This window comes from Podarcis pityusensis, assembly GCF_964106645.2.
Source record: "Podarcis pityusensis genome assembly, chromosome: 6".
In the NCBI taxonomy this organism is placed as follows: domain Eukaryota; kingdom Metazoa; phylum Chordata; class Lepidosauria; order Squamata; family Lacertidae; genus Podarcis; species Podarcis pityusensis.
In genome coordinates this window covers 98,319,326-98,462,025 of record NC_138030.1, presented here as the reverse complement: position 1 = coordinate 98,462,025, position 142,700 = coordinate 98,319,326, and the positions used below count along the sequence as shown (strand labels likewise).

The 142,700-nt window shown below is 52.8% G+C and overlaps 1 long non-coding RNA gene across 2 annotated transcripts; it reads left to right on the top strand.

Annotated features, from left to right (window-relative positions):
• The first annotated feature begins 73,860 nt into the window (after positions 1 to 73,860).
• LOC308479934 lies at positions 73,861 to 121,085 on the top strand. 2 transcript variants are annotated; one of them, XR_013987904.1, is made up of 2 exons: positions 73,861 to 73,958; positions 120,863 to 121,085. It is a non-coding gene; the product is annotated as an uncharacterized lncRNA (long non-coding RNA). The 2 variants fall into 2 exon arrangements; XR_013987905.1 differs by lacking the exon at positions 73,861 to 73,958 and adding an exon at positions 117,114 to 117,568.
• Positions 121,086 to 142,700: the final 21,615 nt, after the last annotated feature.

The following is a 142,700-nucleotide window of genomic DNA, read 5'->3' as shown; positions in this document are numbered from 1 at the left end:
TTGGCCTATGTGGGAAGAGGGCATGAAACTCTTCTTTGAGCAGAGGTTCGTCTAAAGCGTAGCCCGGCACCCAGCTGTTGGCACTGGCCGGGGTGCCCTCCTTGGCGAGAAGGTATTCTACCCCCTCTTCCCCCCATCTGGAGTCCAAAATCTCCGTGACTTCGTTGATGCGCTCCTCCTGTGCCACTCCCCCTTGCCCGGTTCTCTCTCGGAGCGGACCCGGTGCCGTTCCTGGTTCCTGAAACCTGTGAGGTGCCTTGTAGGGAGTGAGCACCGATCTGTGGAACACCGGATGCATTCTGGAACCCTCCGGAAGAGCCAGCCTGAAAGCCACCGGGTTGACCTGTTCTTCGACTTGGTAGGGCCCCAGTTGTTTATGCCCTAGTTTCTTCTTCGCCAACGACCTGGCCGGCACTGCGTGGGCTGCTAACCAGACCCAGTCTCCCACATGGATCTCTTCGCCAACCCTTCTGTGTTTGTCCGCTTGTACCTTGTATGCGTGTTTAGCCAGCTCCAGGTGCCGCCGCAGCTGATCGTGGACCTCCTGCAACTCCGACGCGAACGCATCTGCTGTCTGCGGCTCCCCCTCCCCCATTCTTTCCAGTCCCGGGAAGGTTCTGGGGTGCCTCCCGTTGTTGGCGAAGAACGGCGTGACCCCCGTGGACACGTGCTTCGTGTTGTTGTAGGCGAACTCGGCGAGAGGCAGGTAATCCACCCACGTCGCAGGCTGTTGATTCGCATAACATCTCAGGTACTGCTGCATGATGGCATTGACCCGCTCCGCTTGCCCGTTGGTCTGCGGGTGTCTAGCCGACGCCAGGTTGATCTTGACGTTCAGGAAGCCCATCAGCCTCTGCCAGAAGTTCGAGATGAACTGTCGCCCTCGGTCGGACAGAATAGACCGCGGCAGACCGTGAACCTTGAACACATGGTCTATGAACAGTTTGGCTGTTTGTTCCGCCGTGGCCACCTTCGCACACGGAATGAAATGTGCCATCTTGGAGAACAAGTCCACCACCACCAGCACAGCCGTCTTGCCCCTCGAGCTGGGCAGATCCGTGACAAAGTCCAGGGCCACTCTCTCCCATGGTTCGAACGGAGTTTGCAGCGGTTCCAGCAGTCCGGCCGGCGGTCTGTGCACTGGTTTGGCCCTCTGGCAGGTGTCACACCTCGCCACGTAGTCCGCGACTTCCCCTCTCATTCCGGGCCACCAGAAGTCTCTGGCTACTAATTCCACCGTCTTCTCCTTGCCAAAGTGCCCGGCAGTGGGCGCGTCGTGCAGCTGCTGCAGTACCTTGGCGCGAAGTTCGTCTCCCGGCACGTAGATGGCCCCTTTACGGATGAGCAAACCATCTCGCAGCTGGAACTCGTCGGTCGCTGCCGTGCCCCTGTGCACCTCTGCCATCTTTGCTTGCGCGAAGGAGTCATCCTGCAACGCTCGTCGCACCGCATCCAGGTCAACTGTTGCCGCCGCGCACGCCCACACTGTCGGTGCGAAGATGTGCATGGCGGCCGCTGGCGTTGCCTCCTCCAGATACTGTGGCTTACGGGAGAGAGCATCCGCCATGATGTTGGTGTCCCCCGGGACATACTCTATTCGGAAGTCGAAATTCGCAAAGAACTCAGCCCAACGTATCTGCCTCTGGTTCAGGAACTGTGCCGTGCGCCAGTGCTCTAGATTCTTGTGGTCCGTGCAGACCTGCACCGTGTGCTTGGCGCCGATCAGGAAGTGCCTCCACGCTTTGAACGCTGCATGAATGGCCAGCAACTCCCTGTCCCAGATGGTGTATGTCAGAGTTGCTTCCAGATCCTAGCTCACAGAGGATCACGCTAGCCAGCGATCATTAAATAAAAGTCTTTATTGAGTTACAGTTTCCATTCTCAAGCTGCTGCGTGCAACCCTACGTCTAATGGTTAGATCGGCGAAGCCCCATCTGAGTCTCCGCCCCTTGTACACCAACTTAATATCCTAGCCTTGCTCCACCTTTTCCGCCTGACTGTTCTTCTCTGGGTCCCTCTGCCCCCCGGGGTCTCTTCCTTCCGGGATTCCTCTGACGCTGACGCTGACCCCCCTGACTCTTCTCCCTCCTTTCGGCGGGCTTTAGGACCTGGCTCCCTTTCCGGGCTGCCTACTGCGCCACCTTCCTGTGCATTTGAACTTGTCGCGCGTGCCCAACCTTCCACCTTCCGTCTGACCGTTTCTTCGCTCCCCGATGGAGGTGTGGCCACTCCTGACTCGTGCCCTCCCCCCTGTTGTGAGCTGCCAGCGCTTGATCCCTGGCGCCCTTCCTCTTCCCTGCTCTCTGGCGGTGACGCTGGTCCCGATTTCCAACTGCTCCCCTCTGAGTCCCCTCTGGCTCTATCTTCCTGGGGTGTCCCCCTAGGCTCCCCCCTTGCCCTGGCCACTGGTGCTCCTTTCTGTGAATCTTCTGATTCACTGGAAAGACTCGGAGATCTCGGGTCGTCGTCATCACTCATCTTTTCTTCTGCCTCCTCCCCCTCGCTCTCTGTTTCCTCCCTTGCCCTTGCCTCTGCTCCTGAACCCCTGACATCCATCCCCCCCTCGAAGCCCCCTCTTCCCCCCTCCCCTCCTTCCGGTGCGGGATCTGGGTGCTGCTGTGTCAGGGGGACGAATGTCGGATACAGTTCGCTTCCCGTGGCGGGCCGCCATCCGAAGTCTTCCGGTTCTTCCTCCCTGCTCTCGTTGACGACGGTCACTTCCGCTTCCATCTCTGTGCCGCCGTGCTCGAAACCCGGGTCGTCCCCGAAAACGTCCATGTCCGTCTCTCCCTCGTTGCCTTCTGGAGACGTTGCTCGTCCTGGACCCTCCAGCCACCTTCTGCGGAACTGCTCCTCTGGTCGATCATCCCACCAATACGAGGGTTCTGAAGCAGATCCCGAGGGTGACCCCTCCGGGGAACGGGCGTCTCGTGTCGGTTCCTCGTCCGAGTCGAACCCCCGGAACGTGCTGGCTGAAAGCGTGGGCGTGAAAAGCCAGTCGTCGAAAAAGTCTGCTGGCATTGGCCTGTGTGGGAAGAGGGCATGAAACTCTTCTTTGAGCAGAGGTTCGTCCAAAGCGTAGCCCGGCACCCAGCTGTTGGCACTGGCCGGGGTGCCCTCCTTGGCGAGAAGGTATTCTACCCCCTCTTCCCCCCATCTGGAGTCCAAAATCTCCGTGACTTCGTTGATGCGCTCCTCCTGTGCCACTCCCCCTTGCCCGGTTCTCTCTCGGAGCGGACCCGGTGCCGTTCCTGGTTCCTGAAACCTGTGAGGTGCCTTGTAGGGAGTGAGCACCGATCTGTGGAACACCGGATGCATTCTGGAACCCTCCGGAAGAGCCAGCCTGAAAGCCACCGGGTTGACCTGTTCTTCGACTTGGTAGGGCCCCAGTTGTTTATGCCCTAGTTTCTTCTTCGCCAACGACCTGGCCGGCACTGCGTGGGCTGCTAACCAGAACCAGTCTCCCACATGGATCTCTTCGCCAACCCTTCTGTGTTTGTCCGCTTGAACCTTGTATGCGTGTTTAGCCAGCTCCAGGTGCCGCCGCAGCTGATCGTGGACCTCCTGCAACTCCGACGCGAACGCATCTGCTGTCTGCGGCTCCCCCTCCCCCATTCTTTCCAGTCCCGGGAAGGTTCTGGGGTGCCTCCCGTTGTTGGCGAAGAACGGCGTGACCCCCGTGGACACGTGCTTCGTGTTGTTGTAGGCGAACTCGGCGAGAGGCAGGTAATCCACCCACGTCGCAGGCTGTTGATTCGCATAACATCTCAGGTACTGCTGCATGATGGCATTGACCCGCTCCGCTTGCCCGTTGGTCTGCGGGTGTCTAGCCGACGCCAGGTTGATCTTGACGTTCAGGAAGCCCATCAGCCTCTGCCAGAAGTTCGAGATGAACTGTCGCCCTCGGTCGGACAGAATAGACCGCGGCAGACCGTGAACCTTGAACACGTGGTCTATGAACAGTTTGGCGGTTTGTTCCGCCGTGGCCACCTTCGCACACGGAATGAAATGTGCCATCTTGGAGAACAAGTCCACCACCACCAGCACAGCCGTCTTGCCCCTCGAGCTGGGCAGATCCGTGACAAAGTCCAGGGCCACTCTCTCCCATGGTTCGAACGGAGTTTGCAGCGGTTCCAGCAGTCCGGCCGGCGGTCTGTGCACTGGTTTGGCCCTCTGGCAGGTGTCACACCTCGCCACGTAGTCCGCGACTTCCCCTCTCATTCCGGGCCACCAGAAGTCTCTGGCTACTAATTCCACCGTCTTCTCCTTGCCAAAGTGCCCGGCAGTGGGCGCGTCGTGCAGCTGCCGCAGTACCTTGGCGCGAAGTTCGTCTCCCGGCACGTAGATGGCCCCTTTACGGATGAGCAAACCATCTCGCAGCTGGAACTCGTCGGTCGCTGCCGTGCCCCTGTGCACCTCTGCCATCTTTGCTTGCGCGAAGGAGTCATCCTGCAACGCTCGTCGCACCGCATCCAGGTCAACTGTTGCCGCCGCGCACGCCCACACTGTCGGTGCGAAGATGTGCATGGCGGCCGCTGGCGTTGCCTCCTCCAGATACTGTGGCTTACGGGAGAGAGCATCCGCCATGATGTTGGTGTCCCCCGGGACATATTCTATTCGGAAGTCGAAATTCGCAAAGAACTCAGCCCAACGTATCTGCCTCTGGTTCAGGAACTGTGCCGTGCGCCAGTGCTCTAGATTCTTGTGGTCCGTGCAGACCTGCACCGTGTGCTTGGCGCCGATCAGGAAGTGCCTCCACGCTTTGAACGCTGCATGAATGGCCAGCAACTCCCTGTCCCAGATGGTGTAGTTCTGTTCGGACTTGCTGAGCTTCCTTGAGTAAAACGCTCCCGGCCTCCAAACCCCCTGCGGGTCTTTCTGCAGCAGGACTGCTCCCACGGCTCTGTCCGAAGCGTCTGTCTCCACCCTCATCGGCCTGCTGGGGTTGACATGAAGCAGCTGCTCTTCCGACGCGAAGAGACGCTTGAGTGCCTGAAAGGACTGCTCCGCCTGCTCTGTCCAGATGAACTTCTTTTTCTTGGAGCTGAGCGTGTCCGTGATGGCCGCTGTCTGCATGGCAAAGCCTTTGATAAACTTGCGATAGAAGTTCGCGAAGCCGACAAACCGTTGGACCTCCTTCCGGTTGCGTGGGCTTTTCCAATCCAACACTGCTCGGACCTTGGCGCTGTCCATGGCGAGCCCTTTATCAGACAACTTGTAGCCCAGGAAATCCACCTCCGTCACGTCGAATTGGCACTTCTCCAGCTTGGCGTAAAGCCTATGTTGCTGTAGCCTGCTCAGCACTTCCTTGACGTGTCTGTCATGCTCCTGCTGCGATTCCGAAAAGATCAGGATGTCATCCAAGAAACAGACGCACGTCTTGTAGAGGAGCCCCGCCAACACGTGATGCATGAAAGCTTGAAAAACGTGGGAGCCATTTTGCAATCCAAAAGGCATAACTCTATATTCGTAGGTGCCCAGGGGCGTGAACATGGCTGTCTTCCACTCATCTCCCTCCCGCATGCGAATGAGGTTGTATGCCCCTCGCAGGTCCAACTTGGTGAACACTCTGCCCTTCCGTACCTTTGCGAGGAGGTCGTCGATTCGGGGCATGGGGAAGTCCGATGGCTTGGTCACACTGTTCAAGATGCGAAAGTCCACTACAAGTCTTTTTTGGGGCGTGTCCCTCTTCTTAACAAAGAATACCGGACTGCCCCCCGCTGCCTTGGACTCTCGGATGAAACCGCGCTCCAAATTATGATCTATGAACTCTTTGAGTTCCTGCAGTTCGTCCTCAGACATGGAATACAGCTTCCCTTTGGGCAGCGCCGCCCCCGGCAGCAGGTCAATTTTGCAGTCATATGGTCTGTGGGGGGGTAGCCTGTCTGCCTCCTTCTCGCAGAAAACCTCCAAAAATTCTGCGTACTTGTGGGGAACCGCTTGCAGCGTGCCTAGCTGCAGCTGTGACTCCTCTTCCTCTCCTTCCTGCCTGGGCACGATGCAGTGTTCAGCGCAAAAGGAAGAGCCGAAGGTCAGCTGCCTCTGGTACCAAGCCAGCGTCGGGCTGTGCTTGTCCAGCCAACTCATGCCCAATACAATGGGCGTGTCCGATAGTTGAGTGACATTGAAGCTGATGATTTCCCTGTGATTCCCAAGTCGCATCACCATTGGTGGCGTCTGCTTCACCACTTGCCCCCCTAGCAGCTCCCTGCCATCCACCGTGACAACCTGCAGGGGCAGCGTGGCAGGCAGCAACTGTATAGCGTGCCGGTCGACAAAGTCCTGCCCTATAAAGTCCGCATTGCTTCCGGAGTCAATGGTGATTGGCACGTCCATGGTGATTCCATTGGGCAGCTGGAGCGACGCGGTGAGCCTCACTACCGGTTTGGGCGGGAGGGGGTCCATGGGCTGTAAAATCTCTGGGGACTGCTTCACTGACACGTCTGGCTGGGCCCCAGTGCCTCTTCCAACCAGACTCCGTCGTTTCCCTGCTGTGGTTGTCCTTGCTGCGTTGCTGCAGTTACCATTGCTGAGGCTGCAGTGTGCTTGTGGAGCCTCTGGGGACACTCTTTCGCCATATGCTGTGGATCATCGCAGATGTAACACTTCCTGTTCCCTCTAGGAGGCTTCGCTTTCACTGCTGCCGGTGCTAGGGCTCTGGCTGCTGACTGAGCCCTTGCACCTCCAACCTCCATAGGTTCCGCTCCTCCTCCTGGCGGAGGCGTGGATTGCGCACGCGCTGCTTCTCTGGGAAGGAAGGAGGAGCCCCTGGCTGGTTCGCGCCCTCCACGCCCTTCGCCACTGCTCCACGGACGTCCTTCCAGCCGCACCCCCACCGCCAGCGCCCTCTGAACGATCTCCTGCGTGGTCCGGGGTCTCTCCCCCCTCGCAATTTCATCTTTAACCGAGCCGTGCAATCCCTCCCAAAACAGGTCTCTTACAGGAGCCGAATCTCTGTCCCATTCCAGAGCACTGACCAAAGCGAAAAAGCGGGCATGGTACTGCCTTACGCTGGCCCTCCCTTGCTTCAGTCCATGTATCTGCTGCCGAGCAAGATCCACGTCAATGCTTGACAAAAAGCACCCATCCATCGCTTTAATAAAGGCATCCGCATTTTGGAGCGCTGGATCATTATCTCTCCACAAATTGCGCAGCCATGCTTTAGCATCTCCATGCAAATGGGACATGATGAATCCCACCTTCTCTTGCTCATCTCTAAAGTCTTTGTTCAGCAGTTGCAGTGCACACATTACATCTGCTCTAAAGTTGGGGTACTGTTGCAAATTCCCATCGAAGTGAGAGACCAGACCGCCTGTTCGTCTCCCCAACCCAATCCCCTCCGGTTTGGGTGTCAGTTGCCCTTGCTTCGTAAGCACTTCCAACCTGACCTGGAGATCCCTGTAGGCGGCAGCTGCGTCCTCCTCTCTCTTCCTGGATGCAAGAGCCTCGGCATTCAGTCGTGTCACTGCTTCTCTGAGTTCCACTATCTGCTGTTCGGCCGTCATGTTGTCTGCCGTTCGTGAGCTCGCTAGTAGGCACCCGCTTTCTCTCCTCTCCGCGAGGCTGTAGATGCCCACAATTTAACAGATGGGGCTTACTGTCAGAGTTGCTTCCAGATCCTAGCTCACAGAGGATCACGCTAGCCAGCGATCATTAAATAAAAGTCTTTATTGAGTTACAGTTTCCATTCTCAAGCTGCTGCGTGCAACCCTACGTCTAATGGTTAGATCGGCGAAGCCCCATCTGAGTCTCCGCCCCTTGTACACCAACTTAATATCCTAGCCTTGCTCCACCTTTTCCGCCTGACTGTTCTTCTCTGGGTCCCTCTGCCCCCCGGGGTCTCTTCCTTCCGGGATTCCTCTGACGCTGACGCTGACCCCCCTGACTCTTCTCCCTCCTTTCGGCGGGCTTTAGGACCTGGCTCCCTTTCCGGGCTGCCTACTGCGCCACCTTCCTGTGCATTTGAACTTGTCGCGCGCGCCCAACCTTCCACCTTCCGTCTGACCGTTTCTTCGCTCCCCGATGGAGGTGTGGCCACTCCTGACTCGTGCCCTCCCCCCTGTTGTGAGCTGCCAGCGCTTGATCCCTGGCGCCCTTCCTCTTCCCTGCTCTCTGGCGGTGACGCTGGTCCCGATTTCCAACTGCTCCCCTCTGAGTCCCCTCTGGCTCTATCTTCCTGGGGTGTCCCCCTAGGCTCCCCCCTTGCCCTGGCCACTGGTGCTCCTTTCTGTGAATCTTCTGATTCACTGGAAAGACTCGGAGATCTCGGGTCGTCGTCATCACTCATCTTTTCTTCTGCCTCCTCCCCCTCGCTCTCTGTTTCCTCCCTTGCCCTTGCCTCTGCTCCTGAACCCCTGACAGTGTAGTTCTGTTCGGACTTGCTGAGCTTCCTTGAGTAAAACGCTCCCGGCCTCCAAACCCCCTGCGGGTCTTTCTGCAGCAGGACTGCTCCCACGGCTCTGTCCGAAGCGTCTGTCTCCACCCTCATCGGCCTGCTGGGGTTGACATGAAGCAGCTGCTCTTCCGACGCGAAGAGACGCTTGAGTGCCTGAAAGGACTGCTCCGCCTGCTCTGTCCAGATGAACTTCTTTTTCTTGGAGCTGAGCGTGTCCGTGATGGCCGCTGTCTGCATCGCAAAGCCTTTGATAAACTTGCGATAGAAGTTCGCGAAGCCGACAAACCGTTGGACCTCCTTCCGGTTGCGTGGGCTTTTCCAATCCAACACTGCTCGGACCTTGGCGCTGTCCATGGCGAGCCCTTTATCAGACAACTTGTAGCCCAGGAAATCCACCTCCGTCACGTCGAATTGGCACTTCTCCAGCTTGGCGTAAAGCCTATGTTGCTGTAGCCTGCTCAGCACTTCCTTGACGTGTCTGTCATGCTCCTGCTGCGATTCCGAAAAGATCAGGATGTCATCCAAGAAACAGACGCACGTCTTGTAGAGGAGCCCCGCCAACACGTGATGCATGAAAGCTTGAAAAACGTGGGAGCCATTTTGCAATCCAAAAGGCATAACTCTATATTCGTAGGTGCCCAGGGGCGTGAACATGGCTGTCTTCCACTCATCTCCTTCCCGCATGCGAATGAGGTTGTATGCCCCTCGCAGGTCCAACTTGGTGAACACTCTGCCCTTCCGTACCTTTGCGAGGAGGTCGTCGATTCGGGGCATGGGGAAGTCCGATGGCTTGGTCACACTGTTCAAGATGCGATAGTCCACTACAAGTCTTTTTTGGGGCGTGTCCCGCTTCTTAACAAAGAATACCGGACTGCTCCCCGCTGCCTTGGACTCTCGGATGAAACCGCGCTCCAAATTATGATCTATGAACTCTTTGAGTTCCTGCAGTTCGTCCTCAGACATGGAATACAGCTTCCCTTTGGGCAGCGCCGCCCCCGGCAGCAGGTCAATTTTGCAGTCATATGGTCTGTGGGGGGGTAGCCTGTCTGCCTCCTTCTCGCAGAAAACCTCCAAAAATTCCGCGTACTTGTGGGGAACCGCTTGCAGCGTGCCTAGCTGCAGCTGTGACTCCTCTTCCCCTCCTTCCTGCCTGGGCACGATGCAGTGTTCAGCGCAAAAGGAAGAGCCGAAGGTCAGCTGCCTCTGGTACCAAGCCAGCGTCGGGCTGTGCTTGTCCAGCCAACTCATGCCCAATACAATGGGCGTGTCCGATAGTTGAGTGACATTGAAGCTGATGATTTCCCTGTGATTCCCAAGTCGCATCACCATTGGTGGCGTCTGCTTCACCACTTGCCCCCCTAGCAGCTCCCTGCCATCCACCGTGACAACCTGCAGGGGCAGCGTGGCAGGCAGCAACTGTATAGCGTGCCGGTCGACAAAGTCCTGCCCTATAAAGTCCGCATTGCTTCCGGAGTCAATGGTGATTGGCACGTCCATGGTGATTCCATTGGGCAGCTGGAGCGACGCGGTGAGCTTCACTACCGGTTTGGGCGGGAGGGGGTCCATGGGCTGTAAAATCTCTGGGGACTGCTTCACTGACACGTCTGGCTGGGCCCCAGTGCCTCTTCTTCCAACCAGACTCCTTCGTTTCCCTGCTGTGGTTGTCCTTGCTGCGTTGCTGCAGTTACCATTGCTGAGGCTGCAGTGTGTTTGTGGAGCCTCTGGGGACACTCTTTCGCCATATGCTGTGGATCATCGCAGATGTAACACTTCCTGTTCCCTCTAGGAGGCTTCGCTTTCACTGCTGCCGGTGCTAGGGCTCTGGCTGCTGACTGAGCCCTTGCACCTCCAACCTCCATAGGTTCCGCTCCTCCTGGCGGAGGCGTGGATTGCGCACGCGCTGCTTCTCTGGGAAGGAAGGAGGAGCCCCTGGCTGGTTCGCGCCCTCCACGCCCTTCGTCCCTGCTCCACGGACGTCCTTCCAGCCGCACCCCCACCGCCAGCGCCCTCTGAACGATCTCCTGCGTGGTCCGGGGTCTCTCCCCCCTCGCAATTTCATCTTTAACCGAGCCGTGCAATCCCTCCCAAAACAGGTCTCTTACAGGAGCCGAATCTCTGTCCCATTCCAGGGCACTGACCAAAGCGAAAAAGCGGGCATGGTACTGCCTTACGCTGGCCCTCCCTTGCTTCAGTCCATGTATCTCCTGCCGAGCAAGATCCACGTCAATGCTTGATAAAAAGCACCCATCCATCGCTTTAATAAAGGCATCCGCATTTTGGAGCGCCGGATCCTTATCTCTCCACAAATTGCGCAGCCATGCTTTAGCATCTCCATGCAAATGGGACATGATGAATCCCACTTTCTCTTGCTCATCTCTAAAGTCTTTGTTCAGCAGTTGCAGTGCACACATTACATCTGCTCTAAAGTTGGGGTACTGTTGCAAATTCCCATCGAAGTGAGAGACCAGACCGCCTGTTCGTCTCCCCAACCCAATCCCCTCCGGTTTGGGTGTCAGTTGCCCTTGCTTCGTAAGCACTTCCAACCTGACCTGGAGATCCCTGTAGGCGGCAGCTGCGTCCTCCTCTCTCTTCCTGGATGCAAGAGCCTCGGCATTCAGTCGTGTCACTGCTTCTCTGAGTTCCACTATCTGCTGTTCGGCCGTCATGTTGTCTGCCGTTCGTGAGCTCGCTAGTAGGCACCCGCTTTCTCTCCTCTCCGCGAGGACGTAGATGCCCACAATCTGGAGATGGAGCTTACTGTCAGAGCTGCTTCCAGATCCTAGCTCACAGAGGATCACGCTAGCCAGCGATCATTAAATAAAAGTCTTTATTGAGTTACAGTTTCCATTCTCAAGCTGCTGCGTGCAACTCTACGTCTCATGGTTAGATCGGCGAAGCTCCATCTGAGTCTCCGCCCTTTGTACACCAACTTAATATCCTAGCCTTGCTCCACCTTTTCCGCCTGACTGTTCTTCTCTGGGTCCCTCTGCCCCCCGGGGTCTCTTCCTTCCGGGATTCCTCTGACGCTGACGCTGACCCCCCTGACTCTTCTCCCTCCTTTCGGCGGGCTTTAGGACCTGGCTCCCTTTCCGGGCTGCCTACTGCGCCACCTTCCTGTGCATTTGAACTTGGTGCGCGCGCCCAACCTTCCACCTTCCGTCTGACCGTTTCTTCGCTCCCCGATGGAGGTGTGGCCACTCCTGACTCGTGCCCTCCCCCCTGTTGTGAGCTGCCAGCGCTTGACCCCTGGCGCCCTTCCTCTTCCCTGCTCTCTGGCGGTGACGCTGGTCCCGATTTCCAACTGCTCCCCTCTGAGTCCCCTCTGGCTTTATCTTCCTGGGGTGTCCCCCTAGGCTCCCCCCTTGCCCTGGCCACTGGTGCTCCTTTCTGTGAATCTTCTGATTCACTGGAAAGACTCGGAGATCTCGGGTCGTCGTCATCACTCATCTTTTCTTCTGCCTCCTCCCCCTCGCTCTCTGTTTCCTCCCTTGCTCTTGCCTCTGCTCCTGAACCCCTGACAATTTCACTCTGCGATTTTTGGTTGAATGTGCATTCTAACCCCCAAAACACCAATTTGAAATAAGCCCAATCAAAGCTTATTCTTCTTCTTTCTATGCTATGGAAGCGGAAAGATGGGGTTTTGTTACTTTGGTCTGATTAAATACACTTTGCGATTTCTTGTCAATGTGCATTAAAACCAAAGAACACGACTTTGAAATAAGCGAACTCCAAGATGCCTCTTTCTATGTAGATGGAACTCAAAACAACCTGTTTTGCTTTGTTTAGGCTTATTACACTTCTTTAGGCTTATTACACTCTGTTATTTGTGGGTGAATGAGCACCAAAAGTGCAATCCAAGCTTATTCGTCGTCCTTCTATTGAGATGGAACCAAAACACCTATGCTTGAATTGGGATTATAACGCACATTTCACTCTTCGGTTTTTGGGTGAATGTGCATTCTAACCCCAAAAACACCAATTTGAAATAAGCCCAATCAGAGCTGTCAGAGTTGCTTCCAGATCCTAGCTCACAGAGGATCACGCTAGCCAGCGATCATTAAATAAAAGTCTTTATTGAGTTACAGTTTCCATTCTCAAGCTGCTGCGTGCGACCCTACGTCTAATGGTTAGATCGGCGAAGCTCCATCTGAGTCTCCGCCCCTTGTACACCAACTTAATATCCTAGCCTTGCTCCACCTTTTCCGCCTGACTGTTCTTCTCTGGGTCCCTCTGCCCCCCGGGGTCTCTTCCTTCCGGGATTCCTCTGACGCTGACGCTGACCCCCCTGACTCTTCTCCCTCCTTTCGGCGGGCTTTAGGACCTGGCTCCCTTTCCGGGCTGCCTACTGCGCCACCTTCCTGTGCATTTGAACTTGGCGCGCGCGCCCAACCTTCCACCTTCCGTCTGACCGTTTCTTCGCTCCCCGATGGAGGTGTGGCCACTCCTGACTCGTGCCCTCCCCCCTGTTGTGAGCTGCCAGCGCTTGATCCCTGGCGCTGGCAGGAAGCTCTTCCCTGCTCTCTGGCGGTGACGCTGGTCCTGATTTCCAACTGCTCCCCTCTGAGTCCCCTCTGGCTCTATCTTCCTGGGGTGTCCCCCTAGGCTCCCCCCTTGCCCTGGCCACTGGTGCTCCTTTCTGTGAATCTTCTGATTCACTGGAAAGACTCGGAGATCTCGGGTCGTCGTCATCACTCATCTTTTCTTCTGCCTCCTCTCCCTCGCTCTCTGTTTCCTCCCTTGCCCTTGCCTCTGCTCCTGAACCCCTGACATCCATCCCCCCCTCGAAGCCCCCTCTTCCCCCCTCCCCTCCTTCCGGTACGGGATCTGGGTGCTGCCGTGTCAGGGGGACGAATGTCGGATACAGTTCGCTTCCCGTGGCGGGCCGCCATCCGAAGTCTTCCGGTTCTTCCTCCCTGCTCTCGTTGACGACGGTCACCTCCGCTTCCATCTCTGTGCCGCCGTGCTCGAAACCCGGGTCGTCCCCGAAAACGTCCATGTCCGTCTCTCCCTCGTTGCCTTCTGGAGACGTTGCTCGTCCTGGACCCTCCAGCCACCTTCTGCGGAACTGCTCCTCTGGTCGATCAGCCCACCAATACGAGGGTTCTGAAGCAGATCCCGAGGGTGACCCCTCCGGGGAACGGGCGTCTCGTGTCGGTTCCTCGTCCGAGTCGAACCCCCGGAACGTGCTGGCTGAAAGCGTGGGCGTGAAAAGCCAGTCGTCGAAAAAGTCTGCTGGCATTGGCCTATGTGGGAAGAGGGCATGAAACTCTTCTTTGAGCAGAGGTTCGTCTAAAGCGTAGCCCGGCACCCAGCTGTTGGCACTGGCCGGGGTGCCCTCCTTGGCGAGAAGGTATTCTACCCCCTCTTCCCCCCATCTGGAGTCCAAAATCTCCGTGACTTCGTTGATGCGCTCCTCCTGTGCCACTCCCCCTTGCCCGGTTCTCTCTCGGAGCGGACCCGGTGCCGTTCCTGGTTCCTGAAACCTGTGAGGTGCCTTGTAGGGAGTGAGCACCGATCTGTGGAACACCGGATGCATTCTGGAACCCTCCGGAAGAGCCAGCCTGAAAGCCACCGGGTTGACCTGTTCTTCGACTTGGTAGGGCCCCAGTTGTTTATGCCCTAGTTTCTTCTTCGCCAACGACCTGGCCGGCACTGCGTGGGCTGCTAACCAGACCCAGTCTCCCACATGGATCTCTTCGCCAACCCTTCTGTGTTTGTCCGCTTGTACCTTGTATGCGTGTTTAGCCAGCTCCAGGTGCCGCCGCAGCTGATCGTGGACCTCCTGCAACTCCGACGCGAACGCATCTGCTGTCTGCGGCTCCCCCTCCCCCATTCTTTCCAGTCCCGGGAAGGTTCTGGGGTGCCTCCCGTTGTTGGCGAAGAACGGCGTGACCCCCGTGGACACGTGCTTCGTGTTGTTGTAGGCGAACTCGGCGAGAGGCAGGTAATCCACCCACGTCGCAGGCTGTTGATTCGCATAACATCTCAGGTACTGCTGCATGATGGCATTGACCCGCTCCGCTTGCCCGTTGGTCTGCGGGTGTCTAGCCGACGCCAGGTTGATCTTGACGTTCAGGAAGCCCATCAGCCTCTGCCAGAAGTTCGAGATGAACTGTCGCCCTCGGTCGGACAGAATGGACCGCGGCAGACCGTGAACCTTGAACACGTGGTCTATGAACAGTTTGGCGGTTTGTTCCGCCGTGGCCACCTTCGCACACGGAATGAAATGTGCCATCTTGGAGAACAAGTCCACCACCACCAGCACAGCCGTCTTGCCCCTCGAGCTGGGCAGATCCGTGACAAAGTCCAGGGCCACTCTCTCCCATGGTTCGAACGGAGTTTGCAGCGGTTCCAGCAGTCCGGCCGGCGGTCTGTGTACTGGTTTGGCCCTCTGGCAGGTGTCACACCTCGCCACGTAGTCCGCGACTTCCCCTCTCATTCCGGGCCACCAGAAGTCTCTGGCTACTAATTCCACCGTCTTCTCCTTGCCAAAGTGCCCGGCAGTGGGCGCGTCGTGCAGCTGCTGCAGTACCTTGGCGCGAAGTTCGTCTCCCGGCACGTAGATGGCCCCTTTACGGATGAGCAAACCATCTCGCAGCTGGAACTCGTCGGTCGCTGCCGTGCCCCTGTGCACCTCTGCCATCTTTGCTTGCGCGAAGGAGTCATCCTGCAACGCTCGTCGCACCGCATCCAGGTCAACTGTTGCCGCCGCGCACGCCCACACTGTCGGTGCGAAGATGTGCATGGCGGCCGCTGGCGTTGCCTCCTCCAGATACTGTGGCTTACGGGAGAGAGCATCCGCCATGATGTTGGTGTCCCCCGGGACATACTCTATTCGGAAGTCGAAATTCGCAAAGAACTCAGCCCAACGTATCTGCCTCTGGTTCAGGAACTGTGCCGTGCGCCAGTGCTCTAGATTCTTGTGGTCCGTGCAGACCTGCACCGTGTGCTTGGCGCCGATCAGGAAGTGCCTCCACGCTTTGAACGCTGCATGAATGGCCAGCAACTCCCTGTCCCAGATGGTGTAGTTCTGTTCGGACTTGCTGAGCTTCCTTGAGTAAAACGCTCCCGGCCTCCAAACCCCCTGCGGGTCTTTCTGCAGCAGGACTGCTCCCACGGCTCTGTCCGAAGCGTCTGTCTCCACCCTCATCGGCCTGCTGGGGTTGACATGAAGCAGCTGCTCTTCCGACGCGAAGAGACGCTTGAGTGCCTGAAAGGACTGCTCCGCCTGCTCTGTCCAGATGAACTTCTTTTTCTTGGAGCTGAGCGTGTCCGTGATGGCCGCTGTCTGCATCGCAAAGCCTTTGATAAACTTGCGATAGAAGTTCGCGAAGCCGACAAACCGTTGGACCTCCTTCCGGTTGCGTGGGCTTTTCCAATCCAACACTGCTCGGACCTTGGCGCTGTCCATGGCGAGCCCTTTATCAGACAACTTGTAGCCCAGGAAATCCACCTCCGTCAGGTCGAATTGGCACTTCTCCAGCTTGGCGTAAAGCCTATGTTGCTGTAGCCTGCTCAGCACTTCCTTGACGTGTCTGTCATGCTCCTGCTGCGATTCCGAAAAGATCAGGATGTCATCCAAGAAACAGACGCACGTCTCGTAGAGGAGCCCCGCCAACACGTGATGCATGAAAGCTTGAAAAACGTGGGAGCCATTTTGCAATCCAAAAGGCATAACTCTATATTCGTAGGTGCCCAGGGGCGTGAACATGGCTGTCTTCCACTCATCTCCTTCCCGCATGCGAATGAGGTTGTATGCCCCTCGCAGGTCCAACTTGGTGAACACTCTGCCCTTCCGTACCTTTGCGAGGAGGTCGTCGATTCGGGGCATGGGGAAGTCCGATGGCTTGGTCACACTGTTCAAGATGCGATAGTCCACTACAAGTCTTTTTTGGGGCGTGTCCCGCTTCTTAACAAAGAATACCGGACTGCCCCCCGCTGCCTTGGACTCTCGGATGAAACCGCGCTCCAAATTATGATCTATGAACTCTTTGAGTTCCTGCAGTTCGTCCTCAGACATGGAATACAGCTTCCCTTTGGGCAGCGCCGCCCCCGGCAGCAGGTCAATTTTGCAGTCATATGGTCTGTGGGGGGGTAGCCTGTCTGCCTCCTTCTCGCAGAAAACCTCCAAAAATTCTGCGTACTTGTGGGGAACCGCTTGCAGCGTGCCTAGCTGCAGCTGTGACTCCTCTTCCTCTCCTTCCTGCCTGGGCACGATGCAGTGTTCAGCGCAAAAGGAAGAGCCGAAGGTCAGCTGCCTCTGGTACCAAGCCAGCGTCGGGCTGTGCTTGTCCAGCCAACTCATGCCCAATACAATGGGCGTGTCTGATAGTTGAGTGACATTGAAGCTGATGATTTCCCTGTGATTCCCAAGTCGCATCACCATTGGTGGCGTCTGCTTCACCACTTGCCCCCCTAGCAGCTCCCTGCCATCCACCGTGACAACCTGCAGGGGCAGCGTGGCAGGCAGCAACTGTATAGCGTGCCGGTCGACAAAGTCCTGCCCTATAAAGTCCGCATTGCTTCCGGAGTCAATGGTGATTGGCACGTCCATGGTGATTCCATTGGGCAGCTGGAGCGACGCGGTGAGCCTCACTACCGGTTTGGGCGGGAGGGGGTCCATGGGCTGTAAAATCTCTGGGGACTGCTTCACTGACACGTCTGGCTGGGCCCCAGTGCCTCTTCCTCCAACCAGACTCCGTCGTTTCCCTGCTGTGGTTGTCCTTGCTGCGTTGCTGCAGTTACCTTTGCTGAGGCTGCAGTGTGCTTGTGGAGCCTCTGGGGACACTCTTTCGCCATATGCTGTGGATCATCGCAGATGTAACACTTCCTGTTCCCTCTAGGAGGCTTCGCTTTCACTGCTGCCGGTGCTAGGGCTCTGGCTGCTGACTGAGCCCTTGCACCTCCAACCTCCATAGGTTCCGCTCCTCCTCCTGGCGGAGGCGTGGATTGCGCACGCGCTGCTTCTCTGGGAAGGAAGGAGGAGCCCCTGGCTGGTTCGCGCCCTCCACGCCCTTCGCCACTGCTCCACGGACGTTCTTCCAGCCGCACCCCCACCGCCAGCGCCCTCTGAACGATCTCCTGCGTGGTCCGGGGTCTCTCCCCCCTCGCAATTTCATCTTTAACCGAGCCGTGCAATCCCTCCCAAAACAGGTCTCTTACAGGAGCCGAATCTCTGTCCCATTCCAGAGCACTGACCAAAGCGAAAAAGCGGGCATGGTACTGCCTTACGCTGGCCCTCCCTTGCTTCAGTCCATGTATCTGCTGCCGAGCAAGATCCACGTCAATGCTTGATAAAAAGCACCCATCCATCGCTTTAATAAAGGCATCCGCATTTTGGAGCGCCGGATCCTTATCTCTCCACAAATTGCGCAGCCATGCTTTAGCATCTCCATGCAAATGGGACATGATGAATCCCACCTTCTCTTGCTCATCTCTAAAGTCTTTGTTCAGCAGTTGCAGTGCACACATTACATCTGCTCTAAAGTTGGGGTACTGTTGCAAATTCCCATCGAAGTGAGAGACCAGACCGCCTGTTCGTCTCCCCAACCCAATCCCCTCCGGTTTGGGTGTCAGTTGCCCTTGCTTCGTAAGCACTTCCAACCTGACCTGGAGATCCCTGTAGGCGGCAGCTGCGTCCTCCTCCCTCTTCCTGGATGCAAGAGCCTCGGCATTCAGTCGCGACACTGCTTCTCTGAGTTCCGCTATCTGCTGTTCGGCCGTCATGTTGTCTGCCGTTCGTGAGCTCGCTAGTAGGCACCCGCTTTCTCTCCTCTCCGCGAGGCTGTAGATGCCCACAATTTAGGAGATGGAGCTTACTGTCAGAGTTGCTTCCAGATCCTAGCTCACAGAGGATCACGCTAGCCAGCGATCATTAAATAAAAGTCTTTATTGAGTTACAGTTTCCATTCTCAAGCTGCTGCGTGCGACGCTACGTCTAATGGTTAGATCGGCGAAGCTCCATCTGAGTCTCCGCCCCTTGTACACCAACTTAATATCCTAGCCTTGCTCCACCTTTTCCGCCTGACTGTTCTTCTCTGGGTCCCTCTGCCCCCCGGGGTCTCTTCCTTCCGGGATTCCTCTGACGCTGACCCCCCTGACTCTTCTCCCTCCTTTCGGCGGGCTTTAGGACCTGGCTCCCTTTCCGGGCTGCCTACTGCGCCACCTTCCTGTGCATTTGAACTTGTCGCGCGCGCCCAACCTTCCACCTTCCGTCTGACCGTTTCTTCGCTCCCCGATGGAGGTGTGGCCACTCCTGACTCGTGCCCTCCCCCCTGTTGTGAGCTGCCAGCGCTTGATCCCTGGCGCCCTTCCTCTTCCCTGCTCTCTGGCGGTGACGCTGGTCCTGATTTCCAACTGCTCCCCTCTGAGTCCCCTCTGGCTCTATCTTCCTGGGGTGTCCCCCTAGGCTCCCCCCTTGCCCTGGCCACTGGTGCTCCTTTCTGTGAATCTTCTGATTCACTGGAAAGACTCGGAGATCTCGGGTCGTCGTCATCACTCATCTTTTCTTCTGCCTCCTCTCCCTCGCTCTCTGTTTCCTCCCTTGCCCTTGCCTCTGCTCCTGAACCCCTGACAAGAGCGTTATCATCTTCTTTTTATGTAGATGGAAGCCAAAACACCTTTTTGCTTTGGTTGGGGTGATTCTGGTGCACACCCAAAAAACACCATGCGAATTGAAATAAGCCCAATCGAAACTTATTCGTCTTCTTTCCACGCATATGGAAGGGGAAATATGGTGTTTTGTTATTTTGGTCTCATTAAATGCCCTTTGCGATTTCTGGGTCAATGTGCATTAAAACCAAAGAACACGACTTTGAAATAAGCGAAATCCAAGATGCCTCCTTCTATGTAGATGGAACTCAAATAACCTGTTTTGCTTTGTTTAGGCTTATTACACTTCGCTTTGTTATTTGTGGGTGAATGATCACTTCCGGGTTGGCGCCATCGCCGAATGGCGGACTCCCTCCGAGCTCCGGAGGGAGTCTGCTCGGCAGGGGCTGGGTCCTACCGCGCCGGCGACGCGGGGACCCTCAAAAACCACGGGCACGGAGCCCGTGGACATGGGGACTCGGCTGGCACCGCTAGCGCCCTCCCGACTCGTGAAGGAGCCTTTTTAAAGGCTTCGGATCGGGTGCCGGGGAGTGGCGTGGTGCTTTGAGTCCATTGCTTCCCCTGCCGAGCGCAGCCGCATGCCATTCGACGGAGAGCGCTGACTTCTTCCATTGGAAATTCGGACTATCAACAACAACCCGTGAGTAATTGGGAAACCGGGTACAAAAGGAGAAAAAAAGAAATTTTTTTCGGATTCGGCACGAGCGGGGGGGATCTAAAAAGGAAGTCAGTCCCCCCCCCGATTGTAAACATTCTAAAACAAGGACTGGGTAACCAAGATCGAAAGAGAAGTTTATTGCTGACAAAAATCATTAATTCCACGAAGGGAAATTACAAGAATTGTGCTGGAGGAGAAGAGTGGAGGGTGAGAGGGAAAATGCAACCCCCCCTGGGAACCGGGGCGATTCGTAGAACCTGGCGAAGAGAGACGGAGACTTTGACAGCTGTCAAAGTAGCTGTCAAAGCTGGAGAATATAAAGAGGACTTTGTTACAAGGACTTTGCTGGCTAATTCTGTTACAATTTGACACAATATGGATATAAACTGTCGGAAAATAAGGAACAACAATTTGACTTTTGGATCAGAGGATATAAAGTTACTACAATCCCCCTAGAGGGGTTTCGGGACATTACAAGTGGTCGTATGTGGAAAATCACTCTGGGATTCGCACAGGACTTATCTTCTGGGAAAGCTGCAAAACTGACATAGTATTTTGTCTACAGAGGTGTTTATATTAAAAGGAGACAATAGAATTTTCTATTGAAGAAAGGAAGGGACTGGACGTAAGTTTTTGTTCCTGAACAACAAACCTCTGTAGAGATACCAGATTTCGGAATAAGAAAGTTTTAGCAGCTGAACAAGACAAGAAACCTGAGAAAGTAAGGAATAAAAAGAACAAAGGACTAACTACGACACGGAAAGAATAATGGGAGGAGTAGCAAAGACCAAGGAAATTGAAGGCATCTATTAGACTGGATTTTTGAAGTTAAACATTATTAAAATAAACAAATTAAAAGAAAACCGGCAAGGTGGAATGGGAAAAATCTGGCTATGGACTTGAGATCTCCAGGCTGACAACATATAGACTGATGGACATGTGGAATTCAAACCGGGGAAGGGAAGGGGGAGTTTTGGAATCCATAGGCTAATGTAACCATCTATCTGAACCTTCTTATACTTTTTATCTTTTATTTCTTTATATAACTTTTGTATATCATGGTATTTTGATTTGGCATGTGTCAGGGGTTCAGGAGCAGAGGCAAGGGCAAGGGAGGAAACAGAGAGCGAGGGAGAGGAGGCAGAAGAAAAGATGAGTGATGACGACGACCCGAGATCTCCGAGTCTTTCCAGTGAATCAGAAGATTCACAGAAAGGAGCACCAGTGGCCAGGGCAAGGGGGGAGCCTAGGGGGACACCCCAGGAAGATAGAGCCAGAGGGGACTCAGAGGGGAGCAGTTGGAAATCAGGACCAGCGTCACCGCCAGAGAGCAGGGAAGAGGAAGGGCGCCAGGGATCAAGCGCTGGCAGCTCACAACAGGGGGGAGGGCACGAGTCAGGAGTGGCCACACCTCCATCGGGGAGCGAAGAAACGGTCAGACGGAAGGTGGAAGGTTGGGCGCGCGTGCCAAGTTCAAATGCACAGGAAGGTGGCGCAGTAGGCAGCCCGGAAAGGGAGCCAGGTCCTAAAGCCCGCCGAAAGGAGGGAGAAGAGTCAGGGGGGTCAGCGTCAGCGTCAGAGGAATCCCGGAAGGAAGAGACCCCGGGGGGCAGAGGGACCCAGAGAAGAACAGTCAGGCGGAAAAGGTGGAGCAAGGCTAGGATATTAAGTTGGTGTACAAGGGGCGGAGACTCAGATGGAGCTTCGCCGATCTAACCATGAGACGTAGAGTTGCACGCAGCAGCTTGAGAATGGAAACTGTAACTCAATAAAGACTTTTATTTAATGATCGCTGGCTAGCGTGATCCTCTGTGAGCTAGGATCTGGAAGCAGCTCTGACAGTAAGCTCCATCTCAGTATTGGGGGCATCTACGTCCTTGCGGAGAGGAGAGAAAGCGGGTGCCTACTAGCGAGCTCACGAACGGCAGACAACATGACGGCCGAACAGCAGATAGTGGAACTCAGAGAAGCAGTGACACGACTGAATGCCGAGGCTCTTGCATCCAGGAAGAGAGAGGAGGACGCAGCTGCCGCCTACAGGGATCTCCAGGTCAGGTTGGAAGTGCTTACGAAGCAAGGGCAACTGACATCCAAACCGGAGGGGATTGGGTTGGGGAGACGAACAGGCGGTCTGGTCTCTCACTTCGATGGGAATTTGCAACAGTACCCCAACTTTAGAGCAGATGTAATGTGTGCACTGCAACTGCTGAACAAAGACTTTAGAGATGAGCAAGAGAAGGTGGGATTCATCATGTCCCATTTGCATGGAGATGCTAAAGCATGGCTGCGCAATTTGTGGAGAGATAAGGATCCGGCGCTCCAAAATGCGGATGCCTTTATTAAAGCGATGGATGGGTGCTTTTTATCAAGCATTGACGTGGATCTTGCTCGGCAGCAGATACATGGACTGAAGCAAGGGAGGGCCAGCGTAAGGCAGTACCATGCCCGCTTTTTCGCTTTGGTCAGTGCCCTGGAATGGGACAGAGATTCGGCTCCTGTAAGAGACCTGTTTTGGGAGGGATTGCACGGCTCGGTTAAAGATGAAATTGCGAGGGGGGAGAGACCCCGGACCACGCAGGAGATCGTTCAGAGGGCGCTGGCGGTGGGGGTGCGGCTGGAAGGACGTCCGTGGAGCAGGGACGAAGGGCGTGGAGGGCGCGAACCAGCCAGGGGCTCCTCCTTCCTTCCCAGAGAAGCAGCGCGTGCGCAATCCACGCCTCCGCCAGGAGGAGGAGCGGAACCTATGGAGGTTGGAGGTGCAAGGGCTCAGTCAGCAGCCAGAGCCCTAGCACCGGCAGCAGTGAAAGCGAAGCCTCCTAGAGGGAACAGGAAGTGTTACATCTGCGATGATCCACAGCATATGGCGAAAGAGTGTCCCCAGAGGCTCCACAAGCACACTGCAGCCTCAGCAATGGTAACTGCAGCAACGCAGCAAGGACAACCACAGCAGGGAAACGAAGGAGTCTGGTTGGAGGAAGAGGCACTGGGGCCCAGCCAGACGTGTCAGTGAAGCAGTCCCCAGAGATTTTACAGCCCATGGACCCCCTCCCGCCCAAACCGGTAGTGAAGCTCACCGCGTCGCTCCAGCTGCCCAATGGAATCACCATGGACGTGCCAATCACCATTGACTCCGGAAGCAATGCGGACTTTATAGGGCAGGACTTTGTCGACCGGCACGCTATACAGTTGCTGCCTGCCACGCTGCCCCTGCAGGTTGTCACGGTGGATGGCAGGGAGCTGCTAGGGGGGCAAGTGGTGAAGCAGACGCCACCAATGGTGATGCGACTTGGGAATCACAGGGAAATCATCAGCTTCAATGTCACTCAACTATCGGACACGCCCATTGTATTGGGCATGAGTTGGCTGGACAAGCACAGCCCGACGCTGGCTTGGTACCAGAGGCAGCTGACCTTCGGCTCTTCCTTTTGCGCTGAACACTGCATTGTGCCCAGGCAGGAAGGAGGGGAAGAGGAGTCACAGCTGCAGCTCGGCACGCTGCAAGCGGTTCCCCACAAGTACGCAGAATTTTTGGAGGTTTTCTGCGAGAAAGAGGCAGACAGGCTACCCCCCCACAGACCATATGACTGCAAAATTGACCTGCTGCCGGGGGCGGCGCTGCCCAAAGGGAAGCTGTATTCCATGTCTGAGGACGAACTGCAGGAACTCAAAGAGTTCATAGATCATAATTTGGAGCGCGGTTTCATCCGAGAGTCCAAGGCAGCGGGGGGCAGTCCGGTATTCTTTGTTAAGAAGCGGGACACGCCCCAAAAAAGACTTGTAGTGGACTTTCGCATCTTGAACAGTGTGACCAAGCCATCGGACTTCCCCATGCCCCGAATCGACGACCTCCTCGCAAAGGTACGGAAGGGCAGAGTGTTCACCAAGTTGGACCTGCGAGGGGCATACAACCTCATTTGCATGCGGGAGGGAGATGAGTGGAAGACAGCCATGTTCACGCCCCTGGGCACCTACGAATATAGAGTTATGCCTTTTGGATTGCAAAATGGCTCCCACGTTTTTCAAGCTTTCATGCATCACGTGTTGGCGGGGCTCCTCTACAAGACGTGCGTCTGTTTCTTGGATGACATCCTGATCTTTTCGGAATCGCAGCAGGAGCATGACAGACACGTCAAGGAAGTGCTGAGCAGGCTACAGCAACATAGGCTTTACGCCAAGCTGGAGAAGTGCCAATTCGACGTGACCGAGGTGGATTTCCTGGGCTACAAGTTGTCTGATAAAGGGCTCGCCATGGACAGCGCCAAGGTCCGAGCAGTGTTGGATTGGAAAAGCCCACGCAACCGGAAGGAGGTCCAACGGTTTGTCGGCTTCGCGAACTTCTATCGCAAGTTTATCAAAGGCTTTGCGATGCAGACAGCGGCCATCACGGACACGCTCAGCTCCAAGAAAAAGAAGTTCATCTGGACAGAGCAGGCGGAGCAGTCCTTTCAGGCACTCAAGCGTCTCTTCGCGTCGGAAGAGCAGCTGCTTCATGTCAACCCCAGCAGGCCGATGAGGGTGGAGACAGACACTTCGGACAGAGCCGTGGGAGCAGTCCTGCTGCAGAAAGACCCGCAGGGGGTTTGGAGGCCGGGAGCGTTTTACTCAAGGAAGCTCAGCAAGTCCGAACAGAACTACACCATCTGGGACAGGGAGTTGCTGGCCATTCATGCAGCGTTCAAAGCGTGGAGGCACTTCCTGATCGGCACCAAGCACACGGTGCAGGTCTGCACGGACCACAAGAATCTAGAGCACTGGCGCACGGCACAGTTCCTGAACCAGAGGCAGATACGTTGGGCTGAGTTCTTTGCGAATTTCGACTTCCGAATAGAGTATGTCCCGGGGGACACCAACATCATGGCGGATGCTCTCTCCCGTAAGCCACAGTATCTGGAGGAGGCAACGCCAGCGGCCGCCATGCACATCTTCGCACCGACAGTGTGGGCGTGCGCGGCGGCAACAGTTGACCTGGATGCGGTGCGACGAGCGTTGCAGGATGACTCCTTCGCGCAAGCAACGATGGCAGAGGTGCACAGGGGCACGGCAGCGACCGACGAGTTCCAGCTGCGAGATGGTTTGCTCATCCGTAAAGGGGCCATCTACGTGCCGGGAGACGAACTTCGCGCCAAGGTACTGCAGCAGCTGCACGACGCGCCCACTGCCGGGCACTTTGGCAAGGAGAAGACGGTGGAATTAGTAGCCAGAGACTTCTGGTGGCCCGGAATGAGAGGGGAAGTCGCGGACTACGTGGCGAGGTGTGACACCTGCCAGAGGTCCAAACCAGTGCACAGACCGCCAGCCGGACTGCTGGAACCGCTGCAAACTCCGTTCGAGCCATGGGAGAGAGTGGCCCTGGACTTTGTCACGGATCTGCCCAGCTCGAGGGGCAAGACGGCTGTCAGGGGTTCAGGAGCAGAGGCAAGGGCAAGGGAGGAAACAGAGAGCGAGGGAGAGGAGGCAGAAGAAAAGATGAGTGATGACGACGACCTGAGATCTCCGAGTCTTTCCAGTGAATCAGAAGATTCACAGAAAGGAGCACCAGTGGCCAGGGCAAGGGGGGAGCCTAGGGGGACACCCCAGGAAGATAGAGCCAGAGGGGACTCAGAGGGGAGCAGTTGGAAATCAGGACCAGCGTCACCGCCAGAGAGCAGGGAAGAGGAAGGGCGCCAGGGATCAAGCGCTGGCAGCTCACAACAGGGGGGAGGGCACGAGTCAGGAGTGGCCACACCTCCATCGGGGAGCGAAGAAACGGTCAGACGGAAGGTGGAAGGTTGGGCGCGCGTGCCAAGTTCAAATGCACAGGAAGGTGGCGCAGTAGGCAGCCCGGAAAGGGAGCCAGGTCCTAAAGCCCGCCGAAAGGAGGGAGAAGAGTCAGGGGGGTCAGCGTCAGCGTCAGAGGAATCCCGGAAGGAAGAGACCCCGGGGGGCAGAGGGACCCAGAGAAGAACAGTCAGGCGGAAAAGGTGGAGCAAGGCTAGGATATTAAGTTGGTGTACAAGGGGCGGAGACTCAGATGGAGCTTCGCCGATCTAACCATGTGTCAGAGTTGCTTCCAGATCCTAGCTCACAGAGGATCACGCTAGCCAGCGATCATTAAATAAAAGTCTTTATTGAGTTACAGTTTCCATTCTCAAGCTGCTGCGTGCAACCCTACGTCTAATGGTTAGATCGGCGAAGCCCCATCTGAGTCTCCGCCCCTTGTACACCAACTTAATATCCTAGCCTTGCTCCACCTTTTCCGCCTGACTGTTCTTCTCTGGGTCCCTCTGCCCCCCGGGGTCTCTTCCTTCCGGGATTCCTCTGACGCTGACGCTGACCCCCCTGACTCTTCTCCCTCCTTTCGGCGGGCTTTAGGACCTGGCTCCCTTTCCGGGCTGCCTACTGCGCCACCTTCCTGTGCATTTGAACTTGTCGCGCGCGCCCAACCTTCCACCTTCCGTCTGACCGTTTCTTCGCTCCCCGATGGAGGTGTGGCCACTCCTGACTCGTGCCCTCCCCCCTGTTGTGAGCTGCCAGCGCTTGATCCCTGGCGCCCTTCCTCTTCCCTGCTCTCTGGCGGTGACGCTGGTCCCGATTTCCAACTGCTCCCCTCTGAGTCCCCTCTGGCTCTATCTTCCTGGGGTGTCCCCCTAGGCTCCCCCCTTGCCCTGGCCACTGGTGCTCCTTTCTGTGAATCTTCTGATTCACTGGAAAGACTCGGAGATCTCGGGTCGTCGTCATCACTCATCTTTTCTTCTGCCTCCTCCCCCTCGCTCTCTGTTTCCTCCCTTGCCCTTGCCTCTGCTCCTGAACCCCTGACATCCATCCCCCCCTCGAAGCCCCCTCTTCCCCCCTCCCCTCCTTCCGGTGCGGGATCTGGGTGCTGCTGTGTCAGGGGGACGAATGTCGGATACAGTTCGCTTCCCGTGGCGGGCCGCCATCCGAAGTCTTCCGGTTCTTCCTCCCTGCTCTCGTTGACGACGGTCACCTCCGCTTCCATCTCTGTGCCGCCGTGCTCGAAACCCGGGTCGTCCCCGAAAACGTCCATGTCCGTCTCTCCCTCGTTGCCTTCTGGAGACGTTGCTCGTCCTGGACCCTCCAGCCACCTTCTGCGGAACTGCTCCTCTGGTCGATCATCCCACCAATACGAGGGTTCTGAAGCAGATCCCGAGGGTGACCCCTCCGGGGAACGGGCGTCTCGTGTCGGTTCCTCGTCCGAGTCGAACCCCCGGAACGTGCTGGCTGAAAGCGTGGGCGTGAAAAGCCAGTCGTCGAAAAAGTCTGCTGGCATTGGCCTGTGTGGGAAGAGGGCATGAAACTCTTCTTTGAGCAGAGGTTCGTCCAAAGCGTAGCCCGGCACCCAGCTGTTGGCACTGGCCGGGGTGCCCTCCTTGGCGAGAAGGTATTCTACCCCCTCTTCCCCCCATCTGGAGTCCAAAATCTCCGTGACTTCGTTGATGCGCTCCTCCTGTGCCACTCCCCCTTGCCCGGTTCTCTCTCGGAGCGGACCCGGTGCCGTTCCTGGTTCCTGAAACCTGTGAGGTGCCTTGTAGGGAGTGAGCACCGATCTGTGGAACACCGGATGCATTCTGGAACCCTCCGGAAGAGCCAGCCTGAAAGCCACCGGGTTGACCTGTTCTTCAACTTGGTAGGGCCCCAGTTGTTTATGCCCTAGTTTCTTCTTCGCCAACGACCTGGCCGGCACTGCGTGGGCTGCTAACCAGACCCAGTCTCCCACATGGATCTCTTCGCCAACCCTTCTGTGTTTGTCCGCTTGTACCTTGTATGCGTGTTTAGCCAGCTCCAGGTGCCGCCGCAGCTGATCGTGGACCTCCTGCAACTCCGACGCGAACGCATCTGCTGTCTGCGGCTCCCCCTCCCCCATTCTTTCCAGTCCCGGGAAGGTTCTGGGGTGCCTCCCGTTGTTGGCGAAGAACGGCGTGACCCCCGTGGACACGTGCTTCGTGTTGTTGTAGGCGAACTCGGCGAGAGGCAGGTAATCCACCCACGTCGCAGGCTGTTGATTCGCATAACATCTCAGGTACTGCTGCATGATGGCATTGACCCGCTCCGCTTGCCCGTTGGTCTGCGGGTGTCTAGCCGACGCCAGGTTGATCTTGACGTTCAGGAAGCCCATCAGCCTCTGCCAGAAGTTCGAGATGAACTGTCGCCCTCGGTCGGACAGAATAGACCGCGGCAGACCGTGAACCTTGAACACGTGGTCTATGAACAGTTTGGCGGTTTGTTCCGCCGTGGCCACCTTCGCACACGGAATGAAATGTGCCATCTTGGAGAACAAGTCCACCACCACCAGCACAGCCGTCTTGCCCCTCGAGCTGGGCAGATCCGTGACAAAGTCCAGGGCCACTCTCTCCCATGGTTCGAACGGAGTTTGCAGCGGTTCCAGCAGTCCGGCCGGCGGTCTGTGCACTGGTTTGGCCCTCTGGCAGGTGTCACACCTCGCCACGTAGTCCGCGACTTCCCCTCTCATTCCGGGCCACCAGAAGTCTCTGGCTACTAATTCCACCGTCTTCTCCTTGCCAAAGTGCCCGGCAGTGGGCGCGTCGTGCAGCTGCCGCAGTACCTTGGCGCGAAGTTCGTCTCCCGGCACGTAGATGGCCCCTTTACGGATGAGCAAACCATCTCGCAGCTGGAACTCGTCGGTCGCTGCCGTGCCCCTGTGCACCTCTGCCATCTTTGCTTGCGCGAAGGAGTCATCCTGCAACGCTCGTCGCACCGCATCCAGGTCAACTGTTGCCGCCGCGCACGCCCACACTGTCGGTGCGAAGATGTGCATGGCGGCCGCTGGCGTTGCCTCCTCCAGATACTGTGGCTTACGGGAGAGAGCATCCGCCATGATGTTGGTGTCCCCCGGGACATATTCTATTCGGAAGTCGAAATTCGCAAAGAACTCAGCCCAACGTATCTGCCTCTGGTTCAGGAACTGTGCCGTGCGCCAGTGCTCTAGATTCTTGTGGTCCGTGCAGACCTGCACCGTGTGCTTGGCGCCGATCAGGAAGTGCCTCCACGCTTTGAACGCTGCATGAATGGCCAGCAACTCCCTGTCCCAGATGGTGTAGTTCTGTTCGGACTTGCTGAGCTTCCTTGAGTAAAACGCTCCCGGCCTCCAAACCCCCTGCGGGTCTTTCTGCAGCAGGACTGCTCCCACGGCTCTGTCTGAAGCGTCTGTCTCCACCCTCATCGGCCTGCTGGGGTTGACATGAAGCAGCTGCTCTTCCGACGCGAAGAGACGCTTGAGTGCCTGAAAGGACTGCTCCGCCTGCTCTGTCCAGATGAACTTCTTTTTCTTGGAGCTGAGCGTGTCCGTGATGGCCGCTGTCTGCATCGCAAAGCCTTTGATAAACTTGCGATAGAAGTTCGCGAAGCCGACAAACCGTTGGACCTCCTTCCGGTTGCGTGGGCTTTTCCAATCCAACACTGCTCGGACCTTGGCGCTGTCCATGGCGAGCCCTTTATCAGACAACTTGTAGCCCAGGAAATCCACCTCCGTCACGTCGAATTGGCACTTCTCCAGCTTGGCGTAAAGCCTATGTTGCTGTAGCCTGCTCAGCACTTCCTTGACGTGTCTGTCATGCTCCTGCTGCGATTCCGAAAAGATCAGGATGTCATCCAAGAAACAGACGCACGTCTTGTAGAGGAGCCCCGCCAACACGTGATGCATGAAAGCTTGAAAAACGTGGGAGCCATTTTGCAATCCAAAAGGCATAACTCTATATTCGTAGGTGCCCAGGGGCGTGAACATGGCTGTCTTCCACTCATCTCCCTCCCGCATGCGAATGAGGTTGTATGCCCCTCGCAGGTCCAACTTGGTGAACACTCTGCCCTTCCGTACCTTTGCGAGGAGGTCGTCGATTCGGGGCATGGGGAAGTCCGATGGCTTGGTCACACTGTTCAAGATGCGAAAGTCCACTACAAGTCTTTTTTGGGGCGTGTCCCTCTTCTTAACAAAGAATACCGGACTGCCCCCCGCTGCCTTGGACTCTCGGATGAAACCGCGCTCCAAATTATGATCTATGAACTCTTTGAGTTCCTGCAGTTCGTCCTCAGACATGGAATACAGCTTCCCTTTGGGCAGCGCCGCCCCCGGCAGCAGGTCAATTTTGCAGTCATATGGTCTGTGGGGGGGTAGCCTGTCTGCCTCCTTCTCGCAGAAAACCTCCAAAAATTCTGCGTACTTGTGGGGAACCGCTTGCAGCGTGCCTAGCTGCAGCTGTGACTCCTCTTCCTCTCCTTCCTGCCTGGGCACGATGCAGTGTTCAGCGCAAAAGGAAGAGCCGAAGGTCAGCTGCCTCTGGTACCAAGCCAGCGTCGGGCTGTGCTTGTCCAGCCAACTCATGCCCAATACAATGGGCGTGTCCGATAGTTGAGTGACATTGAAGCTGATGATTTCCCTGTGATTCCCAAGTCGCATCACCATTGGTGGCGTCTGCTTCACCACTTGCCCCCCTAGCAGCTCCCTGCCATCCACCGTGACAACCTGCAGGGGCAGCGTGGCAGGCAGCAACTGTATAGCGTGCCGGTCGACAAAGTCCTGCCCTATAAAGTCCGCATTGCTTCCGGAGTCAATGGTGATTGGCACGTCCATGGTGATTCCATTGGGCAGCTGGAGCGACGCGGTGAGCCTCACTACCGGTTTGGGCGGGAGGGGGTCCATGGGCTGTAAAATCTCTGGGGACTGCTTCACTGACACGTCTGGCTGGGCCCCAGTGCCTCTTCCAACCAGACTCCGTCGTTTCCCTGCTGTGGTTGTCCTTGCTGCGTTGCTGCAGTTACCATTGCTGAGGCTGCAGTGTGCTTGTGGAGCCTCTGGGGACACTCTTTCGCCATATGCTGTGGATCATCGCAGATGTAACACTTCCTGTTCCCTCTAGGAGGCTTCGCTTTCACTGCTGCCGGTGCTAGGGCTCTGGCTGCTGACTGAGCCCTTGCACCTCCAACCTCCATAGGTTCCGCTCCTCCTCCTGGCGGAGGCGTGGATTGCGCACGCGCTGCTTCTCTGGGAAGGAAGGAGGAGCCCCTGGCTGGTTCGCGCCCTCCACGCCCTTCGCCACTGCTCCACGGACGTCCTTCCAGCCGCACCCCCACCGCCAGCGCCCTCTGAACGATCTCCTGCGTGGTCCGGGGTCTCTCCCCCCTCGCAATTTCATCTTTAACCGAGCCGTGCAATCCCTCCCAAAACAGGTCTCTTACAGGAGCCGAATCTCTGTCCCATTCCAGAGCACTGACCAAAGCGAAAAAGTGGGCATGGTACTGCCTTACGCTGGCCCTCCCTTGCTTCAGTCCATGTATCTGCTGCCGAGCAAGATCCACGTCAATGCTTGACAAAAAGCACCCATCCATCGCTTTAATAAAGGCATCCGCGTTTTGGAGCGCCGGATCCTTATCTCTCCACAAATTGCGCAGCCATGCTTTAGCATCTCCATGCAAATGAGACATGATGAATCCCACCTTCTCTTGCTCATCTCTAAAGTCTTTGTTCAGCAGTTGCAGTGCACACATTACATCTGCTCTAAAGTTGGGGTACTGTTGCAAATTCCCATCGAAGTGAGAGACCAAACCGCCTGTTCGTCTCCCCAACCCAATCCCCTCCGGTTTGGGTGTCAGTTGCCCTTGCTTCGTAAGCACTTCCAACCTGACCTGGAGATCCCTGTAGGCGGCAGCTGCGTCCTCCTCTCTCTTCCTGGATGCAAGAGCCTCGGCATTCAGGCGCGACACTGCTTCTCTGAGTTCCACTATCTGCTGTTCGGCCGTCATGTTGTCTGCCGTTCGTGAGCTCGCTAGTAGGCACCCGCTTTCTCTCCTCTCCGCGAGGCTGTAGATGCCCACAATTTATGAGATGGGGCTTACTGTCAGAGTTGCTTCCAGATCCTAGCTCACAGAGGATCACGCTAGCCAGCGATCATTAAATAAAAGTCTTTATTGAGTTACAGTTTCCATTCTCAAGCTGCTGCGTGCAACCCTACGTCTAATGGTTAGATCGGCGAAGCTCCATCTGAGTCTCCGCCCCTTGTACACCAACTTAATATCCTAGCCTTGCTCCACCTTTTCCGCCTGACTGTTCTTCTCTGGGTCCCTCTGCCCCCCAGGGTCTCTTCCTTCCGGGATTCCTCTGACGCTGACGCTGACCCCCCTGACTCTTCTCCCTCCTTTCGGCGGGCTTTAGGACCTGGCTCCCTTTCCGGGCTGCCTACTGCGCCACCTTCCTGTGCATTTGAACTTGTCGCGCGCGCCCAACCTTCCACCTTCCGTCTGACCGTTTCTTCGCTCCCCGATGGAGGTGTGGCCACTCCTGACTCGTGCCCTCCCCCCTGTTGTGAGCTGCCAGCGCTTGATCCCTGGCGCCCTTCCTCTTCCCTGCTCTCTGGCGGTGACGCTGGTCCCGATTTCCAACTGCTCCCCTCTGAGTCCCCTCTGGCTCTATCTTCCTGGGGTGTCCCCCTAGGCTCCCCCCTTGCCCTGGCCACTGGTGCTCCTTTCTGTGAATCTTCTGATTCACTGGAAAGACTCGGAGATCTCGGGTCGTCGTCATCACTCATCTTTTCTTCTGCCTCCTCCCCCTCGCTCTCTGTTTCCTCCCTTGCCCTTGCCTCTGCTCCTGAACCCCTGACACCATGAGACGTAGAGTTGCACGCAGCAGCTTGAGAATGGAAACTGTAACTCAATAAAGACTTTTATTTAATGATCGCTGGCTAGCGTGATCCTCTGTGAGCTAGGATCTGGAAGCAGCTCTGACAGTAAGCTCCATCCCTAGATTGTGGGCATCTACGTCCTCGCGGAGAGGAGAGAAAGCCGGTGCCTACTAGCGAGCTCACGAACGGCAGACAACATGACGGCCGAACAGCAGATAGTGGAACTCAGAGAAGCAGTGACACGACTGAATGCCGAGGCTCTTGCATCCAGGAAGAGAGAGGAGGACGCAGCTGCCGCCTACAGGGATCTCCAGGTCAGGTTGGAAGTGCTTACGAAGCAAGGGCAACTGACACCCAAACCGGAGGGGATTGGGTTGGGGAGACGAACAGGCGGTCTGGTCTCTCACTTCGATGGGAATTTGCAACAGTACCCCAACTTTAGAGCAGATGTAATGTGTGCACTGCAACTGCTGAACAAAGACTTTAGAGATGAGCAAGAGAAGGTGGGATTCATCATGTCCCATTTGCATGGAGATGCTAAAGCATGGCTGCGCAATTTGTGGAGAGATAAGGATCCGGCGCTCCAAAATGCGGATGCCTTTATTAAAGCGATGGATGGGTGCTTTTTATCAAGCATTGACGTGGATCTTGCTCGGCAGGAGATACATGGACTGAAGCAAGGGAGGGCCAGCGTAAGGCAGTACCATGCCCGCTTTTTCGCTTTGGTCAGTGCCCTGGAATGGGACAGAGATTCGGCTCCTGTAAGAGACCTGTTTTGGGAGGGATTGCACGGCTCGGTTAAAGATGAAATTGCGAGGGGGGAGAGACCCCGGACCACGCAGGAGATCGTTCAGAGGGCGCTGGCGGTGGGGGTGCGGCTGGAAGGACGTCCGTGGAGCAGGGACGAAGGGCGTGGAGGGCGCGAACCAGCCAGGGGCTCCTCCTTCCTTCCCAGAGAAGCAGCGCGTGCGCAATCCACGCCTCCGCCAGGAGGAGGAGCGGAACCTATGGAGGTTGGAGGTGCAAGGGCTCAGTCAGCAGCCAGAGCCCTAGCACCGGCAGCAGTGAAAGCGAAGCCTCCTAGAGGGAACAGGAAGTGTTACATCTGCGATGATCCACAGCATATGGCGAAAGAGTGTCCCCAGAGGCTCCACAAGCACACTGCAGCCTCAGCAATGGTAACTGCAGCAACGCAGCAAGGACAACCACAGCAGGGAAACGAAGGAGTCTGGTTGGAAGAAGAGGCACTGGGGCCCAGCCAGACGTGTCAGTGAAGCAGTCCCCAGAGATTTTACAGCCCATGGACCCCCTCCCGCCCAAACCGGTAGTGAGGCTCACCGCGTCGCTCCAGCTGCCCAATGGAATCACCATGGACGTGCCAATCACCATTGACTCCGGAAGCAATGCGGACTTTATAGGGCAGGACTTTGTCGACCGGCACGCTATACAGTTGCTGCCTGCCACGCTGCCCCTGCAGGTTGTCACGGTGGATGGCAGGGAGCTGCTAGGGGGGCAAGTGGTGAAGCAGACGCCACCAATGGTGATGCGACTTGGGAATCACAGGGAAATCATCAGCTTCAATGTCACTCAACTATCGGACACGCCCATTGTATTGGGCATGAGTTGGCTGGACAAGCACAGCCCGACGCTGGCTTGGTACCAGAGGCAGCTGACCTTCGGCTCTTCCTTTTGCGCTGAACACTGCATCGTGCCCAGGCAGGAAGGAGGGGAAGAGGAGTCACAGCTGCAGCTAGGCACGCTGCAAGCGGTTCCCCACAAGTACGCAGAATTTTTGGAGGTTTTCTGCGAGAAAGAGGCAGACAGGCTACCCCCCCACAGACCATATGACTGCAAAATTGACCTGCTGCCGGGGGCGGCGCTGCCCAAAGGGAAGCTGTATTCCATGTCTGAGGACGAACTGCAGGAACTCAAAGAGTTCATAGATCATAATTTGGAGCGCGGTTTCATCCGAGAGTCCAAGGCAGCGGGGGGCAGTCCGGTATTCTTTGTTAAGAAGCGGGACACGCCCCAAAAAAGACTTGTAGTGGACTTTCGCATCTTGAACAGTGTGACCAAGCCATCGGACTTCCCCATGCCCCGAATCGATGACCTCCTCGCAAAGGTACGGAAGGGCAGAGTGTTCACCAAGTTGGACCTGCGAGGGGCATACAACCTCATTCGCATGCGGGAGGGAGATGAGTGGAAGACAGCCATGTTCACGCCCCTGGGCACCTACGAATATAGAGTTATGCCTTTTGGATTGCAAAATGGCTCCCACGTTTTTCAAGCTTTCATGCATCACGTGTTGGCGGGGCTCCTCTACAAGACGTGCGTCTGTTTCTTGGATGACATCCTGATCTTTTCGGAATCGCAGCAGGAGCATGACAGACACGTCAAGGAAGTGCTGAGCAGGCTACAGCAACATAGGCTTTACGCCAAGCTGGAGAAGTGCCAATTCGACGTGACGGAGGTGGATTTCCTGGGCTACAAGTTGTCTGATAAAGGGCTCGCCATGGACAGCGCCAAGGTCCGAGCAGTGTTGGATTGGAAAAGCCCACGCAACCGGAAGGAGGTCCAACGGTTTGTCGGCTTCGCGAACTTCTATCGCAAGTTTATCAAAGGCTTTGCGATGCAGACAGCGGCCATCACGGACACGCTCAGCTCCAAGAAAAAGAAGTTCATCTGGACAGAGCAGGCGGAGCAGTCCTTTCAGGCACTCAAGCGTCTCTTCGCGTCGGAAGAGCAGCTGCTTCATGTCAACCCCAGCAGGCCGATGAGGGTGGAGACAGACGCTTCGGACAGAGCCGTGGGAGCAGTCCTGCTGCAGAAAGACCCGCAGGGGGTTTGGAGGCCGGGAGCGTTTTACTCAAGGAAGCTCAGCAAGTCCGAACAGAACTACACCATCTGGGACAGGGAGTTGCTGGCCATTCATGCAGCGTTCAAAGCGTGGAGGCACTTCCTGATTGGCGCCAAGCACACGGTGCAGGTCTGCACGGACCACAAGAATCTAGAGCACTGGCGCACGGCACAGTTCCTGAACCAGAGGCAGATACGTTGGGCTGAGTTCTTTGCGAATTTCGACTTCCGAATAGAGTATGTCCCGGGGGACACCAACATCATGGCGGATGCTCTCTCCCGTAAGCCACAGTATCTGGAGGAGGCAACGCCAGCGGCCGCCATGCACATCTTCGCACCGACAGTGTGGGCGTGCGCGGCGGCGACAGTTGACCTGGATGCGGTGCGACGAGCGTTGCAGGATGACTCCTTCGCGCAAGCAAAGATGGCAGAGGTGCACAGGGGCACGGCAGCGACCGACGAGTTCCAGCTGCGAGATGGTTTGCTCATCCGTAAAGGGGCCATCTACGTGCCGGGAGACGAACTTCGCGCCAAGGTACTGCAGCAGCTGCACGACGCGCCCACTGCCGGGCACTTTGGCAAGGAGAAGACGGTGGAATTAGTAGCCAGAGACTTCTGGTGGCCCGGAATGAGAGGGGAAGTCGCGGACTACGTGGCGAGGTGTGACACCTGCCAGAGGGCCAAACCAGTGCACAGACCGCCGGCCGGACTGCTGGAACCGCTGCAAACTCCGTTCGAGCCATGGGAGAGAGTGGCCCTGGACTTTGTCACGGATCTGCCCAGCTCGAGGGGCAAGACGGCTGTGCTGGTGGTGGTGGATTTGTTCTCCAAGATGGCACATTTCATTCCATGTGCGAAGGTGGCCACGGCGGAACAAACCGCCAAACTGTTCATAGACCACGTGTTCAAGGTTCACGGTCTGCCGCGGTCTATTCTGTCCGACCGAGGGCGACAGTTCATCTCAAACTTCTGGCAGAGGCTGATGGGCTTCCTGAACGTCAAGATCAACCTGGCGTCGGCTAGACACCCGCAGACCAACGGGCAAGCGGAGCGGGTCAATGCCATCATGCAGCAGTACCTGAGATGTTATGCGAATCAACAGCCTGCGACGTGGGTGGATTACCTGCCTCTCGCCGAGTTTGCCTACAACAACACGAAGCACGTGTCCACGGGGGTCACGCCGTTCTTCGCCAACAACGGGAGGCACCCTAGAACCTTCCCGGGACTGGAAAGAATGGGGGAGGGGGAGCCGCAGACAGCAGATGCGTTCGCGTCGGAGTTGCAGGAGGTCCACGATCAGCTGCGGCGGCACCTGGAGCTGGCTAAACACGCATACAAGGTACAAGCGGACAAACACAGAAGGGTTGGCGAAGAGATCCATGTGGGAGACTGGGTCTGGTTGGCAGCCCACGCAGTGCCGGCCAGGTCGTTGGCGAAGAAGAAACTAGGGCATAAACAACTGGGGCCCTACCAAGTCGACGAACAGGTCAACCCGGTGGCTTTCAGGCTGGCTCTTCCGGAGGGTTCCAGAATGCATCCGGTGTTCCACAGATCGGTGCTCACTCCCTACAAGGCACCTCACAGGTTTCAGGAACCAGGAACAGCACCGGGTCCGCTCCGAGAGAGAACCGGGCAAGGGGGAGTGGCACAGGAGGAGCGCATCAACGAAGTCACGGAGATTTTGGACTCCAGATGGGGCGAAGAGGGGGTAGAATACCTTCTCGCCAAGGAGGGCACCCCGGCCAGTGCCAACAGCTGGGTGCCGGGCTACGCTTTAGACGAACCTCTGCTCAAAGAAGAGTTTCATGCCCTCTTCCCACATAGGCCAATGCCAGCAGACTTTTTCGACGACTGGCTTTTCACGCCCACGCTTTCAGCCAGCACGTTCCGGGGGTTCGACTCGGACGAGGAACCGACACGAGACGCCCGTTCCCTGGAGGGGTCACCCTCGGGATCTGCTTCAGAACCCTCGTATTGGTGGGATGATCGACCAGAGGAGCAGTTCCGCAGAAGGTGGCTGGAGGGTCCAGGACGAGCAACGTCTCCAGAAGGCAACGAGGGAGAGACGGACATGGACGTTTTCGGGGACGACCCGGGTTTCGAGCACGGCGGCACAGAGATGGAAGCGGAGGTGACCGTCGTCAACGAGAGCAGGGAGGAAGAACCGGAAGACTTCGGATGGCGGCCCGCCACGGGAAGCGAACTGTATCCGACATTCGTCCCCATGACACGGCAGCACCCAGATCCCGCACGGGAAGGAGGGGAGGGGGGAAGAGGGGGCTTCGAGGGGGGGATGGATGTCAGGGGTTCAGGAGCAGAGGCAAGGGCAAGGGAGGAAACAGAGAGCGAGGGAGAGGAGGCAGAAGAAAAGATGAGTGATGACGACGACCCGAGATCTCCGAGTCTTTCCAGTGAATCAGAAGATTCACAGAAAGGAGCACCAGTGGCCAGGGCAAGGGGGGAGCCTAGGGGGACACCCCAGGAAGATAGAGCCAGAGGGGACTCAGAGGGGAGCAGTTGGAAATCAGGACCAGCGTCACCGCCAGAGAGCAGAGAAGAGGAAGGGCGCCAGGGATCAAGCGCTGGCAGCTCACAACAGGGGGGAGGGCACGAGTCAGGAGTGGCCACACCTCCATCGGGGAGCGAAGAAACGGTCAGACGGAAGGTGGAAGGTTGGGCGCGCGTGCCAAGTTCAAATGCACAGGAAGGTGGCGCAGTAGGCAGCCCGGAAAGGGAGCCAGGTCCTAAAGCCCGCCGAAAGGAGGGAGAAGAGTCAGGGGGGTCAGCGTCAGCGTCAGAGGAATCCCAGAAGGAAGAGACCCCGGGGGGCAGAGGGACCCAGAGAAGAACAGTCAGGCGGAAAAGGTGGAGCAAGACTAGGATATTAAGTTGGTGTACAAGGGGCGGAGACTCAGATGGAGCTTCGCCGATCTAACCATGAGACGTAGAGTTGCACGCAGCAGCTTGAGAATGGAAACTGTAACTCAATAAAGACTTTTATTTAATGATCGCTGGCTAGCGTGATCCTCTGTGAGCTAGGATCTGGAAGCAGCTCTGACACTTGTCAATGTGCATTAAAACCAAAGAACACGACTTTGAAATAAGCGAAATCCAAGATGCCTCTTTCTATGTAGATGGAACTCAAAACAACCTGTTTTGCTTTGTTTAGGCTTATTACACTTGTTTAGGCTTATTACTCTGTTATTTGTGGGTGAATGAGCACCGAAAGTGCAATCCAAGCTTATTCGTCCTCCTATTGAGGTGGAACCAAAACACCTATGCTTGATTTGGGCGAAAAACATTTCACTCTGCGATTTTTGGTTGAATGTGCATTCTAACCCCCAAAACACCAATTTGAAATAAGCCCAATCAAAGCTTATTCTTCTTCTTTCTATGCTATGGAAGCGGAAAGATGGGGTTTTGTTACTTTGGTCTGATTAAATACACTTTGCGATTTCTTGTCAATTTGCATTAAAACCAAAGAACACGACTTTGAAATAAGCGAAATCCAAGATGCCTCTTTCTATGTAGATGGCACTCAAAACAACCTGTTTTGTTTTGTTTAGGCTTATTACACTTGTTTAGGCTTATTACACTCTGTTATTTGTGGGTGAATGAGCACCAAAATTGCAATCCAAGCTTATTCGTCCTCCTTCTATTGAGATGGAACCAAAACACCTATGCTTGATTTGGGCTGAAAAACATTTCACTGCGATTTTTGGTTGAATGTGAATTCTAACCCCAAAAACACCAATTTGAAATAAACCCAATCAGAGCGTTATCATCTTCCTTTTATGTAGATGGATGCCAAAACACCTTTTTGCTTTGGTTGGGGTGATTCTGGTGCACACCCAAAAAACACCTTGCGAATTGAAATAAGCCCAATCAAAGCTTATTCTTCTTCTTTCTATGCTATGGAAGCGGAAAGATGGTGTTTTGTTACTTTGGTCTGATTAAATACACTTTGCGATTTCTTGTCAATGTGCATTAAAACCAAAGAACACGACTTTGAAATAAGCGAAATCCAAGATGCCTCTTTCTATGTAGATGGAACTCAAAACAACCTGCTTTGCTTTGTTTAGGCTTATTACACTTGTTTAGGCTTATTACACTCTGTTATTTGTGGGTGAATGAGCACCAAAAGTGCAATCCAAGCTTATTCGTCGTCCTTCTATTGAGATGGAACCAAAACACCTATGCTTGAATTGGGATTATAACGCACATTTCACTCTTCGATTTTTGGGTGAATGTGCATTCTAACCCCAAAAACACCAATTTGAAATAAGCCCAATCAGAGCGTTATCATCTTCTTTTTATGTAGATGGAAGCCAAAACACCTTTTTGCTTTGGTTGGGGTGATTCTGGTGCACACCCAAAAAACACCATGCGAATTGAAATAAGCCCATTCGAAACTTATTCGTCTTCTTTCCACGCATATGGAAGGGGAAATATGGTGTTTTGTTATTTTGGTCTCATTAAATGCCCTTTGCGATTTCTGGGTCAATGTGCATTAAAACCAAAGAACACGACTTTGAAATAAGCGAAATCCAAGATGCCTCCTTCTATGTAGATGGAACTCAAATAACCTGTTTAGCTTTGTTTAGGCTTATTACACTTCGCTTTGTTATTTGTGGGTGAATGAACACCGAAAGTGCAATCCAAGCTTATTCGTCCTCCTTCTATTGAGATGGAACCAAAACACCTATGCTTGAATTGGGATTATAATGCACATTTCACTCTTCGATTTTTGGGTGAGTGTGCATTTTAAACCCAAAAACACCAATTTGAAATAAGCCAAAACAGAGCGTTATCATCTTCTTTTTATGTAGATGGATGCCAAAACACCTTTTTGCTTTGGTTGGGGTGATTCTGGTGCACACCGAAGAAACACCATGCGAATTGAAATAAGCCCAATCGAAGCTTATTCGTCTTCTTTCTACCCATATGGAAGCGGAAAGATGGTGTTTTGTTACTTTGGTCTGATTAAATACACTTTGCGATTTCTTGTCAATGTGCTTTAAAACCAAAGAACACGACTTTGAAATAAGCGAAATCCAAGATGCCTCTTTCTATGTAGATGGAACTCAAAACAACCTGTTTTGCTTTGTTTAGGCTTATTACACTTCGCTTTGTTATTTGTGGGTGAATGAACACTGAAAGTGCAATCCAAGCTTATTCGTCCTCCTTCTATTGAGGTGGAACGAAAACACCTATGTTTGATTTGTGCTGATAACAAATTTCCCTCTGCGATTTTTGGGTGCATGTGCATTCTAACCCCAAAAACACCAATTTGAAATAAGCCCAATCAGAGCGTTATCATCTCCTTTTTATGTAGATGGAAGCCAAAACACCTTTTTGCTTTGGTTGGGGTGATTCTGTTGCACACCCAAAAAACACCATGCGAATTGAAATAAGCCCAATCAAAGCTTATTCTTCTTCTTTCTATGCTATGGAAGCGGAAAGATGGTGTTTTGTTACTTTGGTCGGATTAAATACACTTTGCGATTTCTTGTCAATGTGCATTAAAACCAAAGAAAACGACTTTGAAATAAGCGAAATCCAAGATGCCTCTTCCTACGTAGATGGAACTCAAAACAACCTGTTTTGCTTTGTTTAGGCTTATTACACTTGTTTAGGCTTATTACACTATGTTCACACTCTGTGAATGAGCACCGAAAGTGCAATCCAAGCTTATTCGTCCTCCTTCTATTGAGGTGGAACCAAAACACCTATGCTTGATTTGGGCTGAAAAACATTTCACTCTGCGATTTTTGGTTGAATGTGCATTCTAACCCCAAAAACACCAATTCGAAATAAGCCCAGTCAAAGCTTATTCTTCTTCTTTCTATGCTATGGAAGCGGAAAGATGGTGTTTTGTTACTTTGGTCTGATTAAATACACTTTGCGATTTCTTGTCAATGTGCATTAAAACCAAAGAACACGACTTTGAAATAAGCGAAATCCAAGATGCCTCTTTCTATGTAGATGGAACTCAAAACAACCTGTTTTGCTTTGTTTAGGCTTATTAGACTTGTTTAGGCTTATTACTCTGTTATTTGTGGGTGAATGAGCACCAAAAGTGCAATCCAAGCTTATTCGTCGTCCTTCTATTGAGGTGGAACCAAAACACCTATGCTTGAATTGTGCTGATAACAAATTTCCCTCTGCGATTTTTGGGTGCATGTGCATTCTAACCCCCAAAACACCAATTCGAAATAAGCCCAATCAAAGCTTATTCTTCTTCTTTCTATGCTATGGAAGCGGAAAGATGGTGTTTTGTTACTTTGGTCTGATTAAATACACTTTGCGATTTCTTGTCAATGTGCATTAAAACCAAAGAACACGACTTTGAAATAAGCGAAATCCAAGATGCATCTTTCTATGTAGATGGAACTCAAAACAACCTGTTTTGCTTTGTTTAGGCTTATTACACTTGTTTAGGCTTATTACACTCTGTTATTTGTGGGTGAATGAGCACCAAAAGTGCAATCCAAGCTTATTCGTCCTCCTTCTATTGAGGTGGAACCAAAACACCTATGCTTGATTTGGGCTGAAAAACATTTCACTGCTGTCAGAGTTGCTTCCAGATCCTAGCTCACAGAGGATCACGCTAGCCAGCGATCATTAAATAAAAGTCTTTATTGAGTTACAGTTTCCATTCTCAAGCTGCTGCGTGCAACCCTACGTCTAATGGTTAGATCGGCGAAGCTCCATCTGAGTCTCCGCCCCTTGTACACCAACTTAATATCCTAGCCTTGCTCCACCTTTTCCGCCTGACTGTTCTTCTCTGGGTCCCTCTGCCCCCCAGGGTCTCTTCCTTCCGGGATTCCTCTGACGCTGACGCTGACCCCCCTGACTCTTCTCCCTCCTTTCGGCGGGCTTTAGGACCTGGCTCCCTTTCCGGGCTGCCTACTGCGCCACCTTCCTGTGCATTTGAACTTGTCGCGCGCGCCCAACCTTCCACCTTCCGTCTGACCGTTTCTTCGCTCCCCGATGGAGGTGTGGCCACTCCTGACTCGTGCCCTCCCCCCTGTTGTGAGCTGCCAGCGCTTGATCCCTGGCGCCCTTCCTCTTCCCTGCTCTCTGGCGGTGACGCTGGTCCCGATTTCCAACTGCTCCCCTCTGAGTCCCCTCTGGCTCTATCTTCCTGGGGTGTCCCCCTAGGCTCCCCCCTTGCCCTGGCCACTGGTGCTCCTTTCTGTGAATCTTCTGATTCACTGGAAAGACTCGGAGATCTCGGGTCGTCGTCATCACTCATCTTTTCTTCTGCCTCCTCCCCTTCGCTCTCTGTTTCCTCCCTTGCCCTTACCTCTGCTCCTGAACCCCTGACATCCATCCCCCCCTCGAAGCCCCCTCTTCCCCCCTCCCCTCCTTCCGGTGCGGGATCTGGGTGCTGCTGTGTCAGGGGGACGAATGTCGGATACAGTTCGCTTCCCGTGGCGGGCCGCCATCCGAAGTCTTCCGGTTCTTCCTCCCTGCTCTCGTTGACGACGGTCACCTCCGCTTCCATCTCTGTGCCGCCGTGCTCGAAACCCGGGTCGTCCCCGAAAACGTCCATGTCCGTCTCTCCCTCGTTGCCTTCTGGAGACGTTGCTCGTCCTGGACCCTCCAGCCACCTTCTGCGGAACTGCTCCTCTGGTCGATCATCCCACCAATACGAGGGTTCTGAAGCAGATCCCGAGGGTGACCCCTCCGGGGAACGGGCGTCTCGTGTCGGTTCCTCGTCCGAGTCGAACCCCCGGAACGTGCTGGCTGAAAGCGTGGGCGTGAAAAGCCAGTCGTCGAAAAAGTCTGCTGGCATTGGCCTGTGTGGGAAGAGGGCATGAAACTCTTCTTTGAGCAGAGGTTCGTCTAAAGCGTAGCCCGGCACCCAGCTGTTGGCACTGGCCGGGGTGCCCTCCTTGGCGAGAAGGTATTCTACCCCCTCTTCCCCCCATCTGGAGTCCAAAATCTCCGTGACTTCGTTGATGCGCTCCTCCTGTGCCACTCCCCCTTGCCCGGTTCTCTCTCGGAGCGGACCCGGTGCCGTTCCTGGTTCCTGAAACCTGTGAGGTGCCTTGTAGGGAGTGAGCACCGATCTGTGGAACACCGGATGCATTCTGGAACCCTCCGGAAGAGCCAGCCTGAAAGCCACCGGGTTGACCTGTTCTTCGACTTGGTAGGGCCCCAGTTGTTTATGCCCTAGTTTCTTCTTCGCCAACGACCTGGCCGGCACTGCGTGGGCTGCTAACCAGACCCAGTCTCCCACATGGATCTCTTCGCCAACCCTTCTGTGTTTGTCCGCTTGTACCTTGTATGCGTGTTTAGCCAGCTCCAGGTGCCGCCGCAGCTGATCGTGGACCTCCTGCAACTCCGACGCGAACGCATCTGCTGTCTGCGGCTCCCCCTCCCCCATTCTTTCCAGTCCCGGGAAGGTTCTGGGGTGCCTCCCGTTGTTGGCGAAGAACGGCGTGACCCCCGTGGACACGTGCTTCGTGTTGTTGTAGGCGAACTCGGCGAGAGGCAGGTAATCCACCCACGTCGCAGGCTGTTGATTCGCATAACATCTCAGGTACTGCTGCATGATGGCATTGACCCGCTCCGCTTGCCCGTTGGTCTGCGGGTGTCTAGCCAACGCCAGGTTGATCTTGACGTTCAGGAAGCCCATCAGCCTCTGCCAGAAGTTCGAGATGAACTGTCGCCCTCGGTCGGACAGAATGGACCGCGGCAGACCGTGAACCTTGAACACGTGGTCTATGAACAGTTTGGCGGTTTGTTCCGCCGTGGCCACCTTCGCACACGGAATGAAATGTGCCATCTTGGAGAACAAGTCCACCACCACCAGCACAGCCGTCTTGCCCCTCGAGCTGGGCAGATCCGTGACAAAGTCCAGGGCCACTCTCTCCCATGGTTCGAACGGAGTTTGCAGCGGTTCCAGCAGTCCGGCCGGCGGTCTGTGCACTGGTTTGGCCCTCTGGCAGGTGTCACACCTCGCCACGTAGTCCGCGACTTCCCCTCTCATTCCGGGCCACCAGAAGTCTCTGGCGACTAATTCCACCGTCTTCTCCTTGCCAAAGTGCCCGGCAGTGGGCGCGTCGTGCAGCTGCTGCAGTACCTTGGCGCGAAGTTCGTCTCCCGGCACGTAGATGGCCCCTTTACGGATGAGCAAACCATCTCGCAGCTGGAACTCGTCGGTCGCTGCCGTGCCCCTGTGCACCTCTGCCATCTTTGCTTGCGCGAAGGAGTCATCCTGCAACGCTCGTCGCACCGCATCCAGGTCAACTGTTGCCGCCGCGCACGCCCACACTGTCGGTGCGAAGATGTGCATGGCGGCCGCTGGCGTTGCCTCCTCCAGATACTGTGGCTTACGGGAGAGAGCATCCGCCATGATGTTGGTGTCCCCCGGGACATATTCTATTCGGAAGTCGAAATTCGCAAAGAACTCAGCCCAACGTATCTGCCTCTGGTTCAGGAACTGTGCCGTGCGCCAGTGCTCTAGATTCTTGTGGTCCGTGCAGACCTGCACCGTGTGCTTGGCGCCGATCAGGAAGTGCCTCCACGCTTTGAACGCTGCATGAATGGCCAGCAACTCCCTGTCCCAGATGGTGTAGTTCTGTTCGGACTTGCTGAGCTTCCTTGAATAAAAAGCTCCCGGCCTCCAAACCCCCTGCGGGTCCTTCTGCAGCAGGACTGCTCCCACGGCTCTGTCCGAAGCGTCTGTCTCCACCCTCATCGGCCTGCTGGGGTTGACATGAAGCAGCTGCTCTTCCGACGCGAAGAGACGCTTGAGTGCCTGAAAGGACTGCTCCGCCTGCTCTGTCCAGATGAACTTCTTTTTCTTGGAGCTGAGCGTGTCCGTGATGGCCGCTGTCTGCATCGCAAAGCCTTTGATAAACTTGCGATAGAAGTTCGCGAAGCCGACAAACCGTTGGACCTCCTTCCGGTTGCGTGGGCTTTTCCAATCCAACACTGCTCGGACCTTGGCGCTGTCCATGGCGAGCCCTTTATCAGACAACTTGTAGCCCAGGAAATCCACCTCCGTCACGTCGAATTGGCACTTCTCCAGCTTGGCGTAAAGCCTATGTTGCTGTAGCCTGCTCAGCACTTCCTTGACGTGTCTGTCATGCTCCTGCTGCGATTCCGAAAAGATCAGGATGTCATCCAAGAAACAGACGCACGTCTTGTAGAGGAGCCCCGCCAACACGTGATGCATGAAAGCTTGAAAAACGTGGGAGCCATTTTGCAATCCAAAAGGCATAACTCTATATTCGTAGGTGCCCAGGGGCGTGAACATGGCTGTCTTCCACTCATCTCCTTCCCGCATGCGAATGAGGTTGTATGCCCCTCGCAGGTCCAACTTGGTGAACACTCTGCCCTTCCGTACCTTTGCGAGGAGGTCGTCGATTCGGGGCATGGGGAAGTCCGATGGCTTGGTCACACTATTCAAGATGCGAAAGTCCACTACAAGTCTTTTTTGGGGCGTGTCCCGCTTCTTAACAAAGAATACCGGACTGCCCCCCGCTGCCTTGGACTCTCGGATGAAACCGCGCTCCAAATTATGATCTATGAACTCTTTGAGTTCCTGCAGTTCGTCCTCAGACATGGAATACAGCTTCCCTTTGGGCAGCGCCGCCCCCGGCAGCAGGTCAATTTTGCAGTCATATGGTCTGTGGGGGGGTAGCCTGTCTGCCTCTTTCTCGCAGAAAACCTCCAAAAATTCTGCGTACTTGCGGGGGACCGCTTGCAGCGTGCCTAGCTGCAGCTGTGACTCCTCTTCCCCTCCTTCCTGCCTGGGCACGATGCAGTGTTCAGCGCAAAAGGAAGAGCCGAAGGTCAGCTGCCTCTGGTACCAAGCCAGCGTCGGGCTGTGCTTGTCCAGCCAACTCATGCCCAATACAATGGGCGTGTCCGATAGTTGAGTGACATTGAAGCTGATGATTTCCCTGTGATTCCCAAGTCGCATCACCATTGGTGGCGTCTGCTTCACCACTTGCCCCCCTAGCAGCTCCCTGCCATCCACCGTGACAACCTGCAGGGGCAGCGTGGCAGGCAGCAACTGTATAGCGTGCCGGTCGACAAAGTCCTGCCCTATAAAGTCCGCATTGCTTCCGGAGTCAATGGTGATTGGCACGTCCATGGTGATTCCATTGGGCAGCTGGAGCGACGCGGTGAGCTTCACTACCGGTTTGGGCGGGAGGGGGTCCATGGGCTGTAAAATCTCTGGGGACTGCTTCACTGACACGTCTGGTTGGGCCCCAGTGCCTCTTCCTCCAACCAGACTCCTTCGTTTCCCTGCTGTGGTTGTCCTTGCTGCGTTGCTGCAGTTACCATTGCTGAGGCTGCAGTGTGCTTGTGGAGCCTCTGGGGACACTCTTTCGCCATATGCTGTGGATCATCGCAGATGTAACACTTCCTGTTCCCTCTAGGAGGCTTCGCTTTCACTGCTGCCGGTGCTAGGGCTCTGGCTGCTGACTGAGCCCTTGCACCTCCAACCTCCATAGGTTCCGCTCCTCCTCCTGGCGGAGGCGTGGATTGCGCACGCGCTGCTTCTCTGGGAAGGAAGGAGGAGCCCCTGGCTGGTTCGCGCCCTCCACGCCCTTCGTCCCTGCTCCACGGACGTCCTTCCAGCCGCACCCCCACCGCCAGCGCCCTCTGAACGATCTCCTGCGTGGTCCGGGGTCTCTCCCCCCTCGCAATTTCATCTTTAACCGAGCCGTGCAATCCCTCCCAAAACAGGTCTCTTACAGGAGCCGAATCTCTGTCCCATTCCAGGGCACTGACCAAAGCGAAAAAGCGGGCATGGTACTGCCTTACGCTGGCCCTCCCTTGCTTCAGTCCATGTATCTCCTGCCGAGCAAGATCCACGTCAATGCTTGATAAAAAGCACCCATCCATCGCTTTAATAAAGGCATCCGCGTTTTGGAGCGCCGGATCCTTATCTCTCCACAAATTGCGCAGCCATGCTTTAGCATCTCCATGCAAATGGGACATGATGAATCCCACCTTCTCTTGCTCATCTCTAAAGTCTTTGTTCAGCAGTTGCAGTGCACACATTACATCTGCTCTAAAGTTGGGGTACTGTTGCAAATTCCCATCGAAGTGAGAGACCAGACCGCCTGTTCGTCTCCCCAACCCAATCCCCTCCGGTTTGGGTGTCAGTTGCCCTTGCTTCGTAAGCACTTCCAACCTGACCTGGAGATCCCTGTAGGCGGCAGCTGCGTCCTCCTCTCTCTTCCTGGATGCAAGAGCCTCGGCATTCAGTCGTGTCACTGCTTCTCTGAGTTCCACTATCTGCTGTTCGGCCGTCATGTTGTCTGCCGTTCGTGAGCTCGCTAGTAGGCACCCGCTTTCTCTCCTCTCCGCGAGGACGTAGATGCCCACAATCTAGGGATGGAGCTTACTGTCAGAGCTGCTTCCAGATCCTAGCTCACAGAGGATCACGCTAGCCAGCGATCATTAAATAAAAGTCTTTATTGAGTTACAGTTTCCATTCTCAAGCTGCTGCGTGCAACTCTACGTCTCATGGTTAGATCGGCGAAGCTCCATCTGAGTCTCCGCCCCTTGTACACCAACTTAATATCCTAGCCTTGCTCCACCTTTTCCGCCTGACTGTTCTTCTCTGGGTCCCTCTGCCCCCCGGGGTCTCTTCCTTCCGGGATTCCTCTGACGCTGACGCTGACCCCCCTGACTCTTCTCCCTCCTTTCGGCGGGCTTTAGGACCTGGCTCCCTTTCCGGGCTGCCTACTGCGCCACCTTCCTGTGCATTTGAACTTGGCACGCGCGCCCAACCTTCCACCTTCCGTCTGACCGTTTCTTCGCTCCCCGATGGAGGTGTGGCCACTCCTGACTCGCGCCCTCCCCCCTGTTGTGAGCTGCCAGCGCTTGATCCCTGGCGCCCTTCCTCTTCCCTGCTCTCTGGCGGTGACGCTGGTCCTGATTTCCAACTGCTCCCCTCTGAGTCCCCTCTGGCTCTATCTTCCTGGGGTGTCCCCCTAGGCTCCCCCCTTGCCCTGGCCACTGGTGCTCCTTTCTGTGAATCTTCTGATTCACTGGAAAGACTCGGAGATCTCGGGTCGTCGTCATCACTCATCTTTTCTTCTGCCTCCTCTCCCTCGCTCTCTGTTTCCTCCCTTGCCCTTGCCTCTGCTCCTGAACCCCTGACAGCGGCAGACCGTGAACCTTGAACACGTGGTCTATGAACAGTTTGGCGGTTTGTTCCGCCGTGGCCACCTTCGCACACGGAATGAAATGTGCCATCTTGGAGAACAAGTCCACCACCACCAGCACAGCCGTCTTGCCCCTCGAGCTGGGCAGATCCGTGACAAAGTCCAGGGCCACTCTCTCCCATGGTTCGAACGGAGTTTGCAGCGGTTCCAGCAGTCCGGCCGGCGGTCTGTGCACTGGTTTGGCCCTCTGGCAGGTGTCACACCTCGCCACGTAGTCCGCGACTTCCCCTCTCATTCCGGGCCACCAGAAGTCTCTGGCTACTAATTCCACCGTCTTCTCCTTGCCAAAGTGCCCGGCAGTGGGCGCGTCGTGCAGCTGCTGCAGTACCTTGGCGCGAAGTTCGTCTCCCGGCACGTAGATGGCCCCTTTACGGATGAGCAAACCATCTCGCAGCTGGAACTCGTCGGTCGCTGCCGTGCCCCTGTGCACCTCTGCCATCTTTGCTTGCGCGAAGGAGTCATCCTGCAACGCTCGTCGCACCGCATCCAGGTCAACTGTTGCCGCCGCGCACGCCCACAGTGTCGTTGCGAAGATGTGCATGGCGGCCGCTGGCGTTGCCTCCTCCAGATACTGTGGCTTACGGGAGAGAGCATCCGCCATGATGTTGGTGTCCCCCGGGACATACTCTATTCGGAAGTCGAAATTCGCAAAGAACTCAGCCCAACGTATCTGCCTCTGGTTCAGGAACTGTGCCGTGCGCCAGTGCTCTAGATTCTTGTGGTCCGTGCAGACCTGCACCGTGTGCTTGGCGCCGATCAGGAAGTGCCTCCACGCTTTGAACGCTGCATGAATGGCCAGCAACTCCCTGTCCCAGATGGTGTAGTTCTGTTCGGACTTGCTGAGCTTCCTTGAGTAAAACGCTCCCGGCCTCCAAACCCCCTGCGGGTCTTTCTGCAGCAGGACTGCTCCCACGGCTCTGTCCGAAGCGTCTGTCTCCACCCTCATCGGCCTGCTGGGGTTGACATGAAGCAGCTGCTCTTCCGACGCGAAGAGACGCTTGAGTGCCTGAAAGGACTGCTCCGCCTGCTCTGTCCAGATGAACTTCTTTTTCTTGGAGCTGAGCGTGTCCGTGATGGCCGCTGTCTGCATCGCAAAGTGTCAGAGCTGCTTCCAGATCCTAGCTCACAGAGGATCACGCTAGCCAGCGATCATTAAATAAAAGTCTTTATTGAGTTACAGTTTCCATTCTCAAGCTGCTGCGTGCAACTCTACGTCTCATGGTTAGATCGGCGAAGCCCCATCTGAGTCTCCGCCCCTTGTACACCAACTTAATATCCTAGCCTTGCTCCACCTTTTCCGCCTGACTGTTCTTCTCTGGGTCCCTCTGCCCCCCGGGGTCTCTTCCTTCCGGGATTCCTCTGACGCTGACGCTGACCCCCCTGACTCTTCTCCCTCCTTTCGGCGGGCTTTAGGACCTGGCTCCCTTTCCGGGCTGCCTACTGCGCCACCTTCCTGTGCATTTGAACTTGGCACGCGCGCCCAACCTTCCACCTTCCGTCTGACCGTTTCTTCGCTCCCCGATGGAGGTGTGGCCACTCCTGACTCGTGCCCTCCCCCCTGTTGTGAGCTGCCAGCGCTTGATCCCTGGCGCCCTTCCTCTTCCCTGCTCTCTGGCGGTGACGCTGGTCCTGATTTCCAACTGCTCCCCTCTGAGTCCCCTCTGGCTCTATCTTCCTGGGGTGTCCCCCTAGGCTCCCCCCTTGCCCTGGCCACTGGTGCTCCTTTCTGTGAATCTTCTGATTCACTGGAAAGACTCGGAGATCTCGGGTCGTCGTCATCACTCATCTTTTCTTCTGCCTCCTCTCCCTCGCTCTCTGTTTCCTCCCTTGCCCTTGCCTCTGCTCCTGAACCCCTGACATCCATCCCCCCCTCGAAGCCCCCTCTTCCCCCCTCCCCTCCTTCCGGTGCGGGATCTGGGTGCTGCCGTGTCAGGGGGACGAATGTCGGATACAGTTCGCTTCCCGTGGCGGGCCGCCATCCGAAGTCTTCCGGTTCTTCCTCCCTGCTCTCGTTGACGACGGTCACCTCCGCTTCCATCTCTGTGCCGCCGTGCTCGAAACCCGGGTCGTCCCCGAAAACGTCCATGTCCGTCTCTCCTTCGTTGCCTTCAGGAGACGTTGCTCGTCCTGGACCCTCCAGCCACCTTCTGCGGAACTGCTCCTCTGGTCGATCATCCCACCAATACGAGGGTTCTGAAGCAGATCCCGAGGGTGACCCCTCTGGGGAACGGGCGTCTCGTGTCGGTTCCTCGTCCGAGTCGAACCCCCGGAACGTGCTGGCTGAAAGCGTGGGCGTGAAAAGCCAGTCGTCGAAAAAGTCTGCTGGCATTGGCCTATGTGGGAAGAGGGCATGAAACTCTTCTTTGAGCAGAGGTTCGTCTAAAGCGTAGCCCGGCACCCAGCTGTTGGCACTGGCCGGGGTGCCCTCCTTGGCGAGAAGGTATTCTACCCCCTCTTCCCCCCATCTGGAGTCCAAAATCTCCGTGACTTCGTTGATGCGCTCCTCCTGTGCCACTCCCCCTTGCCCGGTTCTCTCTCGGAGCGGACCCGGTGCCGTTCCTGGTTCCTGAAACCTGTGAGGTGCCTTGTAGGGAGTGAGCACCGATCTGTGGAACACCGGATGCATTCTGGAACCCTCCGGAAGAGCCAGCCTGAAAGCCACCGGGTTGACCTGTTCGTCGACTTGGTAGGGCCCCAGTCGTTTATGCCCTAGTTTCTTCTTCGCCAACGACCTGGCCGGCACTGCGTGGGCTGCTAACCAGACCCAGTCTCCCACATGGATCTCTTCGCCAACCCTTCTGTGTTTGTCCGCTTGTACCTTGTATGCGTGTTTAGCCAGCTCCAGGTGCCGCCGCAGCTGATCGTGGACCTCCTGCAACTCCGACGCGAACGCATCTGCTGTCTGCGGCTCCCCCTCCCCCATTCTTTCCAGTCCCGGGAAGGTTCTAGGGTGCCTCCCGTTGTTGGCGAAGAACGGCGTGACCCCCGTGGACACGTGCTTCGTGTTGTTGTAGGCGAACTCGGCGAGAGGCAGGTAATCCACCCACGTCGCAGGCTGTTGATTCGCATAACATCTCAGGTACTGCTGCATGATGGCATTGACCCGCTCCGCTTGCCCGTTGGTCTGCGGGTGTCTAGCCGACGCCAGGTTGATCTTGACGTTCAGGAAGCCCATCAGCCTCTGCCAGAAGTTTGAGATGAACTGTCGCCCTCGGTCGGACAGAATAGACCGCGGCAGACCGTGAACCTTGAACACGTGGTCTATGAACAGTTTGGCGGTTTGTTCCGCCGTGGCCACCTTCGCACACGGAATGAAATGTGCCATCTTGGAGAACAAATCCACCACCACCAGCACAGCCGTCTTGCCCCTCGAGCTGGGCAGATCCGTGACAAAGTCCAGGGCCACTCTCTCCCATGGCTCGAACGGAGTTTGCAGCGGTTCCAGCAGTCCGGCCGGCGGTCTGTGCACTGGTTTGGACCTCTGGCAGGTGTCACACCTCGCCACGTAGTCCGCGACTTCCCCTCTCATTCCGGGCCACCAGAATTCTCTGGCTACTAATTCCACCGTCTTCTCCTTGCCAAAGTGCCCGGCAGTGGGCGCGTCGTGCAGCTGCTGCAGTACCTTGGCGCGAAGTTCGTCTCCCGGCACGTAGATGGCCCCTTTACGGATGAGCAAACCATCTCGCAGCTGGAACTCGTCGGTCGCTGCCGTGCCCCTGTGCACCTCTGCCATCTTTGCTTGCGCGAAGGAGTCATCCTGCAACGCTCGTCGCACCGCATCCAGGTCAACTGTTGCCGCCGCGCACGCCCACACTGTCGGTGCGAAGATGTGCATGGCGGCCGCTGGCGTTGCCTCCTCCAGATACTGTGGCTTACGGGAGAGAGCATCCGCCATGATGTTGGTGTCCCCCGGGACATACTCTATTCGGAAGTCGAAATTCGCAAAGAACTCAGCCCAACGTATCTGCCTCTGGTTCAGGAACTGTGCCGTGCGCCAGTGCTCTAGATTCTTGTGGTCCGTGCAGACCTGCACCGTGTGCTTGGCGCCGATCAGGAAGTGCCTCCACGCTTTGAACGCTGCATGAATGGCCAGCAACTCCCTGTCCCATTCCAGGGCACTGACCAAAGCGAAAAAGCGGGCATGGTACTGCCTTACGCTGGCCCTCCCTTGCTTCAGTCCATGTATCTCCTGCCGAGCAAGATCCACGTCAATGCTTGATAAAAAGCACCCATCCATCGCTTTAATAAAGGCATCCGCATTTTGGAGCGCCGGATCATTATCTCTCCACAAATTGCGCAGCCATGCTTTAGCATCTCCATGCGAATGGGACATGATGAATCCCACCTTCTCTTGCTCATCTCTAAAGTCTTTGTTCAGCAGTTGCAGTGCACACATTACATCTGCTCTAAAGTTGGGGTACTGTTGCAAATTCCCATCGAAGTGAGAGACCAGACCGCCTGTTCGTCTCCCCAACCCAATCCCCTCCGGTTTGGGTGTCAGTTGCCCTTGCTTCGTAAGCACTTCCAACCTGACCTGGAGATCCCTGTAGGCGGCAGCTGCGTCCTCCTCTCTCTTCCTGGATGCAAGAGCCTCGGCATTCAGTCGTGTCACTGCTTCTCTGAGTTCCACTATCTGCTGTTCGGCCGTCATGTTGTCTGCCGTTCGTGAGCTCGCTAGTAGGCACCCGCTTTCTCTCCTCTCCTCGAGGACGTAGATGCCCACAATCTTGAGATGGGGCTTACTGTCAGAGCTGCTTCCAGATCCTAGCTCACAGAGGATCACGCTAGCCAGCGATCATTAAATAAAAGTCTTTATTGAGTTACAGTTTCCATTCTCAAGCTGCTGCGTGCAACTCTACGTCTCATGGTTAGATCGGCGAAGCCCCATCTGAGTCTCCGCCCCTTGTACACCAACTTAATATCCTAGCCTTGCTCCACCTTTTCCGCCTGACTGTTCTTCTCTGGGTCCCTCTGCCCCCCGGGGTCTCTTCCTTCCGGGATTCCTCTGACGCTGACGCTGACGCTGACCCCCCTGACTCTTCTCCCTCCTTTCGGCGGGCTTTAGGACCTGGCTCCCTTTCCGGGCTGCCTACTGCGCCACCTTCCTGTGCATTTGAACTTGGCACGCGCGCCCAACCTTCCACCTTCCGTCTGACCGTTTCTTCGCTCCCCGATGGAGGTGTGGCCACTCCTGACTCGTGCCCTCCCCCCTGTTGTGAGCTGCCAGCGCTTGATCCCTGGCGCCCTTCCTCTTCCCTGCTCTCTGGCAGTGACGCTGGTCCTGATTTCCAACTGCTCCCCTCTGAGTCCCCTCTGGCTCTATCTTCCTGGGGTGTCCCCCTAGGCTCCCCCCTTGCCCTGGCCACTGGTGCTCCTTTCTGTGAATCTTCTGATTCACTGGAAAGACTCGGAGATCTCGGGTCGTCGTCATCACTCATCTTTTCTTCTGCCTCCTCTCCCTCGCTCTCTGTTTCCTCCCTTGCCCTTGCCTCTGCTCCTGAACCCCTGACACAAAGCCTTTGATAAACTTGCGATAGAAGTTCGCGAAGCCGACAAACCGTTGGACCTCCTTCCGGTTGCGTGGGCTTTTCCAATCCAACACTGCTCGGACCTTGGCGCTGTCCATGGCGAGCCCTTTATCAGACAACTTGTAGCCCAGGAAATCCACCTCCGTCACGTCGAATTGGCACTTCTCCAGCTTGGCGTAAAGCCTATGTTGCTGTAGCCTGCTCAGCACTTCCTTGACGTGTCTGTCATGCTCCTGCTGCGATTCCGAAAAGATCAGGATGTCATCCAAGAAACAGACGCACGTCTTGTAGAGGAGCCCCGCCAACACGTGATGCATGAAAGCTTGAAAAACGTGGGAGCCATTTTGCAATCCAAAAGGCATAACTCTATATTCGTAGGTGCCCAGGGGCGTGAACATGGCTGTCTTCCACTCATCTCCTTCCCGCATGCGAATGAGGTTGTATGCCCCTCGCAGGTCCAACTTGGTGAACACTCTGCCCTTCCGTACCTTTGCGAGGAGGTCGTCGATTCGGGGCATGGGGAAGTCCGATGGCTTGGTCACACTGTTCAAGATGCGAAAGTCCACTACAAGTCTTTTTTGGGGCGTGTCCCGCTTCTTAACAAAGAATACCGGACTGCCCCCCGCTGCCTTGGACTCTCGGATGAAACCGCGCTCCAAATTATGATCTATGAACTCTTTGAGTTCCTGCAGTTCGTCCTCAGACATGGAATACAGCTTCCCTTTGGGCAGCGCCGCCCCCGGCAGCAGGTCAATTTTGCAGTCATATGGTCTGTGGGGGGGTAGCCTGTCTGCCTCCTTCTCGCAGAAAACCTCCAAAAATTCCGCGTACTTGTGGGGAACCGCTTGCAGCGTGCCTAGCTGCAACTGTGACTCCTCTTCCCCTCCTTCCTGCCTGGGCACGATGCAGTGTTCAGCGCAAAAGGAAGAGCCGAAGGTCAGCTGCCTCTGGTACCAAGCCAGCGTCGGGCTGTGCTTGTCCAGCCAACTCATGCCCAATACAATGGGCGTGTCCGATAGTTGAGTGACATTGAAGCTGATGATTTCCCTGTGATTCCCAAGTCGCATCACCATTGGTGGCGTCTGCTTCACCACTTGCCCCCCTAGCAGCTCCCTGCCATCCACCGTGACAACCTGCAGGGGCAGCGTGGCAGGCAGCAACTGTATAGCGTGCCGGTCGACAAAGTCCTGCCCTATAAAGTCCGCATTGCTTCCGGAGTCAATGGTGATTGGCACGTCCATGGTGATTCCATTGGGCAGCTGGAGCGACGCGGTGAGCCTCACTACCGGTTTGGGCGGGAGGGGGTCCATGGGCTGTAAAATCTCTGGGGACTGCTTCACTGACATGTCTGGCTGGGCCCCAGTGCCTCTTCCTCCAACCAGACTCCGTCGTTTCCCTGCTGTGGTTGTCCTTGCTGCGTTGCTGCAGTTACCATTGCTGAGGCTGCAGTGTGCTTGTGGAGCCTCTGGGGACACTCTTTCGCCATATGCTGTGGATCATCGCAGATGTAACACTTCCTGTTCCCTCTAGGAGGCTTCGCTTTCACTGCTGCCGGTGCTAGGGCTCTGGCTGCTGACTGAGCCCTTGCACCTCCAACCTCCATAGGTTCCGCTCCTCCTCCTGGCGGAGGCGTGGATTGCGCACGCGCTGCTTCTCTGGGAAGGAAGGAGGAGCCCCTGGCTGGTTCGCGCCCTCCACGCCCTTCGCCACTGCTCTACGGACGTCCTTCCAGCCGCACCCCCACCGCCAGCGCCCTCTGAACGATCTCCTGCGTGGTCCGGGGTCTCTCCCCCCTCGCAATTTCATCTTTAACCGAGCCGTGCAATCCCTCCCAAAACAGGTCTCTTACAGGAGCCGAATCTCTGTCCCATTCCAGAGCACTGACCAAAGCGAAAAAGCGGGCATGGTACTGCCTTACGCTGGCCCTCCCTTGCTTCAGTCCATGTATCTGCTGCCGAGCAAGATCCACGTCAATGCTTGACAAAAAGCACCCATCCATCGCTTTAATAAAGGCATCCGCATTTTGGAGCGCCGGATCCTTATCTCTCCACAAATTGCGCAGCCATGCTTTAGCATCTCCATGCAAATGGGACATGATGAATCCCACCTTCTCTTGCTCATCTCTAAAGTCTTTGTTCAGCAGTTGCAGTGCACACATTACATCTGCTCTAAAGTTGGGGTACTGTTGCAAATTCCCATCGAAATGAGAGACCAAACCGCCTGTTCGTCTCCCCAACCCAATCCCCTCCGGTTTGGGTGTCAGTTGCCCTTGTTTCTTAAGCACTTCGAACCTGACCTGGAGATCCCTGTAGGCGGCAGCTGCGTCCTCCTCTCTCTTCCTGGATGCAAGAGCCTCGGCATTCAGGCGCGACACTGCTTCTCTGAGTTCCGCTATCTGCTGTTCGGCCGTCATGTTGTCTGCCATTCGTGAGCTCGCTAGTAGGCACCCGCTTTCTCTCCTCTCCGCGAGGCTGTAGATGCCCACAATTTAAGAGATGGAGCTTACTGTCAGGGGTTCAGGAGCAGAGGCAAGGGCAAGGGAGGAAACAGAGAGCGAGGGGGAGGAGGCAGAAGAAAAGATGAGTGATGACGACGACCCGAGATCTCCGAGTCTTTCCAGTGAATCAGAAGATTCACAGAAAGGAGCACCAGTGGCCAGGGCAAGGGGGGAGCCTAGGGGGACACCCCAGGAAGATAGAGCCAGAGGGGACTCAGAGGGGAGCAGTTGGAAATCGGGACCAGCGTCACCGCCAGAGAGCAGGGAAGAGGAAGGGCGCCAGGGATCAAGCGCTGGCAGCTCACAACAGGGGGGAGGGCACGAGTCAGGAGTGGCCACACCTCCATCGGGGAGCGAAGAAACGGTCAGACGGAAGGTGGAAGGTTGGGCGCGCGCGACAAGTTCAAATGCACAGGAAGGTGGCGCAGTAGGCAGCCCGGAAAGGGAGCCAGGTCCTAAAGCCCGCCGAAAGGAGGGAGAAGAGTCAGGGGGGTCAGCGTCAGCGTCAGAGGAATCCCGGAAGGAAGAGACCCCGGGGGGCAGAGGGACCCAGAGAAGAACAGTCAGGCGGAAAAGGTGGAGCAAGGCTAGGATATTAAGTTGGTGTACAAGGGGCGGAGACTCAGATGGAGCTTCGCCGATCTAACCATTAGACGTAGGGTTGCACGCAGCAGCTTGAGAATGGAAACTGTAACTCAATAAAGACTTTTATTTAATGATCGCTGGCTAGCGTGATCCTCTGTGAGCTAGGATCTGGAAGCAACTCTGACAGTAAGCTCCATCTCCTAAATTGTGGGCATCTACAGCCTCGCGGAGAGGAGAGAAAGCGGGTGCCTACTAGCGAGCTCACGAACGGCAGACAACATGACGGCCGAACAGCAGATAGTGGAACTCAGAGAAGCAGTGTCGCGCCTGAATGCCGAGGCTCTTGCATCCAGGAAGAGAGAGGAGGACGCAGCTGCCGCCTACAGGGATCTCCAGGTCAGGTTGGAAGTGCTTACGAAGCAAGGGCAACTGACACCCAAACCGGAGGGGATTGGGTTGGGGAGACGAACAGGCGGTTTGGTCTCTCACTTCGATGGGAATTTGCAACAGTACCCCAACTTTAGAGCAGATGTAATGTGTGCACTGCAACTGCTGAACATAGACTTTAGAGATGAGCAAGAGAAGGTGGGATTCATCATGTCCCATTTGCATGGAGATGCTAAAGCATGGCTGCGCAATTTGTGGAGAGATAAGGATCCGGCGCTCCAAAACGCGGATGCCTTTATTAAAGCGATGGATGGGTGCTTTTTGTCAAGCATTGACGTGGATCTTGCTCGGCAGCAGATACATGGACTGAAGCAAGGGAGGGCCAGCGTAAGGCAGTACCATGCCCGCTTTTTCGCTTTGGTCAGTGCTCTGGAATGGGACAGAGATTCGGCTCCTGTAAGAGACCTGTTTTGGGAGGGATTGCACGGCTCGGTTAAAGATGAAATTGCGAGGGGGGAGAGACCCCGGACCACGCAGGAGATCGTTCAGAGGGCGCTGGCGGTGGGGGTGCGGCTGGAAGGACGTCCGTGGAGCAGTGGCGAAGGGCGTGGAGGGCGCGAACCAGCCAGGGGCTCCTCCTTCCTTCCCAGAGAAGCAGCGCGTGCGCAATCCACGCCTCCGCCAGGAGGAGGAGCGGAACCTATGGAGGTTGGAGGTGCAAGGGCTCAGTCAGCAGCCAGAGCCCTAGCACCGGCAGCAGTGAAAGCGAAGCCTCCTAGAGGGAACAGGAAGTGTTACATCTGCGATGATCCACAGCATATGGCGAAAGAGTGTCCCCAGAGGCTCCACAAGCACACTGCAGCCTCAGCAATGGTAACTGCAGCAACGCAGCAAGGACAACCACAGCAGGGAAACGACGGAGTCTGGTTGGAAGAGGCACTGGGGCCCAGCCAGACGTGTCAGTGAAGCAGTCCCCAGAGATTTTACAGCCCATGGACCCCCTCCCGCCCAAACCGGTAGTGAGGCTCACCGCGTCGCTCCAGCTGCCCAATGGAATCACCATGGACGTGCCAATCACCATTGACTCCGGAAGCAATGCGGACTTTATAGGGCAGGACTTTGTCGACCGGCACGCTATACAGTTGCTGCCTGCCACGCTGCCCCTGCAGGTTGTCACGGTGGATGGCAGGGAGCTGCTAGGGGGGCAAGTGGTGAAGCAGACGCCACCAATGGTGATGCGACTTGGGAATCACAGGGAAATCATCAGCTTCAATGTCACTCAACTATCGGACACGCCCATTGTATTGGGCATGAGTTGGCTGGACAAGCACAGCCCGACGCTGGCTTGGTACCAGAGGCAGCTGACCTTCGGCTCTTCCTTTTGCGCTGAACACTGCATCGTGCCCAGGCAGGAAGGAGAGGAAGAGGAGTCACAGCTGCAGCTAGGCACGCTGCAAGCGGTTCCCCACAAGTACGCAGAATTTTTGGAGGTTTTCTGCGAGAAGGAGGCAGACAGGCTACCCCCCCACAGACCATATGACTGCAAAATTGACCTGCTGCCGGGGGCGGCGCTGCCCAAAGGGAAGCTGTATTCCATGTCTGAGGACGAACTGCAGGAACTCAAAGAGTTCATAGATCATAATTTGGAGCGCGGTTTCATCCGAGAGTCCAAGGCAGCGGGGGGCAGTCCGGTATTCTTTGTTAAGAAGAGGGACACGCCCCAAAAAAGACTTGTAGTGGACTTTCGCATCTTGAACAGTGTGACCAAGCCATCGGACTTCCCCATGCCCCGAATCGACGACCTCCTCGCAAAGGTACGGAAGGGCAGAGTGTTCACCAAGTTGGACCTGCGAGGGGCATACAACCTCATTCGCATGCGGGAGGGAGATGAGTGGAAGACAGCCATGTTCACGCCCCTGGGCACCTACGAATATAGAGTTATGCCTTTTGGATTGCAAAATGGCTCCCACGTTTTTCAAGCTTTCATGCATCACGTGTTGGCGGGGCTCCTCTACAAGACGTGCGTCTGTTTCTTGGATGACATCCTGATCTTTTCGGAATCGCAGCAGGAGCATGACAGACACGTCAAGGAAGTGCTGAGCAGGCTACAGCAACATAGGCTTTACGCCAAGCTGGAGAAGTGCCAATTCGACGTGACGGAGGTGGATTTCCTGGGCTACAAGTTGTCTGATAAAGGGCTCGCCATGGACAGCGCCAAGGTCCGAGCAGTGTTGGATTGGAAAAGCCCACGCAACCGGAAGGAGGTCCAACGGTTTGTCGGCTTCGCGAACTTCTATCGCAAGTTTATCAAAGGCTTTGCGATGCAGACAGCGGCCATCACGGACACGCTCAGCTCCAAGAAAAAGAAGTTCATCTGGACAGAGCAGGCGGAGCAGTCCTTTCAGGCACTCAAGCGTCTCTTCGCGTCGGAAGAGCAGCTGCTTCATGTCAACCCCAGCAGGCCGATGAGGGTGGAGACAGACGCTTCAGACAGAGCCGTGGGAGCAGTCCTGCTGCAGAAAGACCCGCAGGGGGTTTGGAGGCCGGGAGCGTTTTACTCAAGGAAGCTCAGCAAGTCCGAACAGAACTACACCATCTGGGACAGGGAGTTGCTGGCCATTCATGCAGCGTTCAAAGCGTGGAGGCACTTCCTGATCGGCGCCAAGCACACGGTGCGGGTCTGCACGGACCACAAGAATCTAGAGCACTGGCGCACGGCACAGTTCCTGAACCAGAGGCAGATACGTTGGGCTGAGTTCTTTGCGAATTTCGACTTCCGAATAGAATATGTCCCGGGGGACACCAACATCATGGCGGATGCTCTCTCCCGTAAGCCACAGTATCTGGAGGAGGCAACGCCAGCGGCCGCCATGCACATCTTCGCACCGACAGTGTGGGCGTGCGCGGCGGCAACAGTTGACCTGGATGCGGTGCGACGAGCGTTGCAGGATGACTCCTTCGCGCAAGCAAAGATGGCAGAGGTGCACAGGGGCACGGCAGCGACCGACGAGTTCCAGCTGCGAGATGGTTTGCTCATCCGTAAAGGGGCCATCTACGTGCCGGGAGACGAACTTCGTGCCAAGGTACTGCGGCAGCTGCACGACGCGCCCACTGCCGGGCACTTTGGCAAGGAGAAGACGGTGGAATTAGTAGCCAGAGACTTCTGGTGGCCCGGAATGAGAGGGGAAGTCGCGGACTACGTGGCGAGGTGTGACACCTGCCAGAGGGCCAAACCAGTGCACAGACCGCCGGCCGGACTGCTGGAACCGCTGCAAACTCCGTTCGAACCATGGGAGAGAGTGGCCCTGGACTTTGTCACGGATCTGCCCAGCTCGAGGGGCAAGACGGCTGTGCTGGTGGTGGTGGACTTGTTCTCCAAGATGGCACATTTCATTCCGTGTGCGAAGGTGGCCACGGCGGAACAAACCGCCAAACTGTTCATAGACCACGTGTTCAAGGTTCACGGTCTGCCGCGGTCTATTCTGTCCGACCGAGGGCGACAGTTCATCTCGAACTTCTGGCAGAGGCTGATGGGCTTCCTGAACGTCAAGATCAACCTGGCGTCGGCTAGACACCCGCAGACCAACGGGCAAGCGGAGCGGGTCAATGCCATCATGCAGCAGTACCTGAGATGTTATGCGAATCAACAGCCTGCGACGTGGGTGGATTACCTGCCTCTCGCCGAGTTCGCCTACAACAACACGAAGCACGTGTCCACGGGGGTCACGCCGTTCTTCGCCAACAACGGGAGGCACCCCAGAACCTTCCCGGGACTGGAAAGAATGGGGGAGGGGGAGCCGCAGACAGCAGATGCGTTCGCGTCGGAGTTGCAGGAGGTCCACGATCAGCTGCGGCGGCACCTGGAGCTGGCTAAACACGCATACAAGGTACAAGCGGACAAACACAGAAGGGTTGGCGAAGAGATCCATGTGGGAGACTGGGTCTGGTTAGCAGCCCACGCAGTGCCGGCCAGGTCGTTGGCGAAGAAGAAACTAGGGCATAAACAACTGGGGCCCTACCAAGTTGAAGAACAGGTCAACCCGGTGGCTTTCAGGCTGGCTCTTCCGGAGGGTTCCAGAATGCATCCGGTGTTCCACAGATCGGTGCTCACTCCCTACAAGGCACCTCACAGGTTTCAGGAACCAGGAACGGCACCGGGTCCGCTCCGAGAGAGAACCGGGCAAGGGGGAGTGGCACAGGAGGAGCGCATCAACGAAGTCACGGAGATTTTGGACTCCAGATGGGGGGAAGAGGGGGTAGAATACCTTCTCGCCAAGGAGGGCACCCCGGCCAGTGCCAACAGCTGGGTGCCGGGCTACGCTTTGGACGAACCTCTGCTCAAAGAAGAGTTTCATGCCCTCTTCCCACACAGGCCAATGCCAGCAGACTTTTTCGACGACTGGCTTTTCACGCCCACGCTTTCAGCCAGCACGTTCCGGGGGTTCGACTCGGACGAGGAACCGACACGAGACGCCCGTTCCCCGGAGGGGTCACCCTCGGGATCTGCTTCAGAACCCTCGTATTGGTGGGATGATCGACCAGAGGAGCAGTTCCGCAGAAGGTGGCTGGAGGGTCCAGGACGAGCAACGTCTCCAGAAGGCAACGAGGGAGAGACGGACATGGACGTTTTCGGGGACGACCCGGGTTTCGAGCACGGCGGCACAGAGATGGAAGCGGAGGTGACCGTCGTCAACGAGAGCAGGGAGGAAGAACCGGAAGACTTCGGATGGCGGCCCGCCACGGGAAGCGAACTGTATCCGACATTCGTCCCCCTGACACAGCAGCACCCAGATCCCGCACCGGAAGGAGGGGAGGGGGGAAGAGGGGGCTTCGAGGGGGGGATGGATGTCAGGGGTTCAGGAGCAGAGGCAAGGGCAAGGGAGGAAACAGAGAGCGAGGGGGAGGAGGCAGAAGAAAAGATGAGTGATGACGACGACCCGAGATCTCCGAGTCTTTCCAGTGAATCAGAAGATTCACAGAAAGGAGCACCAGTGGCCAGGGCAAGGGGGGAGCCTAGGGGGACACCCCAGGAAGATAGAGCCAGAGGGGACTCAGAGGGGAGCAGTTGGAAATCAGGACCAGCGTCACCGCCAGAGAGCAGGGAAGAGGAAGGGCGCCAGGGATCAAGCGCTGGCAGCTCACAACAGGGGGGAGGGCACGAGTCAGGAGTGGCCACACCTCCATCGGGGAGCGAAGAAACGGTCAGACGGAAGGTGGAAGGTTGGGCGCGCGCGACAAGTTCAAATGCACAGGAAGGTGGCGCAGTAGGCAGCCCGGAAAGGGAGCCAGGTCCTAAAGCCCGCCGAAAGGAGGGAGAAGAGTCAGGGGGGTCAGCGTCAGCGTCAGAGGAATCCCGGAAGGAAGAGACCCCGGGGGGCAGAGGGACCCAGAGAAGAACAGTCAGGCGGAAAAGGTGGAGCAAGGCTAGGATATTAAGTTGGTGTACAAGGGGCGGAGACTCAGATGGAGCTTCGCCGATCTAACCATTAGACGTAGGGTTGCACGCAGCAGCTTGAGAATGGAAACTGTAACTCAATAAAGACTTTTATTTAATGATCGCTGGCTAGCGTGATCCTCTGTGAGCTAGGATCTGGAAGCAACTCTGACAGCTGGCGAGCGTGATCCTCTGTGAGCTAGGATCTGGAAGCAACTCTGACAGCGTTGGTCTTTTGTGAGCTGAGACTTGAGGCAGCCCTGACAGTCCTCCTTCTATTGAGGTGGAACGAAAAGACCTATGCTTGATTTGGGCTGAAATACATTTCCCTCTGCGATTTTTGGTTGAATGTGCATTCTAACCCCAAAAACACCAATTTGAAATAAGCCCAATCAGAGCTTTATCGTCTTCTTTTTCCGTAGATGGGAGCCAAAACACCTTTTTGCTTTGGTTGGGGTGATTATCGTGCACACCCAAAAAACACCATGCGAATTGAAATAAGCCCAATCAAAGCTTATTCTTCTTCTTTCTATGCAATGGAAGCGGAAGGATGGTGTTTTGTTATTTTGGTCTCATTAAATACACTTTGCGATTTCTGGGTCAATGTGCATTAAAACCAAAGAACACGACTTTGAAATAAGCGAAATCCAAGATTCTTCTTTCTATGGAGATGGAACCCAAAATAACCTGTTTTGCTTTGTTTAGGCTTATTACACTTCGCTTTGTTATTTGTGGGTGAATGAACACCGAAAGTGCAACTGAAGCTTAGTTGTCCTCTTTCTATTGAGATGGAACCAAAGCACCTATGCTTGAATTGGGCTTATAACGCACATTTCACTCTTCGATTTTTGGTTGAATGTGCATTCAAAACCCCAAAACACCAATTTGAAATAAGCCCAATCACAGCTTTATTGTCTTCTTTTTGTGTAGATGGAAGCCAAAACACCTTTTTGCTTTGGTTGGGGTGATTCTGGTGCACACCCAAAAAACACCATATGAATTGAAATAAGCCCAATCGAAGCTTATTCTTCTTCTTTCTACTTTATGGAAGCGGAAAGATGGTGATTTGTTATTTTGGTCTCATTACATACACTTTGCGATTACTGGGTAAATGTGCATTAACACCAAAGAACACGACTTTGAAATAAGTAAAATCCAAGATTCTTCTTTCTATGTAGATGGAACCCAAAATAATCTGTTTTGCTTTGTTTAGGCTTATTACACTTGTTTAGGCTTATGACACTTCCCTTTTTTATTTGTGGGTGAACACCGAATGTGCAATCCAAGCTTATTCGTCCTCCTTCTATTGAGATGGAACCAAAACACCTATGCTTGAATTGGGCTTATAACGCACATTTCACTCTTGGATTTCTGAGTCAATGTGCATTAAAACAAAAGAACACGAATTTGAAATAAGCGAAATCCAAGATGCCTCTTTCTATGTAGATGGAACTCAAAACAACCTGTTTTGCTTTGTTTAGGCTTATTACAGTTCGCTCTGTTATTTGTGGGTGAATGAACACCAAGCAATCCAAGCTTATTCGTCCTTCTATTGAGGTGGAACGAAATGACCTATGCTTGATTTGGGCTGAAATACATTTCCCTCTGCGATTTTTGGTTGAATGTGCATTCTAACCCCAAAAACACTGTCAGAGCTGCTTCCAGATCCTAGCTCACAGAGGATCACGCTAGCCAGCGATCATTAAATAAAAGTCTTTATTGAGTTACAGTTTCCATTCTCAAGCTGCTGCGTGCAACTCTACGTCTCATGGTTAGATCGGCGAAGCTCCATCTGAGTCTCCGCCCCTTGTACACCAACTTAATATCCTAGCCTTGCTCCACCTTTTCCGCCTGACTGTTCTTCTCTGGGTCCCTCTGCCCCCCGGGGTCTCTTCCTTCCGGGATTCCTCTGACGCTGACGCTGACCCCCCTGACTCTTCTCCCTCCTTTCGGCGGGCTTTAGGACCTGGCTCCCTTTCCGGGCTGCCTACTGCGCCACCTTCCTGTGCATTTGAACTTGTCGCGCGCGCCCAACCTTCCACCTTCCGTCTGACCGTTTCTTCGCTCCCCGATGGAGGTGTGGCCACTCCTGACTCGTGCCCTCCCCCCTGTTGTGAGCTGCCAGCGCTTGATCCCTGGCGCCCTTCCTCTTCCCTGCTCTCTGGCGGTGACGCTGGTCCTGATTTCCAACTGCTCCCCTCTGAGTCCCCTCTGGCTCTATCTTCCTGGGGTGTCCCCCTAGGCTCCCCCCTTGCCCTGGCCACTGGTGCTCCTTTCTGTGAATCTTCTGATTCACTGGAAAGACTCGGAGATCTCGGGTCGTCGTCATCACTCATCTTTTCTTCTGCCTCCTCTCCCTCGCTCTCTGTTTCCTCCCTTGCCCTTGCCTCTGCTCCTGAACCCCTGACAACACCAATTTGAAATAAGCCCAATCAGAGCTTTATCATCTTCTTTTTCTGTAGATGGGAGCCAAAACACCTTTTTGCTTTAGTTGGGGTGATTATCGTGCACACCCAAAAAACACCATGCGAATTGAAATAAGCCCAATCAAAGCTTATTCTTCTTCTTTCTATGCAATGGAAGCGGAAAGATGGTGTTTTGTTATTTTGGTCTCATTAAATACATTTTGCGATTTCTGGGTGAATGTGCATTAAAACCAAAGAACACGACTTTGAAATAAGCGAAATCCAAGATTCTTCTTTCTATGGAGATGGAACCCAAAAGAACCTGTTTTGCTTTGTTTAGGCTTATTACACTTTGCTTTGCTATTTGTGGGTGAATGAACACCGAAAGTGCAACTGAAGCTTAGTTGTCCTCTTTCTATTGAGATGGAACCAAAGCAGCTATGCTTGAATTGGGCTTATAACGCACATTTCACTCTTCAATTTTTGGTTGAATACACTAATTTGAAATAAGCCCAATCACAGCTTTATTGTCTTCTTTTTGTGTAGATGGAAACCAAAAGACCTTTTTGCTTTGGTTGGGGTGATTCTGGTGCACACCCAAAAAACACCATGTGAATTGAAATAAGCCCAATCGAAGCTTATTCTTTTTCTTTCTATGCTATGGAAGTGGAAAGATGGTGTTTTGTTATTTTGGTCTCATTAAATACACTTTGCGATTTCTGAGTCAATGTGCATTAAAACCAAAGAACACGACTTTGAAATAAGCGAAATGCAAGATTCTTCTTTCTATGTAGATGGAACCGAAAATAACCTGTTTTGCTTTCTTTAGGCTTATTACACTTCACTTTGATATTTGTGGCTGAATGAACACTGAAAGAGCAATCCAAGCTTATTCCTCTTCTTTCTATACAGATCGAATCAAAACACCTATGTTTGATTTGTGCTGATAACAAATTTGCGATTTTTGGGTGCATGTGCATTCTAACCCCAAAAACACCAATTTGAAATAAGCCCAATCAGAGCGTTATCATCTTCTTTTTATGTGGATGGAAGCCAAAACACTTTTTGCTTTGGTTGGGGTGATTCTGGTGCACACCCAAAAAACACCATGCGAATTGAAATAAGCCCAATCAAAGCTTATTCTTCTTCTTTCCATGCAATGGAAGCAGAAAGATGGTGTTTTGTTATTTTGGTCTCATTAAATACATTTTGCGATTTCTGGGTGAATGTGCATTAAAACCAAAGAACACGACTTTGAAATAAGCGAAATCCAAGATTCTTCTTTCTATGGAGATGGAACCCAAAAGAACCTGTTTTGCTTTGTGTCAGAGCTGCTTCCAGATCCTAGCTCACAGAGGATCACGCTAGCCAGCGATCATTAAACAAAAGTCTTTATTGAGTTACAGTTTCCATTCTCAAGCTGCTGCGTGCAACTCTACGTCTCATGGTTAGATCGGCGAAGCTCCATCTGAGTCTCCGCCCCCTGTACACCAGTTTAAGATTCTAGCCTTACTCCACCTCTTCCGTCTCTCCTTTCTCCTCTGGGTCCTGCTACCCCCCGGGGTCCCTTCCTTCCTGGATTCTTCTGACGCTGACGTTGACCCCCCTGACTCCTCCCCGTCTTTTCGGCGGGCTTTGGGACCTGGCTCCCTATCCGGGCTGCCAACTGCACCGCCCTCCTGTACATTTGAACTTGGCGCGCACGCCCAGCCTTCAACCTTCCTCTCGACCGTTTCCTCGCTCCCCGATGGATGCGTGGCCAATCCTGACTCATGTCCTCCCACTGGCAGTGCGCCGCCTGATCCCGATGCCTGGGACTCCTCCCCCCTACTGCACTCTGGTGTGGACGCTGGTCCTGATTTCCAACTGCTTCTCTCTGAGTCCCCTCTGGCCCCTTCTTCCTGGGGTGTCCCCCTCGGCACCCCCCTTGCTCTGACCATGGGAGCCCCTTTCTGTGAATCTTCCGATTCGCTGGAAAGACTCAGAGACCTCGGACCGCTGTCATCGCTAACATTACCTTCGGACTCCTCCCCCTCGCTCTCTATTTCCTCCCTTTCCTGTGCCTCTGCTCCTGAACCCCTGACACTTTGTTTAGGCTTATTACACTTCGCTTTGTTATTTGTGGGTGAATGAACACCGAAAGTGCAACTGAAGCTTAGTTGTCCTCTTTCTATTGAGATGGAACCAAAGCACCTATGCTTGAATTGGGCTTGTAACGCACATTTCACTCTTCAATTTTTGGTTGAATGTGCATTCAAAACCCCAAAACACCAATTTGAAATAAGCCCAATCACAGCTTTATTGTCTTCTTTTTGTGTAGATGGAAACCAAAACACCTTTTTGCTTTGGTTGGGGTGATTCTGGTGCACACCCAAAAAACACCATGCGAATTGAAATAAGCCCAATCGAAGCTTCTTCTTCTTTCCATGCAATGGAAGCGGAAAGATGGTGTTTTGTTATTTTGGTCTCATTAAATACACTTTGCGATTTCTTGTCAAAGTGCTTTAAAACCAAATGTCAGAGTTGCTTCCAGATCCTAGCTCACAGAGGATCACGCTAGCCAGCGATCATTAAATAAAAGTCTTTATTGAGTTACAGTTTCCATTCTCAAGCTGCTGCGTGCAACCCTACGTCTAATGGTTAGATCGGCGAAGCCCCATCTGAGTCTCCGCCCCTTGTACACCAACTTAATATCCTAGCCTTGCTCCACCTTTTCCGCCTGACTGTTCTTCTCTGGGTCCCTCTGCCCCCCGGGGTCTCTTCCTTCCGGGATTCCTCTGACGCTGACGCTGACCCCCCTGACTCTTCTCCCTCCTTTCGGCGGGCTTTAGGACCTGGCTCCCTTTCCGGGCTGCCTACTGCGCCACCTTCCTGTGCATTTGAACTTGGCGCGCGCGCCCAACCTTCCACCTTCCGTCTGACCGTTTCTTCGCTCCCCGATGGAGGTGTGGCCACTCCTGACTCGTGCCCTCCCCCCTGTTGTGAGCTGCCAGCGCTTGATCCCTGGCGCCCTTCCTCTTCCCTGCTCTCTGGCGGTGACGCTGGTCCCGATTTCCAACTGCTCCCCTCTGAGTCCCCTCTGGCTCTATCTTCCTGGGGTGTCCCCCTAGGCTCCCCCCTTGCCCTGGCCACTGGTGCTCCTTTCTGTGAATCTTCTGATTCACTGGAAAGACTCGGAGATCTCGGGTCGTCGTCATCACTCATCTTTTCTTCTGCCTCCTCCCCCTCGCTCTCTGTTTCCTCCCTTGCCCTTGCCTCTGCTCCTGAACCCCTGACACCAAAGAACACGACTTTGAAGTAAGCGAAATCCAAGATGCCTCTTTCTATGTAGATGGAACTCAAAACAACCTGTTTTGCTTTCTTTAGGCTTATTACGCTTCGCTCTGTTATTTGTTGTTGAATGAACACCGAAAGTGCAATCCAAGCTTATTCGTCCTCCTTCTATTGAGGTGGAACGAAAAGACCTATGCTTGATTTGGGCTAAAATACATTTCCCTCTGCGATTTTTGGGTGAATGTGCATTCTAACCCCAAAAACACCAATTTGAAATAAGCCCAATCAGAGCTTTATCATCTTCTTTTTCTGTAGATGGGAGCCAAAACACCTTTTTGCTTTGGTTGGGGTGATTATCGTGCACACCCAAAAAACACCATGCGAATTGAAATAAGCCCAATCAAAGCTTATTCTTCTTCTTTCTATGCAATGGAAGCGGAAAGATGGTGTTTTGTTATTTTGGTCTCATTAAATACATTTTGCGATTTCTGGGTGAATGTGCATTAAAACCAAAGAACACGACTTTGAAATAAGCGAAATCCAAGATTCTTCTTTCTATGGAGATGGAACCCAAAAGAACCTGTTTTGCTTTGTTTAGGCTTATTACACTTCGCTTTGTTATTTGTGGGTGAATGAACACCCAAAGTGCAACTGAAGCTTAGTTGTCCTCTTTCTATTGAGATGGAACCAAAGCACCTATGCTTGAATTGGGCTTATAACGCACATTTCACTCTTCAATTTTTGGTTGAATACACCAATTTGAAATAAGCCCAATCACAGCTTTATTGTCTTCTTTTTGTGTAGATGGAAACCAAAACACCTTTTTGCTTTGGTTGGGGTGATTCTGGTGCACACCCAAAAAACACCATGCGAATTGAAATAAGCCCAATCGAAGCTTCTTCTTCTTTCCATGCAATGGAAGCGGAAAGATGGTGTTTTGTTATTTTGGTCTCATTAAATACACTTTGCGATTTCTTGTCAAAGTGCTTTAAAACCAAAGAACACGACTTTGAAGTAAGCGAAATCCAAGATGCCTCTTTCTATGTAGATGGAACTCAAAACAACCTGTTTTGCTTTCTTTAGGCTTATTACGCTTCGCTCTGTTATTTGTCGTTGAATGAACACCGAAAGTGCAATCCAAGCTTATTCGTCCTCCTTCTATTGAGGTGGAACGAAAAGACCTATGCTTGATTTGGGCTGAAATACATTTCCCTCTGCGATTTTTGGGTGAATGTGCATTCTAACCCCAAAAACACCAATTTGAAATAAGCCCAATCAGAGCTTTATCATCTTCTTTTTCTGTAGATGGGAGCCAAAACACCTTTTTGCTTTGGTTGGGGTGATTATCGTGCACACCCAAAAAACACCATGCGAATTGAAATAAGCCCAATCAAAGCTTATTCTTCTTCTTTCTATGCAATGGAAGCGGAAAGATGGTGTTTTGTTATTTTGGTCTCATTAAATACATTTTGCGATTTCTGGGTGAATGTGCATTAAAACCAAAGAACACGACTTTGAAATAAGCGAAATCCAAGATTCTTCTTTCTATGGAGATGGAACCCAAAAGAATCTGTTTTGCTTTGTTTAGGCTTATTACACTTCGCTTTGCTATTTGTGGGTGAATGAACACCGAAAGTGCAACTGAAGCTTAGTTGTCCTCTTTCTATTGAGATGGAACCAAAGCACCTATGCTTGAATTGGGCTTATAACGCACATTTCACTCTTCAATTTTTGGTTGAATACACCAATTTGAAATAAGCCCAATCACAGCTTTATTGTCTTCTTTTTGTGTAGATGGAAACCAAAACACCTTTTTGCTTTGGTTGGGGTGATTCTGGTGCACACCCAAAAAACACCATGTGAATTGAAATAAGCCCAATCGAAGCTTATTCTTTTTCTTTCTATGCTATGGAAGTGGAAAGATGGTGTTTTGTTATTTTGGTCTCATTAAATACACTTTGCGATTTCTGAGTCAATGTGCATTAAAACCAAAGAACACGACTTTGAAATAAGCGAAATGCAAGATTCTTCTTTCTATGTAGATGGAACCCAAAATAACCTGTTTTGCTTTCTTTAGGCTTCTTACACTTCATTTTGATATTTGTGGCTGAATGAACACTGAAAGAGCAATCCAAGCTTATTCCTCTTCTTTCTATACAGATCGAATCAAAACACCTATGTTTGATTTGTGCTGATAACAAATTTCCCTCTGCGATTTTTGGGTGCATGTGCATTCTAACCCCAAAAACACCAATTTGAAATAAGCCCAATCAGAGCGTTATCATCTTCTTTTTATGTAGATGGAAGCCAAAACACTTTTTGCTTTGGTTGGGGTGATTCTGGTGCACACCCAAAAAACACCATGCGAATTGAAATAAGCCCAATCAAAGCTTATTCTTCTTCTTTCCATGCAATGGAAGCGGAAAGATGGTGTTTTGTTATTTTGGTCTCATTAAATACATTTTGCGATTTCTGGGTGAATGTGCATTAAAACCAAAGAACACGACTTTGAAATAAGCGAAATCCAAGATTCTTCTTTCTATGGAGATGGAACCCAAAAGAACCTGTTTTGCTTTGTTTAGGCTTATTACACTTCGCTTTGTTATTTGTGGGTGAATGAACACCGAAAGTGCAACTGAAGCTTAGTTGTCCTCTTTCTATTGAGATGGAACCAAAGCACCTATGCTTGAATTGGGCTTATAACGCACATTTCACTCTTCAATTTTTGGTTGAATGTGCATTCAAAACCCCAAAACACCAATTTGAAATAAGCCCAATCACAGCTTTATTGTCTTCTTTTTGTGTAGATGGAAACCAAAACACCTTTTTGCTTTGGTTGGGGTGATTCTGGTGCACACCCAAAAAACACCATGCGAATTGAAATAAGCCCAATCGAAGCTTCTTCTTCTTTCCATGCAATGGAAGCGGAAAGATGGTGTTTTGTTATTTTGGTCTCATTAAATACACTTTGCGATTTCTTGTCAAAGTGCTTTAAAACCAAAGAACACGACTTTGAAGTAAGCGAAATCCAAGATGCCTCTTTCTATGTAGATGGAACTCAAAACAACCTGTTTTGCTTTCTTTAGGCTTATTACGCTTCGCTCTGTTATTTGTCGTTGAATGAACACCGAAAGTGCAATCCAAGCTTATTCGTCCTCCTTCTATTGAGGTGGAACGAAAAGACCTATGCTTGATTTGGGCTGAAATACATTTCCCTCTGCGATTTTTGGGTGAATGTGCATTCTAACCCCAAAAACACCAATTTGAAATAAGCCCAATCAGAGCTTTATCATCTTCTTTTTCTGTAGATGGGAGCCAAAACACGTTTTGCTTTGGTTGGGGTGATTATCGTGCACACCCAAAAAACACCATGCGAATTGAAATAAGCCCAATCAAAGCTTATTCTTCTTCTTTCTATGCAATGGAAGCGGAAAGATGGTGTTTTGTTATTTTGGTCTCATTAAATACATTTTGCGATTTCTGGGTGAATGTGCATTAAAACCAAAGAACACGACTTTGAAATAAGCGAAATCCAAGATTCTTCTTTCTATGGAGATGGAACCCAAAAGAACCTGTTTTGCTTTGTTTAGGCTTATTACACTTTGCTTTGCTATTTGTGGGTGAATGAACACCGAAAGTGCAACTGAAGCTTAGTTGTCCTCTTTCTATTGAGATGGAACCAAAGCACCTATGCTTGAATTGGGCTTATAACGCACATTTCACTCTTCAATTTTTGGTTGAATACACCAATTTGAAATAAGCCCAATCACAGCTTTATTGTCTTCTTTTTGTGTAGATGGAAACCAAAACACCTTTTTGCTTTGGTTGGGGTGATTCTGGTGCACACCCAAAAAACACCATGTGAATTGAAATAAGCCCAATCGAAGCTTATTCTTTTGCTTTCTATGCTATGGAAGTGGAAAGATGGTTGTCAGGGGTTCAGGAGCAGAGGCAAGGGCAAGGGAGGAAACAGAGAGCGAGGGAGAGGAGGCAGAAGAAAAGATGAGTGATGACGACGACCCGAGATCTCCGAGTCTTTCCAGTGAATCAGAAGATTCACAGAAAGGAGCACCAGTGGCCAGGGCAAGGGGGGAGCCTAGGGGGACACCCCAGGAAGATAGAGCCAGAGGGGACTCAGAGGGGAGCAGTTGGAAATCAGGACCAGCGTCACCGCCAGAGAGCAGGGAAGAGGAAGGGCGCCAGGGATCAAGCGCTGGCAGCTCACAACAGGGGGGAGGGCACGAGTCAGGAGTGGCCACACCTCCATCGGGGAGCGAAGAAACGGTCAGACGGAAGGTGGAAGGTTGGGCGCGCGTGCCAAGTTCAAATGCACAGGAAGGTGGCGCAGTAGGCAGCCCGGAAAGGGAGCCAGGTCCTAAAGCCCGCCGAAAGGAGGGAGAAGAGTCAGGGGGGTCAGCGTCAGCGTCAGAGGAATCCCGGAAGGAAGAGACCCCGGGGGGCAGAGGGACCCAGAGAAGAACAGTCAGGCGGAAAAGGTGGAGCAAGGCTAGGATATTAAGTTGGTGTACAAGGGGCGGAGACTCAGATGGAGCTTCGCCGATCTAACCATGAGACGTAGAGTTGCACGCAGCAGCTTGAGAATGGAAACTGTAACTCAATAAAGACTTTTATTTAATGATCGCTGGCTAGCGTGATCCTCTGTGAGCTAGGATCTGGAAGCAGCTCTGACAATGGTGTTTTGTTATTTTGGTCTCATTAAATACACTTTGCGATTTCTGAGTCAATGTGCATTAAAACCAAAGAACACGACTTTGAAATAAGCGAAATGCAAGATTCTTCTTTCTATGTAGATGGAACCCAAAATAACCTGTTTTGCTTTCTTTAGGCCTCTTACACTTCACTTTGATATTTGTGGCTGAATGAACACTGAAAGAGCAATCCAAGCTTATTCCTCTTCTTTCTATACAGATCGAATCAAAACACCTATGTTTGATTTGTGCTGATAACAAATTTCCCTCTGCGATTTTTGGGTGCATGTGCATTCTAACCCCAAAAACACCAATTTGAAATAAGCCCAATCAGAGCGTTATCATCTTCTTTTTATGTAGATGGAAGCCAAAACACTTTTTGCTTTGGTTGGGGTGATTCTGGTGCACACCCAAAAAACACCATGCGAATTGAAATAAGCCCAATCAAAGCTTATTCTTCTTCTTTCCATGCAATGGAAGCGGAAAGATGGTGTTTTGTTATTTTGGTCTCATTAAATACATTTTGCGATTTCTGGGTGAATGTGCATTAAAACCAAAGAACACGACTTTGAAATAAGCGAAATCCAAGATTCTTCTTTCTATGGAGATGGAACCCAAAAGAACCTGTTTTGCTTTGTTTAGGCTTATTACACTTCGCTTTGTTATTTGTGGGTGAATGAACACCGAAAGTGCAACTGAAGCTTAGTTGTCCTCTTTCTATTGAGATGGAACCAAAGCACCTATGCTTGAATTGGGCTTATAACGCACATTTCACTCTTCAATTTTTGGGTGCATGTGCATTCTAACCCCAAAAACACCAATTTGAAATAAGCCCAATCAGAGCGTTATCATCTTCTTTTTGTGTAGATGGAAACCAAAACACCTTTTTGCTTTGGTTGGGGTGATTCTGGTGCACACCCAAAAAACACCATGCGAATTGAAATAAGCCCAATCGAAGCTTCTTCTTCTTTCCATGCAATGGAAGCGGAAAGATGGTGTTTTGTTATTTTGGTCTCATTAAATACACTTTGCGATTTCTTGTTGTCAGAGCTGCTTCCAGATCCTAGCTCACAGAGGATCACGCTAGCCAGCGATCATTAAATAAAAGTCTTTATTGAGTTACAGTTTCCATTCTCAAGCTGCTGCGTGCAACTCTACGTCTCATGGTTAGATCGGCGAAGCTCCATCTGAGTCTCCGCCCCTTGTACACCAACTTAATATCCTAGCCTTGCTCCACCTTTTCCGCCTGACTGTTCTTCTCTGGGTCCCTCTGCCCCCCGGGGTCTCTTCCTTCCGGGATTCCTCTGACGCTGACGCTGACCCCCCTGACTCTTCTCCCTCCTTTCGGCGGGCTTTAGGACCTGGCTCCCTTTCCGGGCTGCCTACTGCGCCACCTTCCTGTGCATTTGAACTTGGCACGCGCGCCCAACCTTCCACCTTCCGTCTGACCGTTTCTTCGCTCCCCGATGGAGGTGTGGCCACTCCTGACTCGTGCCCTCCCCCCTGTTGTGAGCTGCCAGCGCTTGATCCCTGGCGCCCTTCCTCTTCCCTGCTCTCTGGCGGTGACGCTGGTCCTGATTTCCAACTGCTCCCCTCTGAGTCCCCTCTGGCTCTATCTTCCTGGGGTGTCCCCCTAGGCTCCCCCCTTGCCCTGGCCACTGGTGCTCCTTTCTGTGAATCTTCTGATTCACTGGAAAGACTCGGAGATCTCGGGTCGTCGTCATCACTCATCTTTTCTTCTGCCTCCTCTCCCTCGCTCTCTGTTTCCTCCCTTGCCCTTGCCTCTGCTCCTGAACCCCTGACATCCATCCCCCCCTCGAAGCCCCCTCTTCCCCCCTCCCCTCCTTCCGGTGCGGGATCTGGGTGCTGCCGTGTCAGGGGGACGAATGTCGGATACAGTTCGCTTCCCGTGGCGGGCCGCCATCCGAAGTCTTCCGGTTCTTCCTCCCTGCTCTCGTTGACGACGGTCACCTCCGCTTCCATCTCTGTGCCGCCGTGCTCGAAACCCGGGTCGTCCCCGAAAACGTCCATGTCCGTCTCTCCCTCGTTGCCTTCTGGAGACGTTGCTCGTCCTGGACCCTCCAGCCACCTTCTGCGGAACTGCTCCTCTGGTCGATCATCCCACCAATACGAGGGTTCTGAAGCAGATCCCGAGGGTGACCCCTCTGGGGAACGGGCGTCTCGTGTCGGTTCCTCGTCCGAGTCGAACCCCCGGAACGTGCTGGCTGAAAGCGTGGGCGTGAAAAGCCAGTCGTCGAAAAAGTCTGCTGGCATTGGCCTATGTGGGAAGAGGGCATGAAACTCTTCTTTGAGCAGAGGTTCGTCTAAAGCGTAGCCCGGCACCCAGCTGTTGGCACTGGCCGGGGTGCCCTCCTTGGCGAGAAGGTATTCTACCCCCTCTTCCCCCCATCTGGAGTCCAAAATCTCCGTGACTTCGTTGATGCGCTCCTCCTGTGCCACTCCCCCTTGCCCGGTTCTCTCTCGGAGCGGACCCGGTGCCGTTCCTGGTTCCTGAAACCTGTGAGGTGCCTTGTAGGGAGTGAGCACCGATCTGTGGAACACCGGATGCATTCTGGAACCCTCCGGAAGAGCCAGCCTGAAAGCCACCGGGTTGACCTGTTCTTCGACTTGGTAGGGCCCCAGTTGTTTATGCCCTAGTTTCTTCTTCGCCAACGACCTGGCCGGCACTGCGTGGGCTGCTAACCAGACCCAGTCTCCCACATGGATCTCTTCGCCAACCCTTCTGTGTTTGTCCGCTTGTACCTTGTATGCGTGTTTAGCCAGCTCCAGGTGCCGCCGCAGCTGATCGTGGACCTCCTGCAACTCCGACGCGAACGCATCTGCTGTCTGCGGCTCCCCCTCCCCCATTCTTTCCAGTCCCGGGAAGGTTCTAGGGTGCCTCCCGTTGTTGGCGAAGAACGGCGTGACCCCCGTGGACACGTGCTTCGTGTTGTTGTAGGCGAACTCGGCGAGAGGCAGGTAATCCACCCACGTCGCAGGCTGTTGATTCGCATAACATCTCAGGTACTGCTGCATGATGGCATTGACCCGCTCCGCTTGCCCGTTGGTCTGCGGGTGTCTAGCCGACGCCAGGTTGATCTTGACGTTCAGGAAGCCCATCAGCCTCTGCCAGAAGTTTGAGATGAACTGTCGCCCTCGGTCGGACAGAATAGACCGCGGCAGACCGTGAACCTTGAACACGTGGTCTATGAACAGTTTGGCGGTTTGTTCCGCCGTGGCCACCTTCGCACACGGAATGAAATGTGCCATCTTGGAGAACAAATCCACCACCACCAGCACAGCCGTCTTGCCCCTCGAGCTGGGCAGATCCGTGACAAAGTCCAGGGCCACTCTCTCCCATGGCTCGAACGGAGTTTGCAGCGGTTCCAGCAGTCCGGCCGGCGGTCTGTGCACTGGTTCGGACCTCTGGCAGGTGTCACACCTCGCCACGTAGTCCGCGACTTCCCCTCTCATTCCGGGCCACCAGAAGTCTCTGGCTACTAATTCCACCGTCTTCTCCTTGCCAAAATGCCCGGCAGTGGGCGCGTCGTGCAGCTGCTGCAGTACCTTGGCGCGAAGTTCGTCTCCCGGCACGTAGATGGCCCCTTTACGGATGAGCAAACCATCTCGCAGCTGGAACTCGTCGGTCGCTGCCGTGCCCCTGTGCACCTCTGCCATCTTTGCTTGCGCGAAGGAGTCATCCTGCAACGCTCGTCGCACCGCATCCAGGTCAACTGTTGCCGCCGCGCACGCCCACACTGTCGGTGCGAAGATGTGCATGGCGGCCGCTGGCGTTGCCTCCTCCAGATACTGTGGCTTACGGGAGAGAGCATCCGCCATGATGTTGGTGTCCCCCGGGACATACTCTATTCGGAAGTCGAAATTCGCAAAGAACTCAGCCCAACGTATCTGCCTCTGGTTCAGGAACTGTGCCGTGCGCCAGTGCTCTAGATTCTTGTGGTCCGTGCAGACCTGCACCGTGTGCTTGGCGCCGATCAGGAAGTGCCTCCACGCTTTGAACGCTGCATGAATGGCCAGCAACTCCCTGTCCCAGATGGTGTAGTTCTGTTCGGACTTGCTGAGCTTCCTTGAGTAAAACGCTCCCGGCCTCCAAACCCCCTGCGGGTCTTTCTGCAGCAGGACTGCTCCCACGGCTCTGTCCGAAGCGTCTGTCTCCACCCTCATCGGCCTGCTGGGGTTGACATGAAGCAGCTGCTCTTCTGACGCGAAGAGACGCTTGAGTGCCTGAAAGGACTGCTCCGCCTGCTCTGTCCAGATGAACTTCTTTTTCTTGGAGCTGAGCGTGTCCGTGATGGCCGCTGTCTGCATCGCAAAGCCTTTGATAAACTTGCGATAGAAGTTCGTGAAGCCGACAAACCGTTGGACCTCCTTCCGGTTGCGTGGGCTTTTCCAATCCAACACTGCTCGGACCTTGGCGCTGTCCATGGCGAGCCCTTTATCAGACAACTTGTAGCCCAGGAAATCCACCTCCGTCACGTCGAATTGGCACTTCTCCAGCTTGGCGTAAAGCCTATGTTGCTGTAGCCTGCTCAGCACTTCCTTGACGTGTCTGTCATGCTCCTGCTGCGATTCCGAAAAGATCAGGATGTCATCCAAGAAACAGACGCACGTCTTGTAGAGGAGCCCCGCCAACACGTGATGCATGAAAGCTTGAAAAACGTGGGAGCCATTTTGCAATCCAAAAGGCATAACTCTATATTCGTAGGTGCCCAGGGGCGTGAACATGGCTGTCTTCCACTCATCTCCCTCCCGCATGCGAATGAGGTTGTATGCCCCTCGCAGGTCCAACTTGGTGAACACTCTGCCCTTCCGTACCTTTGCGAGGAGGTCGTCGATTCGGGGCATGGGGAAGTCCGATGGCTTGGTCACACTGTTCAAGATGCGAAAGTCCACTACAAGTCTTTTTTGGGGCGTGTCCCGCTTCTTAACAAAGAATACCGGACTGCCCCCCGCTGCCTTGGACTCTCGGATGAAACCGCGCTCCAAATTATGATCTATGAACTCTTTGAGTTCCTGCAGTTCGTCCTCAGACATGGAATACAGCTTCCCTTTGGGCAGCGCCGCCCCCGGCAGCAGGTCAATTTTGCAGTCATATGGTCTGTGGGGGGGTAGCCTGTCTGCCTCTTTCTCGCAGAAAACCTCCAAAAATTCTGCGTACTTGTGGGGAACCGCTTGCAGCGTGCCTAGCTGCAGCTGTGACTCCTCTTCCCCTCCTTCCTGCCTGGGCACGATGCAGTGTTCAGCGCAAAAGGAAGAGCCGAAGGTCAGCTGCCTCTGGTACCAAGCCAGCGTCGGGCTGTGCTTGTCCAGCCAACTCATGCCCAATACAATGGGCGTGTCCGATAGTTGAGTGACATTGAAGCTGATGATTTTCCTGTGATTCCCAAGTCGCATCACCATTGGTGGCGTCTGCTTCACCACTTGCCCCCCTAGCAGCTCCCTGCCATCCACCGTGACAACCTGCAGGGGCAGCGTGGCAGGCAGCAACTGTATAGCGTGCCGGTCGACAAAGTCCTGCCCTATAAAGTCCGCATTGCTTCCGGAGTCAATGGTGATTGGCACGTCCATGGTGATTCCATTGGGCAGCTGGAGCGACGCGGTGAGCTTCACTACCGGTTTGGGCGGGAGGGGGTCCATGGGCTGTAAAATCTCTGGGGACTGCTTCACTGACACGTCTGGTTGGGCCCCAGTGCCTCTTCCTCCAACCAGACTCCTTCGTTTCCCTGCTGTGGTTGTCCTTGCTGCGTTGCTGCAGTTACCATTGCTGAGGCTGCAGTGTGCTTGTGGAGCCTCTGGGGACACTCTTTCGCCATATGCTGTGGATCATCGCAGATGTAACACTTCCTGTTCCCTCTAGGAGGCTTCGCTTTCACTGCTGCCGGTGCTAGGGCTCTGGCTGCTGACTGAGCCCTTGCACCTCCAACCTCCATAGGTTCCGCTCCTCCTCCTGGCGGAGGCGTGGATTGCGCACGCGCTGCTTCTCTGGGAAGGAAGGAGGAGCCCCTGGCTGGTTCGCGCCCTCCACGCCCTTCGTCCCTGCTCCACGGACGTCCTTCCAGCCGCACCCCCACCGCCAGCGCCCTCTGAACGATCTCCTGCGTGGTCCGGGGTCTCTCCCCCCTCGCAATTTCATCTTTAACCGAGCCGTGCAATCCCTCCCAAAACAGGTCTCTTACAGGAGCCGAATCTCTGTCCCATTCCAGGGCACTGACCAAAGCGAAAAAGCGGGCATGGTACTGCCTTACGCTGGCCCTCCCTTGCTTCAGTCCATGTATCTCCTGCCGAGCAAGATCCACGTCAATGCTTGATAAAAAGCACCCATCCATCGCTTTAATAAAGGCATCCGCATTTTGGAGCGCCGGATCCTTATCTCTCCACAAATTGCGCAGCCATGCTTTAGCATCTCCATGCAAATGGGACATGATGAATCCCACTTTCTCTTGCTCATCTCTAAAGTCTTTGTTCAGCAGTTGCAGTGCACACATTACATCTGCTCTAAAGTTGGGGTACTGTTGCAAATTCCCATCGAAGTGAGAGACCAGACCGCCTGTTCGTCTCCCCAACCCAATCCCCTCCGGTTTGGGTGTCAGTTGCCCTTGCTTCGTAAGCACTTCCAACCTGACCTGGAGATCCCTGTAGGCGGCAGCTGCGTCCTCCTCTCTCTTCCTGGATGCAAGAGCCTCGGCATTCAGTCGTGTCACTGCTTCTCTGAGTTCCACTATCTGCTGTTCGGCCGTCATGTTGTCTGCCGTTCGTGAGCTCGCTAGTAGGCACCCGCTTTCTCTCCTCTCCGCGAGGACGTAGATGCCCACAATCTGAGATGGAGCTTACTGTCAGAGCTGCTTCCAGATCCTAGCTCACAGAGGATCACGCTAGCCAGCGATCATTAAATAAAAGTCTTTATTGAGTTACAGTTTCCATTCTCAAGCTGCTGCGTGCAACTCTACGTCTCATGGTTAGATCGGCGAAGCTCCATCTGAGTCTCCGCCCCTTGTACACCAACTTAATATCCTAGCCTTGCTCCACCTTTTCCGCCTGACTGTTCTTCTCTGGGTCCCTCTGCCCCCCGGGGTCTCTTCCTTCCGGGATTCCTCTGACGCTGACGCTGACCCCCCTGACTCTTCTCCCTCCTTTCGGCGGGCTTTAGGACCTGGCTCCCTTTCCGGGCTGCCTACTGCGCCACCTTCCTGTGCATTTGAACTTGGCACGCGCGCCCAACCTTCCACCTTCCGTCTGACCGTTTCTTCGCTCCCCGATGGAGGTGTGGCCACTCCTGACTCGTGCCCTCCCCCCTGTTGTGAGCTGCCAGCGCTTGATCCCTGGCGCCCTTCCTCTTCCCTGCTCTCTGGCGGTGACGCTGGTCCTGATTTCCAACTGCTCCCCTCTGAGTCCCCTCTGGCTCTATCTTCCTGGGGTGTCCCCCTAGGCTCCCCCCTTGCCCTGGCCACTGGTGCTCCTTTCTGTGAATCTTCTGATTCACTGGAAAGACTCGGAGATCTCGGGTCGTCGTCATCACTCATCTTTTCTTCTGCCTCCTCTCCCTCGCTCTCTGTTTCCTCCCTTGCCCTTGCCTCTGCTCCTGAACCCCTGACACTTGTCAAAGTGCTTTAAAACCAAAGAACACGACTTTGAAGTAAGCGAAATCCAAGATGCCTCTTTCTATGTAGATGGAACTCAAAACAACCTGTTTTGCTTTGTTTAGGCTTATTACGCTTCGCTCTGTTATTTGTCGTTGAATGAACACCGAAAGTGCAATCCAAGCTTATTCGTCCTCCTTCTATTGAGGTGGAACGAAAAGACCTATGCTTGATTTGGGCTGAAATACATTTCCCTCTGCGATTTTTGGGTGAATGTGCATTCTAACCCCAAAAACACCAATTTGAAATAAGCCCAATCAGAGCTTTATCATCTTCTTTTTCTGTAGATGGGAGCCAAAACACCTTTTTGCTTTGGTTGGGGTGATTCTGGTGCACACCCAAAAAACACCATGTGAATTGAAATAAGCCCAATCGAAGCTTATTCTTTTTCTTTCTATGCTATGGAAGTGGAAAGATGGTGTTTTGTTATTTTGGTCTCATTAAATACACTTTGCGATTTCTGAGTCAATGTGCATTAAAACCAAAGAACACGACTTTGAAATAAGCGAAATGCAAGATTCTTCTTTCTATGTAGATGGAACCCAAAATAACCTGTTTTGCTTTGTTTAGGCTTATTACACTTCCCTTTGATATTTGTGGATGAATGAACACTGAAAGAGCAATCCAAGCTTATTCCTCCTCTTTCTATACAGATCGAATTAAAACACCTATGTTTGATTTGTGCTGATAACAAATTTCCCTCTGCGATTTTTGGGTGCATGTGCATTCTAACCCCAAAAACACCAATTTGAAATAAGCCCAATCAGAGCGTTATCATCTTCTTTTTATGTAGATGCATGCTGTCATGGGCTCAGGGGCTGAGCCACAGCGGAAGGAGGAGATGGAGAGCGAAGGGGAACAATCTGAGGGGAGCTCAGGAGGGTATGCCAGTGATCAGAGAGATTCCATGAGTCTCTCCAGCGAATCAGAGGATTCCCAGAAGGGGGCCCCCAGAGGCAGGGCAAGGGGGGCCAGTGGGGAGTCTCCAAGCGGCAGCTGGAAATCAGGGGTAGCTTCCCCACCAGAGCGTAGCGGGGGGGAAGAATCCCAAGGATTAAAACAAGAGCCTCCTGCAGGAGGAGAGAGTGAGGCTGGACTGACCACGCCTCCGTCAGAGAGCGGGGGGGCGGAGGGAAGAGCAGGTCCGGCCAGCCTCCCTGAAGGAGAAAGCAGTGAGGGGAGCAGTGTAGCCGTTAGGAGGAAAGTAGGCGGCTGGGCGCGCGCGCCAAGTTCAAATGTGGAGGCGCGCGGGCCAGCAGAAAACCCGGATTGGGAGCCAGGTCCTAAAGCCCGCCGGAAGGGTGGGGAGTAGTCAGAAGAATCCGCCTCCGAAGAAAGTAGGAAGGAGGTAACCCCAGAGGACAGGAGGACCCGGAGGAGAAAGGAGCAGAAGGAGGAGAGGAAGAGGTGGATCAAAGCTCGGGTCTTGAACTGGTGTAGGGGAGGGGAGGAGTCAGACGGAGCTTCGCCGGTCTAAGGACTCAGACGTAGCGCTGCGCGCCACGGATGTCAAACCAACAATGAACCACAATAAAGACTTTTGTTTATAAAGAGCAACTGGCGTTGGTCCTCTGTGAGCTAGGACCTGAGGCAGCACTGACAGTAAGCTCCGTCTCCACTAAAAGTTAACCCTCGCAGCGCGAGTTGGCGCAGCGAGGGGCAAAACTTGGTGTTTTGCGAGCTCACGAAGAGAGACAAAGATGACTTCAGAAGGGAAGATGGAACAGCTGGAAAAAGCAGTTGAGGCGCTTTACGCAGAACTGGCTGTTTCCAGGAAGAGAGAGGAGGAAGCAGCGAAGTTCTGCGAGGATCTGCAGACCAGGTGGGAAAGATTGGGCAAGGAGGGGCTGCCGGGACCCAGATCAACAGAGGGAATTGGCCTCGGAAAGAGGGGGGGGCAGCCTAGTAGCCCACTTTGACGGAGACCTGCAGCAGTATCCTAACTTCAGAGCAGATGTAGTTTTTGCGCTCAGGCTTCTTCGGAAGGACTTTAGAGATGAGGAGGAGAAAGTAGGATTTATCATAACGCACTGGCATGGAGAAGCAAGATCCTGGCTGCGCAATTTGTGGCGCGACAATGATCCAGCCCTCCAGAATGCGGACGCCTTTATAAAGGCTATGGACGCTTGTTTCCAATCAACCACTGATGTGGACGTGGCTAGAAAGGAGATGCACGGTTTGCGGCAGGGGAAGGCAACAGTAAGAGAATACCATGCCCGGTTTTTTGCGTTGGTAAATACGCTGCGCTGGGAAAAGGACTCTGTGGTTGTAAGAGATCTCTTCTGGGAGGGGCTAAACGCTTCCGTGAAAGATGAGCTGGCCAGGGGCGATAGACCTAGCACCACTGCAGAAGTGGTCCAGAGAGCACTCACAATAGGAGTGAGAATGGAGGAACGCCCATGGAACAGAGATGAGGGTCGCTTAGCACGCACACCGGCCAAAGCACCTCCTTTCATGCCCAGGGAGAGTGGACGCGCCCACTCCACGCCTCCTTTGGGGGAGGGAGTAGAACCAATGGAGTTGGGTGTTGCTAAGGCTCAGACAGCGGCCAGAGCCCTAACGCCAGGAGCAGTCAAGCCGAAAAATCCTAGAGGGAACAGGAAGTGTTTCTTGTGCGACAGTGCACAACACATGGTCAAAGAGTGTCCCCAGAGGATCCAGAAGCACACTGCAGCCTCCGCAATTATTAAAGGGGGAATTCAGCAGGAGGGGGAGCAGCAGGGAAACGACCAAGCCTGGTTGGAAGCAGAGGCACTGGGGCCCAGCCAGGCAAGGTTTTGAAGCAGTCCCCAGAGATTCTGAAGCCCAAAGACCCCCTCCCGCCCAAACCAGTGGTGCAGCTCACTGCATCACTTCAACTGCCCAATGGATTCATCTTGGAGGTTCCTATTACCATCGATTCTGGCAGCAATGCAGACTTTGTGGGGGTGGAATTTGTCAAGCAGCACAGCATAGCACTCCTACCTGCCACGATGCCCCTGAACATCGTCACAGTCGATGGCAGGAAGCTGCTGGGGGGGCAAGTGGTACAGCAGACACCATCTATGGTGATGCAAATTGGGAATCACCGCGAAGTCATCAGTTTCAATGTCACCCACCTGTCCGAGACGCCCATAGTGTTGGGCATGAGTTGGCTGGATAGGCACAGCCCAGCGCTAGCCTGGTACCAGAGGCAACTGACCTTCTGCTCCTCTTACTGCGCGGAACATTGCATCCAGACCAGTCAGGAAGAGGAGGGAAAGGAGGATGCACAACAGCTACATCTCGGCATGGTGCAGGCGGTACCCAACAAGTACAAGGAGTTTTTGGACGTTTTCTGCGAGAAAGAAGCTGACAAGCTACCTCCTCATCGGCCCTACGACTGCACGATTGACCTCCTACCGGGAGCGAAGCTACCAACGGGGAAGCTGTATTCCATGTCTGAGGACGAAATGCAAGAACTCAAGGAGTTCATAGAGCTCAATTTGAAGCGGGGATTCATCCAAGAATCCAAATCAGTAGGGGGCAGTCCCGTGTTCTTCGTGAAGAAAAAAGACACGCCCCAACGGAGACTTGTGGTGGATTTCAGAATTTTAAACTCGAGGACAAAGCCCACTGCATTCCCCATGCCCAAGATAGACGATCTGCTAACGACGGTGAGGAAGGGGAGAATCTTCACCAAGCTGGATCTGCGAGGCGCATACAATCTGATACGCATGCGAGAGGGCGATGAGTGGAAGACGGCCATGTTTACACCTTTAGGCACCTATGAATACAAAGTCATGCCTTTCGGATTACAAAATGGCTCTCACACTTTCCAAAAATTTATGCACCACGTGTTGGCGGGGCTCCTCTACAAGAAGTGCGTCTGCTTCCTAGACGACATCCTGATCTTCTCGGAATCGCAGGGAGCTCACGAGGAGGACGTCAGGGAGGTCCTGCAGAGACTACGGGAGCACAAGCTCTACGCCAAGCTGGAAAAGTGCCAGTTCGACGTGACGGAAGTGGATTTCCTGGGATACAAGCTGTCGGACAAGGGACTCGCCATGGACAGCGCCAAAGTCCGCTCGGTGCTGGACTGGAAGAGCCCACGCAACAGGAAGGAAGTCCAGAAGTTCGTCGGCTTCGCCAATTTCTACCGCAAATTCATCAAGGGGTTTGCGAAGGAGACGGCGGCTATCACGGACACCCTCAGCTCCAAGAAGAAGAAGTTCATCTGGACGGAACAGGCGGAGCAGTCTTTTCAGAGGCTCAAGCGTCTTTTCGCGTCCGAGGAACAGCTGCTGCACGTCAACCCCGGCAACCCGCTGAGGATTGAGACTGACGCATCAGACAGAGCGGTGGGGGCGGTCCTGTTGCAGCAAGATCCGCAAGGGAACTGGAGACCCTGCGCATTTTACTCCAGGAAGCTCAGCAAGTCGGAGCAGAACTACACAATCTGGGACAGGGAGTTGCTGGCCATTCATGCAGCCTTCAAAGCGTGGCGGCATTTCCTCGTAGGAGCCCGACACACCGTGCAAGTTCGCACAGACCATAAAAACCTGGAGTACTGGCGCACGGCGAGGTTCCTGAACCAGAGACACATCCGTTGGGCGGAGTTCTTTGCGGATTTCGACTTCAGGATAGAGTACATCCCGGGAGACAACAACGTCATGGCGGATGCACTTTCCAGGAAACCGCAGTATCTGGAGGAAGCGGCGCCGGCGGCAGCTAAACACATTTTCACACCGGCAGTGTGGACGTGCTCTGCAGCCACCGTCAACCTGGACGCGGTACGTCGAGCGCTACAGACGGATCCATTCGCGCAATCCAAGATGGAGGAGGTGCGACGGGGCACAGCGAAGGACGGCGAGTTCCAGATACGTGACGGACTGCTCACCCGCAAAGGGGCGCTCTACGTGCCGGGAGATGACCTCCGCGTGAAAGTCCTGCAGCAGTTGCACGACGCGCCCAGTGCTGGACATTTTGGCAAGGACAAGACGGCGGAATTGGTGGCCAGAGACTTTTGGTGGCCCCAGATGCGAGGGGAGGTCGCAGATTACGTCGCCAGGTGTGACACGTGCCAAAGAGCCAAACCAGTGCACAGGAAACCGGCGGGACTGCTGGAACCGCTACAGACGCCGTTCGAACCATGGGAGCAGGTGGCCCTGGACTTTGTCACGGATCTGCCCAGCTCGCGAGGCAAGACAGCGGTTCTAGTGGTCGTAGACCTGTTCACCAAGATGGCGCACTTCATCCCATGCGCGAAGGTAGCCACGGCGGAACAAACTGCCAAGCTGTTCATAGACCACGTATTCAGGGTTCACGGCTTGCCACGGTCCATCCTGTCTGACAGGGGGCGCCAGTTCATCTCGAGTTTCTGGCAGAAGCTCCTGGGCATCCTGAACGTCAAGATCAACTTAGCGTCGGCGCAACACCCGCAGACCAACGGGCAGGCGGAGAGGGTCAACGCCATCATGCAGCAGTATCTACGATGCTACGCGAATCAACAGCCCTCGACCTGGGTGGACTACCTGCCGCTGGCCGAGTTTGCCTACAACAACACGAAGCACGGGTCCACAGGGGTGACACCGTTCTTCGCCAACAATGGGCGGCATCCCAGAACCTTCCCGGGGTTTGAGAAGACGGGGGAGGGGGAGTCACGAGGGGGAGCTGAGCACTTGGCAGCAGAGTTACAAGAGGTCCATGAGCAGCTCAGGAGGCACTTGGAACTAGCCAAACACGCCTACAAAGTGCAGGCAGACAAGCACAGGAGGGTAGGGGAAGACATCCAGGTGGGGGACTGGGTATGGCTAGCGGCCCAGGCAGTGCCGGCCAAATCGTTAGCCAAGCAGAAGCTAGGACACAAGCAGTTGGGGCCTTACCAAGTGGAGGCACAAATCAATCCAGTAGCCTTCAGGTGGGCGCTTCCGGAGGGTTCCAGGATGCACCCGGTCTTTCATAGGTCGGTGCTCACACCCTACAAGGCACCACACAGGTTTCAGGCACAAGGGTCAGCACCAGCCCCAAGCAGAAAATCACCTGCAGGGGGGGAGTCACAGAGGGTGACACCAATCAACGAGGTCACGGAGATTTTGGACTCGAGATGGGGGGAAGAGGGAGTAGAATATTTCCTCGCCAGGGAGGGTACCCCGGCTAGCGCCAACAGATGGGTACCGGACTATGCCCTGGAAGAGTGCTATCTCAAGGACGAGTTTCATGCACTCTTCCCCCAAAAACCCATGCCAGCAGATTTTTTCGACGACTGGCTTTTCACACCCACACTTTCGGCCAGCACGTTCCAGGGGTTCTCATCAGACGAGGAGGCGGAGCCGGGATGGAGCACACCAAGGGGATCTTGTTCGGGGGTCGACACAGACCGCTCCTATTGGTGGGACGATCAACCGGAGGAGCAATGGAGGCGGAAATGGTTGAGGGGACCTTGGCACGCAGAGTCACCCGAGGTATCGGAGGGTGGGACAAACATGGACGAGTGGGGTGAGGAACAGGGGTTTGAGCACGAATGCAAAGAGATGGAAGCGGAGGAGATAGACGTCGATGAACACAGTACGGACTGGCTGGAGCCAGCGGGAGGGCTGCACGACAGGGGCACTGAACAGTATCCAGCTCTCGCCCCCGAAGCACTGGAGCGCCCGGAACCCACGCCCGGAGAGGGGGAGGGGGGAAGGGGGGGCTTCGAGGGGGGGATGGATGTCATGGGCTCAGGGGCTGAGCCACAGGGGAAGGAGGAGATGGAGAGCGAAGGGGAACAATCTGAGGGGAGCTCAGGAGGGTATGCCAGTGATCAGAGAGATTCCATGAGTCTCTCCAGCGAATCAGAGGATTCCCAGAAGGGGGCCCCCAGAGGCAGGGCAAGGGGGGCCAGTGGGGAGTCTCCAAGCGGCAGCTGGAAATCAGGGGTAGCTTCCCCACCAGAGCGTAGCGGGGGGGAAGAATCCCAAGGATTAAAACAAGAGCCTCCTGCAGGAGGAGAGAGTGAGGCTGGACTGACCACTCCTCCGTCAGAGAGCGGGGGGGCGGAGGGAAGAGCAGGTCCGGCCAGCCTCCCTGAAGGAGAAAGCAGTGAGGGGAGCAGTGTAGCCGTTATGAGGAAAGTAGGCGGCTGGGCGCGCGCGCCAAGTTCAAATGTGGAGGCGCGCGGGCCAGCAGAAAACCCGGATTGGGAGCCAGGTCCTAAAGCCCGCCGGAAGGGTGGGGAGGAGTCAGAAGAATCTGCCTCCGAAGAAAGTAGGAAGGAGGTAACCCCAGAGGACAGGAGTACCCGGAGGAGAAAGGAGCAGAAGGAGGAGAGGAAGAGGTGGAGCAAAGCTCGGGTCTTGAACTGGTGTAGGGGAGGGGAGGAGTCAGACGGAGCTTCGCCGGTCTAAGGACTCAGACGTAGCGCTGCGCGCCACGGATGTCAAACCAACAATGAACCACAATAAAGACTTTTGTTTATAAAGAGCAACTGGCGTTGGTCCTCTGTGAGCTAGGACCTGAGGCAGCGCTGACACATGCCAAAACACTTTTTGCTTTTGTTGGGGTGATTCTGGTGCACACCCAAAAAACACCATGCGAATTGAAATAAGCCCAATCAAAGCTTATTCTTCTTCTTTCCATGCAATGGAAGCGGAAAGATGGTGATTTGTTATTTTGGTCTCATTAAATACACTTTGCGATTTCTGGGTCAAAGTGCATTAAAACAAAAGAACACGACTTTGAAATAAGCGAGATCCAAGATGCCTCTTTCTATGTAGATGGAACTCAAAACAACCTGTTTTGCTTTGTTTAGGCTTATTACACTTCGCTCTGTTATCTGTGGGTGAATGAACACCGAAAGTGCAATCCAAGCTTATTCGTCCTTGTCAGGGGTTCAGGGACAGAGGCACAGGGTAGGCAGGAGATGGAGAGCGATGGGGATGAATCCCAGGACAGCGAGGAAGAGGATGACAATGACTCTAGAGATTCCATGAGTCTTTCCAGCGAATCAGAGGATTCCCAGAAGGGGACGCCGGTGGTCAAGGCCAGGGGAGCCCCAGGGGGGACTTGTCAGGAGCAGGGGGCCAGCGGGGGATCCCAAAGTGGCAGCTGGGCGTCAGGACCAGCCTCCCCGCCAGAGTGCAGCGAAGGGGGTGGAGGTTCCAGTGTATCAGGGGAGGCGGCTCCGGCAGTAGAGAAAGGAGGGAGGTCGGAGCAAGCCACCCTCCCGGAAGGGGAGGGGAGTAGTGAAGGGAGTAGCGTAGCTGTCAAAAGGAAAGTTAGAGGTTGGGGGCGCGCGCCAAGTTCAAATGTAGAGGCGCGCGGAAGTACAGGGAGCCCGGAGGAGGGGCCAGGTCCCAAAGCCCGCAGGAGGGGGCAAGAGCAGTCTGATTCCGCGTCGGAGGAATCCAGGAGGGGCGAAACCCCAGCGGGCAGAAAGACCCTGCGGAAAAGGAAAGAGAGAAAGAGGTGGAGCAGCGCAAGCCTCTTAAACTGGTGCAGGGCAGGGACAGATTCAGAAGGGACTTCAGCGGTCTAAGCCTAGCAGACGTAGGGCTGCGCGCCTCGGATCTGAAGCAAACAATGAACTGCAATAAACACTTTTGTATATAAGAAAAGAAAGGGGTTTGTCAGGGGTTCAGGAGCAGAGGCAAGGGCAAGGGAGGAAACAGAGAGCGAGGGGGAGGAGGCAGAAGAAAAGATGAGTGATGACGACGACCCGAGATCTCCGAGTCTTTCCAGTGAATCAGAAGATTCACAGAAAGGAGCACCAGTGGCCAGGGCAAGGGGGGAGCCTAGGGGGACACCCCAGGAAGATAGAGCCAGAGGGGACTCAGAGGGGAGCAGTTGGAAATCGGGACCAGCGTCACCGCCAGAGAGCAGGGAAGAGGAAGGGCGCCAGGGATCAAGCGCTGGCAGCTCACAACAGGGGGGAGGGCACGAGTCAGGAGTGGCCACACCTCCATCGGGGAGCGAAGAAACGGTCAGACGGAAGGTGGAAGGTTGGGCGCGCGCGCCAAGTTCAAATGCACAGGAAGGTGGCGCAGTAGGCAGCCCGGAAAGGGAGCCAGGTCCAAAAGCCCGCCGAAAGGAGGGAGAAGAGTCAGGGGGGGTCAGCGTCAGCGTCAGAGGAATCCCGGAAGGAAGAGACCCCGGGGGGCAGAGGGACCCAGAGAAGAACAGTCAGGCGGAAAAGGTGGAGCAGGGCTAGGATATTAAGTTGGTGTACAAGGGGCGGAGACTCAGACGGAGCTTCGCCGATCTAACCATTAGACGTAGGGTTGCACGCAGCAGCTTGAGAATGGAAACTGTAACTCAATAAAGACTTTTATTTAATGATCGCTGGTGTCAGGGGTTCAGGAGCAGAGGCAAGGGCAAGGGAGGAAACAGAGAGCGAGGGGGAGGAGGCAGAAGAAAAGATGAGTGATGACGACGACCCGAGATCTCCGAGTCTTTCCAGTGAATCAGAAGATTCACAGAAAGGAGCACCAGTGGCCAGGGCAAGGGGGGAGCCTAGGGGGACACCCCAGGAAGATAGAGCCAGAGGGGACTCAGAGGGGAGCAGTTGGAAATCGGGACCAGCGTCACCGCCAGAGAGCAGGGAAGAGGAAGGGCGCCAGGGATCAAGCGCTGGCAGCTCACAACAGGGGGGAGGGCACGAGTCAGGAGTGGCCACACCTCCATCGGGGAGCGAAGAAACGGTCAGACGGAAGGTGGAAGGTTGGGCGCGCGCGACAAGTTCAAATGCACAGGAAGGTGGCGCAGTAGGCAGCCCGGAAAGGGAGCCAGGTCCTAAAGCCCGCCGAAAGGAGGGAGAAGAGTCAGGGGGGGTCAGCGTCAGAGGAATCCCGGAAGGAAGAGACCCCGGGGGGCAGAGGGACCCAGAGAAGAACAGTCAGGCGGAAAAGGTGGAGCAAGGCTAGGATATTAAGTTGGTGTACAAGGGGCGGAGACTCAGATGGAGCTTCGCCGATCTAACCATTAGACGTAGGGTTGCACGCAGCAGCTTGAGAATGGAAACTGTAACTCAATAAAGACTTTTATTTAATGATCGCTGGCTAGCGTGATCCTCTGTGAGCTAGGATCTGGAAGCAACTCTGACAGTAAGCTCCATCTCATGAATTGTGGGCATCTACAGCCTCGCGGAGAGGAGAGAAAGCGGGTGCCTACTAGCGAGCTCACGAACGGCAGACAACATGACGGCCGAACAGCAGATAGTGGAACTCAGAGAAGCAGTGTCGCGCCTGAATGCCGAGGCTCTTGCATCCAGGAAGAGAGAGGAGGACGCAGCTGCCGCCTACAGGGATCTCCAGGTCAGGTTGGAAGTGCTTACGAAGCAAGGGCAACTGACACCCAAACCGGAGGGGATTGGGTTGGGGAGACGAACAGGCGGTTTGGTCTCTCACTTCGATGGGAATTTGCAACAGTACCCCAACTTTAGAGCAGATGTAATGTGTGCACTGCAACTGCTGAACAAAGACTTTAGAGATGAGCAAGAGAAGGTGGGATTCATCATGTCCCATTTGCATGGAGATGCTAAAGCATGGCTGCGCAATTTGTGGAGAGATAAGGATCCGGCGCTCCAAAACGCGGATGCCTTTATTAAAGCGATGGATGGGTGCTTTTTGTCAAGCATTGACGTGGATCTTGCTCGGCAGGAGATACATGGACTGAAGCAAGGGAGGGCCAGCGTAAGGCAGTACCATGCCCGCTTTTTCGCTTTGGTCAGTGCTCTGGAATGGGACAGAGATTCGGCTCCTGTAAGAGACCTGTTTTGGGAGGGATTGCACGGCTCGGTTAAAGATGAAATTGCGAGGGGGGAGAGACCCCGGACCACGCAGGAGATCGTTCAGAGGGCGCTGGCGGTGGGGGTGCGGCTGGAAGGACGTCCGTGGAGCAGTGGCGAAGGGCGTGGAGGGCGCGAACCAGCCAGGGGCTCCTCCTTCCTTCCCAGAGAAGCAGCGCGTGCGCAATCCACGCCTCCGCCAGGAGGAGGACCGCAACCTATGGAGGTTGGAGGTGCAAGGGCTCAGTCAGCAGCCAGAGCCCTAGCACCGGCAGCAGTGAAAGCGAAGCCTCCTAGAGGGAACAGGAAGTGTTACATCTGCGATGATCCACAGCATATGGCGAAAGAGTGTCCCCAGAGGCTCCACAAGCACACTGCAGCCTCAGCAATGGTAACTGCAGCAACGCAGCAAGGACAACCACAGCAGGGAAACGACGGAGTCTGGTTGGAAGAGGCACTGGGGCCCAGCCAGACGTGTCAGTGAAGCAGTCCCCAGAGATTTTACAGCCCATGGACCCCCTCCCGCCCAAACCGGTAGTGAGGCTCACCGCGTCGCTCCAGCTGCCCAATGGAATCACCATGGACGTGCCAATCACCATTGACTCCGGAAGCAATGCGGACTTTATAGGGCAGGACTTTGTCGACCGGCACGCTATACAGTTGCTGCCTGCCACGCTGCCCCTGCAGGTTGTCACGGTGGATGGCAGGGAGCTGCTAGGGGGGCAAGTGGTGAAGCAGACGCCACCAATGGTGATGCGACTTGGGAATCACAGGGAAATCATCAGCTTCAATGTCACTCAACTATCGGACACGCCCATTGTATTGGGCATGAGTTGGCTGGACAAGCACAGCCCGACGCTGGCTTGGTACCAGAGGCAGCTGACCTTCGGCTCTTCCTTTTGCGCTGAACACTGCATCGTGCCCAGGCAGGAAGGAGAGGAAGAGGAGTCACAGCTGCAGCTAGGCACGCTGCAAGCGGTTCCCCACAAGTACGCAGAATTTTTGGAGGTTTTCTGCGAGAAGGAGGCAGACAGGCTACCCCCCCACAGACCATATGACTGCAAAATTGACCTGCTGCCGGGGGCGGCGCTGCCCAAAGGGAAGCTGTATTCCATGTCTGAGGACGAACTGCAGGAACTCAAAGAGTTCATAGATCATAATTTGGAGCGCGGTTTCATCCGAGAGTCCAAGGCAGCGGGGGGCAGTCCGGTATTCTTTGTTAAGAAGAGGGACACGCCCCAAAAAAGACTTGTAGTGGACTTTCGCATCTTGAACAGTGTGACCAAGCCATCGGACTTCCCCATGCCCCGAATCGACGACCTCCTCGCAAAGGTACGGAAGGGCAGAGTGTTCACCAAGTTGGACCTGCGAGGGGCATACAACCTCATTCGCATGCGGGAAGGAGATGAGTGGAAGACAGCCATGTTCACGCCCCTGGGCACCTACGAATATAGAGTTATGCCTTTTGGATTGCAAAATGGCTCCCACGTTTTTCAAGCTTTCATGCATCACGTGTTGGCGGGGCTCCTCTACAAGACGTGCGTCTGTTTCTTGGATGACATCCTGATCTTTTCGGAATCGCAGCAGGAGCATGACAGACACGTCAAGGAAGTGCTGAGCAGGCTACAGCAACATAGGCTTTACGCCAAGCTGGAGAAGTGCCAATTCGACGTGACGGAGGTGGATTTCCTGGGCTACAAGTTGTCTGATAAAGGGCTCGCCATGGACAGCGCCAAGGTCCGAGCAGTGTTGGATTGGAAAAGCCCACGCAACCGGAAGGAGGTCCAACGGTTTGTCGGCTTCGCGAACTTCTATCGCAAGTTTATCAAAGGCTTTGCGATGCAGACAGCGGCCATCACGGACACGCTCAGCTCCAAGAAAAAGAAGTTCATCTGGACAGAGCAGGCGGAGCAGTCCTTTCAGGCACTCAAGCGTCTCTTCGCGTCGGAAGAGCAGCTGCTTCATGTCAACCCCAGCAGGCCGATGAGGGTGGAGACAGACGCTTCGGACAGAGCCGTGGGAGCAGTCCTGCTGCAGAAAGACCCGCAGGGGGTTTGGAGGCCGGGAGCGTTTTACTCAAGGAAGCTCAGCAAGTCCGAACAGAACTACACCATCTGGGACAGGGAGTTGCTGGCCATTCATGCAGCGTTCAAAGCGTGGAGGCACTTCCTGATCGGCGCCAAGCACACGGTGCAGGTCTGCACGGACCACAAGAATCTAGAGCACTGGCGCACGGCACAGTTCCTGAACCAGAGGCAGATACGTTGGGCTGAGTTCTTTGCGAATTTCGACTTCCGAATAGAATATGTCCCGGGGGACACCAACATCATGGCGGATGCTCTCTCCCGTAAGCCACAGTATCTGGAGGAGGCAACGCCAGCGGCCGCCATGCACATCTTCGCACCGACAGTGTGGGCGTGCGCGGCGGCAACAGTTGACCTGGATGCGGTGCGACGAGCGTTGCAGGATGACTCCTTCGCGCAAGCAAAGATGGCAGAGGTGCACAGGGGCACGGCAGCGACCGACGAGTTCCAGCTGCGAGATGGTTTGCTCATCCGTAAAGGGGCCATCTACGTGCCGGGAGACGAACTTCGCGCCAAGGTACTGCAGCAGCTGCACGACGCGCCCACTGCCGGGCACTTTGGCAAGGAGAAGACGGTGGAATTAGTAGCCAGAGACTTCTGGTGGCCCGGAATGAGAGGGGAAGTCGCGGACTACGTGGCGAGGTGTGACACCTGCCAGAGGGCCAAACCAGTGCACAGACCGCCGGCCGGACTGCTGGAACCGCTGCAAACTCCGTTCGAACCATGGGAGAGAGTGGCCCTGGACTTTGTCACGGATCTGCCCAGCTCGAGGGGCAAGACGGCTGTGCTGGTGGTGGTGGACTTGTTCTCCAAGATGGCACATTTCATTCCGTGTGCGAAGGTGGCCACGGCGGAACAAACCGCCAAACTGTTCATAGACCACGTGTTCAAGGTTCACGGTCTGCCGCGGTCTATTCTGTCCGACCGAGGGCGACAGTTCATCTCGAACTTCTGGCAGAGGCTGATGGGCTTCCTGAACGTCAAGATCAACCTGGCGTCGGCTAGACACCCGCAGACCAACGGGCAAGCGGAGCGGGTCAATGCCATCATGCAGCAGTACCTGAGATGTTATGCGAATCAACAGCCTGCGACGTGGGTGGATTACCTGCCTCTCGCCGAGTTCGCCTACAACAACACGAAGCACGTGTCCACGGGGGTCACGCCGTTCTTCGCCAACAACGGGAGGCACCCCAGAACCTTCCCGGGACTGGAAAGAATGGGGGAGGGGGAGCCGCAGACAGCAGATGCGTTCGCGTCGGAGTTGCAGGAGGTCCACGATCAGCTGCGGCGGCACCTGGAGCTGGCTAAACACGCATACAAGGTACAAGCGGACAAACACAGAAGGGTTGGCGAAGAGATCCATGTGGGAGACTGGGTCTGGTTAGCAGCCCACGCAGTGCCGGCCAGGTCGTTGGCGAAGAAGAAACTAGGGCATAAACAACTGGGGCCCTACCAAGTCGAAGAACAGGTCAACCCGGTGGCTTTCAGGCTGGCTCTTCCGGAGGGTTCCAGAATGCATCCGGTGTTCCACAGATCGGTGCTCACTCCCTACAAGGCACCTCACAGGTTTCAGGAACCAGGAACGGCACCGGGTCCGCTCCGAGAGAGAACCGGGCAAGGGGGAGTGGCACAGGAGGAGCGCATCAACGAAGTCACGGAGATTTTGGACTCCAGATGGGGGGAAGAGGGGGTAGAATACCTTCTCGCCAAGGAGGGCACCCCGGCCAGTGCCAACAGCTGGGTGCCGGGCTACGCTTTAGACGAACCTCTGCTCAAAGAAGAGTTTCATGCCCTCTTCCCACACAGGCCAATGCCAGCAGACTTTTTCGACGACTGGCTTTTCACGCCCACGCTTTCAGCCAGCACGTTCCGGGGGTTCGACTCGGACGAGGAACCGACACGAGACGCCCGTTCCCCGGAGGGGTCACCCTCGGGATCTGCTTCAGAACCCTCGTATTGGTGGGATGATCAACCAGAGGAGCAGTTCCGCAGAAGGTGGCTGGAGGGTCCAGGACGAGCAACGTCTCCAGAAGGCAACGAGGGAGAGACGGACATGGACGTTTTCGGGGACGACCCGGGTTTCGAGCACGGCGGCACAGAGATGGAAGCGGAGGTGACCGTCGTCAACGAGAGCAGGGAGGAAGAACCGGAAGACTTCGGATGGCGGCCCGCCACGGGAAGCGAACTGTATCCGACATTCGTCCCCCTGACACAGCAGCACCCAGATCCCGCACCGGAAGGAGGGGAGGGGGGAAGAGGGGGCTTCGAGGGGGGGATGGATGTCAGGGGTTCAGGAGCAGAGGCAAGGGCAAGGGAGGAAACAGAGAGCGAGGGGGAGGAGGCAGAAGAAAAGATGAGTGATGACGACGACCCGAGATCTCCGAGTCTTTCCAGTGAATCAGAAGATTCACAGAAAGGAGCACCAGTGGCCAGGGCAAGGGGGGAGCCTAGGGGGACACCCCAGGAAGATAGAGCCAGAGGGGACTCAGAGGGGAGCAGTTGGAAATCAGGACCAGCGTCACCGCCAGAGAGCAGGGAAGAGGAAGGGCGCCAGGGATCAAGCGCTGGCAGCTCACAACAGGGGGGAGGGCACGAGTCAGGAGTGGCCACACCTCCATCGGGGAGCGAAGAAACGGTCAGACGGAAGGTGGAAGGTTGGGCGCGCGCGACAAGTTCAAATGCACAGGAAGGTGGCGCAGTAGGCAGCCCGGAAAGGGAGCCAGGTCCTAAAGCCCGCCGAAAGGAGGGAGAAGAGTCAGGGGGGTCAGCGTCAGCGTCAGAGGAATCCCGGAAGGAAGAGACCCCGGGGGGCAGAGGGACCCAGAGAAGAACAGTCAGGCGGAAAAGGTGGAGCAAGGCTAGGATATTAAGTTGGTGTACAAGGGGCGGAGACTCAGATGGAGCTTCGCCGATCTAACCATTAGACGTAGGGTTGCACGCAGCAGCTTGAGAATGGAAACTGTAACTCAATAAAGACTTTTATTTAATGATCGCTGGCTAGCGTGATCCTCTGTGAGCTAGGATCTGGAAGCAACTCTGACAGCTGGCGAGCGTGATCCTCTGTGAGCTAGGATCTGGAAGCAACTCTGACAGCGTTGGTCTTTTGTGAGCTGAGACTTGAGGCAGCCCTGACAGTCCTCCTTCTATTGAGGTGGAACGAAAAGACCTATGCTTGATTTGGGCTGAAATACATTTCCCTCTGCGATTTTTGGTTGAATGTGCATTCTAACCCCAAAAACACCAATTTGAAATAAGCCCAATCAGAGCTTTATCGTCTTCTTTTTCCGTAGATGGGAGCCAAAACACCTTTTTGCTTTGGTTGGGGTGATTATCGTGCACACCCAAAAAACACCATGCGAATTGAAATAAGCCCAATCAAAGCTTATTCTTCTTCTTTCTATGCAATGGAAGCGGAAGGATGGTGTTTTGTTATTTTGGTCTCATTAAATACACTTTGCGATTTCTGGGTCAATGTGCATTAAAACCAAAGAACACGACTTTGAAATAAGCGAAATCCAAGATTCTTCTTTCTATGGAGATGGAACCCAAAATAACCTGTTTTGCTTTGTTTAGGCTTATTACACTTCGCTTTGTTATTTGTGGGTGAATGAACACCGAAAGTGCAACTGAAGCTTAGTTGTCCTCTTTCTATTGAGATGGAACCAAAGCACCTATGCTTGAATTGGGCTTATAACGCACATTTCACTCTTCGATTTTTGGTTGAATGTGCATTCAAAACCCCAAAACACCAATTTGAAATAAGCCCAATCACAGCTTTATTGTCTTCTTTTTGTGTAGATGGAAGCCAAAACACCTTTTTGCTTTGGTTGGGGTGATTCTGGTGCACACCCAAAAAACACCATATGAATTGAAATAAGCCCAATCGAAGCTTATTCTTCTTCTTTCTACTTTATGGAAGCGGAAAGATGGTGATTTGTTATTTTGGTCTCATTACATACACTTTGCGATTACTGGGTAAATGTGCATTAACACCAAAGAACACGACTTTGAAATAAGTAAAATCCAAGATTCTTCTTTCTATGTAGATGGAACCCAAAATAATCTGTTTTGCTTTGTTTAGGCTTATTACACTTGTTTAGGCTTATGACACTTCCCTTTTTTATTTGTGGGTGAACACCGAATGTGCAATCCAAGCTTATTCGTCCTCCTTCTATTGAGATGGAACCAAAACACCTATGCTTGAATTGGGCTTATAACGCACATTTCACTCTTGGATTTCTGAGTCAATGTGCATTAAAACAAAAGAACACGAATTTGAAATAAGCGAAATCCAAGATGCCTCTTTCTATGTAGATGGAACTCAAAACAACCTGTTTTGCTTTGTTTAGGCTTATTACAGTTCGCTCTGTTATTTGTGGGTGAATGAACACCAAGCAATCCAAGCTTATTCGTCCTTCTATTGAGGTGGAACGAAATGACCTATGCTTGATTTGGGCTGAAATACATTTCCCTCTGCGATTTTTGGTTGAATGTGCATTCTAACCCCAAAAACACTGTCAGAGCTGCTTCCAGATCCTAGCTCACAGAGGATCACGCTAGCCAGCGATCATTAAATAAAAGTCTTTATTGAGTTACAGTTTCCATTCTCAAGCTGCTGCGTGCAACTCTACGTCTCATGGTTAGATCGGCGAAGCTCCATCTGAGTCTCCGCCCCTTGTACACCAACTTAATATCCTAGCCTTGCTCCACCTTTTCCGCCTGACTGTTCTTCTCTGGGTCCCTCTGCCCCCCGGGGTCTCTTCCTTCCGGGATTCCTCTGACGCTGACGCTGACCCCCCTGACTCTTCTCCCTCCTTTCGGCGGGCTTTAGGACCTGGCTCCCTTTCCGGGCTGCCTACTGCGCCACCTTCCTGTGCATTTGAACTTGGCACGCGCGCCCAACCTTCCACCTTCCGTCTGACCGTTTCTTCGCTCCCCGATGGAGGTGTGGCCACTCCTGACTCGTGCCCTCCCCCCTGTTGTGAGCTGCCAGCGCTTGATCCCTGGCGCCCTTCCTCTTCCCTGCTCTCTGGCGGTGACGCTGGTCCTGATTTCCAACTGCTCCCCTCTGAGTCCCCTCTGGCTCTATCTTCCTGGGGTGTCCCCCTAGGCTCCCCCCTTGCCCTGGCCACTGGTGCTCCTTTCTGTGAATCTTCTGATTCACTGGAAAGACTCGGAGATCTCGGGTCGTCGTCATCACTCATCTTTTCTTCTGCCTCCTCTCCCTCGCTCTCTGTTTCCTCCCTTGCCCTTGCCTCTGCTCCTGAACCCCTGACATCCATCCCCCCCTCGAAGCCCCCTCTTCCCCCCTCCCCTCCTTCCGGTGCGGGATCTGGGTGCTGCCGTGTCAGGGGGACGAATGTCGGATACAGTTCGCTTCCCGTGGCGGGCCGCCATTCGAAGTCTTCCGGTTCTTCCTCCCTGCTCTCGTTGACGACGGTCACCTCCGCTTCCATCTCTGTGCCGCCGTGCTCGAAACCCGGGTCGTCCCCGAAAACGTCCATGTCCGTCTCTCCCTCGTTGCCTTCTGGAGACGTTGCTCGTCCTGGACCCTCCAGCCACCTTCTGCGGAACTGCTCCTCTGGTCGATCATCCCACCAATACGAGGGTTCTGAAGCAGATCCCGAGGGTGACCCCTCTGGGGAACGGGCGTCTCGTGTCGGTTCCTCGTCCGAGTCGAACCCCCGGAACGTGCTGGCTGAAAGCGTGGGCGTGAAAAGCCAGTCGTCGAAAAAGTCTGCTGGCATTGGCCTATGTGGGAAGAGGGCATGAAACTCTTCTTTGAGCAGAGGTTCGTCTAAAGCGTAGCCCGGCACCCAGCTGTTGGCACTGGCCGGGGTGCCCTCCTTGGCGAGAAGGTATTCTACCCCCTCTTCCCCCCATCTGGAGTCCAAAATCTCCGTGACTTCGTTGATGCGCTCCTCCTGTGCCACTCCCCCTTGCCCGGTTCTCTCTCGGAGCGGACCCGGTGCCGTTCCTGGTTCCTGAAACCTGTGAGGTGCCTTGTAGGGAGTGAGCACCGATCTGTGGAACACCGGATGCATTCTGGAACCCTCCGGAAGAGCCAGCCTGAAAGCCACCGGGTTGACCTGTTCGTCGACTTGGTAGGGCCCCAGTTGTTTATGCCCTAGTTTCTTCTTCGCCAACGACCTGGCCGGCACTGCGTGGGCTGCTAACCAGACCCAGTCTCCCACATGGATCTCTTCGCCAACCCTTCTGTGTTTGTCCGCTTGTACCTTGTATGCGTGTTTAGCCAGCTCCAGGTGCCGCCGCAGCTGATCGTGGACCTCCTGCAACTCCGACGCGAACGCATCTGCTGTCTGCGGCTCCCCCTCCCCCATTCTTTCCAGTCCCGGGAAGGTTCTAGGGTGCCTCCCGTTGTTGGCGAAGAACGGCGTGACCCCCGTGGACACGTGCTTCGTGTTGTTGTAGGCGAACTCAGCGAGAGGCAGGTAATCCACCCACGTCGCAGGCTGTTGATTCGCATAACATCTCAGGTACTGCTGCATGATGGCATTGACCCGCTCCGCTTGCCCGTTGGTCTGCGGGTGTCTAGCCGACGCCAGGTTGATCTTGACGTTCAGGAAGCCCATCAGCCTCTGCCAGAAGTTTGAGATGAACTGTCGCCCTCGGTCGGACAGAATAGACCGCGGCAGACCGTGAACCTTGAACACGTGGTCTATGAACAGTTTGGCGGTTTGTTCCGCCGTGGCCACCTTCGCACACGGAATGAAATGTGCCATCTTGGAGAACAAATCCACCACCACCAGCACAGCCGTCTTGCCCCTCGAGCTGGGCAGATCCGTGACAAAGTCCAGGGCCACTCTCTCCCATGGCTCGAACGGAGTTTGCAGCGGTTCCAGCAGTCCGGCCGGCGGTCTGTGCACTGGTTTGGCCCTCTGGCAGGTGTCACACCTCGCCACGTAGTCCGCGACTTCCCCTCTCATTCCGGGCCACCAGAAGTCTCTGGCTACTAATTCCACCGTCTTCTCCTTGCCAAAGTGCCCGGCAGTGGGCGCGTCGTGCAGCTGCTGCAGTACCTTGGCGCGAAGTTCGTCTCCCGGCACGTAGATGGCCCCTTTACGGATGAGCAAACCATCTCGCAGCTGGAACTCGTCGGTCGCTGCCGTGCCCCTGTGCACCTCTGCCATCTTTGCTTGCGCGAAGGAGTCATCCTGCAACGCTCGTCGCACCGCATCCAGGTCAACTGTTGCCGCCGCGCACGCCCACACTGTCGGTGCGAAGATGTGCATGGCGGCCGCTGGCGTTGCCTCCTCCAGATACTGTGGCTTACGGGAGAGAGCATCCGCCATGATGTTGGTGTCCCCCGGGACATACTCTATTCGGAAGTCGAAATTCGCAAAGAACTCAGCCCAACGTATCTGCCTCTGGTTCAGGAACTGTGCCGTGCGCCAGTGCTCTAGATTCTTGTGGTCCGTGCAGACCTGCACCGTGTGCTTGGCGCCGATCAGGAAGTGCCTCCACGCTTTGAACGCTGCATGAATGGCCAGCAACTCCCTGTCCCAGATGGTGTAGTTCTGTTCGGACTTGCTGAGCTTCCTTGAGTAAAACGCTCCCGGCCTCCAAACCCCCTGCGGGTCTTTCTGCAGCAGGACTGCTCCCACGGCTCTGTCCGAAGCGTCTGTCTCCACCCTCATCGGCCTGCTGGGGTTGACATGAAGCAGCTGCTCTTCCGACGCGAAGAGACGCTTGAGTGCCTGAAAGGACTGCTCCGCCTGCTCTGTCCAGATGAACTTCTTTTTCTTGGAGCTGAGCGTGTCCGTGATGGCCGCTGTCTGCATCGCAAAGCCTTTGATAAACTTGCGATAGAAGTTCGCGAAGCCGACAAACCGTTGGACCTCCTTCCGGTTGCGTGGGCTTTTCCAATCCAACACTGCTCGGACCTTGGCGCTGTCCATGGCGAGCCCTTTATCAGACAACTTGTAGCCCAGGAAATCCACCTCCGTCACGTCGAATTGGCACTTCTCCAGCTTGGCGTAAAGCCTATGTTGCTGTAGCCTGCTCAGCACTTCCTTGACGTGTCTGTCATGCTCCTGCTGCGATTCCGAAAAGATCAGGATGTCATCCAAGAAACAGACGCACGTCTTGTAGAGGAGCCCCGCCAACACGTGATGCATGAAAGCTTGAAAAACGTGGGAGCCATTTTGCAATCCAAAAGGCATAACTCTATATTCGTAGGTGCCCAGGGGCGTGAACATGGCTGTCTTCCACTCATCTCCCTCCCGCATGCGAATGAGGTTGTATGCCCCTCGTAGGTCCAACTTGGTGAACACTCTGCCCTTCCGTACCTTTGCGAGGAGGTCGTCGATTCGGGGCATGGGGAAGTCCGATGGCTTGGTCACACTGTTCAAGATGCGAAAGTCCACTACAAGTCTTTTTTGGGGCGTGTCCCGCTTCTTAACAAAGAATACCGGACTGCCCCCCGCTGCCTTGGACTCTCGGATGAAACCGCGCTCCAAATTATGATCTATGAACTCTTTGAGTTCCTGCAGTTCGTCCTCAGACATGGAATACAGCTTCCCTTTGGGCAGCGCCGCCCCCGGCAGCAGGTCAATTTTGCAGTCATATGGTCTGTGGGGGGGTAGCCTGTCTGCCTCTTTCTCGCAGAAAACCTCCAAAAATTCTGCGTATCTGTGGGGAACCGCTTGCAGCGTGCCTAGCTGCAGCTGTGACTCCTCTTCCCCTCCTTCCTGCCTGGGCACGATGCAGTGTTCAGCGCAAAAGGAAGAGCCGAAGGTCAGCTGCCTCTGGTACCAAGCCAGCGTCGGGCTGTGCTTGTCCAGCCAACTCATGCCCAATACAATGGGCGTGTCCGATAGTTGAGTGACATTGAAGCTGATGATTTCCCTGTGATTCCCAAGTCGCATCACCATTGGTGGCGTCTGCTTCACCACTTGCCCCCCTAGCAGCTCCCTGCCATCCACCGTGACAACCTGCAGGGGCAGCGTGGCAGGCAGCAACTGTATAGCGTGCCGGTCGACAAAGTCCTGCCCTATAAAGTCCGCATTGCTTCCGGAGTCAATGGTGATTGGCACGTCCATGGTGATTCCATTGGGCAGCTGGAGCGACGCGGTGAGCTTCACTACCGGTTTGGGCGGGAGGGGGTCCATGGGCTGTAAAATCTCTGGGGACTGCTTCACTGACACGTCTGGCTGGGCCCCAGTGCCTCTTCCTCCAACCAGACTCCTTCGTTTCCCTGCTGTGGTTGTCCTTGCTGCGTTGCTGCAGTTACCATTGCTGAGGCTGCAGTGTGCTTGTGGAGCCTCTGGGGACACTCTTTCGCCATATGCTGTGGATCATCGCAGATGTAACACTTCCTGTTCCCTCTAGGAGGCTTCGCTTTCACTGCTGCCGGTGCTAGGGCTCTGGCTGCTGACTGAGCCCTTGCACCTCCAACCTCCATAGGTTCCGCTCCTCCTCCTGGCGGAGGCGTGGATTGCGCACGCGCTGCTTCTCTGGGAAGGAAGGAGGAGCCCCTGGCTGGTTCGCGCCCTCCACGCCCTTCGTCCCTGCTCCACGGACGTCCTTCCAGCCGCACCCCCACCGCCAGCGCCCTCTGAACGATCTCCTGCGTGGTCCGGGGTCTCTCCCCCCTCGCAATTTCATCTTTAACCGAGCCGTGCAATCCCTCCCAAAACAGGTCTCTTACAGGAGCCGAATCTCTTTCCCATTCCAGGGCACTGACCAAAGCGAAAAAGCGGGCATGGTACTGCCTTACGCTGGCCCTCCCTTGCTTCAGTCCATGTATCTCCTGCCGAGCAAGATCCACGTCAATGCTTGATAAAAAGCACCCATCCATCGCTTTAATAAAGGCATCCGCATTTTGGAGCACCGGATCCTTATCTCTCCACAAATTGCGCAGCCATGCTTTAGCATCTCCATGCAAATGGGACATGATGAATCCCACCTTCTCTTGCTCATCTCTAAAGTCTTTGTTCAGCAGTTGCAGTGCACACATTACATCTGCTCTAAAGTTGGGGTACTGTTGCAAATTCCCATCGAAGTGAGAGACCAGACCGCCTGTTCGTCTCCCCAACCCAATCCCCTCCGGTTTGGGTGTCAGTTGCCCTTGCTTCGTAAGCACTTCCAACCTGACCTGGAGATCCCTGTAGGCGGCAGCTGCGTCCTCCTCTCTCTTCCTGGATGCAAGAGCCTCGGCATTCAGTCGTGTCACTGCTTCTCTGAGTTCCACTATCTGCTGTTCGGCCGTCATGTTGTCTGCCGTTCGTGAGCTCGCTAGTAGGCACCCGCTTTCTCTCCTCTCCGCGAGGACGTAGATGCCCACAATCTAGGGATGGAGCTTACTGTCAGAGCTGCTTCCAGATCCTAGCTCACAGAGGATCACGCTAGCCAGCGATCATTAAATAAAAGTCTTTATTGAGTTACAGTTTCCATTCTCAAGCTGCTGCGTGCAACTCTACGTCTCATGGTTAGATCGGCGAAGCTCCATCTGAGTCTCCGCCCCTTGTACACCAACTTAATATCCTAGCCTTGCTCCACCTTTTCCGCCTGACTGTTCTTCTCTGGGTCCCTCTGCCCCCCGGGGTCTCTTCCTTCCGGGATTCCTCTGACGCTGACGCTGACCCCCCTGACTCTTCTCCCTCCTTTCGGCGGGCTTTAGGACCTGGCTCCCTTTCCGGGCTGCCTACTGCGCCACCTTCCTGTGCATTTGAACTTGGCACGCGCGCCCAACCTTCCACCTTCCGTCTGACCGTTTCTTCGCTCCCCGATGGAGGTGTGGCCACTCCTGACTCGTGCCCTCCCCCCTGTTGTGAGCTGCCAGCGCTTGATCCCTGGCGCCCTTCCTCTTCCCTGCTCTCTGGCGGTGACGCTGGTCCTGATTTCCAACTGCTCCCCTCTGAGTCCCCTCTGGCTCTATCTTCCTGGGGTGTCCCCCTAGGCTCCCCCCTTGCCCTGGCCACTGGTGCTCCTTTCTGTGAATCTTCTGATTCACTGGAAAGACTCGGAGATCTCGGGTCGTCGTCATCACTCATCTTTTCTTCTGCCTCCTCTCCCTCGCTCTCTGTTTCCTCCCTTGCCCTTGCCTCTGCTCCTGAACCCCTGACAAACACCAATTTGAAATAAGCCCAATCAGAGCTTTATCGTCTTCTTTTTCTGTAGATGGGAGGCAAAACACCTTTTTGCTTTGGTTGGGGTGATTATCGTGCACACCCAAAAAACACCATGCGAATTGAAATAAGCCCAATCAAAGCTTATTCTTCTTCTTTCCATGCAATGGAAGCGGAAAGATGGTGTTTTGTTATTTTGGTCTCATTAAATACACTTTGCGATTTCTGGGTCAATGTGCATTAAAACCAAAGAACACGACTTTGAAATAAGCGAAATGCAAGATTCTTCTTTCTATGGAGATGGAACCCAAAATAACCTGTTTTGCTTTGTTTAGGCTTATTACACTTCGCTTTGTTATTTGTGGGTGAATGAACACCGAAAGTGCAACTGAAGCTTAGTTGTCCTCTTTCTATTGAGATGGAACCAAAGCACCTATGCTTGAATTGGGCTTATAACGCACATTTCACTCTTCGATTTTTGGTTGAATGTGCATTCAAAACCCCAAAACCCCAATTTGAAATAAGCCCAATCACAGCTTTATCGTCTTCTTTTTGTGTAGATGGAAGCCAAAACACCTTTTTGCTTTGGTTGGGGTGATTCTGGTGCACACCCAAAAAACACCATGCGAATTGAAATAAGCCCAATCGAAGCTTATTCTTCTTCTTTCTACGCTATGGAAGCGGAAAGATGGTGTTTTGTTATTTTGGTCCCATTACATACACTTTGCGATTTCTGGGTAAATGTGCATTAACACCAAAGAAAACGACTTTGAAATAAGTCAAATCCAAGATTCTTCTTTCTATGTAGATGGAACCCAAAATAACCTGTTTTGCTTTGTTTAGGCTTATTACACTTCGCTTTGTTATTTGTGGGTGAATGAACACCGAAAGTGCAATCCAATCTTATTCCTCCTCTTTCTATAGAGATGGAATCAAAACACCTATGTTTGATTTGTGCTGATAACAAATTTCACTCTACGATTTTTGGGTGAATGTGCATTCAAAACCCAAAAACATCAATTTGAAATAAGCCCAATCAGAGCGTTATCATCTTCTTTTTATGTAGATGGAAGCCAAAACATCTTTTTGCTTTGGTTGGGGTGATTCTGGTGCACACATAAAAAACACCATGCGAATTGAAATAGGCCCAATCGAAGCTTATTCTTCTTCTTTCTTTGCTATGGAAGCGGAAAGATGGTGTTTTGTTATTTGGGTCTCATTAAATACACTTTGCGATTTCTGGGTCAATGTGCATTAAAACCAAAGAACACGACTTTGAAATAAGTGAAATCCAAGATGCCTCTTTCTATGTAGATGAAACTCAAAACAACCTGTTTTGATTTGCTTAGGCTTATTACACTTCGCTTTGTTATTTCTGGGTGAATGAACACCGAAAGTGCAATCAAAGCTTATTCTTCCTCCTTCTATTGAGATGGAACCCAAACACCTATGCTTGATTTGGGCTGATAAACATTTCACTCTGCGATTTTTGGTTGAATGTGCATTCTAACCCCAAAACACCAATTTGAAATAAGCCCAATCGAAGCTTATTCTTTTTCTTTCTATGCTATGGAAGCGGAAAGATGGTGTTTTGTTATTTTGGTCTCATTACATACACTTTGCGATTTCTGAGTCAATGTGCATTAAAACCAAAGAACACGACTTTGAAATAAGCGAAATCCAAGATTCTTCTTTCTATGGAGATGGAACCCAAAATAACCTATTTTGCTTTGTTTAGGCTTATTACACTTCGCTTTGTTATTTGTGGGTGAATGAACACCGAAAGTGCAATCCAAGCTTAGTTGTCCTCTTTCTATTGAGATGGAACCAAAACACCTATGTTTGATTTGTGCTGATAACAAATTTCCCTCTGCGATTTTTGGGTGCATGTGCATTCTAACCCCAAAAACACCAATTTGAAATAAGCCCAATCAGAGCGTTATCATCTTCTTTTTATGTAGATGGAAGCCAAAACACCTTTTTGCTTTGGTTGGGGTGATTCTGGTGCACACCCAAAAAACACCATGCGAATTGAAATAAGCCCAATCGAAGCTTATTCTTCTTCTTTCTACGCTATGGAAGCGGAAAGATGGTGTTTTGTTATTTTGGTCCCATTACATACTGTCAGGGGTTCAGGGACAGAGGCACAGGGTAGGCAGGAGATGGAGAGCGATGGGGATGAATCCCAGGACAGCGAGGAAGAGGATGACAATGACTCAAGAGATTCCATGAGTCTTTCCAGCGAATCAGAGGATTCCCAGAAGGGGACGCCGGTGGTCAAGGCCAGGGGAGCCCCAGGGGGGACGTGTCAGGAGCAGGGGGCCAGCGGGGGATCCCAAAGTGGCAGCTGGGCGTCAGGACCAGGCTCCCCGCCAGAGTGCAGCGAAGGGGGTGGAGGTTTCAGTGTATCAGGGGAAGCAGCTCCGGCAGCAGAGAAGGGAGGGAGGTCGGAGCAAGCCACCCTCCCGGAAGGGGAGGGGAGTAGTGAAGGGAGTAGTGTAGCTGTTAAAAGGAAGGTTAGAGGTTGGGCGCGCGCGCCAAGTTCAAATGTAGAGGCGCGCGGAAGTACAGGGAGCCCGGAGGAGGGGCCAGGTCCCAAAGCGCGCAGGAGGGGGCAAGAGCAGTCTGGGGATTCCGCGTCAGAGGAATCCAGGAGGGGCAAAACCCCAGCGGGCAGGAAGACCCTGCGGAAAAGGAAAGAGAGAAAGAGGTGGAGCAGCGCAAGCCTCTTAAACTGGTGCAGGGGAGGGACTGACTCAGAGGGGACTTCAGCGGTCTAAGCGTAACAGACGTAGGGCTGCGCGCCTCGGACGTGAAGCAAACAATGAACTGCAATAAACACTTTTGTATATAAGAAGAGATAGGCATTGGTCTTTTGTGAGCTGAGACTTGAGGCAGCCCTGACAGTAAGTCCCCTCTCACAGAAACCGCAAAATTTTTTTTTTGCAAAGCTCACGAAGTTTGGCAGACATGACTACTGAGGAGCAGATAACGACCCTGCAAAACGCAGTCGCTGAACTCTCCGTTGCAGTACGGGTCTCTCAGAAGACAGCTGCCGAAGCAGAAGCGCGATGCCAGGATCTGCAAGCCAGGTGGGATCAGGCGTGCAAAGAGGGGTTCCCGGGGTCCAGATCAGAGGGAATCGGACTCGGACGGAGGGGGGGCAATTTAGTAGCCCACTTCGATGGAAACCTGAAGCATTATCCCAGTTTCAGAGCAGACGTCGTATACGCGCTGCATTTGCTTCGGAAAGACTTCAAAGATGAGGAGGAGAAGGTAGGCTTTATTGTGTCCCATTTGCATGGGGAAGCTAGAGCCTGGTTACGCAATTTGTGGCGCGAAGATGGTCCTGCCCGCAGGAACTCTGATGAATTTATCAAAGCCATGGACGCTTGCTTCCAATCTACAGTTGATGTTGATGTGGCGCGCCGGGAGATGCATGGATTGCGGCAGGGCAAGGCTACAGTGCGTCAGTACCATTCTCGCTTTTTTGCTTTGCTGAATGTGCTGGGCTGGGAAAAGGACTCATTGGCAGTGAGAGACTTGTTCTGGGAGGGGCTTCATGGCTCCGTAAAAGATGAGTTGGCCAGAGGGGACAGACCTCAAACCCTAGCAGACGTCGTGCAGAGGGCACTCACGATAGGAGTGCGCCACGAAGAACGCCCTTGGCACAGTGAGGAGGGGCGCCAAGTCCGCGCACCAGCTAGAGCGCCTCCTTTTCTTCCCAGCGACCTGGGACGTACGCATCCCTCGCCTAGGCTGAGGGAGGGGGAGGAACCAATGGAACTGGGTGGTGCAAAGGCTCAGACAGCTGCCGGAGCCTCAGCGTCTGGAGCATTCAAGGCGAAGCCTCCTAGAGGGACCAGGAAGTGTTACGTCTGTGACAGTGCGCAGCACATGGCCAAAGAGTGTCCCCAGAGGCTCCAGAAGCACACTGCAGCCTTAGCAACAGTAACAGGGGAAGCGCTCCAAGGAGAACAGTTTCAGGGAAACAACAATGCCTGGCTGGAAGCAGACATGCTGGGGCTCAGCCAGGCAAGTCAGTGAAGCAGTCCCCAGCGCTTTTGCAGCCTACAAACCCCTTACCACCCAAGCCAGTGGTGCAGCTCACTGCTACTCTCCAGCTACCTAATGGACTCACCCTGGAAGTCCCCATTACAATTGACTCAGGGAGCAACGCAGACTTCGTGGGGATGCAGTTCATCAAGCAGCATCGCATAGCGCTACTACCAGCCACGCTGCCTCTGAACGTCGTCACGGTAGATGGCAGGAAGTTGCTGGGCGGGCAAGTGGTCCAACAGACGCCACCCATGCTGCTGAAAATTGGGAATCATCGCGAGGTCATCAGTTTCAATGTCACCCGACTGTCAGACACGCCTATAGTGTTAGGCATGAGTTGGCTGGATAGACACAGCCCATCATTAGCGTGGTACCAGCGGCAGCTCACCTTTGGCTCGTCCTACTGCGCACAACACTGCATCCAGACCGGCCAGGAGGAGGAGGGCCAGGAGGAAGGGCAACAGTTGCATCTAGGCATGGTGCAGGCAGTGCCCCACAAGTACAAGGGGTTTTTGGAGGTCTTCTGCGAAAAAGAAGCTGACCAATTACCACCCCACTGGCCCTACGACTGTGCAATTGACCTCTTACCAGGGGCGACGCTGCCGACTGCGAAGCTGTATTCCATGTCTGAAGATGAGATGCAGGAACTCAGGGAGTTCATAGATCACAATTTGAAGCGGGGATTCATCCGAGAATCCAAGGCAGTGGGGGGCAGTCCTGTGTTTTTCGTGAAGAAGAAGGACACGCCCCCAAAAAGGCTCATTGTGGACTATAGGGCCATAAACTCGATGACAAAGCCCAAGGCCTTCCCCATGCCGAAAATTGACGACCTGCTCGCGACGGTACGGAAGGGGAGGATCTTCACCAAGTTGGATCTACGCGGAGCATACAATCTAATACGCATGAGGGAAGGTGACGAGTGGAAGGCGGCCATGTTCACACCGCTGTGCACCTATGAATACAGAGTTATGCCGTTTGGTCTCCAAAATGGCTCCCACTGTTTCCAAGCCTTCATGCACCACGTGCTAGCGGGACTCCTCTACAAGAAGTGCGTATGCTTCCTCGACGACATTCTGATCTTCTCAGAATCGCGCGAGACTCACGAGAGAGACGTAAAGGAGGTCCTGCAGAGGCTGCGGGAGCACAGACTCTACGCCAAACTGGAGAAGTGCCAGTTCGACGTGACGGAGGTGGATTTCCTGGGCTACCGGCTGTCCGACAAGGGACTAGCCATGGACAGCGCCAAGGTCCGCGCGGTGTTGGACTGGAATAGCCCGCGCAATCGGAAGGAGGTCCAGAGGTTCGTCGGCTTCGCCAACTTTTACCGCAAGTTCATCAGGGGTTTTGCGAAAGAGACGGCAGCTATCACGGACACCCTCAGTTCCAAGAAGAAAAAGTTCACATGGACGGACCAAGCGGAGCAGTCCTTCAGGAGACTTAAGAGCCTTTTCGCGTCCGAAGAACAGCTGCTACACGTGAATCCCGGCAGGCCCATGCGGGTTGAAACTGACGCATCTGACAGAGCAGTGGGGGCCGTCCTTTTGCAGGAAGATCCGCAAGGGAACTGGAGGCCCTGCGCTTTCTATTCCCGGAAGCTCAGCAAGTCGGAACAGAACTACACCATCTGGGACAGGGAGTTGTTGGCCATCCACGTGGCTTTCAAGGCGTGGTGGCACTTCCTCATCGGAGCCAAGCACACCGTGCAAGTCCGCACGGACCACAAGAACCTAGAGTATTGGCGCACGACGAAGCTCCAGAGCCAAAGGCACATGAGATGGGCGGAGTTCTTTGCGGATTTCGACTTCAGGATAGAGTATATCCCGGGAGACAACAACGTCATAGCGGATGCCCTCTCCAGGAAACCACAGTATCTCGAGGAAGCGGCACCAGTGGCAGCCAGGCACATTTTCGCACCGCAGGCGTGGGCATGCGCTTCCGCCGCCGTGGACCTGGACGCGGTACGCCGCGCGCTACAGACGGATCCGTTCGCACAATTCAAGATGGAGGAGGTGCGCAGAGGGACAGCAAAGGACGACGAATTCCAGATACGCGACGGCCTGCTAACCCGCAAGGGTGCTCTCTACGTGCCGGGAGACGATCTCCGCGCGAAGGTTTTACAGCAGTTACACGACGCACCCAGCGCGGGTCACTTCGGCAAAGAAAAGACGGCGGACTTAGTAGCCAGGGACTTTTGGTGGCCCCAGATGCGAGGAGAGGTCGCGGATTACGTCGCCAGGTGTGACATGTGTCAGAGGTCCAAGCCAGTGCACAAGAAGCCAGCGGGATTGCTGGAACCGCTGGAGACGCCACTACAGCCGTGGGAAAGGGTGGCGCTGGACTTTTTTACTGATCTGCCCAGTTCGCGAGGCAAAACGGCGGTGCTCGTGGTTGTAGACCTGTTCACCAAGATGGCGCACTTCATTCCTTGCGCGAAGGTGGCAACAGCGGAACAGACCGCCAAGCTGTTCATAGACCACGTGTTCCAGGTGCACGGCTTACCGCGGTCCATCCTGTCCGACCGGGGTCGCCAATTCATTTCCAGTTTCTGGCAGAAGCTCCTGGGCATCCTGAATGTCAAGATCAACTTAGCGTCGGCGAGACACCCGCAAACCAACGGCCAAGCGGAGAGGGTCAACGCCATCATGCAGCAGTACCTGCGATGTTACGCCAATCAAAAGCCTGCAATTTGGGTGGACTACTTACCGATGGCCGAGTTTGCCTACAACAACACGAAGCACGCGTCAACGGGGGTGACACCGTTCTTCGCCAACAATGGGCGACATCCCAGAACCTTCCCGGCGTTGGAGACAACGACGCAGGGGGAGTCGCAGGGAGCTGAGCATTTAGCAGCAGAATTGCAGGAGGTCCACGAGGAGCTACGACGGCACTTGGAACTAGCTAAACACGCCTACAAAGTGCAGGCAGACAGGCACAGGAGGGCAGGAGAAGACATCCAGGTGGGGGACTGGGTATGGTTAGCAGCCCAGGCGGTGCCGGCCAAGTCGTTAGCCAAGAAGAAGCTAGGACACAAACAGTTAGGGCCATACCAAGTTGAGGGCAGGATCAATCCCGTAGCTTTTCGGTTGACCCTCCCAGAAGGTTCCAGAATGCACCCGGTCTTTCATAGGTCAGTGCTCACACCCTACAAGGCCCCACACAGATTTCAGGAGCCAGGGACGGCACCAGACCCACGTAGAAAGTCACAAGGGGGGGGAGTCACCGAAGACCCCGACACTCAACGAGGTCACGGAAATTCTGGACTCGAGATGGGGGGAGGAGGGAGTAGAATACCTCCTCGCCAGGGAAGGTACCCCGGCCAGTGCCAACAGTTGGGTGCCAGATTATGCTCTGGAGGAACCTCTTCTTAAAGACGAGTTCCATGCACTCTTCCCACACAGGCCCATGCCAGCGGAGTATTTTGACGACTGGCTTTTTACGCCCACGCTTTCAGACAGCACCTTCCGGGGGTTCTCCTCCGCAGAGGATACCACGCCAGAATCGAGCCCTCCAAGGGGATCGTGCTCGGGGGTGGACACGGACCGCTCTTACTGGTGGGACAATCAATCAGAAGAGGAGTGGCGCAGGGGGTGGCTAAGGGGGCCTTGGCAAGCAGCATCGCCTGAAGTAACAGGGGGAGGGGAGGACTTGGATGTGTTGGGGGAGGACCCCGGTTTCGAGCACTCATACACTGAACTGGAAGCAGAGGAGATCGACGTCGACGAACTGTATCCAGCATCTACCCCCGCTACAACGGAGCTCCCGGAACCTGCGCCCGAGCAGCGGGAGGGGGGAAGGGGGGGCTTCGAGGGGGGGATGGATGTCAGGGGTTCAGGGACAGAGGCACAGGGTAGGCAGGAGATGGAGAGCGATGGGGATGAGTCCCAGGACAGCGAGGAAGAGGATGACAATGACTCAAGAGATTCCATGAGTCTTTCCAGCGAATCAGAGGATTCCCAGAAGGGGACGCCGGTGGTCAAGGCCAGGGGAGCCCCAGGGGGGACGTGTCAGGAGCAGGGGGCCAGCGGGGGATCCCAAAGTGGCAGCTGGGCGTCAGGACCAGCCTCCCCGCCAGAGTGCAGCGAAGGGGGTGGAGGTTTCAGTGTATCAGGGGAAGCAGCTCCGGCAGCAGAGAAGGGAGGGAGGTCGGAGCAAGCCACCCTCCCGGAAGGGGAGGGGAGTAGTGAAGGGAGTAGTGTAGCTGTTAAAAGGAAGGTTAGAGGTTGGGCGCGGGCGCCAAGTTCAAATGTAGAGGCGCGCGGAAGTAGAGGGAGCCCGGAGGAGGGGCCAGGTCCCAAAGCCCGCAGGATGGGGGCAAGAGCAGTCTGGGGATTCCGCGTCAGAGGAATCGAGGAGGGGCGAAACCCCAGCGGGCAGGAAGACCCTGCGGAAAAGGAAAGAGAGAAAGAGGTGGAGCAGCACAAGCCTCTTAAACTGGTGCAGGGGAGGGACTGACTCAGAGGGGACTTCAGCGGTCTAAGCGTAACAGACGTAGGGCTGCGCGCCTCGGACGTGAAGCAAACAATGAACTGCAATAAACACTTTTGTATATAAGAAGAGATAGGCGTTGGTCTTTTGTGAGCTGAGACTTGAGGCAGCCCTGACACATACACTTTGCGATTTCTGGGTAAATGTGCATTAACACCAAAGAAAACGACTTTGAAATAAGTGAAATCCAAGATTTTTGGGTGCATGTGCATTCTAACCCCAAAAACACCAATTTGAAATAAGCCCAATCAGAGCGTTATCATCTTCTTTTTATGTAGATGGAAGCCAAAACACCTTTTTACTTTGGTTGGGGTGATTCTGGTGAACACCCAAAAAACACCATGCGAATTGAAGTAAGCCCAATCGAAGCTTATTCTTCTTCTTTCTATGCTATGGAAGCGGAAAGATGGTTGTCAGGGCTGCCTCAAGTCTCAGCTCACAAAAGACCAACGCCTGTCTCTTCTTATATACAAAAGTGTTTATTGCAGTTCATTGTTTGCTTCACATCCGAGGCGCGCAGCCCTACGTCTGCTAGGCTTAGACCGCTGAAGTCCCCTCTGAATCCGTCCCTCCCTTGCACCAGTTTAAGAGGCTTGCGCTGCTCCACCTCTTTCTCTCTTTCCTTTTCCGCAGGGTCTTTCTGCCCGCTGGGGTTTCGCCCCTCCTGGATTCCTCTGACGCGTAATCAGACTGCTCTTGCCCCCTCCTGCGGGCTTTGGGACCTGGCCCCTCCTCCGGGCTCCTTCTACATTTGAACTTGGCGCGCGCGCCCAACCTCTAACCTTCCTTTTGACAGCTACACTACTCCCTTCACTACTCCCCTCCCCTTCCGGGAGGGTGGCTTGCTCCGACCTCCCTCCTTTCTCTGCTGCCGGAGCCGCTTCCCCTGATACACTGAAACCTCCACCCCCTTCGCTGCACTCTGGCGGGGAGGCTGGTCCTGACGCCCAGCTGCCACTTTGGGAATCCCCGCTGGCCCCCTGCTCCTGACACGTCCCCCCTGGGGCTCCCCTGGCCTTGACTACCGGCGCCCCCTTCTGGGAATCCTCTGATTCGCTGGAAAGACTCATGGAATCTCTTGAGTCATTGTCATCCTCTTCCTCGCTGTCCTGGGATTCATCCCCATCGCTCTCCATCTCCTGCCTACCCTGTGCCTCTGTCCCTGAACCCCTGACAATGGTGTTTTGTTATTTTGGTCTCATTAAATACACTTTGCGATTTCTGGATAAATGTGCATTAACACCAAAGAACACGACTTTGAAATAAGTGAAATTCAAGATTCTTCTTTCTATGTAGATGGAACCCAAAATAACCTGTTTTGCTTTGTTTAGGCTTATGACACTTCGCTTTGATATCTGTGGGTGAATGAACACCGAAAGTGCAATCCAAGCTTATTCGTCCTCTTTCTATTGAGATGGAACCAAAACACCTATGCTTGATTTGTGTTGATAACAAATTTCCCTCTGCGATAGTGTTGAACTGATGGTGCGATCCTGGGCAGATGCAGAGGCCACAGTGGCAGCTGATACAGGCGCTGCCGGAAGATCCTCAATGAGGAGGAGCGATGATAACGCTAAAACACCTTTTTTATATCTTCTTTTTATGTAGATGGAAGCCAAAACACCTTTGGAAGATGATAACGCTCTCATTGGGCTTATTTCAAATTGGTGTTTTTTGGGGTTAGAATGCACATGCACCCAAAAATCGCAGAGGGATATTTGTTATCAGCACAAATCAAACGCTGGAAGAGGGCAACAGCTGAGGGCATCGGCATGGCCCATCGATTTCCCCGGGCGATGGACGAGCCAGTAGTGGTAGGCAGCCAGGAAAACAGTCCATCGCAGCATACATGGCAAGAGGACTGGTGGAGTTGGTCGATCACCGGCGAGAAGGCCCAGGGGCAGCTTGTGGTCAGTGAGGAGGTCGAAAGTCCTGCTGTAGAGGTATTCATGGACCTCTTCACTCCAGCCACAAGCGTCAGTGCCTCCTTGTCGAGCTGGCTGAAATTCCATTCCGTCAGTTATAGTGTCCTGGAAAAGTAGGCAAACGGTGCTTCTCTTCCATCTGGAAAACGGTGACTAAGGACAGCGCCGATGCCAAAAGGTGAGGTGTCGCAGGCAAGGACCAGCGGCCTGGCTTCACTGTACTGTACCAACACACTGTCCGATGAAAGGAGAGCCTTGACCGCATTGAAGGCCGCCGTCTCCCGATGACCCAAGGACCAAGGTGTCTTCGTGCTGAGGAGTCGGTGAAGAGGCTCAGCCACCGTGGCTTTGTGGGGCAGGAACATGTTATAAAAGTTCAGCAGTCCCAGGAATGCCTGCAACTCCGTCTTGTTCTTTGGGGTGGGGGCCTGCTGGATAGTGCGGATCTTGGATGTGGTCGGGTGAAGGCCGGAGGCGTCGATAAGATAGCCCAGGAACTCCACCTGTGGAACGGCGATCTGGCACTTCTCCCTCTTTACCTTGAGCCCGGCCTCCTGGAACCTGGTCAGCACGGTGCGGAGGCACTCGAACAGCTGCTGGTGTGAGTCTGCAGACACCAAGACGTCATCAAAATATGGTACCACGCCTGGAAGCCCTTGCAGGAAACGCTCCATAAGGCTTTGGAAGATGCCAGGAGCTACACTCACCCCGAACTGCAAACGGCGGCAACGGAATGCCCCTCGGTGGGTGACGATCGTCTGGGCTTCAGCAGTGGCATCATCGACGGGCAGTTGTTGATAGGCTTGGGCAAGGTCCAGCTTAGCAAAGACATTACCCTCACCCAAAGAATGCAGCAGGTGTTGAACCACAGGAACCGGATAAGCGTGCTGCTGAAGTGCCTTGTTGATTGTGCACTTGTAGTCGGCTCGGATTCTGACCGACCCGTCTGGCTTGACAGGCGTGACGATGGGGGTTTCCCACTTGGCATGATCAACCGGCTCCAAAACTCCTTGGGCGATCAGCTTGTCCAGTTGTTCGTCCACCTTAGCCTTGAGAGCAAAGGGAACCCGGCGTGGCTTTAGCTTGATGGGGACAACTTGTGGATCAAGGCTAAAGGAGATGGGCGTACCTGTATATTGCCCCAAAGTGCTGTCAAAAACCTCGGCAAAGTCTTTGCCTCAGTCTCTGCATTAGAGATGCAGTTGATGCCGGTGACTTCCAGGCTGAGGGCATCAGACCAGTCTAGACCTAGGAGGCTTGGCCGCTGACCTTCGACCACTACCAGTCGGAGCAGGCCCGAAAAATCTTTGAAGGCGATCTGGAACCGGCCAACGCCTACAACGGGAATGTCGTTTCCCTGGTAGTCTCTCAGGTGTATGCGATTAGAGTCGAGTTGCCTTTTGGACACTCTGGGTACCAATCTTTTGATGGTGCTCCAAGACACGATGGACAGAGCAGACCCGGTGTCGATCTCCATGTCACATGGAGCTCCTTCAATGAGCACCGTGACGTTCAGCTTGCGTCGCATAGGCGCGTCAGTTTGGCCAATCGTGGTTCCAGACGGGCAGCGGCAGTTGGTGAGAGCGAAACAGCTTTCCTTGGCGGACTGGAGTGACGACTGGGACTTGCGAGTCGGTGAAGGGGGGGTGTCAGACGGAGCCAATCGGCAGACCTTAGTGATGTGGCCCTTTCTGGAACACTTCCGACAGATGGCATCTCTGAATCAACACTTGGCACGGGAATGGTTGCCTCCACAGCCAGCACATTCCGATTGGCCCTTGGACTTCTGTTGGACCTTCCTGCGCTCCTGCTTTGTCTGGTGCACATCATCGTCTTCACTGGAGGATGCCTCATCACTGCTGGCCTCTTCGTGATGCTGGAACTGGAACTAGCTTCCTAGCAAGAGGCGGGCTGCTGGCCTTGCGGATCTCCTGGGTGGAGAGTTCAGCAGCTTCCAAGGCCGCGGCCTCCTCAGTGGCTTTCTGTAGCGTGAGGTCTGGCTTGGCAAGGAGACAGATGTCCCGTACCCCACAGACGATTCAATCCATCAGGGCATCATCTAAGTCTTGGAACTCGCAGTGCATTGCAGCCTGTTGGAGGGCGGTGGTGTAGTTGTTGATTGACTCCCCCTCTGCCTGGTTCCGGTGGTAGAACGCATGGCGGGCAGCAATCTTGGACGGCTTTGGTGTGTAGTGGTTGCGGAGCTTCTCTTGGATCGTGTCCTACGATGTTGCCTGGACTGCTACAGGCGCAACCAATGCTCGGGCCGTCTCAAACACCTCAGGCCCACAGAGGCTGAGGAATAGGCCCCGCTTACGCTCCTGTGATACTTGCGTCAGCTCGTTGGCTTGGAGGTAGCAGTCGAACCGAGCGAGGTAGGAGTCCCCGCAAACGGCGGTAGAGGCACAAGCGAAGCCAGGATTCCGATGCCGGCGTAGAGGGCGATGGATGGAACACTGTTCTCTAGCCAGAACAGTCAGCTCTGAATTGGTTCTGTTGAGTGATTTCGCTCAGTGATTCAGCTCAGTTCAGAGGGTGGCTGCATCTGGTTGTGCTCTAATGTCCATCGATCCCACCTTTGTCACCAGAGTTAAGTTGTGGGTGAACATATCAGGCGACACAGCGATTCTTCAAACAACTCTTGTTTATTCACAGGCCGGGACATAACTGAACTGAAGGGCTCAGTTAGCCTGCTTATATAGAGCTCCAGTACCATGTTACTGTAACAACTTTCTAAAACTATCCAATCACTGAATGTCACTTTTGATCCTTCATTTGCATAACTATCTACAGTATCCCCCTGCTGGCCCAGGGTGAGAACTTCAGTACATAACACTTGGGTCTCCAGCTGTTTGGGGGCTACAACTCCCATCCTCCCTGCCCCTCAGGTACCCACTTACCCAGAGACACACAGAGATAGGCTGAAAAGGATTACAGATAAGGACATGGAAGGATAATGTCCAACTCCTCATGCCCTGTCTCTAGGCAGAACCTAATGTATCTATCTGGAACACAACCTCCAAGCAAAGCAGTTCTTGTCTCTAAGCAGAATCTATAGTATCTATCTGAGTATGTGTAATGCTGTAACTTTTGATTGGATAAAGACCTGATTCAAGAATGTATAAAGGGAAGCTTCTCCTGTTGGGAGAGGCCGGACTTTGGAACTTATTCCTCTGTGCCACTGCTTGTTGCCGGCAAACAATTAAAACTTTCTTGCTGCGTGCTCATTTGACTGGCCTAACCTATTGCTACAATGGGAGTTGTAGTGCAGCAAAAGCTGGGTGCCCAAGTTTGGGAAACTATGTGTGATCAGAAACCAGGCATGTTGATCAGGGTTTTAAAATGCTGAAGTTATACCTCCTGCACCTGGTCGCTTTCTGATAATAGCTGTTTCGGGTATACAGCAAAAAGTATCCCACGCTAAAAAACCTACAAAATCAATAAGTTTTGCAACAAGGATAAATCTATCTATATTTATAATCTATTTCTGCTTGCGTGTCACCTGTCGCATGTTACTACCCCACCACAGTGCCCCTGAACTGTCAGTTTCTCTCCCCCCCCCCACCACCATGAATGGGCTGTTAATTGTCAGGCGGCAGAGGAACCAATCCCCACGGCAGGTTGCCAGGAACAGATAAGACAAGGAAAAGTCCTTACCATTTGCTTTTTATTCAATATTTACAGAGAGGCTTGGGAATGCAGCCTCTTGGAATAATGGCATTGTCCCAAGTAAATCTCATAGAATCATAGAGTTGGAAGAGACCACAAGGGCCATCGAGTCCAACCCCCTGCCAAGCAGGAAACAATCTCCTCTACCCTTCTCCCACCTCATTCGTCAACAGCACCACCCCCTCAATGATTGCCACTAAGTGCCCTCTGTCTTTGAGCTCTTTGCTCTCCTATTTTTAAGGCTTGCTGGGTTCTGGGAGATGGTGGGTCTGGGATGCTTTCTAGTGATAACTGTCAGCCAGCTGCTCCGGCTCTGCCTGCTTCTCCTCTCCCATTATTTCCCAGCTTTTCACCTCATCTGCTTCTGAGCTGTGGCCTCCCTCAAACCCCTGTTGTAATTCTCAACTGTCATCTTCTTCTCTGGAAGGGTCAGGCTGGGGAAGCCATCTCCACCATGCCTCCTCTGCCCAGTCCCTGACATCCACTGATGTGGATAAACTGTCCAAGTCACTCCTTCTGAGCCTCCTTACACAAGCATCAAAATGTCAGACTACTTAATAAAAAGTTTCAGCAAGAAAATATTAACATCAGCTAATATCCATGAGACTTCTGCACAAGTAACTCTAGTTGGGATGTAGCAAGATATATATTCACAGCAAATTTCAAGAGGAAGCGTATGCTTTGTTTTTGGGAAAGTGAGAATGGATTTATTACTCAACAGTGGAGGAAAGACAAGGCACATGAGTGGGAATGAGAAAGGAGACTTTGGTTCTTAAAGGCATGGAAGCCACATTTGCCACTTTAAGCCTCTGTGCTCCTTTAGGACCTGATACTCCTTTTTCTTAACATAAAACAGAAGAGGTGCAGTTCAACAAGACAAGGTTGTCCCTTTTCCCTGTTCTTTTTCATATTAACATTAGAAATACTAAATTCAGTAATGAGGTAGGAGGAGGAAATCAAAGGGATTGCATTAGGGAAAAGGTCCTTTAAACTAAAAGCTTTTGCCAATGATTTAATATTAACAGTTGAAGATCCCAAAAAAAAGTACGGTATTCCCAAAGCTTTAGAAAAAAATAACAGAATTTGGCGAAGTGTCGGGATTCAGACTCAACAGAGCAAAAACAAAACTAATGGTTAAAAATATGCAGGAAGAAGAATAAAAAGGATCTGAGGGAAATAACAGGATTGGAAATAGTTAAAAAAGCACTATATTTTGGCATCCAAATCACAATGAAAAGCATTAATTTGTATGATGACAACTACAAAAAGACCTGGAAAGAAATTAGTAAAGATTTAGAAATCTGGTCAAGATTGAAATTATCATTTTGGCGAAGAATCTCGGTAATAAAAATGAATATATTGCCCAATTTACTTTTTCTTTTTCAGATGATTCCAATCATAACAAAACAACAACAAAAAAAGATTGGAGGAAAGTGCTGACAAAATTTATCTGGCAAGGAAAGAAACCTCGCATCAAATATAAATTATTGACCGATAGGAAAGAGAGAGGAGGATTTGTGTTGCCAAATTTCAAAATTTATTATAAAGCTGAGTGTTTAATCTGGATAAAATATTGGATTCTATTGGAAAAATTAGATATATTAGATCTAGAGAGCTTCAACAAGAGATATGGGTGGCACATAAAATAATAAAAGTCCACAAAGGATTTAACAACCATATTATCAGGAAGCAACAACCATATTATTGGAGGCATTTGCGGTTAAAAAATGAAACATGACAGGGAATTGGGAAACGTATAGGCAACTATTAAAGGAAGAACAAGACCAGATAAAGTTGAAATCATTTGAAGATAATAAGGCACCACCTCACAGACTGGCTCCAATATCACCACTTAAACAACGTTTTTAATTTGGATAAAAAATTAGGCTTTGAAAAGGAAGAATCAAAATTACAAAAAGTTCTATTAAGAAACTGTTACATTGTGGGTGAACATATCAGACGACACAGCGATTCTTCAAACAGCTCTTGTTTATTCACAGGCCAGAACAGAACTGAACTGAAGGGTTCAGCCAGCCTGCTTATATAGAGCTCCACTACAACGCAACTGTAACAACTTTCTGTAACTATCCAATCACTGAACGTCACTTTCAATCCCTTATTTGCATATGTGGACCTGAGTGAAAACTACCTACTGTATCCCCCTGCTGGCCCAGGGTGAGAACTTCAGTACATAACAGAAACAATAAAAAATTATTATCAAAAGTATATGATTTCATATTGGAATGGAACTTAAAAGATGAAGTAAAAGAAGTACAGATCAAATGGGCCCAGGACATTGGTCATGCAATACATTTAGAACAGTGGGATAGGCTTCTAAAGATTGATATAAGGTTTACCGCCTGTTACTCCATAAAAGAAAACATTATGAAAATGTTTTACAGGAGGCACATAACAACTTCAAAACTTGCCAAAATATACAAGTCTAGATCCAACCTTTGTTGGAAATGCAAGGAGGTAGAGGAAACCATGATGCATTTATGGTGGGGCTGCGGAAAAGTCAAAAATTTTTGGAGTTGTGTGCATGAGGAATGAAAAAAGATGCTCAAAATTCCTCTAGAAAAAAAACCTGAAGCATTTCTTTTGAGCATAATTGGAAAGGACATACCACAGGACAGGAAAGCAATATTTCTATACACAGCCGCCGCAGCCAGGCTCCTACTTGCCAAAAACTGGAAAAGAAACTAGATACCCACAAAGGAAGATTGGCTAAATAAACCTTTTGAATTCACTGAAGGTCACAGTGGAAATGGTTTGAAGAATACATGAGTAAACACTGTTCTACAAACAACATGCTGATATGTTTAGACTAAATGTGTAAAGCTGACTCAGAAAATAAAATATTAGTAAAATAACAATATTAAGGATGAGAGATAAAGATTGCAATGTAAATAAGAATATTAAGGAATAAGAAATGATGTACACTGGTGGAGGGAAGTCACATAAGTGTAGTGTTTTTGTATTATTTGTATTTGTATTCAAGTTTTCTAAAGTAAGTGAGTATATGTTTGGTTGTACGTGCATATTAAATAATAAAAGTAAAAAAAATTAAAACGGAAGGGATGCAGTTCAAATGCAGCTCAAACTAGGCAAATAATAAGCAATTAAGCCTCTAAATACAGAGGTCGGCAACCTAAGGGCCATGGGTCAGTAGTGGCCCATGAGGCTTGTCTAACTGGCCCATGGCGACCCCTGCTGCCCCCGCCACCCGCTCTTACTGGCACAGCGCAGAGCGGGGACTGACTTCCGGGTTGATGGCGCCTATACACACAGAAATAGTGTGTGCACATGGGTGCTCCGCTGACCTGGATGTGCACCGGAAATAGTGTGTGCGCAAGCATGTGGGACCCCTTCATGACCCTTGCCGTGGCGAAGAGGCTTGAATAACTCAGAGAAGCTATGAACTATGCCAAGCAGGGCACCCAAGATGAACAGGTCATAGTGGAGAGTTTTGACCAAACGTGATCCACCTGGAGGAGGAACCGGCAAGCCACTCCAATATCCCTGCCAAGAAAACTCCATGGACAAAGGCAACAGGCATATAAAAGTTATGACTCTGGAAGATGAGCTCCTCGGGTCGGAAGGCATCCAACATGCTACTGAGGAAGAGCGGAGGACAAGTACAAGTAGATTCAGAGCTGATGAAGTGGCTGGGCCAAAGCCGAAAGGACGCTCAGTTGCGGATATGCCTGGAAGCAAAAGGAAAGTCCAATGCTGTAAAGAAAAATATTGCATAGGAACCTGGAATGTAAGAACCATGAACCTGGGTAAGTTGGATGTGGTCAAAAATGAGATGGCAAGAATAAATATTGACATCCTGGCATCAGTGAACTAAAATGGACGGGAATGGGCGAATTCAGTTCGGATGACCATCATATCTACTACTGTGGGCAAGAATCCCATAAAAGAAATGGAGTGGCCTTCATAGTTAACAAAAGAGTGGCGAGAGCTGTACTGGGATGCAATCTCAAAAATGATAGAATGATCTCAGTACGAATCCAAGGCAGACCTTTTAACATCACAGTAATCCAAGTTTATGCACCAACTACTGGTGCTGAAGAAACTGAAATTGAGCAATTCTATGAAGACTTACAGCACCTTATGGAAGTGACACCAAAGAAGGATATTCTTCTCATTATAGGGGATTGGAATGCTAAAGTAGGGAATCAAGAGATAAAAGGAACAACTGGCAAGTTTGGCCTTGGAGATCAAAACGAAGCAGGGCAAAGGCTAACAGAGTTCTGTCAAGAGAACAAGCTGGTCATCACAAACAATCTTTTCCAACAAGACAAGAGACGACTCTACACATGGACATCACCAGATGGGCAGCATCGAAATCAGATTGATTATATTCTCTGTAGCCAAAGATGGTGAAGCTCTATACAGTCAGCAAAAACAAGACCTGGAGCTGACTGTGGCTCAGATCATCAGCTTCTTATAGAAAAATTCAGGCTTAAACTGAAGAAAGTAGGAAAAACCACTGGCCCGGTAAGATACAATCTAAATCAAATCCCTTATGAATACACAGTGGAAGTGAGGAACAGGTTTAAGGATTTAGATTTGGTGCCTGAAGAACTATGGATGGAGGCTTGTAACATTATACAGGAGGCAGCAACGAAAACCATCCCAATGAAAAGGAAATGCAAGAAAGCAAAGTGGCTGTCCAACGAGGTCTTACAAATAGCGGGGGAGAGAAGGCAAGCAAAATGCTAGGGAGATAGTGAAAGATATAGGAAATTGAATGCAGATTTCCCGAAAATAGCAAGGAGAGACAAGAAGGCCTTCTTAAACGAGCAATGCAAAGAAATAGAGGAAAACAACAGAATGGGAAGAACCAGAGATCTGTTCAAGAAAATTGGAGATATGAAAGGAACATTTCGTACAAAGTTTACCATAATAAAGGACAAAAGTGGTAAGGACCTAACAGAAGCAGAAGACATCAAGAAGAGGTGGCAAGAATACACAGAGGAATTATACCAGAAAGATATGGATGGCTCATACACCCCAGGTAGTGTGGTTGCTGACCTTGAGGCAGACATCCTTGAGAGTGAAGTCAAATGGGCCTTAGAAAAGCACTGCTAATAACAAGGCCAGTGGAAGTGATGGTATTCCAGCTGAACTATTTAAAATTTTAAAAGATGATGCTGTTAAGGTGCTACACTCAATATGCCAGCAAATTTGGAAAACTCAGCAGTGGCCAGAGGATTGGAGAAGATCAGTCTACATCCCAATCCCAAAGAAGGGCAGTGCCAAAGAATGCGCCAACTACCGCACAATTGCACTCATTTCACACCCTAGCAAGGTTATGCTTAAAATTCTACAAGGAAGGCTCAAGCAGTATGTGGACCGAGAACTCCCAGAAGTGCAAGCTGGATTTAGAAGAGAAAGAGGAACCAGAGACCAAATTGCAAACATACGCTGTATTATGGAGAAAGCTAGAGAGTTCCAGAAAGACATCTACTTCTGCTTCATTGACTATGCAAAAGCCTTTGACTGTGTCGACCACAGCAAACTATGGCAAGTTCTTAAAGAAATGGGAGTGCCTGATCACCTCATCTGTCTCCTGAGAAATCTCTATGTGAGACATCACCTTGCCAACAAAGGTCCGTATAGTAAAAGCTATGGTTTTCCCAGTAGTGATGTATGGAAGTGAGAGCTGGACCATAAAGAAGGCTGATCGCCGAAGAATTGATGCTTTTGAATTATGGTGCTGGAGGAGATTCTTGAGAGTCCCATGGACTGCAAGAAGATCAAACGCATCCATTCTTAAGGAAATCAGCCCTGAGTGCTCACTGGAAGGACAGATCGTGAAGCTGAGGCTCCAATACTTTGGCCACCTCATGAGAAGAGAAGACTCCCTGGAAAAGACCCTGATGTTGGGAAAGATTGAGGGCACAAGGAAAAGGGGATGACAGAGGACAAGATGGTTGGACGGTGTTCTTGAAGCTACCAGCATGAGTTTGACCAAACTGCGGGAGGCAGTGGAAGACAGGAGTGCCTGGCGTGCTCTGGTCCATGGGGTCACGAAGAGTCGGACACGACTAAACGACTAAAGAACAACAAAGCATGTGGGACAGAGAAGCGCCCGTGCGCATGTGCATACACTATTTCTGGTGCACTTCTGGGTCGGAGGAGCGCCAGAAATAGCGTGTGCACACATGCACGGGCACTCCTCCCACCTGGTTGGAGCGTGGACCGGCTCATCATCGGATAAGGTTGCCGACTAGTAGCTCTAAAACCATAAGTTAGCAGTGTGGGGGGGGGGGGGGGAGACGGGTTCAGTGGGAAGATCCAACAGCAGGACAGGCTGCCAGTTCCTGCCGCAACTGAATCCGCATCATACCTCAGTTAACTCCCAAGAATTTGAATCCTGCATTGCAGGGGGTTGGGCTAGATGACCTGAACTGATTTGGGCAGATCTTCTTGAGCTAGGCGTGCAAAGCACCTCCTCATTTGAAATCTCCCAAAACAGCCATTTAAAAGCTCTTGGGGAAGCGAAGCTCTGTGTCCACACGTTCCCTCTGTAGTCGCTGCAAGGCAAAAGACTGGTCAAGTGAAGCAGTGGGAGTGGAGAAAGAACAAAGAAACCTGTAACTGACTGTGATCAATTAATTATAAGTACCACTGCAATCGGACCAGCCGAAACTACTGACTGTCTCCAAATGTATTTATACCTGTACTTTGTATTGACACGCAGGTCACGGTGAATCATTCTCTCCCCCCCCCCCCGAAACAAAAAGGCAACTGGATTCTGAGGATAATTACAACGACGACTTCGTCCAAATACCAAAACTTGCATCCAGACGTTATAGAAGCAAAATATCTCGGTTTTTTTTACTTCGATTCTTGCATCAAAGGCAAGGAAAACCGCCGTGTAGCATTATGGGTGCGTCCTATGCAAACGAAAGAGGGCTCTCGGCCAATCAAGAAGGCTTGCAGATGACTGGCTCCCTGCGAGGTTTCGATTCCGCTTGCAAAGCGTCTCAAAGGCAGAAGTACAACCGGTGCAGCGCGTGGGGTCGTGTGCAGAGACGGGAGGCAAAAGCTGCGCTGCATCCCCTGACCCAGAGGGCCGGAACTGCACGGGGCATCGGGCTCCCCGGCGGGCTCCAGGGCGGCTGCCCCCGGGACGCGCCAGCCGCAAGCGCCATCCGCCAGAGCAGCGGCGCCTCCCGCTGAAGCGCGGCATGCTTAGCCCGGCAAAGCTCTCCCTGGCTGCGCGCGGGGCTGCTGCTCTCGCTCCGCGATCCGGGGCCCGCCGCCTTCGCCCGGCTTGGCTCGCCCCCAGGCCGCTCTCGGGCGCGCCTTCCCCTCGGGGCAAGGGACAATCCTGCCTCGGCCTGCCGGGCTTCCTTTCTCCCCAGCACCCGAGGGAGACTCTCCTGCCCCGCCGCAGGGGGGCTCAGGCTGGAGAGGAAGGGGGGCCTGAGGCCCAGGACCCAGAGCGCATCGCCGCTGCGGAAATGGAGCCAAGGCGGGGTGGAATCCGCAGGGACGGCCGGGCCAAGAGAGGGGCTACCTGGGGCGGCGGGGGGGGGGATGCATCACTGCAAAAGACGAGGAGGAAGACCCCTCCCGACACCCCCGAGACACCAAAGGGGGGACCCTCCCCCTTAGAGGCAGCCCCTGGGGCACTCCCCCCCCATCCTCCACCAGCCAAGCAGCGCCCAGAGCGCCTGCCCTCGAGGGACACAGGCCCACAGCTGCCCAGGTTCGGGGGGGGGGAAATTCCTCGGTCCCACACGTCCCCGACTCCCCCCGGCTGCTACACAAAAGAAGGAGGGAAAACCAAGCGGGTGGGTAAGCAGAGAGCCGGTGGGAGGAGGAGGCGCCTCAGCCAATTCCAGAAGGCGAGAGGGCACCGAGACTGACCGCTTCCCTCTCGGAGGAGGGCTGCTATCTCCGGAGACCCCGGCAAAGACGCGCCGCCCCCCCCCCCCCATTCACGGCAGCGCTGATGGAAACGGGAAGCGGAGCAGGATGGCCAAGGGGACGGGGGGGGGGCTCCTGATGCGGGGCCAGCATGAGATTCTGTCGGGGGCACGTCAAGAGGGCAGAGGCCTCCCCCCTGCAAGGAGACTCTTCTGGTGCCCTCCCTTCAGATTTCAAGGAAATGATCTGACTCTTCTTAGAAGACATCTGAAGGCAGCCCTGCTCAGGGAAGTTTTTAAGGTTTGAGGTCTTACTATGTTTTTATATCTACTGTAGGCCGCCCAGAGTGGCTAGGGAAACAGCTAGAAAGCGGGGTATAAATCATAAAATTATTAGTATTCTTATTAATTATTATTACTACTGCAGCACCCTACTCTCCATCTACTGGCAGGCAATATTGCCCCATGGGATCCTTGTTCCATGAAGCTGCTCCCCGCCAGGACTCTGGTCCAAAAAGTGGGGCAGACAATTTCTCATAGATGCTTCACTGCCTGCTTTGCCTCTGTATTGCTGTGCAAACTATTAAACTCTGCTTGCAAGAGGCCGTGAGGAGAGAGTCAAGCCTCACGGATTGGAATGCAAGTCACACAACCATTAGCCCCAATCAGGGTCCCCATCTAGGTGGCGCCAAGGGCCTCCCATTCTCTCCCCCCCCCCCCCATTTTCAATATTTTGCGGCCTGTGGCTGGCCCCGTCAAGCCTTCCCACAGCTGCGCCAGGCCTTGCGGCATCTTCTCACTGTGTGACATCACACACATGGGCCTGCACACCCACCCAAAAGTTGGGCGGAACCTGGTACCTGTGGTCCCATTGTTACTGTGTAAATGCATGTGGGTAGCAGGGATCACTGTAAAGTAGGGTTGTCAGATGTCCCCGGGGACCGTCCCCGGATTTGCAGATCTGACCCCGGGAAACGGGTAGCGCCAGCCTCAGCCCTGGCTGGTGAGCCGACTGCGCTACCAGGCTGGCTCTGGGCTGCTGACTGCCGCTGCTGCCGCCACTGCCGAAGGGGAACCAGGGATGTCCACTGGTACAGATCTCCTGCCCCCTTCCCCCTTTGTTTTGACTGATTGGGGGAGGCTTGGGAGTTGCTGGCAGGCGGCCGTTGCCCAGTTTTTAATAAACTCTGCTCATTTATGTTGCACAGGGTGTGAAAGCTTTGCACCTTTATACAATATGCATGTGTGCTTGGGCCCAGGATCTTTTGCCTCACCATCCCCACTACAGACTCCCTGTTGCTACTCAACTTAAAAAAAAGAAAAAAAAGTGTCCCTGGATTCATTGAAGAAAATCTGGTAACCATACTGTAAAGCATTCAATATCTACCTAACTCCCTATCAAAAAGTCATGGCCCCAGTCATATGGTAGCTTAATTTCAGAGCTAAAAGTATTTTTGAGAGATTTTGAGCATTTTTCGATTTAAAAAAAATGAATTTTAAACAAGTTTTACTGTTGCAATTTCTGCTTTGGCCAATAGATGGCAGTGTTGTGATGTGACGCAGCCAAGCTATTGTAAAAGGATCAAGCTTCTCGTTTTTTCTCTATGCTTTAAATTCAATGCAGGTACCTTGGTTCTCAAACAACTTTGCACTCAAACAATTTGAAACCCAAACACTGCAAACCCATAAGTAAGTGCTCCAGTTTGCGAATGTGCTGAATGTGCTCCGTTTTGAGTGTTACGCTTCCAATTTGAGTGCCACACTTCTGTTTTGAGTGTTATGCTGAGGTCTGTCTGATTTTGCTATTTTGCGTTTTTGTTTTTGCAGTGCTTTTTTGTTTGTTTTTGTGACTGTGTGGAACCTAGTTCAGCTACTGATTGCTGGATTGTGTGACTGCAGTACATTGTTTATTGTTTTCATTTTATGGACCAATGGTCTCGTTAGATAGTAAAAATTCATGTAAAATTGGGTTAATTCATTTTTTTTATAATAATATTTATTGATAATTTCAAAATTACAAGAAAAATAAAAAATGACAAACAACGCTACAATACAAAAAAGGAAAAAGAAGAAGAACACAATAAAAAAAGGAGAAAAGCACAAAATGAGAAAACCAATATAACAATACAGCAATAAAAAAGTAAAAAAGAAGAAAAAAAGAGAGAGAAAAAACGAAAATCCCAAATTGCATATCCATAATTTCCATTTGCTTGTTTCATTGACCTCCTCACACCTCCATTTTTGTATTCTAGTTTAGTAATTATTTCAGCAAATTCTTTCCATCTTTCTCAATTTTTGTTATAAAATTTGTCTTAACAATTTAACCTAGTAATTAGCTCAACAAATCCTTACCATCTTTCCCCATATTCTATTATTCAGATTACCTTAATTTATTTATCCTTATCTTACCCCTAAGTGCCTTAAAACTTAAATCTTAAATTTCAGATATACATAACTCCTAATATCATTTCTGCTAGAGTCGTATAGTTTCATTCCCACATTTTCCCTAATATTCATTAGCTGGTTCTAAAATAAAAAAGTTTCCATTATAAATTCTCTTCCAATCATCATCCAGCGTCTCTTCTTCCTGGTCTCGGGTCATGTCAGTCCTTATTGTCCATTCCGTCTAGTCCATCAACCTGGAAGCCTTATGTCCGAGGCCCTTAAATCTCTTCCATGTCCCTTCTGCAATTCTTCTTCATCTTGTTTGTGCTTGCCCTTTTCCTTGTCTCTTGTTGGTCTCTGTCTTAGTTTCTTTCCTTTCTCATTGAGGAGTAGGTCTCTGGGGGATTCCAACCCAAAATTGTCTCCATCACCCTTCATCCAGCTCACCCATTCCCCACAGTCCCACTCCCCACAGTCCTCGATGTAATCCAAAATGAATTTCAGAATCTCTCCAAAGCTAGAAGTCTCCTCATCTCCAGACTCCCCTTAGCCCGCTCCAGCTTCAATCTTCAATAACAGTGGCTTATGCTCCTGTAGGGCCTCGGGTCTCTCCATTTGTACTATTTGAGGTGCAGCCACATCCTCCTCCATTGTCAACTGCACTTGCCCAGTCGGTACAGATTGATAGATTGGTTCTTGGATGATTTCTGTATCAATGTTATTAACCACAACAGTCAAATCCATTTTCTCATTCATTAAGTCCATCTTTTCATGCATCTGTTCCAGCAAAGCATTTGTCTTGCATAGAGCAAGCAACCAGTCTTTCTCCCAGCTCATCTTTGTTCAAGGTCAAAAAAGTCTGTTCCCACAATCTTAATCTCACAGATGTTGGGTCTCAAATATGCTGCAACAACAATTTAGCAAGCTCCCTCTAGAGGAGACAATCTACTTGTAGCCATTTTTTTTTTTTAAGACAAAGGAAAGTTACTTTCATTTTTCAGATGTTTCAGACGTTTTTCAGATATTTTGTTTCTTTAAGATGCAAAAGGCAACATTAGAATCAACTTGTTTCTCTTCATTAGCTATCTGTCAAAGTGTTACGTTCACCGTCAATGAACCTCAGCAACAGTTTCTGTCTCTGACACCCTGTTCCCAGGTTAGAGACGATGGAAACTTATCCTTCTTAACTCCCTCTCCTGGTAGAGTTAAACAGAGTCCCCCCCCCTTTTCTCCTGCTTCCAAGGGGGGTTTCAGTGGTTCTAAATGAAGGAAATTCAGTCCTTTTTTGACAGCTTCCCAGCTTTAGCTTGCAAAATTTTTGCTTTAGTCTATATACAAGGAAACGGAAGGCGGACTTCCTGTTTACACCTTCCCGCTTCGTTACCAAATTAAAACAATTTCTTGATCCAATTTTCCGTTTCTACTCACGGGTACTTGTTTTAAGTCCAATTGTCCACAGGAAAAAGTCAGCGCTCTCTGGCAATGGCTGTGCGGCTTCACTCCGTGAAAGTAGCAGTCAGTTCGTAGCACCGCGCTTCTCACCCCACTTCGCTCCGGAGCCCCTAGATGGGATTCCCCGCGAGTAGGGGGGGCGCTTCTGGTGCCCTGCCGAACCCCACGTTCCCAGGCTTCCTCCGACCTGGGATTTCTAGTGGGTCCCCACCTTCGCCGCGGCGGGAAGACCCAGTTTTCACGGAGCCCATTCCTCCGGTCGGAGGAACTCCGCCATTCACCAATGGTGCTGACCCGGAAGTCCTGGGTTAATTCATTTTGCATTACCTTCTATGGGAAAGCACACCTTGGTTTTGGAACGCTTTGGTTTTGGAATGGACTTCTAGAATGGGTTAAGTTTGAGAACCAAGGTACCACTGTACAGGCAGGATTTTTTGATTTTTGAATTTTGAATTTTTGTTTTTTGCATCCTGAGAAAGTTTTGAAATACTAGCATTTTTGCATTCTATTTGTGCATTTAAAAAATAATAATTTTTGGAAGCTTTTTTTTCCCCTTTTGCATTTTTTAATGTATTAAGAAATCAAAACCCGATAGAGGTGAAGACTCAAAGTCCTGGGGGAACCAAAACAAGTGAGCAGTGTTTATCATCTTCAGAAATTTCACAGGGCCCCAGATGATTTACACCAAAGAAGGTAAGAGGCAAAGATGCTCCAAAACTTAGAAAAAGCATATGGATTCACAAGCGTATGCATTGTATATTTGTGAGAGATTTCTTTAATCTGAGGCTTGAATCCAAGAAGGATTGTAATGAGCATGTGGCAACCCCAGCCCTAACCCTCACCCCACCCCAACCTAATCCCCTAACCCAACCTTAACTCAACTCTCACCCACTCCAAACCCTCATCCATCTTTCACACAGACCTGACCCTAACCCCCAACCTTTAGGTGTAGCAGGAGACCCTAATTAATAGGAGGGTGTACCTGATCAAACTAAGGGCACGGATAAACTCCCCTCAGCCAGACCTAGGAAAGACATCTAGAAAGAAGGTTTGGGGCCACTTGGATAGAGGCAAAGTGGTGATTTCATGCCCGTCTGGTTCATATGTTATGGCTTCTATCAGCATTTAAAGCTAAACTAACGCGGGTGGCGCTGTGGGTTAAACCACAGAGCCTAGGGCTTGCCGATCAGAAGGTCGGCGGTTCGAATCCCCATGACAGGGTGAGCTCCCGTTGCTCAGTCCCTGCTGCTGCCCACCTAGCAGTTCGAAAGCACATCAAAGTGCAAGTAGATAAATAGGTACCGTTCCAGCGGGAAGGTAAACGGCGTTTCCGTGCGCTGCGCTGGTTTGCCAGAAGCGGCTTCGTCATGCTGGCCACATGACCCGGAAGCTGTACGCCGGCTCCCTCGGCCTATAGAGCGAGATGAGCGGTGCAACCCCAGTCATCCGCGACTGGACCTAATGGTCAGGGGTCCCTTTACCTTTACTAAACTGCAACATGCCTGGGAAAAATCAAGCAGGTCACCAGAAGAAACTGACTTGTGTGCTGATGCCTCAGAAGACAAACCTGAGAATGAGCTGTTCTATGCTGTTCAGTGCAGGTGGTGTCAAGAAGACTGAGTTCATCGCTCCAAAGCAGGGGTCAGCAAACTTTTTCAGCAGGGGGCCAGTCCACTGTCCCTCAGAACTTGCGGGGGGCTGGACTATATTTGGGGGGGGGGCGGAAATGAACAAATTCCTATGCACACTGCTAATATTGTATTTGTAGTGCACAAAAAACAGGAAAAACTACAATATTTAAAATGAAGAACGATTTTAATCAACATAAATAAACTTATAAATAATTCAATGGGAAGTATGGGCCTGCTTTTAGCTAATGAGATGGTTGATATCCTGTTCCATATTTGTCACTGCTAGTCATAGCAAGTGATGCAAGTATTCATTAGTTAGTCTGTATCTAGTTGGAGATTTCAGATGTTTCATTTGGGAAAAAGTCTGTTCACAGATATAGGTGCTGCCAAAGATGGTTGCAAATTTACGTGCATGGTTCCTGAGATTCAGATACGTCTCAGAGGGGAAAGATGCATAGAAATTTGTGAGGCTGCTTGATTTGAAAGTGTCTTTCAGAGAGTCACAATTCTGTAGTTCGACCAATTCCATTTGGTAAATTGGATCAGCAGTTTCAATGTCAAAAGAAAATAGGTTCCGGAAAAGCTGTATGCCCTGCTCATGGATGTGAAGCTCTTTAAATCGAGTTTGAAACTCCTTTTGCAAAATTTCCAGTAAATCCACACGTTTCATTTGGGAATGCAACTGGTGGTTTTCCCGCCAACAGGTTTTGAGTTGTGGAGAGATGGCAGAAGTTTTCTTCCTTCACTTGTTTAATGAGAAAGTCTAATTTTGCTTGAAACGCTTTCACGTGAAAACATATCACAGATGAGCTTCCCCTTTCCTTGAAGTTGGACATTAAAAGTGTTGAGTATTTCTGTTACGTCTGTCAGAAAGGGAAGCAGCCATTTCCATTCTGCATCTTTGAGCTCTGGTACTTTATCGTTTTTCATAAGCATAAAATCATAAACGTGTGGAAGTAAGTCATAACAACGTTTCAAAACTCTTCCTCGACTCAGCCAACAGACTTCTGTGTGGTACGGAAGATCTTCATGTTCAACATTCAACTCAGACAGAAATTCCTGAAACTGTGGTTTAGTAAGGTAAGGGACCCCTGACCATTAGGTCCAATCGTGGCCGACTCTGGGGTTGCGACGCTCATCTCACTTTATTGGCCGAGGGAGCTTCCGGGTCATGTGGCCAGCATGACTAAGCCGCTTCTGGCAAACCAGAGCAGCGCACGGAAACGCCGTTTACCTTCCCGCTGGAGCGGTACTTATTTATCTACTTGCACTTTGACGTGCTTTTGAACGGCTAGGTTGGCAGTTTAGTTTAGTGGTTTAGTACAGTTTAGTGGTTTAGTACATGAGCTCTAATGAAGTTAACACAAGATACCACAGTTTTCATGACAGAGTACAACTTCAGTAATTTTTTACAACACAGTGCTGGTTGGTGGATGAGGCAGTGTATGGCTATTGGATGTGACTGGTTGTGTTTGTCCATCTCTTGGTTAATGTGTGCAACCTCTCCTCTCATAGACCCCATCATGCTAGGAGCACCATCAGTTGTCACACTGGCTATTTTAGCCCAGTCCAGCTCCAAATCACACACAGTTTCGCAAACTTTTTCAAATATATCCTTTCCTGTTGTTGTTCCCTTGATGGTTTGCAGTGCAGCAAGCTCCTCTGTGACTTTGAAATTATCATTTGTCCCATGAATGAAAATTAGAAATTGTGCAGAATCATGAACATCAGTGCTTTCGTCGAGTGCCAATGAAAAATAATGTAGTTTTTTCGAGGAGTTTTGCAAATGTTGATGCAATTCCCCCCCCCCCATTTCGTCAGTACTATGTGTAACTACATTCTGAAAGACACAGTTTACTAAATAAATCAGTCTTAAGTCTAAAGGTAATCAAAAGTCCACTGTTTGTTGAAAACCCTGCACTCAGAGTCAACTTTTCTTTTACTTGACATGATTTCCTAGGGATGGAAAATTGCTATTAGGTAAAGGTACTCCTAACCGTTAGGTCCAGTCACGGACGACTCTGGGGTTGCGCGCTCATCTCGCTTTATAGGCCAAGGGAGCTGGCGTTTGTCCACAGACAGCTTCCGGGTCATGTGGCCAGCATGACTAAGCCGCTTCTGGCAAACCAGAGCAGCGCACGGAAACGCTGTTTACCTTCCCGCCAGAGCGGCACCTACCGTATTTTTCACTCTATAGGACACACTTTTCCCCCTCCAAAAATGAAGGGGGAAAGTGTGTGTGTCCTATGGAGCGAATGCAGGCTTTCGCTGAAGCCTGGAGAGCGAGAGGGGTCGGTGCGCACCAATCCCTCTCACTCTCCAGGCTTCAGAAAGCTATCCGCAAGCCTGCGGAGCCCAGTGAGATTTCCTGCCAGGCTCCGCAGGCTTGCGGACAGCTGCCTGCAGCCCAAAGTCCGGGAGCGCGGCGCTGTGCACCCCGGGCTTAGGGCAGCTATCAGCAAGCCTGCGGAGCCCAGCGGGAGTTGCGGACAGCTGCCTGCAGCCCGAAGTCCGGGGAGTGCGGCGCTGCGCACAAGCTGCACAAAGCCTCCGCCGCCCTGCGGAGGCTTGAAAGGCTGCCCCCGAAGCTGCGCTCCAAAGGTTCCAGGGATCTTTGAGGTTGGCGGTGGGGGAAAGCAGCGCTTTCCCCCACCGCCAGCCCCACAAGCTCGGGGGGCAACGGCAAGGCTGCGCGCAGCCTTTGCGCTGTTCCCCATCCTGCTCTTGAACGCACCTTGTTTTTGAGGGGGAGAACAAGAAAAAAAATCCCCCCTCCTTTGGTCCGGTGCGTCCTATAGAGCGAAAAATACGGTATTTATCTACTTGCACTTTGACGTGCTTTCGAACTGCTAGGTTGGCAGGAGCAGGGACCGAGCAACGGGAGCTCACCCCGTCGCGGGGATTCGAACTGCTGACCTTCTGATCGGCAAGCCCTAGGCCAGGGGTCAGCAACCCGCGGCTCTGGAGCCGCATGTGGCTCTTTTACACCTTTGCTGTGGCTCCGGGGCGGATACTAGCGAGGGGAGGAGGCGCATTGTGCGCCCCGACGCTCCCCACTGTGGCGGGCGCTGTACTGGCTGTGACATCGCATGGGGGCGGTGCGTGCATTAGTCACGCACCGTCCCGACGTCACCTTCCTGCCCGCTGTCATATCTGAGGGCAGCGGCGTGCATGCAATGGTTTTGCGGCTCCCAGTTGTTTTTTCTTCGGAAACGGGTCCAAGTGGCTCTTTTTGTCTTAAAGGTTGCAGACCCCTGCCCTAGGCTCTGTGGTTTAACCCACAGTGCCACCCTTGTCCCTATGCTATTAGTCAAATACCAATAAATACAGAGCTACAAAAACAATATACCAGCAATAGTGACTACTAAACTAAAATACAAAAAGTCAGTGCTCAGAAATAGTGTCACATATACCACATTCTTCAGTGTATTCGACAACCCCCTGTATAAGGAGACCCAGAGATGCATTTTAATTTATAAAAGGACACAACATTCCATGCAAGGACACATGTAAAAACACCAGGCAGGCCCCACATATAACACAGAGATGCATTTTAAATAAAAGGACACAGCATTCCATGCCAGGACACAGGCCCCACAAAGATTCCACAGATGCATTTTAAATAAAAGGACATAGGTTACCTGTGCCTTGCAAGTGGCAGGGGCTGGTGGCAGCCGGATGCTGAGCAGCGCAAAAGGGCTGGCTCCGGAGAGGGGCTGCTTAACATGGTGTTCAGCCAATTGGGGCTCAACAAAGTCCAGCCCCCTTCCTCCTCTAGGCAGGGCGGGGAGAAGCCAGGAGGAGGGTGGGAGGAGGTGCCGTTGCGGTGTGTGTGAGGGAGAAGGGAGGGAATGGCACAGCCTGAATGATCAGAATCCCCACGCCAATCCACGGACCATCTGTGGGCCAGATCCTGAAGGCAATTGGGCCGATTCCGGCTCGCAGCCCTTAGTTTGCTGACCCCTGCTCCAAAGAGTACAGATTCCATTGTTCTTTGAAATACTGACTTTTTGCCATGTCTCCAGAACCCACCCCTGTTACACCTACTGTTGTAGATGTTGTTCTACTGTCATGTAAATCATTAACAAATCATGACACCTACTGTACATTCCATATTATGGGCACTCTCAGTCCCATTACTTGAGTTATTTGGTTGTGATTGCAAAAAGTTATTTGGTTGTGATTACAAAAAGTTCTTGGTGAAGGAGACTGATAGTTCTCTTGTGTCTCGTGCCCAGGGGTCTACTAGCCCTATAAGAAACACAACTTACAGTGCCAGCTCAACCTTTGCATTTTCTTTAGTGCAATCATAATCAGATGTAGCATTAGCACCTAGCAGGGCCCAGCAAGCATTGGGGTCCACAGCTACAGGTGCCAGTCTCAGTTTTTAAATTATTTAAGAATAATAATAATGGCACAACACTTTAAAGAGCCCCACCACGAGGCAAAGCAGTTGCAGCTCCTACCTTGCCCAGCATTTCTCTTCTGAGTGCCAGGCTGCGTGGGCCAGGTTCTCCACAGACCTCACTATGTATTTTGTGTACCTTGGTACAGCCTTCCACCATCCTGTGAAGAACATGTCAGTTGCAAAGTGCTGCCAGCCATGTCTCCAGTGGCTTATCTCCCCCGGTGGCATGTGTCTGCCCTCCCTCTGGGAGGAACAAGGTGCTAACCCCGAAAGTGGGTGAGTGGACCCATTGTCTGTCTATTGCAAGAACAGCTGTTCATTCCACTCTCTCTCTCTCTGAGCCACAAGGAAGAGGTTGGGCCTCAACAGGGCTGCCCACAGAGCATACAGACATGAGAGTTGGCACCACCTGTTGCTTGGGGGAGCAGCTGCTGCTCACCCCTCCCTCTCTTGAAAGATGGGGGTGGGGGAGGAGAGGGGGCCACCAGAGCCACTTGCCCCCCTAACCTCCAGGCAGTAAGTTGCAATTCCACAGGCAATGGTCTGATCCAAGGTTCTGTGGGAATAAGTTTCCAAAACTATTTTAGTTTTTCTTGAGTGCTTCTCTCTGTTTTCAGTGGGAAGCAAATTATGCTTTTGAAATATATTTGGTTCTACATTTCTTGCCCAGCTCTGACACAAGCAAACTATTCCAAAGGCAGAAAATGGCCACCAGACATTTTCCTCACAGCACAGCTGCCTTTACAGTTAGGCTATATACTCATAATACATCCAGTAGGAACACTCTCTCAGAAACGGCTCCTTTTGTTCTCCCTCCCAAAGTGCTGTCTCCACCTCCCCTCTGGCTACTGTCTTGATAGCCAATCAGAGAAAGGCTCTAGCCCTCTGGTGGAATTCTAAGGGACTGCATCACCAGACTGTGGCCAGGCTCTGTTATCTGTCACAGAGCTGCAGCCCAAGATAGGAATAATAATAATAATAATAATAATAATAATAATAATAATAATTTTTTATACCCCGCCCTCCCCAGCCAAGGCCGGGCTCAGAGCGGCGAATAGAGGTGGTCCGGGAACACCTGGAGATTTAAATGAATTCAAATCTCCAGGGCCTGATGAGCTGCAGCCAAGGGTACCAAAGCAGCTTGGGGATATAATCTCAGAGTCTTTGTCTATGTTCTTTAAGAATTCTTGGAGAACAGGGGAGGTCCCTGCAGACTGGAGATGGGCAAATGTTGTCCCCGTGTTCAAAAAGTGGGAAAAAGAAGACCCAGGTAACTGGGTACGTTTCCAAGCACAATTCAAAGTGTTGGTGCTGACCTTTAAAGCCCTAAACAGCCTCGGTCATACAGCTGTCATACAGTGGTTCTGCTCCATCCTCCTGGGTCGTGTTCAGAAAGTGGTGGTGGGGGATGTGTGTTCAGACCCCTGGGCTCTCACTTGTGGGGTGCCTCAGGGTTCCGTCCTCTCCCCCATGCTTTTCAACATCTACATGCAGCCGCTGGGAGAGATCATCAGGGGGTTTGGGCTGGGTGTTCATCAGTATGCAGATGATACCCACCTCTACCTCTCTTTCAAATCAGAACCAGTGAAGGCGGTGAAGGTCCTGTGTGAGTGTCCGGAGGCAGTTGGAGGATGGATGGCGGCTAACAGATTGAGATTGAATCCTGACAAGACAGAAGTACTGTTTTTGGGGGACAGGGGGCAGGCGGGTGTGGGGGATTCCTTGGTCCTGAATGGGGTAACTGTGCCCCTGAAGGACCAGGTGCGCAGCCTGGGAGTCATTTTGGACTCACAGCTGTCCATGGAGGCACAGGTCAAATCCGTGTCCAGGGCAGCTGTTTACCAGCTCCATCTGGTACACAGGCTGAGACCCTATCTGCCTGTGGACTGCCTCACCAGAGTGGTGCATGCTCTGGTTATCTCCCGCTTGGATTACTGCAATGCGCTCTACGTGGGGCTACCTTTGAAAGTGACCCAGAAACTACAACTAATTCAGAACGTGGCAGCCAGTCTGGTGACTGGGAGTGGCCGCCGAGAACATATAACACCGGTCTTGAAAGACCTACATTGGCTCCCAGTACGTTTCCGAGCACAATTCAAAGTGTTGGTGCTCACCTTTAAAGCCCTAAACAGCCTCGGTCCAGTATATCTGAAGGAGCGTCTCCATCCCCATTGTTCTACCCGGACACTGAGGTCCAGCACCGAGGGCCTTCTGGCAGTTCCCTCATTGCGAGAAGCCAAGTTACAGGGAACCAGGCAGAGGGCCTTCTCGGTAGTGGCACCCGCCCTGTGGAACGCTCTCCCACCAGATGTCAAAGAGAACAACAACTACCAGACTTTTAGAAGACATCTGAAGACAGCCCTGTTTAGGGAAGCTTTTAATGTTTGATGTATTACAGTATTTTAATATTTTTTTGGAAACCGCCCAGAGTGGCTGGGGAAGCCCAGCCAGATGGGTGGGGTATAAATAAATTATTGTTGTTGTTGTTGTTATTGTTATATTATTATTATTATTATTATTATTATTATTATTATTATTTATTATTATCTACAATTGGTTTTCTATGCCAAGCCTCATTAAGAAACCTATTTTTTTTAAAAAAGAGTACAGATGGACTTCTATAATTAAGTATTCAACTGCTTTACTTAGACTTGTAAGACTTGATAAAGATGAAAGAAGAAACAAGACGGCGCTTGTTAATATGACGCAGCACGGAAAAATGAGAATTCCTCCCTTTTTTGAGGGAAGCAGGAAATATTTGCTGGCTGACTTTATAATGACTTGAGATAACAATTTGGGACAACATATAGTGCAGCTGTTTGCAGAAGTTTTTCATTATGAGCGAGAGAGAAGGCTGAATGGATGTCCAGCAGCCCCCCCCCCCCAGGGCCCGGGGGGGATTGTGTGATCTCCGAGAGGCTGATCAATCGCCAAATGACTTATATCTGTGGAATACAGTTCATTTACATTGCAATACTGCAAACAGTATGCTCAACAATTTACAGCAATAAGTTAACAATGTGGAAGCTACTATGTTATTAAATCTCAAACGAAAAGCTTGGACAACAGCCTGGATTGGAATTATGTAACAACTTCGGAGTTGCTGCATCATTAAACTTCAGACGATAGACTTGGACAACAGCCTGGATTGGAAGATTGGAATGGCGTCAAGGAAAGCTGCGCTGGCAGTTGAAATATATATATACAGTTGAAAATATATATATATACACAAATAAAGCTGTATTAGACAGATGAAAGGATATATGATTTCTGACATGACTGAGAATCGCAGAGCCAGGGACGGAGAACTTTAAAGCGTTAAGATAGAGATGTGGAAAATATGAAAACAAGAAGAAGAAGGCAGGAATGAAGATACTGGAGATACACTTCAAAGGTCCAGACTGTGGGGAGCCCCCCAAAAAAATTATAATTAATAATTCGGACAGTAATATGGTTGTTTTTTTATTTTAGTTTATTGTTTTTAATTGGATTATGATATGGATATATTAATTGGCTGTTTTTTATTGTAAAATCAATAAAAATGATTTTAAAAACAACAACAAAGAAGCACAAAGGGGGTGCCGCCTGACTGATAACAAAGCTGGTTTAGCTCAAGCGTATCAGGCAGCTTGTGAACCTCAAAGTTACCAAGAAGTATGGTATTAGAGTTGCCATGAGAAGAAGCTTTGCTCTGGGAAGGGGCAATGAAAGAAGAGATGCAATCTCTTCAGGAGCACGAGGTGTTCACATCCACTTCGCTGCCAAAAGGCGGTGGGGTGTAGATGGGTATTCAATTAAAGCCTCTTGCTTCAGGCAGATTTAAACACAAGGCACGCCTGGTAGCAAAGTGTTTTTCCCAGAGGCCAGGGCTTGACTTTGATGAGGTGTTTGCACCTACTGCACGGAGGGAGAGCATGCACTTGCTCCTCGCCATTGCAGCGAAACGCAAGTACAAAGTCAATCATTTTTATATCCAGACTGCATATCTGAATACAAACCTGGAGGAAGAGCTGTATATGTCTGAAGTGCCAGGTTTTGAGACAGGCGCAGACAAGGTGTATAGGTTACACAAAGTTATGTATGGCTTACACCAGTCTGCCTACAATTGGAACAAGTGCTTGGACAAAACCCTGGTATCTTTAGGGTTTAAACGCAGCATAGCTGACAACTGCATGTATGTTCATGGGGCAGGAGACAAGCAGGAATTCTGTTTGGTTTTCATTGATGACCTTTTGCGTATGGCAAAAGAAAACAATCAAATCAAAAGTTTTTCCACACAACTGGGCAAGAAGTTCAAGGTTAAAGATTTGGGTTGTGTTCAAACTTACTTGGGCGTGGATGTGTGCAGGGCTACTGATGGCAGCTTTCTGCTGAGCCAGAAAACTAAGATTGTGCAGCTGCTGGCAAGGTATGGCATGCAGAACTGCAAAAGTGCAAAAACTTTGCAAAATCGTTGCAGGAGATCTTGGGGTCTTTACAAGGCCCCAAAGGTAAAGGTACTGTATTGTGTCCTTGTATGCTGGCCTTAACCCCCTTTTTTTAAATATGGGATTGTTAGTTTATTGGAAGTCAGTTTTTATTTATTTAATTGTGCATTTTCTTTTTCTTCACTGCAGAGCTGATGCAGACAGAAGTACATCACATCCATACCCTATTCATTATGTCTAAAATATTCAGAAAAGGAATGAAAGAAGAATTGCAGCTGGATCACAGCACTGTGGACAAAATATTCCCCTGTTTAGATGAACTGCTAGAACTTCACCAGCAGTTCTTCTGCAGTATGAAGGAAAGACGACAGGAATCATGTGAGGAGGGCAGTGATAGAAATTTTGTAATTAGCAGAATTGGAGACATCCTCGTGCAGCAGGTAAGGCACTGAGCTGAACAATTTTATTCATTTTTACTCTTATTAACTTTACTGTGCTCAGTGGGACTTACTACTTAGTAGGGACGGAGGAGAAATTTAATTCAATATTAGTAATCTGCAAGGTTTACAACTTGAATATCTAACTAGGAATGGGAGGAAAATTTTGATCCCCTCTGTGAAGTGAACCTCCGTAATTTGCACTTTGCAAAACAAAACGTCAACTGAAACAGCCATATTTCAAAATTCTCGCTTCTCCAAATTTTGCAGTGCCTTTCTCCTGCCCGGTAATGTGTACCAAAATGCATATACTAGTGTACACAATAAATGCATGTATTAGTGAAAATAACATGCTGTTGCACGCCACTCCCAGAGGTTCCAGGATTTGGTTTCCTTCGAATGGGGGAGAGCAGAGACTGTGGTGTGTTTCTGATATATGATTTATTTACACATATATACAACCTGACCCCCAAGATGGAGAGGCTCACAGCACCTCAGAAGGTCTTGTGTCTCCCTTGGTCACAGCCTTGGATTCAGACAGAAGTCAAGCATGGCTCTGTCTCCCTGGCTTCTCCCTTCTTCTAGCCCAGCTCTCAGCTCACGAAACTCTGTGACTTCCGTCTTTCTCATTACCAGCCAGGTGAGGGAGGGGGCCCACCCTTTTGCCCTCTGACACAGAGCAACTTCCTTTGTTAGACCATACTTAGGTACCTATGGCGACAACTATGACCTTTATATCACAAAGAACCTGCCTAGCTAATTCAGCAATGGAATCCTCATTAGATTTTAACCCCAGGAATTACAAGGGAGTCCGGTATCATGCAGACTAACCCCTTGAAAACACACACACACACACACACACACACACACGAATATGAGGGGAAATTGGTTTCAAAAATGTGAATATTATTCAAAACAGCATACAAAATGCTGATGAATTTTCATGAGGATTTTGGGGGTGGGATGGGATTTCATTACTTAAGTTGATAATGCAGGACATAACCAGTCTCCACATCTGACCTATAAATGGCTTTACTTATTTCCTCGTATAGTGAATTAGTCTTTGTTAAAAATAATCCTTTGGATATCTTTGGCCACAATTAAATATTTGAGGTGGGGTGGCCTACATCTTAGTCTTATTACTTACGTGAAAACTCTCCACTGAATACATAAATTATAGTCAGACATGTGTAGACTTTATTTGATTCC